Raw genomic sequence first — 121,896 nt, forward strand, 5'->3', positions numbered from 1 at the left:
AGCTTCCCGCACACCCCTGCCCCTCAGTCCCACCCCTGTGGCTGCAGCTGGGACATCAGCAGAGGCAGGATCCATCTCCCGCTTCATGCAAGGTGACAGCCCTGTTTATTCCCCTTTTCTGCCTCTCCCCACCCCCCAGCGGCAATGTGGGCTGAGGGAGTGGCAGCACTTCCCAAATCCCAGAGCAATAGATCGGGAGTGAAGTCACGAATAACTGCAGCTTCACGGGAACAGGCTGAAAAAAGATTGCTATGAGGGGGGAACATGGTGTTTATGCCAGAACCACTTGACATCTAGTAACACCAAAAAGCAAGGTGTGCTTGAATAGTTTCTTGTCCCCTTTTTTCAGTGCCTGGGTGTGGGAAATCTGAGCTCAGCTGGAATAAGATGGAGTGAGACAGGCAGGGTTCACAGCTCTGGCAAAAGGGAGCCCCTGGCCCAGACTCCTGTGGAGGAATGGTTGGTGGAGGCTCTTGTGCACAGCTGAGGCAGCTTGTTGAGGATCCGTGCCATCCTCCTCCCCACTATCCCATATGACGTGTGTTATTTCAGCTCTCTGCAGTCTGGTTTGCTGTATCTGCACATGCAGTGACCAGAACATCCCATCACACTGCCCTGGCACAGTCCCTGTCCTTTTTAAGCAGATGTTAATATGAGAAAATGCTCTGATCTCAACCACTCTTGCCAAAGCTTCAGTCCCACCTTTGTCTCCCCTGCTCACTGAGGGCCCTGTGATGCTGCACACTGCACAGACAAACCGAGAGGCTGAAGACCAGACTTAATGAAAACATATAAATTAACATATGCCTCCTATGGGGGTTGTTGGGCTTAGCTCATTAGTGGTTTAAAGCATATCCAATGCTCCAAGTTATTTGTTTGTTTGTATTTTTGCAGCTGTCCTTAGTTCTTTTAGGTCAAGTAGAGGTGTGAGGTCCAAAATAGCATAGGGATGGCTGAGCTTATGTTTCCAGCCCTGAAAAAACAATGAAGTGCTAACAAAAAAAGCAACAACAACAACAACAACAAAAAAGCCTTGTGAGAAAGATTTCACTCCAAAGCCCTTCACAAACAACACACACGACAGCATGGAAGTGCAGGAGCCTTTGCTCCCCAGGGAGGGGAGCTGCTGCCAGTTACTCTGGGAGGAGAAGTGGAATCTCAGTGGCCCGAGGAGGAAATTTTGGACACAGATCCCAGGGTAAGAGAAGTCACTGGATCTTTGCTCTTGATCTGCAGCCTTGCAGCTCGGCTGAGCAGCTGACATGGGGCCAGAGGAAGCTGTCCATCCAATCCATCTAGTTGTTACTGCTGAGGACCAGTTCTGCCTGCACAGGTTCCCCACAGCTCCATGGGAGCATCCCCAGGTCCTGCAGCATGTGTTCCTCTCTTGGGCACTATAGCCCAAGCTCATTTTTGGCACATAACCCAGTGAGGGGGTGCATGCTCTCAACATATGGGGACCACGCTCAGGCAGCTCTTTCCCAAGAGCTTTCCCCCACCACCTTGTACTTAAAAAGAAACTTCTCAAAGCAGGCACAATTCTGTTTTAAGGTATTACTCCGTTTTCCAGCTGAGCACAGCGGTACAGATGTGGAAGTGCATGTAAAGGCATAATAAAGGATTAGAAGCCTCAAAAAGAGATGTAGAAGTGTCATTGTTCCTCTCTGGAGTGTACCGAGTGCTCAAAGCAATTTGTGCGCATCCCTAAGCAGTCTCTGAAGGTGAAAAGCTCTGTTTTCTTCTCCAGCTGGTGATGTTACAGTGGACCTGCATGTCTCAGCATCCTGAGATGGGCAAACATCAAACCGGAGAAGATCCGCGCTTCTGGAGGGAGTGGGGCCAGTTCTCCAAGGGGCTTAGTCTTGTTTGGACAGGTGACTGCAGGGCACTAGTTTGGGATCTGCTGGATGAGAAGCAGCACTGTAGGGAAGCATTGACTCCAAAAGGACCAGGGCAGCATCAAAATGATGTGCTAATTGCACAGTCTCTGTGGCACATTCACTGTTAGATGATATAAAAATCAAACTGCTAATGCAAAGCCTGCAAACCAGCAGAAAGGTTACGTGAGGACCTCTCCTCTTGCTTTGGTTAGCTCCATCAGGGATGTGCCATCATTCTTTAGCAAAGAAATCCCACTAGAAATAAATGATCCCTTGGCTCACAATGGACTCCCCATTCCTGGGTATAAACATTGTTGGGAGGTGATGGAAGAACAAACCATCAAGCAACACTCCGATGGAAACTTTATCCCTGAAAATTACCCTAAGCACAGCAGGAGTACTGCTCAGTATCCTGCCTTTGAGAAGAGGTCAGGGAGAGCCTTCCCATAAGATCTTGCTCTTTCTACAGCAGTCATTAAATGCAACTGTCTTTGCCAGAGGGAGAAAAAAAATGCATCTTTAGAGCCTCAGGTGTAAAAGCCAGCCTTTCCAGAGAGGGTTTATTGCAGTATCTAATGATGGGGTGACATTTTGAGGAGCACTAAGGCTCCAAGGACTGTCCTTTCAATTTTACAGCCTCTTAACAAGCAATCTTCCTCCCTCTCCAGGCACTCCTGTCCCCAGTTCCACCTAATTCCCATTAGGGTTTAATCTTAAGTCATTGATGGTGGACATAGCCTGAGCAAAGCCACCAGCACTTTCATTTTCTTTGGTGGACCCAGAACCCCACCAGACAGACTTAGGATGGGGTAAGAAGAGGTTTACTTCCAAGCACAAGACACGCCATGTGGTTGCAGGAGTTAAAGGAAACCTCAGCTGAGGTGTGTTGGGGTTCTGCTTCTGTGTCTGGCTGTGGAGTCCCCTTCCAGCATGCAGGACAGAAGTTGGAGGCAGACTTATCTCATGCCAGCTAAACTCAAGCCCATTCCAAGAGAGTTTTGTTGTTTGTTCCTTCTTCAAGGGAATGAGCTCAGATGAAACTGAAGCAGGTGCTAATTAAAACCAGGTCTATTCTTCAAACTGGGCTTTTAATTACTGTAAGTATATGTCAAGGAAAGTTGCAAAGGGGAAGAAAAATAGCAATTTCTTGTGCTACCTGCCATTTTCACTTGATTACCATCACACTTTTCTGTAGAGCAAAAACATCAGTCCTTCATAACAAACTCCTCTCTTGGGGGCTAGTGTGAATTGAGAGCTGTGAGGCCCTGCCATGGGTTCCAAAACTAGCAGCATAATGTCTGTAACAGACATGCTACCTAATTAAATTGTTAGGGAACAGGCTTTTATATCTTTAACACCTAATTTACTATTGTTTCTTTGAAAGTGTTTGGCTTCCCTGTGGTTTTTTGGGCCTCCCTTCTCAGTTTTACGATGGCTTTTAAGTTTTTCGTGTGTGTTTCAACTAAATAACCATTTTGGAGGTTTTGTTAGGGTCCCAGCTCGAGTCGGACTGAGGGAAACAGGGGCTAGTTTTACTGTTGTACATGCTGGGTGAGTTACCACTACCGTGCTAATTATGTAATTACCCCATTTTAATAGCTATTGTATACTGCTTTATTGCTAACAAATCTTATTTCCTCTTTCTTTGCTCACTGATCGAAGGGTAAAAGCATAAGGACACACACAAACATTATACTGCACTATAAACCACAATACAAGCTTTGCAAGAGTTAGCAGGGCTCTAACCACAAACAAGCATCTTCAAGGCAGCACTGGGTTTATCCAAATCTACACAACAGTAATGATATTATTTTTGCTTACAGTGAAAACACAAAATTGGATTCATTTCTCAAATACCAAAGTGCTGTACTGCAATGACCATTCATCTCAATGTGAGTTTATATGGTGCTCACTGCAGAAGGCATGGATTATACCCAAGATGTTTAGACTGTGGTGTACCAGAAATGAGTAATGAACATGTTAATTGATTACTTCCTTTCTGATATTTGAAGCAAAAAGAAATATGTGACCCTGGAGAGGTGGGGGAATATATGTTTCAAAATATTGCTGAATTCTGCATAGCCATTTGGAGTCCATGGCTGAGAAGACATGGTAGGATACAGTCCAACACATTGAGGGTATCAAAATGCAGTGGGGCAGGATGAAAAGGGGAAATGCTACCAAATTCCTAGGAGGTATCTGAGTGCCACTGAAATCAGCAGATATGAAGAATTATGCTTAAGGTAGAAAAAGATGAAAAGCATTACCCAAGGGTATGGAGATGAGAACAGAATCCAGCATTTTTTGTCCATAACAGCATCTGTGCCCAGCCTGTCAAACCTAAGCTTGCAGGCTTAGACAACTAGGACAAGAGCTGGAAACAGTTGCTGAAATTATACCAGAGGCCAGCACAGCCCAGGGAAGAGTTAACTGTCCTCAAAGAAGTTGCAGGTATTTAGGGGAATGAGCTCCATGGTGGCGGAAGGGGGCATGGAGAGCTCTGGGGACTTTCCTTCTGGGAGAGGAGGCTTTCATGGCAGACTGCAGCTCAGGCAGAAATCCCACATCCTGAGCCCATTTCCTGCAGTAAGAGCAGGGAACACATCTGGGACAAGCTGTAAGGTCCAGAGGGCGAAAATCTCAGATAAAGGATGCTGCTGTGTTCCTAAGATGGTACCAAGATGAAGTAAAAGGCATGAAGCATCTGGCATGCACAGTGATGAGAGATAGCCTCTTCAGGGTGCAACACTCAGGACTAGAAGAGGGCAAGTGACTGGCAGGGATGGAGGATATTACTGTCCGACACATAGGGCCAAGGATGGGAACTGAGAGAAGGACATTCTGCAGGAAGGAATTTCATTCATATCTTGGTTTCTGAATGCTAAACTCTGCCATCATGTTTTGTATATATAAATACATACATGTACTGATGCGGTGATTGCTTAAGATTTAAAGTCTATGCCATATGAAATTTCATCGTTACAGCTCTCGCATTTACACCTTCTTATTTTTCCCTCCTCCCTGTTTTTCCCCACGGCCAGCTCCAAATCTCATTCCCCAGTTTAGCTGACAAAGATCTAGTCTCCAGGCAGGTAAAACACACTTTGAATTCAGCTTGACTTTCACCTGCATGCTGCTGATGTTGAGCATCATAAACCAGCTCATTTCCACTGACCCTGGCAGGCTCCAGAGCATTCCCCTAGCCAACCCTCTGCACACAGCAGCAAGCTCTGCTCCTTCACATTCCTCCTTAAATACACTCTTTGCCAGCATATCTACCAAAAAATTGACAGCAAAAAAAAACACTGCATTAGGCTGCTGGTGTGCTAAGACCACTGTCTATCATAGTGAGCAATATTGGCTCATCGTCTCCCTGTGCTCGATCTCTGTCTGCACCCATCTGCTACCTTTCCTCTCCTGCTCAGGTTCAGAGCGCTGGTACTGCACGTCATCTAGGTCAAGGACAAAAGCTTTGGGATGCTGTGGTGGTAGCCATAAAGACAGAGAGGAGCACACACTTGTGTATGTTTATGTGTATGTATGCATATATGTGTGTTTCTATTCCTATTTCTATTATTCCTATCCAGTGGGGTCCAGCCTTTGGCAGTCAGTGCCTTGTTTCTCCCGGGTAGGTGGGAAAAAGGAAAAACAACCCAATCCCATCAGAAAACAGGACTTCACTGAAATATAAATGTCTGCAGAACAGGTTCTGTTTGAGCAGTTTCTTCCAGCAGGAAAACCAAAGTGTTTCATTTCATGCTGGACCAAGAGACATTTCCAGCTGCTCCCAGCAGCTCTGGGGACACATTGAGTAATGTCAGTGTGACCTGGCGTAGCACAGGATAATGGAATTTGTCTAAGCTCTGGTCAGAAGTCTCAATACTCTGAATTTCACCAACGTCTCTTTCAGCATGGAGACTGCAGCTCGCCATCCTGCACCTCCTGCCATCCCAGGGCAGGCCATGTACCAAGGGCCTGACTCTGCACTCCCGTGCAGGCCCTGTGCTCAAACCAGAGCAGCCTGCAAGCCTGAGGTATCATTTCACTATTAAACCAAGCTGCCACCATGGAGAGAGCCCTGAGCAGGACAAAACCCCTGACCCGAGGCTCTCAAGAAAGTCAGCCTTCGTCAAGAGAAAACCTTTTAACATGAATTTTACCAAAGCAAGGGCTGTCAGCTGGACCTCTGGCACTGGACATGGTTCCATGTGCTTGGCAGAGCCACTGGTATGGCACTGGCTTTTCACCCCAGAGTGGCTTTTACTCACTTGATAACTGTGTGGGTTAAGGACTATCCTGACTTGCCCCTGTGACCGGCACCAAAGCATGTCAGGAACAGTCTGCTATCATTTAATGGCTTTATGAGCTAAAACCCACAGTGACAGCCTATTAATATGTGGTCATTAATGATCAGATCTCATTCATGCTGATAAAAATTCAGGACTACATTAATTTTTAACAGTGCTAGGCTAGCAGAGCAGAAGCTGATCCCCTCCATCTCCATTTCTAATACCCAGCTCATGTCACAGCCACTTGCTTTTAGGGCACACTGGTGAGTTTTCAGAAGGGCTGGAGCCTTTTACTCCTGGACTGCCTCTTTCATCCAGCCCAAACCAGGTTAGGAATTACTGGAAGCCACCTTTAGAAGACCCAAAGGAAGAGCTGGTGCATAGAGCCCAAGATCACAGTGTTCCAAACTTTTTGGCCACAAGCATCACCTCTCTCTGTTTAGGGTGCTTTGCTGCTCAGGAATCTTGCAGCCTCATCACTCCCTTTGCTCTGCAGGGAATCATTGGCATCACCTAGCTGACAACCATGCCATGAAGAGGCAAAGCCCCAGCTGGCATTGCACAACCCACATCACAATTGTTTACCCACAAGTATCTACTACAAACTGATGACCACACATTACCTCTATTTCACAGCCACTGGACCATACCTTGTGTGCTCCATTCAGGTATGACTCTGCAGACTAGCCCAGAAGAGCAGGTTTCCACCACCTACTGCTGTAACACCACCAATTGCAATCTGTCGACAACCTCTGCCTTTCAGACCCCTTTTTAATTCCTGAGCCAGGCTTTTAGGATGCCTCTCAGAAGGGTCAGAACCTGATCAACTAATCACAGCCTGTATTCCCAACAGCTGTAGGGATGTTAGGCCTCAGAGTTGAGTTACCACCTGCGAAGCACCACTCCCCTTCCCCCATTTCACAAATGATTTCCACCTGCTTCTGCTTCCCACCCGCACATACTGCCCTGAAAGAGTTAAGAAGAATTTACAGTATTTTTAACTTCTATTACTCACTTGTATTGAATTATTCTTGGATCAGATATTAAATGAAGATTTTCCATATAATATCTGTCACAGATGGAAAAAAACCCTCATCATCTATGGATGAGTGTAATCCATTCATTGGTTTATGGATACAGCCCTCTCTAGGGATTGTCAGAAATAAACACAATGTCCCTGTTTGCCGGATTTTTGCATTTGGATTGCTGAGCTAGCTGAAAAAATGTGTGAAATCACATGTGAGCCGACAGCTCCCTATTGACTCGGCATACGAACAAGCTCCCATGTGTTATTTATTCCAGGCAAGCCCACGGACTGTGTTGTGCACATGAAATGCAAGCCCGCTCTGAAATTTGAGGGGATAATAATCAATAACGCTTTGTTTGTAACGCAGCTTTCATCTGCAAAGCCCACAGCGGTGTCGGGGCCTGGAGCTTTCAAGGGAGGAAGGTGGTGTTGGGGGGGATTCACAGACCCCCACTCAAAAGGCAGAGCTGGAACCAATCTCTCCAGTCCAGCAAACACCAGAGACAAGCTGCCTGCTGACAAGGCACCTTTGGCATCTCTCAGACATGCTAAATACATGGATTTTTGTTTGTTTGTTTGATTGGTTTTTAAGGAAACAGTCTCTACCAGAGCAGCTTTCCATTCACTTGCTATGATGCACTGCAGCAGTTAAAAACTACTTGCTCTTTTGGGAATTCCCGGGAGGAATTATGGATATCGGCATGCCCAAAGCAAGGGTATGGCAAAACAGGAAAAGCCAAGCCTATTTCCACCCCAGCCCTGCTAATGCCTTGCTTTTATTCCTGAACACAGCAGCATCCTCTTCCCAGGCTGGTCACACCGTGTCCCCGTGAATCACCCAGCTCTCTCCGAAGCAATGCTCCATGCTGCCGCACTGCATGGCACAGCTCCAGGACAGCATCGCCCTCACCACACAGCTACCGGCTTGGGGGATAATTAGTATCTTCCCCATCTGCTAGATTAGCTCAGGGAGGGGAGGCAGGGGAGCGCTGCCAGGGTGCGCTTAACTCTTCCATCCTCAGGCATTTCTCTGCTGCTCCCCCTTCGCAGCCTCTGCTGCCTCCTGGCTGGACCCTCCACACCGAGGAGGTCTGGGGAAGGTGGCCAAATCCTGCTCAGGGATGGGGCTGCTCTCACCGGTGCTGCTGCAGGGGTGCGGGAATGGGAAGGGTCCATCCTGCTCCCACGAGGGCCACCACCAAATCCCTGTCTGTTGCAAAATAACCACTGTTGTGCCCACCGCTGGATGAGCAGATTTGGGTTCCTCAGCTGGAAACCCTCCAGTCAGCCCCAGCCAGGCTGGGAGCCGCTGTGCCCTGGGCAGCATCCTCCAGGCACTGCTTTAAATGGGGCACTCACATTTGGGAGACAAGGGAGGATGCGAACAACTGCAGCCCAAATGTAGACGCAGGATTAATGCTGCTCTCGGCAGTAGACTCCTTTCCTGCATTAAAGTCAACACATCACCCAACACTTACTTCACACCCTCCCTGGGGTGGCTGGAGAGTTCCCTTTATAAGGCTAATACCTTCTCCTCCCCCAACCCCCCTAAAGAAACAGGATATTTCCTAGCTAATTTGTATGTGTCTAATTTTCATATCAACAAAACCAAAGTCATGATTCGGGGCTTTTTCAGTTTGCTTGATTTCTCACCACTTTCCCTCTCCTACTGAGTCCATTTCCATTCCTCTGCTCCTTTCCCAGATTCCAGTATCCACAGGTTTCTGGGTTAACAACAAAATAACACAGGCTGGAACCTGTTCAGATGATTTTTTTTTTTTTCCTTAATTATTTTTATTTTCTTGCTTGGAAAACCTTTTCCCCTCTCTTTCACCCTCCCTGACAGGGAGTTCAAAGGGACATGTTCGCAAACACGGGCAGCGCTTTCCACACCCACACTTGCCACCTTGAGGGAGGGAGCGGCACAAAAACTCACTGATGAACATTTGTGCAAATATTCATTTGGCATCCGCTAATGTCAAGTCTAGCTGGATTGGGGCTGGGAGCTGGGGAAAAGCAGAAATGAGGCGGGCAGGCAGCAAAAGCCGAGCTACTTCGTTACGCAAACAGGAGCCTCCCGCAGCAGCTCTTGCTGCACAGAGAAGGGGCTCACGCTCCGTGTCATTTCTTTCCTGCTTTGTGCTACCCTTTAGTCATGATGACTTTTCTCATGCAAGGACCCTGGTGTGCTAAATGCTAAGCCCAAAAAAGCTTAGTCTCAATAAACCCCACCCCAAAGCAAAGAGCTTTGCGGCCGAGCACAAGCAGCAATGGCACCTGAATGGGGGCTGTTCTCCCCACTTGTGTCTGTCTGTTTTATTGCAGTTATTGCCACATAACTCTGCAAAGTGTCACAGGACTGAGCTCCTATGAGATACCCCGTGGTACATGAGCCTTTGGTCCTGGCAGCTCCCCGGCTATAGCAGACAATGCATGCAGCCACTGGCCTCTGCTCACAGAGCAGGTAGCAATGGAAGGCTTGCTGCCAACATAAGCAAAACAGTCAAATAACTGCAAATAACCCTGGCATTAATGGGACAGACACAGCTGTTACATGCTCCTTTAATAAAACATCCTTGAATGATAAAAGACCCAGGCCAGGACACAGGGTGCAGCCTAATGGGATGGAGTCAGTTCCTCTCCCTTACCTGGTGGCAAACCTTCCCTGGGCATCAGTGGGACCTTGCATGACATGGTTGACCTCCCATGCCCACAGAAGGGTTTTCACTGCAGAAACTTTATCCCTTTCATGTAAATTCAACAGCTCTGTTGCAGTGGCTGATGGCCCCAACGACCTATAATTTACTAGTAAATTAAATACAACCAGTATGGCTTTCTGGCAGTGATGTCTGCAGTGCCGAGCACATGGTGTGGAGGGTCCTGAGAAGGGGGTCACAGCACACCCTGCTCAGGGGCTTCAGACACAGGCTGGTCTGATGGCATCAGCTGGATTGGCCATGTCAACACAGCCCTGATTCATTCCAAAGCTGAACTCCTCACTTGTGCCCTGCTCTGGATGCGTGCTGCCTTGCCAGGGGTGATGCAATGCTGGGGGCAGGAGGAGAGGTCCTGGCGCTGCTCTGCTAACCATGGGAAAATTCAGCATTTCCATTTCAAAAGTTACAAACTGAACAACCTATGTTAGAACTGGCTGGAAATTTCCACACGTTTACAGATAAGCAAAAACTTTGCTTTAAAGAAAACCTCTATTTTTGTCAAAAGTAGAAAAACTGGGAGCTGAAATGCATTCTTTTCACATTTCAGTATTTCTAGACTTTGTTTCTAGCCTGGAAAAATGCAAAGAAATTTCCAAGAAAAAAAAAATCTCTGGTTAAAAAAAATCCAAAACTTAATCCTTTAGCTGTATTTTTCAAGACAAAAAGGACGAAATTCCTAGTCATACTTCAGCAGACCCATAGCTGATTCCTGATTTAATGTTTAGTCTTTGTTTAATCATCCCAGTCCAACCCCATGTTCAGCTCTGGCCTTGATGAAGACATCTCCAGAGCTGGGTGCCAGCACCAGGATGTCACTATGTGCCCTGGACTGGTGGTCACTGGGTGCACATCGTGCCAGGGGCTGCTCTGGGGCATGGGCTGCCCTCTCTCCTATCCTTGTCCTGGATCATGCCATAGTCACCAGCCGAATGGGTGCCAACTCATCCCATTATCGATCGCAGCACTCCCCACTGGCATCTTTCCCCACCTGAGAACTTCAACCTAAAGCAGCAGGGTCTTGGATTCCTGGTTTTGACTGGAAACATCGGGGAGATGAATCTGAATTCCTTCTCATCAGCCTAAAGTCTTCTTTATTATTTATGACTGGGAACGATTCCCACTAGAAATGTGTAGCTGGTAATAATTTAAATGTTTCTTCTAACTCAGGAAATTTCCAGGAAGGTCGAACAGTAAACACAATAATGTGCCCACGAGTTACAAATCAGCGGTCCTGTTTAATTCATTTGCCCAGAAAAATAATTAATGCAAAACTGATGGTGGTTTTTGTTTGTTCCCTAAAACAATGTTATCAGTACATGCCCTCAGTGCATTTTTACTGCAATTATAAAGGTTTTTCCAGCTGGAAAGTGAGTCAGCTTAACTTTTTCTTTTAAACTAATGACCATTTAATGTCAGATAAAAGGTTTAGAGGAAAGGATTAAGCACCACTTTCAACAGAGATGGTGGGAGATAACTGACTCAATTTACCCCTGACATAGGTGCAGGGCACCTGCACACATGTGAGATAAAATACAGCAGAGCCAGAGCCAGGGACCCCGCTGGAGGCCCAGCCCTCTCCCCATGCAGGTGGGTGCTCACATTTTCCCCTCCATCATCCCGGCACATAAGACTCAACATCTCTAGCAAGTATCCCTGTGCCCTGCAGGAAGACGCAGCTATTCCTGGTCTGAACTAGTAACACCCTTCAAACAGCAGAGGAGAACTTGCAGGACAGATGTGAAGCCAAAAATAAAACCCCAGAAAGTAGATAATAGAATGAAATTCTCCAGGTCAGGCACTTGCCAGCAGATGCAGGCACAGCCCTCCCCTGATTCTCCACCTCCAGCCACAGCCACATTTTCACTTGCACCCACCACCGCTCCTCTGGAAACTTCCAGACCAAATAACTTTTGCTAATCTTTCATCTCTGCATGCTCCTTTGATCCATTTTTCTTTCTTCCATCGCTGCCATCTTCAAGGACTCTGGGATAATTTCTCCTGGAGCGATGTGTTTTGCTGTTTGCCTGCATGGGTGACCCTGTGAGCAGGACAGGCTCCTGCAGCAGGGCAGCTCTGAGTGCCAATGCTCCTCTTTGTTTCCCTGGCACTTTTTCTCCACATCCCAGGGGACAGCGTGGCCTGTGAAAAGCCAGAAAAGGCTTTGATTGTTGTTCTGGTGTATGAACCACTTGGCTTGGGTGGAAAGGTATTTAATGTAGCACATACTGTAAAGGTATGCACCCCATCACCAAGTCCCACTCCCAGCTCCTTGCAATGTGGCACTACAAAAAAGGCACCTAATGTTGATGTCATTAATTTCAGCTAAGGGCAGGGATTTGGTTTATTCCCCAAGTCAGTCACTTTTTGAAGGTGATCCCTGCCTCCCGAGGTGGCTGTGAGCTGGTATCCAGTTTGTCCCACACGGATGGAAAGCGATGCCTTGGGAGGGAAAAGGCTTCTCCAGGGCTTGTGGCTGAGTTGGCAGCAGTTGGGTCAGTCCCACTGTCTGAGTAGAGCTGCTGTCTGCTTGGAGAAGCCACCTGCAAAGGATGAGGGTCTGTTTTCATTGTCTTCTTGAGCACGACATGATCTCAGTTCACACCTTGAAAAGGTACGAAGCAAACATCCAGCCCTGAATCACTTGGCTGCTGCAGCAGATCATAGATTAGAGCACCTTGGGCCAGGTTCAGACCACCTACCGCGACGTCTGACGGCAGCACCCCACTGCTGAGCTGGCCAGGCCAAACCTCCTCCCTGTGCAGGCAATGGAGACGACACCCAGTTACTTTGCAGCACCCCGGAGCTTTTGGAGCCAGACTCACCTCCCACCCAGCAGATATTTTTGATGCTTCCCAGCAAATCATGTAGCTCTTTAGGTTCCTGTAGTTTAGGAACTTGCCATGTTCATGGATCTTCTCCCGAAATCACAGGAGAAATCTGGCTGCAACTTGCCAAATGGATGGGACTTGAACACCCAAATCCTCCAGGCGACGAAAGATCTCAGCCCAAATGTATGCAAGGAGCTTGTACAATCAGGCTGTGAAACACTAAACTCAAAACTTGCCATGTTCAAGATGAAACGAGTAATCTCAACCTCTCCACCCCTGGACCGGGACCATTTGCACTTCTAACAGCTTGGCTGATGTAAAAGGCAGCAAGGGCTGGAGAAGACCTGGGTGACCCTGTGAAGGCAGGGGCTGATAGCTCTTCTCTCCAATGCCAACCAGCTGGTGAGGGTGGCAATACAGCACTGCCATGTGCCAGCGTGGGCACTGTCTTAATGGTGCACAAATGGGATGGTACCTCTGTGACGTGGGAAGAACTTTGGGATCCAAAAAGCACCAAGACAAAATGCAAGCTAGGGTTTGCAAGCAGGGTGGTTGCCACCTGGGCAATGGTCTCCTATGGAGCTTCCTGTGGGGATGGAAAGGTACCAGAGATAGGATGGACCCCTAAAAGAGTCCTACAAGGCCACCATGGAGTGTCTTTGCTGCTCCTTCAGCCAGCAAAGGAGTGCGGGAAATGCCAGGCCTATGTGACAGGACAGGGAAAGGAACCAAAGCACACCTGGAGGTATCTTGTGCTTGCTTTAGAGCTGTTTAACATGGACAAAACAAGGTTGAACCACCACAGCATTTGCTGGGTGGGATGGGAGAAGCACCTGTCCGTAAGGGAATATGCTGCCCAACACTCTGCCCTCCTGAGGACAATCTCTAGGTTCCCATAGTCTGAACCTAACGTTAATCACCAGGCCATATGTTAATTTCCCCCAAGTCAAGAACCTCTCTCTTTCACCAGTTTTGAAGTTTGCTGCCTTTCACTGAACTTCCCCGCCTGCGTTAGGAGAGCAGGTGAGCGGGAGATCCCAATTTACTTTCTCTTCAGTCTAGACTATTCATTACTTTCCTGTCTCTAAATGAAGCAGGCACAGTCCTTTCAATACCTCCATAAAGCATTCCCACACCAGGCCTCTAATCATTTTCATTGTCAGCCTCTGAACACTTATTATTTCCACTATATCCCCTTTTGAGATCAGATATCCAAAGAGGAGCTCGGCATGTTAGCCAGGGTCTCCTCCGGATCTCTGCTGTGAGCAGGCAGGCTTTCGGGAACATTTTACATCCCTCTCTTTAACCTTCCTCATATTTTCTTTTACTTTCCCAGCAGCAGAAAGGAAAAAAGACCCCAGAGTCGCTGCGGATAGCTCAATAAAAGCATAAATGATTACAATTAACTTGGAGCCCAACGATGTGCATGTGTAGCTTGAATTATTCCTCACCATGCCTTGCCTTGCAGTTGTCAGGGGTGAATTTTATCTGCCATTGTGCTGCCCATTCACCTAGCTTTGTGTGGTCTGACAATATCTCAACCCAAGGTGGTATATGGTTGCAGGCACTGCCGCTCTTGTTATTTACAATGGCTAATTAAGATCCTGCTACAACCTTCATCCCACCCTTAATTCTTATGAAGCAGCCAACAAAAGGTTTTGATTTCCTTTTTGGCTGGAAGACCTTTTGGCTTCTGCAAAAAGGGGATTAAGAATGAAAGCACATAAAGGTATGTGCACAATCACAAAGTCATAACAGCTCCCCGAGTGCAGTCTCCCAGGAATGAAATGCAGCATTAGCAAGAAGGGCTAATTGGGACCGGTTTAAAGAGTGCACATTGTGTAGCCGAGTCCGGTAACACTTTTGATCAGGCAGACAACACAGCCACAAATTGCTTTCTTCCCCCTCCAAAATATCTGACCCTGCAGGACACAGTGTTTTACCTTTCCCAAGCAACCCAGACAGACAGACAGGCAGACGATGGAGCTCACACTGGCTGGGTGAGCACCTGGGTCCCACCAGCTGCTCTGCAGGGCACAGCCTGGACAAGCCCTGCTTTCCATGGGCTCCAGGCAGATGCAGGGTCCCTGTCCCCCACACTCAGCCCTGGGGTCCCCAAGGGTGATGCTGGGTCTGATGGCAATCACCAATGTCACTGCCATTCCGGCTCTAGGATCAGATGGAGCTGTACATATGCAGCTTGCCCAGACTTTCTCTCTTGGGAGTGTTTTGGGCACAGCCATTGGCTGTGGGTTTAAGAGCAATTGATCTCCACCACTTCTTTGCCTCCAGAGATGGGTGCAGATACTGGGTCTCACACTGTCTGCAGAGAGCCTCCTGATTGCAAAGCTTACTCCAGACCCTCCTGATTGCAAACCTTGCTCCAGAAGCAGCAGCCTTCCCCACTGCCCGATCCTCCTGCAGGCAGGCATCCCGTGAAGGCTCTGCCCAGGGTGCTGTGATCCCCAGAGCCTGTCCACAGCCCAAAGGCCTCCTCTCTTAGTCCCTGTGACACTGAGCCAGCTCTGCAAGCCAAGCTTGGGAATCTGGTTCATTAGCTCTTGGCAATGCCAACCCCCAAAATGTCATGGCATGCAGAAATCTATGAAAACCAGAGACCCGAGACATGTGTTTTTGTTTGTTTGCATGTGCCAACATTTCCAATGGCTCAGAAATGTGTGCCTGTGAAGGCTGCATGTGTGTTATTCATTTAGGATCATTTTCAGCCCTTATAATAGGAGGCTCATTTTATCCTTTTGAAAGCTCTAGAGCAGAGATGATCACAGCTCTAAAGCCTGTCATGGCTGTAAACAACATTTAAGCTCCACATAGCTGTCTCTCCTTGGAAAATAGTCCCACGAAGGAGTGGAAGGGTTTTCACTCTGTGCTCGTGCCAGATACATAGATAGATAGGCAGCTCGTTCCTCTAGGCTCCTTTGTAAACCCCAGCCAAGATTTTTACATTCTGATTCATGCAAATATAATCATCTGATCAAAGTAACATGTGCTACCTCCCAGGAACTAATGCACTAATCGTTGGTGTGCTGCAGGCCATGGCCTATCTCACACCATCACTTTCCCTCCTTGTTCCTGACGCTGCTTCCTCCTGTCCTTGCACACAACATCCCTCCAGCAGACAGCTGGCTCTGAGCTAGGACGGGGTCGGCTTCCAGCCGCCTCTGCACGCAGCCTCACACACTCACAGAGCCCTCCCTTGTGTCCTTTCTGCTCCACCTGTACCAGGGTTTCTCACGGCACATCTCTCCCAGCTACTGCTGGAGAAGTGGTGTACCCCACAATAGGCACGTGTCTCCAGATCCCCTACCTCTGAGGTTTTGGAGTGAAGTCTCCCAATTACAAATTTCTCCCAAGACTTCCATAGCTCTTTGCATTTACTCAGGGTGGAAGCAGGTTTGGAATTTTTTTTGGGGGGTGGGGGGAGGGGAGGGAGAAAGGCCCTTCCAAGCCTGGGACTGCACAAGCTGGTGAAACCACAACCCAGAGGAGGAGTAGGTCCTCGGTGCCTGTCTGGGAAGAGGGAACTGCAGTATCACCTATGGTGCTTCCCCTGGCTTGGCCATGCTGTCTTTCATTCAGGACATCCCTCAAAACACACCAGGAACCTCATGATACTTGTGCTTCTTAACCAAGGAAGAAACTCCCATTAGAGGCTCTAATGCGGTTACATCTTCTGTTATTCCTGGCCGCTGTGGTTGTTTTTTTCAAAACAAAGACAGCGTTTTTTATCCTTTAGGCCCGAGCAGACCAATTCATCTCTCTTCAGATGGGTTTGATGTGGCTTGGGAAACTCAACCAGTTGTTTCTCAAGCCTGGCATAACCCAGTTACACTTCCTGTGGCTCAGCCAAGGGTCCCCCAGCCTGGCAGCCACTGGGGATGTGCAGACAGTCACCCTTTTGTCTGCCCCAAAACCGGAAATAGGTTCTTGCCTGGGCAAGTAAGTGTCAGCCACCTTTGGACTATAACTTTCCATAACAGAGCAGAAACAAGCCCCACCCAAAACAAATATGGTCAGGTACGGCAGTGGTTGCCACCAGTATCTGTGGGTAACCACTAAATCCACAGGTCTTGACTGATGGGGAGATCTCAATGTGTGCCAAACCTTGTCATGGTGATCACCATGCGGCAGGTGATGCACCAGAGGGGATGCTCATGGACTAGGTCTCCTTGGGTTGGCACCCTAACACAGGCGTTGCAAGCTTGAAATGCTGTGGGAGGAAGGAAATGGGTTATGAGCTTTTTTCCCATCAGCCAGGATTATTGGAGTCTATCAATCAGCTACATGCCCAGAAGCTAGTATTAATTGTGTAGATATCATACATACTGATGTGTAAGAGATGTAGTTGAAGTGATCGGTTCCCCTTCAGAGGTAGGCTACACCTTTGGGCAGGTGCCGTAACCTCCCACTTGCAGAAGAGCACAGCTAAAACAGCGACTGTGCTCCTGGAAGAGGCTTCTCTGCTGCTTCACATCTGCAAAAGTCCATCTCTAGCTGTGAGCCTGTGAACCAGAGCTATGGAGATGATCCTGAGCTAAAGAAGACTGCAAGGACAGACCAGGAAAACTAGCACCAAGTTTCCCATCAGCCAGGGTTCAGCCTCTGGAGAAAAGGGGGTGGCAGCAGGGGCGCAGCCGAAATGAGTAAGACAGGGCCAACCCAGAGAAGGCTTGGTCTCTGGACCCCTCAGCAGGCTCTATGGAATGGTGGTGGGAGTTACCAACCATGGCCTCATCCAGTGGAGCAAACTGGGATTTGCTAAAGAAACAGTAAACTGCCACAGAAATGGAGTTCTAGAGGGTGCTCAAATCTATTCAGGGACATTGAAAACAGACTCAACTGAGAAATAGGCAGGGGAGATTTTTTTTACACATCAAATATTGCTTTTGCTTCCAAAGTGAAGCTTCTGATTTCTCTTTCCCCTCTTTAAAATCCCCTATATATAAATAAATGAAGTAAATTGTTAAATACAGTGAGTTAAATGTCTTTGGTAAACCCAAACCTCTCTATCCGGTACTTTGTCTCACTTAAAAAAAGAAAAAGTTTCAGTTTGACCTGATTTTTCCTCCCTAATTTTTCAGCTCACACCGTTGGAAATAACAGAGTCTGTGTAGGTTACATCATTCGTGAGGAATCTCCTCTCATCCATCTCCAAATGAATAACAACGAACATTCAAAAAATAATTGAAGTTTTAGATATATCCCTTGGCCATTCAGGTGGTATAGCTGGCACAAGGCATAGGCACTTGAAACAGCTGTTGTGAATCTTAAGTATAAACTTCCACCCTTTGGCACTACACCAGGAAATTATGCATAGGAATATACCTGCTTTTCCTTGCTGCAGACCAAAATCACAATGTTTAATACAATACATGTTTAATGTTGAGAGTGGACAGGAGAGAAAAGATTTTTTCCTAGAGGACAACCAGGCTTTGTCTGATCATTTCTGCTAGGTTGGATGAGTGGGACCAAGCAGGGCTCTGGGCTGTGCCACAACAGGCAAAGGGCTTTGTGGGGAATGCTTGCAGATAGATGGACATACACACACTTCCTCCTCCTTCATTGGCATATACCTGCATCTTCTGGGGCACTGAAATGCGCTACAAAGAACAATCACTGCTCCACACATGCACTTTTCCACATATCACAACCTTACTTTTCGAAGGCAGGTATGGTAACATAGCATGCTCTTCTAGTCAAAGTCACATGTTTTCTATTACTCAACCTATCCCACCTAGACCAAACTCCATTTGCTCAACCAGATCATCCTTGGTGGACAAACTCACCTAGACAAGACAAACTGCTAGACCATAATCTCCAGCCAGAGTCTGAGGTCCTGGCTGAAATCTCATTCCACTGCTTTTGTAGAACTATGGAGGCACCAAAACTCTCTGTGAATCCAGGAAAGCTGATGGACATCCATTGGGCAAAACACTGCCCCTAGCACTACACATAGTCAAGCCTTGCACCAAGAGCTGGTGCAGGCTGGACTCAAAGGTTTTTTAAAAAAAACCCCTAACTTCTACTTTGACATGTTTTCATGAGCCAGGGTAAATTAGCTATCGCAAAGACCAAGACAATTCGAGGAGGTGCAGATGGCAGGGGTGAGCTGAGCTCAGGCCTCGTGGTGCTTTCCAGGATCCTTCCAAAGCTCTGCTCCACTCCCACATGCATTTCCCTGCAGACACAATGGGCTCATGGGCACCAGAGCACCCAGCTCATTTAGGCTATGGCTTTAACTCCACAAGTCATGGACATAAAAACTGGGTCTTCTCATCACTGAAGCATTAGAGCAACATCCCCTCCCCAGACTTCATTATTTTTGTCCCAATTGCTTCTTTCTCACCTTGTCCCACCTTGAGACATTTATTGGAGTCTATCAGCTACATGCCCAGAAGCTAGTATTGATTGTATAGATATCATACATACTGATGTGTAAGAGATGTAGTTGAAGGGATCGGTTCCCCTTCAGAGGTAGGCTACACCTTTGGGCAGGTGCCGTAACCTCCCACTTGCAGAAGAGCACAGCTAAAACAGCGACTGTGCTCCTGGAAGAGGCTTCTCTGCTGCTTCACATCTGCAAAAGTCCATCTCTAGCTGTGAGCCTGTGAACCAGAGCTATGGAGATGATCCTGAGCTAAAGAAGACTGCAAGGACAGACCAGGAAAACTAGCACCAAGTTTCATGTGCTCGTGCTCCCAAAGGATGTGTTGCCAAAAGCCAACCGTTCGCAAGAGGGACAGATCAGGCTTAAACAGGGCAGATGAGGTGCAGCAACCACTTGACTTTGCAGCACAGAGCCTGCAATGGCACCTACGTTTTCATCAACAAGGCAGAGGCAGAGCAAAAGACCACACCAGCTTCAGGGCACCAGCTGCAGAGATGTCAATATGATCAACCACTCCTACCCACTGACAGCTCTGTGGTCCAGGAGAAGCTGCCAGTGAGCCGGAAGACACCTTGGACAGGGACCAGGACACACTGTCTTTTTGGCCAGTGGTGAGCCTCAGGCAGGGCAAGACAATGCTGTAGTGAAGGTTTTGCCTTACTTGGACTAGACACAGAGCACAGCTGAGCTTTGACCACCCATCTTTCACCATCACAAGAACAGCACGGGAGACCCGTGGAAGGTCTCACCAAAGAGCAGTCTGGTTTGGGCAACATGCTCAAAGTATTGACAAAAACTTCCCTGGACCTACAAAATTCCCCTCTTGGGATGGACTCACATTGCAGCATGCCCAACGGCTTCATGACAAACCCAACCACAGCATTATCAGAGCATGCCACTATCTGATCTCAGCTATGAAAACACTGCTACAAATCTATTAGTATTTCTGAAACAGAAGCTACAATGTGCTCTTATTAAATCCAATTAAGTAATGTATTTGTTTTAAAGTGTGCCCACCCAGAGCTCCACACACATTCATTCCACCACTTGCTTCAAGCAATCACCCAGTGTTACACTCCTCGCTCTTGAGATTGTTTCCACAATAGTAATTAAATCCTCATTAACAATTTTCAATTATGAAGTAAATCAAATGTAATAGCCTACACAGGGAGTCTCAGCTCGCATTCAGGGAGCCTGAAGACTTTCAGAAAGGAAGACATGATAAACACCACAGACAAGCTGCTTCTCGAGAGTCTGGAGGTCAGCAGAGGGACCTGTCGACAACCACTTGCAACCCCTGGCCTAACCACCCAGCACAACCCAGGCACAGAAACACCGTGTGCCTGGTGGCCACAAACACAAGGCCCATAACTTGGCACGTGGTGGATTTGTCATGTTCTGGTTAACTTCTTGAACACCTCATCCCCAGAGCACCCTTTTGCCCAGTGTGAAGGTACTCTGAGAGGTAAGAATTCTTCTCATCTTTGCCCCTGCTTTTGTTGCTGTTAATAAAGCCTGAAGATCAGATGTTCCAACAGAAATACTCGATGCAAACCAGCATCAGCCAACAAATCTCTCTAACAGCACCTAACTCAGGTGAGCATCCTATCTCCTCACCACACTGACTTTTCATTTTTTCACCCCACTGCTCTCCAGGAAATACTCTTAAAAACCAACAACACAAGTGCCAGAAGCCCCTACTGCCAGTTGCATGACCCCTAGTTCCCACATGTTGGCCTCCAAAACCCAGTGGGCACTGTGGAAGAGGGAGCAGATCCTCCCTGGTTGCTCATAGAGATCCCTTCTGCCCAGCCTCCTCCAGCATTTACTGCCTCAAATTTTCCCCAATGGCAAACCAACCCTGTCATTCTGACTGTGAAACCATCAGTGCCATGGGCCATGGCGATATTTCAAGAAGAAAAAAGGCATCCATAAATCCTTTCTCGCTCTGGAAATCAACTGGGTTTCTCCTCTTGGAGGTACTAACACAGCAAATCTCCAGCCACTCCCAATCCTCCACCCCCAGCGCTCCTCTGAACTTCCCCCAAATCTCTCCCACATGAATCAATCTGAAGGCAAAGCTGGCCAAGCCTTCCAGCCCCCACCAACCAATTCCACCACTGTGCCATCAGGTCCCGCTTCCGTCCTGGTCTCCGGGTGCACCAGGAAAGCAGCTCCCAGTATATTCACTGGGAGAGGGGCTGCTCAGGTGACCACCCATGCTTACCTGGGGTGAAGACATCACCTGTAAGGCTGCCCAGCTTTTTGCAGAGCACCATGGAGTGACCCTTCTTAGCACTGTTCATTTTTCTCTAGGCTTGCAAGGTTTGGAGATTGGTTCAGATAAGCATCCTCAAGCTTGCATGCTTATCTGCACCATCTCCCAAACAGCTTTGATCTGCAGGATTTGGCTGCAGCTCTCAAAGTTATCTTGAGAAAGCTTGTTCCGGGGAGAGCCGTTCTTCTGATTAACAAGAAAAAGCTTTCTTAGTGGCTTTGAGCATTTTCAGCCCTGGCTGGAATCAGGGAGCGTAGCCATGTCTGCACGCAGAGAGAAGGAAGAAGTTAAGCAAGCTTCTCCTTAAAGCTTCACTTGGGCTCAGTTCTCATTTTCACTAAAATTTGAGCTCAGTTAGTTCATCTTACTTCTTTATCCCCCTTGCTGTTCCACACTGACCGCATGGGTCAGTCTGTAGATACAGGTTCACAACTTGCATTTATGTGTGGCTTTACGTCACATCACCTGCAAAACACCAGGGAGGAAAGCTGGCTGGACCGACCCGGAAAGCAAATTACTGACAGGCTGGGAGAACTACACAGGGAAGGGAGAGGGATTTGTCCCACTGAGGGCAAGGTTTAAAAAATACAATATTGAATTAAACAGCTGAAACAAATAGCCCCTCTCAAAACCTCTGGTGAAGGAAACACAAACCACACGTAAGTACATGTGAATGAAGTCATGTGCTAATTTTCCAGTCTACCTTCTGCTTGGCCAAAGCTTTAGGAAGTATCTGTTGGACTGAAAAGGATCAAATTTAACTCTTGCTCTTGAAAAATGCCAGTGTGGATTTGTGGATTCTCCCGCTCTCAGCCCATCATCACCCATGCAGGATTTCTTCCTTGTGGGAACAACAAGGGAAGAAGACAGCATTAAGAAAAGGAGGAATTACAGAATTAACAGTGAAGATTATAGTGGGGGAGCTACTCCAAACATATCCTGCTGACCTCACATGAAAGATAAATATGCATTAAAAACCCACTACTCAGGGAGGGGAAAGAAGTGTGAACAGCAAAAATATGTACATGTGTTTTAAATAATTTTTTTAATTGTTGAGGCAGTAATACTTGGTTCATGGAACTGCAATATACAGAGAGGTGAAATAAATAGCTTATATATATATAATATATATAATATAGCTGGTTTTAAAATATTCCCTTATCATTGGTGTACTAGGTCATCTTGTAGTCACTTGAATGTAGTTAGCAGCATTCTCCAGAACTGAGCATAATGCAGGATCACAGAGCCGTGACACCTTATGTCATCAGAAAGGTTACAGAAGATCAATGCGTTGAGAACTCCACGGAAACTCACTCACTGCAGCACACACCATCTTGTCTTGGGCCGGCGGGCAGCAGACAATAAATAGATTACTGCAAAAACCGGCACTTTTCGGGGCAGGGTCTCAGTAACTTTGGGAAAGAACTTTGGTTTTCTTTGGTTTTTTATTTCTTTATTTTCTAATAATTACTTTTTTTTGTTTGTTTTTCTTTTCCTCCTCTGGGGATCTGCTTGAAAAGTTGTCCTTTCCAAAAAAAAAAAAAAAAAAAGCAAAATAAGCACCTGTGTGTCATCAACAACAAGAAGTCAATTTAAATAGAGCAGTTCGTTTTGTTTTTCAAGTCACAATAAATCCCTAACAGCTTTTCCCCAGCGTTTGCCATCTAGTCTTTTATTCATTTTTTTTATTTTTATTTTTTTTTTAAACACAATGTACAAAAATAGAGCTTCTTCCTTATTTTTAATGTAAAAATATTCCTCTGGTGCAGTTTTTTTTTTTTTTTCTTTTTCGTGGTTTATTACTGTGACACTATTGTTTGTCTATTTTTAACTGGGGTTGGTGGGTCGTATTCTCTTAGTCCTCTTGGTGACTGTTGTGTACTTGAAAGGTTTCTGTATCTCCACTTGCCCTTTTGGGTACCTCTTCATAAAATGTACATCTTGCTGGTTTTCCCGGGTCTTGGGCCCTTTCCGTGGCCTCCCTTTTTTGGTGAATCCAACATACCAGCCTGAATATTTTGCTGACATCAGTGCCGTGTAGTTGTTTTCTAGGACTTTCTCAATGAAGACACACTCCTTGCTGGTGCCATCAGGCTGAAAAAGTTAAAAAAAAGAGGAAAAAAATTCATTATCCAAATGCAAGCTCAGTGACCAAAACCTGATTTGGCATAAATAAAATCATCACATCTGGACCTTGTTTTGGGTTCAAACATTGTTAATAGGAGCCGTAACAAGCATCAGCTGAAATAAAAATGAATATAAAAGTATGAAAGCATGAGGTCATAATTTCATTTTTTTAAACAGTCCTATCCAAGGAGAGAAAGATGTTTCAAAGACAGTTAAGTTTATCCAGTCCAGCTCCTTCAACTGCAATCAAAGCAAGACATTTAAGCTTTGCTTTTTCCATTAGGAAAGGAGGATGAATTGAACTTGTGCCAGGAAAACATCATACTTCATCAGAAAAAATAAAACAAATCAGAATTTTGTATAGGCCAAACAACAGTGTTTCCCCTTCTACCTTTTTGCTATGTTTTATGAAAAGTCTTATGGGCTTGCATCCGTACTACCCAAACCCCACTAAAATCATTACAAGCCTTAGTTTAAGTCTTCCCAGTGCTTTGAAAACAATCCCCTGGCAGCATCCTGGACATGATACCTGGCAAATGAGCCCCATGTGGAGCTCCAGGCATGAGCCAGCAGGGTGCAGGAGGCGTTGAGATCCCTGACCCCACTCCAGTCCCTGGGACCCTGCAGAGCCCCAAAGCCAGCAGTTATTTCCCAGCCACACTGCACACCCCAGGCTCGGCTCCAACTCACACCCCTGATGCTGATGTTGATGTTGCTACACCAGCAGTGGAAAGGGCTGTTCCCATGCCAGAACGACTCCCCAGATGGGACAGCATCCCACCAGTATCCTGATGGGATTGCAGCTGGAGGACAGCGCGGCAGCAGTGCTCTCAGCCACCAGACCCACCCCACCTCCACTGCCAGAGGGGGTGACCCAAGGGCCTGGTTTTACACTCTCTCTCAGAGTAGGCTTTGGTTTGGAAGGGGGTTTTGTTTCTGGTAGCAGAGGGGACATGGTCCTTCCCCTTTCCCAACCTTTCAATCTCAGCCCAAAATCAGCCGCCTAAAGCTCAAGGAGCTGGCTTAGCAAGCCATGTCTCTAAGTTACTTTCCTTCTTGCAGAGGGAGCTAGGATTAGCACAGTAGTGGAGGCCAAAAGCTCCTGAGCACCAGTGCGGCTCCCCAACCACCCATGCTGCTGGGACTCCTTTCCCAGTGCAGTCACTGGATCAAGATGTTGGCAAATAGGGTTCAGCTCAGCTTAGTGATCTAGACTAACAGACCCAGAAGGGGACTTTGAATGCAGCAGCGCATGGATCTCAGGCTTTACACAGCACACGCAGTGCTGGAGCGAGTTGCAGCATCACACAACAGCATCTTTAAGTCCTTCAGCACAGAGAAAATTCTTTTCACATAATCTTCTGCCACAAAATATGTTTTGCCCTTTAACTGCTGAGATACTGGCGCTGCACCTAGAATGTCACATGTTGTTGTGTACATTTTGTTTTATGTGTCTAAAGATATTACAGAGTAGATACAGGCTCACTTCAGCCCTGGGTGTTTTATGGAACCCAGACAAGGATAAGCACAGTAGGGAGCATCATACAGAACTTTACCTCACGCTCAGCAAAGCCAAAGGAAGGATTTTCATCATAGTACTAGCACAAACCAACTCTCCACTGAAGTCAGATAATGAGTTTTTCAGTACTGCAGGCCTATGCTTGCACCTCTGATCCCCAAACAACCATGTACAAGCTACAAACGGAGCTGTGAGATGGGAACCACCAGGCACAACAACCCAAGCTGGAGTCACCCAGGCAACAACAGAGGAAAAACTTTGCCATCACCAGCCTCCAGGACCCGCCATCCCTCCCTGGCTTAATACTTTTCGCAGAGCTTCAATTCAATCCATGCAACAATATGTGATGTTTACCCTAAAATCATTAATGCACCATCCTGGCCAAAGGGTCTCATTACAACAGGCAGGTCTCATTAAGAGGGCATGGGAGATCACAGCAACTTCTGCATCACACTAATCCAAGGTCCATATTCCCTATATATGCCCCCTGTACAGGGCAAAACCAGCTCTGCCGCAGGACCAGCATTCTTCATCCCTGGCTATGCACAAAGGTCCTAATTTTATCATCTACAACTAGAAGCTCACAAATGCTTTAATGAATGGCAGAACTGGGCAAAGCTCAGTGGTTCCAGTTCCTGGGGGGGTTGTTCTCCAAGCCCTGGTTTGATCAAAGCCACATGAGTGGGGAAGGGGGAAATCAGTCGACACCACAGGGTTCCACCAGGTTTCAATGGGAAGCCATAAAACCAGCCCCAGGTTTCTCAGGGCTCAGCCCACTACAAACCCTTCCCCAGTGAATAGCGAATTCTTAAACAATACCATGGCTGAGTTTCAAATCCACCCAAACCCAGGTGCTGATGAGCCGACCGGATCCGTACCGCAGGGGGAGCAGGTAATTGGAAGGGTTGTTTCCCCCACTCTCGTGGAAAGGTCCTGGATTTGAGCCCTGACCTTGTTGCTAGGAGAATTAAGGCTTTTCTTTTTTTTGTGCAATTTGGGAGGTTTCCGCTTATACTGCAATGTCAGTTTCTCATGGAAAACCAAGACTGGAATGAAAAGAAAACGTGTAGGAGGGGGAAGTTATTCTATTAATAACAAAAAAGTATTTACTTATACCTTCAAATTTGCCGACAGAGCCTAAGATGGAGACAGGAGGTGGAAGAACAACAAGGTGCAACTTCAGGCCAACCTCAGGGCTAATTTGAAGTAAACAAGGTGCATGAGATAAAATAACTTGTTTCTGGAAGAGGAAGAGCTAAATGACTTGATAACATGAAATTACAGTAACATTTACAAGTACCTTGAGATAAATCAGGATAAGGACCTGACTTCCTCAAACAGCGCATTCCTGTATGTGCTAAGACACGTCAGAGGCAGACAAATTATTTTCAAATACTTACAAGATGATTTTACAGCATCTGTTATAATCCCCAATAGAATAAATTGCTCACACATGTTACCTACACCACGGAGAGCTGGACCTCTATTAGGGGGAAAAGGTTTATAAGGGTTTTCAATAATTTTTAAGTGTCACCTTGTTTTCACCAGGCGCCCATCACATAAGGTCTTATCATGCCCCTATTTAAATGACAGCAAAACACTCATTGGGTCTGTCACCCATCCTCTCGCCCCTCCAAAATGGGGAGGATGGAAAAGGGAGACGGCATTGGGTGAGCATCACCCCTTTCCCCAGGAGCTCCCAGTGCAAACGCTGCTGATATGGGGCTGCACCCTCCACTGCAGCATCAGCCGGGAGGTGCTGCCAAGCCACATTTCATACATGCTTAGCTGTCAGGATGCACCTTGCAGAGCACTCGCCCTTCAAAACATGGAGGCTTGTTTTGAACTGATGCTTTAAAATAAAGAAGAGCTCTTAAAAGCCTCGGAGCTGTGCAGGAATCACCTGGCCTGGTGTGATGCCACTGCCACGCGATGAGAAGGACCCACACCCAGCCCTGCATCCCCACCAGACCCACATCATGGTGTCCCACATGTGCTTGGGGGATGAGTTGCTCCCGCATTTCACTCACCACCATCCCACAGGCAGCATCTCCAACCAAGCCCCCTGCTCAGAGCAGGGCAAGAGCCATTGTGGAGGCACAACCGTGCTCCTGTGAAAGGCAAGGCTCTGGTCAGGCCAGCACCTCCTCGTACCTGTGACAAGCCACCCCCAAACTGCCAGTGTTGCCCTCAGGGGCTGCTGCCTGACCCTGTGGCAAGGCCATGCCACCACAGAGATGACACCTTGCAGCTCAATTCTTTGCAAAGATAATTCAGAGCACTTTTTATTTAAGCATGCTCCGGGCAGCCTTGGGAAGATGTGGTAGCTGTTAGCCAGGCTCCTAATAAATGCCGTATAAAATGCCTGAGCTAAATGCCACCTTCCACAGAAACCCCTTGAGCATCACCAAGGTCCATGCAGAGATAAAGGAAAGCACAGACCAGGCAGCATGAAGCACTGGCTCCAACGGAGCATGTCCTCTAAATAATAGCTGGGAACCAGCTCCAAGCACCCTGAGCTTACCAAGGAGCAGCACCGGATTGTTTGTGCAGAGCATTTGGCGGTGGGCTCTCCGGTATTAAACGTGAAACACGTTGAACTGACACTAAAGCAGAATTAAGTGCCAAAGCATTTGCTGCTTCTACAATTACACTCCGGAGTGCTTTGGTGCTCCTGCTCTCCTTTTTATGACCCAACTTGGTCTTATTGTAGTTTGGCTTTCTCGTTTTAAGTTCTCCAAATGGAAAGGATCAAAGGGCTCTTTGTTGTCGTAGCAGGAGCGCTCCTTGGAGCGAGGCATTCCTGCCACTAACAGCTTGCTGCTCAGGGGGAATTCGCGGCTGCCTCTGTGCCACCAGCCTGAGCCAAAGCATTAGCAGGTGCAGCAGCCGCCTCCTCCCCATTAGCCTGCCACACTAAGCCACCTGAGCAGCTTTTTATGGGAAAGGGAGGCCAGGGCAGGTTTTCTCATTTGTGCTTCACAAATCTGTCTCAGTGGGCACCGGCAAATCCAAACTTCACTCGGCTTTTACAGCAACAATAAGCTTGCGCAAGCGGCTCGGGTAACACCGCGGTGCGGGAGAGATGCCTCCAAGACTGAAAGGTTTCTCTGTTTGCAAAGATCAGGGCATGAATTAAGCCCTATAAGCAAGGCTGTGTTAAGCTGTTGTTAGCTAAGCTTATGTTAAAACACTTCCCCCCTCCTCAAACGATGCCGCAATTAGAAGCAATCTGGGTAAAGGCAACTGAATGTGCTGGTGATGTGCTGCAAATAATAACAAACACCAAACCGTATGGAACACAGCTGTGATGACCCGGGAATGCCGGCTGGGCACAGGGCACAGCGAGACTCCACCTTTCAAGTGAGAGGAGGAGTACTCTCCTGTCTAATTATCACCTTTCTGCAAGTTCAACCCCCCCCAGGCTCGAAATCAAATTGTGGAGATACCAGCCCTCCATACAATCGGGACCGCTTCCCTCGGCAAGGAAAGCAAGCCCCCTCTTCCTAAAAACCCCGGAGCACACTTGAGCAAAAGGTTTCCAAGAGCACCTAGGTTTTTTCCAAGGAAAAACCCTGAAAACAGACCCTTTCTGCAACCCTTCCTCCCCCTCCACAGCCGTACAGACAGACCTGGGGGGGGGGGGTCCCGAACAGCGGTACCCTGCCGTGCTGGATCTCACACCACCCCCAGGCGTGAGGTTCACCCACTGAGCTTTGCAATTACTGCAAAGGGCTGCTGAAAATTCCCCTCGCACACTGGCACTGTTACATTCACATGCTGCGTTATACGGAAGAAATCCTGCCCTCTATTCCCTAAATTTCAGCGTGGTGACAGTAGGATTTTTGGGAGATGTGCAGCTCAGCAGTCCCAGTAAACCACTCCTAAAGCATCCCCAGCTGAAGGCCAAGGGCCAGTGCACTCAGCATCACTGGTAAACCCTATAAAGCCCCAGAGCTGTTTCCACAGAGTGTTCCTAGTGATATATGGTTTTCAGGAAGCATATTACTTCTCTGGTTTTGCACAAGCTCAGCTCAAAGTCAGAGAGGCAACGCTCAGAGCCTCCTCCAGACCCACTCCACATGGCCTGGAAAATCCCGAGTTGAAGAAGGTAAGGCAGGAGCCGTGTTAATGTCGCAGCTCTTAGCACTGACACCTCTCCCCCTTCACATGAACACCTTTTAAAGGTAGGTCAGAAAGCATGACAATGAGGTGCGTACAGTAGCTACCAGATCCAGCAATGTTGTGGGAGATGTAACCAGCAAAACTGAGTGCTCTGGCTGCTGGTAAGCTGGACCCAGCCATCCTCATGCACTTTGCAGGCATTATCAGGACAGATCCATCATACGCATCCTTATGCTCAGCATCCTGGATTTATGACAAGGCATCCTGACCACAGAGACACTTCTTGACCCAAATGCACATTCTTGCTGCTAGACAGGACTTTAAATCAGGGAAGCCGCATCTATAACTGCCAAGAGTTACTCAGCTTCATGCGTGCTTCCTCCAGCTCTGTGGCCTCTGAACCTGCACAATCCTCTGAGGAAAATACTTAGGAGTCATGATGGGCAGTTCAATAAAAGTGTCTGCCAGAGCAGTGGAGAGGTTAATTATGTATACAGGACATCTAAGCGCATTCATGAAGCAGGGGAAGTAATACAAAACCCATGCAGAGGAGATTCTCTGAAGAGAGGGCACATCTCCAGTCAGAGGCCCAGTTGCAAAGTGGCATTGCCCAGGTTTGCACCCATGTGCACTGGGGTATATCCCCCCTCTCCTGAAAGCACCCCGAAACAGGCATGGTTATGCATGCATGGGACAGGACTTGCAGGCTTTGCAGAGCCCTGACCCTCTTTGTGCCAGACACAAGCTGCAAGAACCAAGGAAGAAAGATAATGGCTTAAATGTTTTCTTTCCTTCTACCTTTCATTCAAAAATTCCACTTTTCCAACTAATATCTGTTCAGTAACCCTCACACTGCCCTGGAAGAGCATTTGCCACAGGATAAACAGGAGGATGCAGAGTTGAAAGGAGTGTTTGGAGGGAGGAAGCAAGCAAGGCTGAGGTTACTCCAGGACATGCCTCCTAACCTGCTCCTTCCATCAGAGGCACATTTATTGCCAACAGTACATCAGGACAGCACATACCATCATTAGAGCAAACGAGGTTGGCTTCATCTGGAAAGATGTACATTTGCTTAATAGAAATTCCCAGCTGCATCTCAGAGAGCTGCATGTACTTAGTTTTAGTGATGAGAAACGTCAATCACTTTTAAAATGAACTTTATGAAACCAATAGAAAAATGTAGGAAAACTTAATCTGAGTCAAATCTATGGGTTTCTTGCAATAGGAAGCTACTGCTTCAGGAGATCTGAAACCACAGGCAAGTTTCGGACATGACATCTGAGCAGATCTATGGCATCTACTATTACCTGTGCCTACCTGATCCAGTTACATGTATGCTTCTAGGTGCTAAGTATGGTAAGAGCTGGGAAAGCATTTTTACCCATCCATGCCAAGCACAACCTGTGAGTTAAATGCACTGATGGGGTTTGCTGTGCTTCCTTTTCAAGCAGGCATTTCAGCCTCCACCAAGACTTCACAGGCTAGTCCGAACTTTCTGTAGAAGTCAACTAAGAGCAGCAGGATATTTTGTGTAAGCATAAATTCATTATATAGGGACCTATGCCACTATAGGGTTTGGGGTTTTTTTTAATTTGTTTAAAACATCAGGTCTAGATGATGAGTGGAGTAAGAACACGGGACTAGAACAGTTGCTGACCCCAGAGCAGGTCTGGTAAATCCCAGGTTTATACACATTAAAAAAACAGACACACTGACTCTCTAAGTTATCATTTCAAATGAATGCAATTTCATTCAGCTGACATTCTGGTAGTGACACCAGTTTCCCTGGGGCAAGTTTAAATCAGTGGAATTCAGGTCCAAGAAAGGTCACTGGTTGTCTGCAGGATGGCATTAGTTCTGTTCATGTCAAATCATATTACTAAGAAATAAGAGAAATCCATGATCAAATCAAGTGGCATCCATAAAAATGATCATGCAGAATTGTTCCAGCCTGTGAATGACCAGCTTCTATCCATATAAAACAAATGCAAGACTTTCAAGGTTTATCCTTCCTTAGGAAAACTTAGTGTCTTTAAGTACCCAAAAGACAATGTCAGAAAATGTCAAGAACAAAAATTATTTAAGCAAGACCTACTTTTCTTTGATCTTCATTAGCATTGTAATGATCATATCAAATGGGCTATCTTTTGCTGCTCTTGGAGCATAGGTTTTATTCTCTACTTCAAAATTAGCCTCCGTTCTCACTTCATCTCCAAAAACAAATTGAGTCCACCTGAATGTGCATCTCAGCTGTGTCCACTTGAGGAAGACAAGGCAGCATTGCTTTGTTCCTTGTTGCAAGTTAAATATATCAGCATATTTGCAAAGTAATGTTTAGAAGAAACATCACCCTCATCCTAGACATGCTCCAGACCTAGAAAAATTGCAATTGGGAGATAAGATGCTCTGAGGGAAGCAATTAAATTCAACTTGATACTTGTCAGCACAAGATGCATACAGCACACCCTCTCCACCTAAGAAGGTGAGGCATGACCAGGGCTCAGGGATCCCCCAATTTTAATTAACGTTTAACCTTAGGGAACTGAAATATTCCAACATGACACACAGCTGCAGCCACCAAGAAGCACAGGGGACAGGATGTTAGCAGCTTTATGGTGACACTTGCTCCCTGAACACAGAAAGGATTAAATTAAATTATCATGTAGCTTTCAAGAAAGTGGTATTTTTAACCTGGCAGGGGATATACAGCTACCAGCCACAGAATAAGAAGAAGATTTAAGTTGCAAGTTTGGTCTGCAATGTGACAGCGTGGAGATAAAGGGCCAGCACTCACATCCTCAGCTGAGCAACTGTGACTCTCTAGCATAAAACCAATATAATGAAGAAATACATTTTTAAAATAAAAGGACCTTTTGCTTTATTTTAGAGCAAACACTTAAAGCATTGTGGCTGTGCCAAGAAGCTTAAGTTAACTGGAGATGTTAATATACAGCTAAAACATGATTACAATGACCTCTTGACCACATGGACTGGCCCAGGATGTGATGTATTAAGCCCCAGTCCCATCGTGGATGTTCCCACTGCCATCCAAGGAAGCCTTGCTCACAGGATTCACAGCTCATGCTATGCACAGCTCCTCTACCCACAGTTTGGTTAGAGCAAAACCTCCTGTCCTTGCTCAGCCCGAGAGGATCAGCATCCATCCGGGTGCTTAGGAGACTGCAGGAACTGAAGGTAGCACAGAAGGACTTAGCATAGATCTTAAATATTCATATTACTCTTACAAGATGTTAGATGATGTCCAACCAACACTGTCCATGTTCTGCCTGGCAAAACAGCTAAACACAAATCCAACCCCAGCAGCACACTGTGGACATAAATGTGCCTAATAATGTGCTCCATTTATGAAACCCATGACCTAGATCCATCTGACCGTGCAGGTAAAATGAACACACAGCACTAACGACTGGTCAGCAAAGGGAAGACACCGGCAAATGCCTATGTGGTGGCATAAGCCTCTCCATTCAGTGCCACGCATACCACAGTCTTCTGGCTCAGACAGCCTTCAGGGTTTTGGCACTCAAGCTTTTGTGCACACACAGACTCTGTTAAGAATCGATGCAGTTTTAACCATTTGTGAAACAAAGGGGTCTTCTCCATACCAGCACATTTCTTCCATCTCCTCAACCTCTTGTGCCATGTGAGCCCAAGCACTGCCAGTGTTCCCCAGCTACCCCATTCTCTCTGCAAACTCCCCTATCTCTCCTTCCCAAGCCTTGCAGATGCTCAGTGTTTACCAGTATGCACCAAACTGCTCTCCCTCTTCTGCCCACAAAGCTTCCAGAGGACCTCTCCTCTCCCTGCTATCCCACACCACTACAGAACAGCTCAGCTTCTTCCACAAAATTCGTACCCACATTCACATCATTTCCCCCTCTCCTTCCCACCACCTCCAGAGAAACTTCTGTGCAAAACACTACTGTAAACAGACCATCACAACTACAGAACCAGGACAAGGCCCATTGCTCACAGCAAACATTAACGCTGCAAAGGTCCAGTGAGCTCACACAAACTGCTACCACTTCGAAGGAACCACGGTGGCACTGGAGCCCATCCACTCTTGTGCCAAGGCAGCCTCAGTGCAATGAATACTGGAAAGTAGTTTCACTGGGCTCAACCACAAATGGCTTCTTGGGAATCATTACATGGTGTGCCATCCAGAGCAAGGATTCCTGGAAAAGCTGGGTAACGCTCGGGTTCTGACAGCTGCCTCTGCTCAAGGGCAGGAGCTGTTCCAGCAGGGCTGGAACCCAACACAACAGTACCCACCTTAGCTGGTGACACCCCATCCCTGTGCCACTTACAACCTCACCATGGCGGGCAGAGCCACCGCAGCCCCTCAGGGAAGGTGCATGGTGGGCTCTGGCCAGCTCTTAGCACGTTACACTTACCGAGAGGTAACACAATTATTGTGTCCACACACCCTGAGACTGCAGGTTAACAACACCCCTACCATAACATCTACCAACCCCTCCTTGGGGAATTCTTCTGACATTTCCAGCACCGTGAAGATTTGAAACTGCAGTAGATGAACAAGACAACAGAGATTCCACCAGCATCCACCAAAGTTTGGATAGGATGCTTCAGATCACCCAGTAATGGGAAAGGAGCAGCTGTGAGAGGTTGTAGTGTTACCAAAAGCCTCTTAATATTTGGAGAATGGAGGATGGTGATTGCTGATTTTAGCTTCCACTTCTGCTTTTAATTTCATTGAGAATCTCAGCTTCTAAGTTTTCAGAACAATAATTCAGGTTTTGTTTTTCCACTGGTTGCAGGAAAAAGCCTGAGGAGGTGAATGCAGAAGATTCTAATGGCTCAACCGAAAGAAAACTGCTTTTGTCATCTCATTGTTTTTAAGACATTTGCAATCCTGCAGGCCCAGATTCAAGATTCTTTGACATTTGCGGCTGGTTTCAGATCACATCCCTGTTCAAAGTATGACAGTGTCCAAGGCTGCTTGGCTCCAGGTTCCACTGAATCCATTTATTTAGAAGACTTAAAGTAAAACCAACTCACAGAGGAGCAAAAGCCTGGGAAGAGTTCACTTCACAAAAGGACCATTCCCACCCTATATGAAGAACCAGACTGCAGCTAAAAATGAGATCTGAGTGAGATCCAGCAACAGCCATGTCAAGTTTTGCTTCCACATGAGATGCCAAGTCAGAATAGTTTATGGTTGAACATGTCACAGAGACTCCCGCAAAACGCACACTATTAAACTCGACACCCCACTAATTCTGGTCATGTTTTTGTTGCAAATTCAGCATTCAGCCCCAGAAATTGTTAGGTTTTACAAGCCCCTGTCAAGCAACCTGAATACTGTGCAACTCCAGGAAAAATCCTGGATAAGCATCAAACCCCCAGGAAATGCAGAGTTTTGCCCCAAATCCAAGATGTAGTTATGCGGGGTTTTAAATATACAAGCTGAAGAGGGCAAACACCTCATCTACTGCATCAGAGCTTCAAACTGCAAACCTCTGAGTGCCACCTGCACTTGACATGCACCTCCCAACATCTCAGCAGCACATTTGGCTGTCGGGACAGATCCCAGCAAGCACTGGGGCAGGACCAGGGCACACAGCAGGCATGAGGCTTGGAGCTCATCCCTCAGTCTCCTTGTCTCAGGCTAACACAGACCCTTGGCCTTAAGCAAGGCACTGGTTTCCCTCCATCAGTGTTTCAAAGGCAGCTTCTCAAGAAAGCTCAACCTCAGCCTTGACTGAAGTCAACTGATGAAAAATCTGGTCCAGGTACACGGATAAGGCTTTGGAGAACCAACCTGGTGTCTCCTACCCAGGTAAATCCCCTTGACCTACAAAGGGTGGCTCCCATTGAACCACCTGGAGCTCCTGTAACACAACACACTTCTGTAAGGCCAGAGGTATTCTATGCATGGGCCATAGCGATCGCCTTCACTCTTTGATGTTGTCAGAGGTTTTTTAGCCAACTTTCCTGACTAAACACACATATGCTTCAAGAAAAACCGTATTTTAAAGCTGTAACGTAAACAACCCCAAATTATTACTATCCCCTAAAGGCTACTGCTGGCAGGCATCAGTGATAAAGCTCTGCCAGAGCAGTCTGGCATCTAGCAACAATTTGTTTGTTGTCCTGCAAAAATACAGAGAGCCTTGCCATATGGTATTAGCAACTTTCTGGTAACATTAAGAAATATATTGGCTTGGAAAGCAGTTATCGCACAAGAAAAAAAAAATCTTACATCTGAGAGGCAGGTCTCTGCTGTAAGTGCTGTCAGCATGGTGCTGGTCAGAGGTGGCCAGCAGAGCCATGCCACTTTCAGCCCTTGGCACAGCCATGCTTTGACTGGCACATCTTTTCTTCATGGGCTGGACCGTGCTTGACGGCACAAGCTCAGCTTGTCTGTGCTTTGCGAGTGCCCCGAGGGCTTCAGCGCTACAGACGTGGCATCAGCAAAGCTGTCCCCAGAAAGCACCCCAGATACCTGACATTGATCTGAAACAATATGCAGCCACCCTGACTGACCGGGAGGTTCCTACCTTTCAGCTTTTTCCCACTGTTCACGTTAAGCACAGAGAATGGAGGAATAAAACTAAACTCATTAAAAAGCTTTTTTCAAAAATAATGCACATATATGATGCTTTTTCAAAAATAATGTGTAAATAATGATTTTTTGAGTGTGTGTAGGTCAGGTCACTGAGGATTTATGAAAGAAAACCAAAAGAGAGATGCTGAAAGTCAGCATGCGGATTTGGTGGGAAATCACCCATTTTATAGTATTGTGCGCTCTCAGGTCTGAATTCGTAGAAAGAGCTGAACTGAGGTAATGAACTGGGACTTCTTGGGATACAACTTTACTGCTCTCACCTTCTGTAGAGCCGGCAGGGATGATAGCTGTGACAGACCCCATCCTGTCTATCACTTTTTTAACTCTGCCCCTATTTCTGGAATATTCTTCTTAGCCACATCCTATCTCAGAAGCACTCGCCCCATTTACAGTGGTGTGGGAGTTTCCTACAGGCTCACAGCATCAAGATTACAGCCCTACTACATGGAGCAGCATTACATAGGAGCACAGCACACAACTGACAGTCATCACGCTCTCCCAACCCCACCTGCATGCTGAGTCTCTTCCACCCCAAGGAGATGGCTCCAGCACCCACTAGCTGCATCTCCTTCCTAGAAGAGCTCAAGGAGTGACTTAATGCACTGACAGAGCTATTCTCAAAATGAAACCAACAGGAACCATATTGCTGCTGGATCTGGAAAACACATAATTCACCTAATGCCATGGAAGAACATTAGTGGGATTGTTTGGAGCATCTTTGGAAGAAACTTCTGGTTTCAAGATGTGCTTAGCTCTTTTCCCATTCTTCTCAAACCTTCTGGATTCCTTCCAGTCATTACTTGCATTCCCTGCTTCTATACCTTGCTCTCAAAACTGATGTCTCCCTTGCCACAGTCTGCAATAAGCAGCCTCTCCTCTCACTTGGCAGCTTTGGAGGAAGCCAAGGTCCATTCTCCTCTGCCCCTTGGCCAGTCCAGAAAAACAGGACTATTCTCTCCTCTCCCTTTATAGTATCCTAGTGTCGACCATGCTGTGTGATCCCACTGGTGGCTGGTAGAGAACCATGAGAATTTACTGGCGATGGTGCCTGGGATTAGGAGATACTCTAATCACCATATCCTAGCCACCAGCCCCAGCAGTGGGAAGGGGAGGAGTTTTTGTCACCCTGTAATGGTGACGATGGATCCATTTAAGCTTCAGAGATATCTCTGACCAATTGCAAATGCTCTCCTGACCAGAGAGCTGGGACAGGGGAGGGAAGGGAAATCTCTGCAGCGTCCTGAAGCTCTGGAGAGCACGGATTTGCTGTAAGGACAGACACAGCAAGAACAGTTAGAGGTGGCCAAGCTCATTAGCAGCCACCTGCTCACACCCCGGGCTGCTATTCCTTGCTCCAGAGACTTCAAAGACTTACCCTTGACAGCCTTCTACAAACACAAAGTCCCCACTTTATTCACATCCTTATCTCAATGCATGAGATAAGAGAAGCTGAGGCAGAGAAAAAACACATGACTCCCCAGGAGAACCACAGCTGGAAACTCACAGCTCCTCCAAAGAGACCATTAGCTCCACTTCTCCCCTAACACTGAATTACTGCAAATAGTCAGAGTTCTTGTGTTCTAGGTGACCAGTCACGTTGTGCCTTCTCACAAGTGGACAAGTCACATTGCTCCTCTCCTTGGAAGAGGAGCTGAACTTCTCAGAGTCCCCTTCTACCCATGTCTGTAAGAAGCCCAAGATAAATAAACAGGAATAATAATTTTAAAGGTTTTTAAGAAAAGCACCTAGCATTTCTGTTCTGAGTTTTCATATTTTAATCTCTCTCCTTGTAATATAATTCCACAATAAAGCCTAGAGAAGAGAAGTCTCTGGGGAGACCTTAGACCAGCCTTTCAGTACTTAAAGGGGGCTTCTAAGAAAGATGGAGGCAAACCTTTTAGCAGGACCTATTGTGATAGGACAAGAGGTGATGGTTATAAACTAAAAGAGGGTAGAGTTTAAACTAAAAGAGGTAGATATAAGGAAGAAATTTTTTACAATGAGGGTGGTGAAACACTGGCACAGGTTGCCCAGAATGGTGGTAGATGCCACATCCCTGGAAACATTCAAGCCCAACTTGAACAGGGCTTTGAGCAACCTCATCTAGTGGAAGGTGTCCCTGCTCATTGCAGAGGGGTTGAACTACATCATATTTAAAGGTCTCTTCCAACCCAAACTATTCTATGATGCTATGATAAAATTCACTGGTCCACAAAAAAATTCAGCAAAATCAGAAAACTCAGGACCTACAATTTCTACATAAAGGCACCAAAAACACACAGGCAAAAAAAAAAAAAAAAAAAAAAAAAATTTAACAACAAGAAAGCATATATATGGTCAGAAGAAAAAAACCAGAAAGTGAAATGTTTCTTGGGCCTTCTTCAACATAACACCAAGAATCAACGAAAAAACATAATCCCATTTGTTTTCTCCTGGTGCTGATCACGTTTAACAGAAAAGTCACTCCCTGTACAACACTTGCCCTGTCTCCAGTTTTCATAAGCAGCACGTAGAGCATCAGTGACCTTGCAGTTGCATGCTGTGACAATAAACAAAGTTAGAAACCTTATTTGCGTTAGAAACCCCCAACAACTCCGAGCCCTTTGGCCAACGTTGGCCATGAACGTACATGCAGTAACAACCAAGCAAGGGAGAAAACACCAGGTTTGGGGGTCCTGAGAAAGCTCCATCAGATGGTTTCTGCTCAGAAATGCTGCCATGGGTGCAATTTCTGATAAATGAATGAAAAGACACAAGGCTGCTCTTCTCAACCCTGTTGGTTAGTCTGTTTGCCTGCAAAACAACAAGCTCTGAGGTGGGGAGCAAGCCCCATCTCTGGAGCTCTTGCATTCATCACCAGCTCCAGCTGAGAACTACAACCTGCTCTGGCCTGTAATACCCTTTGTAGGTGATTATGGGAAACAAAAAGGACGAAATTCAAAGCAGGTTTTCAACTGGGGGGGGATCCAAAACTGCTGACTGAGGAGGAGAACAAAGCCAGATGGCATATGCTGGTATTGTTAGGGATTGTGCAGTGTAAGGCAATAGGAAACGAGCAGAGAAAAAGACCCGGGTTGGTCCCATGGCTCCTCTCTTGCCAAATGAACATACCGGGGTGACTGTGAAACAAGCAGTTTATGGGTCTCATTCCCTTCCACCCCCAGACTGAACTTATATATTTGTATAAGCCCAGGCATAACTTGTATCTAACGTTTTCCTTGGGGTTTACTAGATGTTTAGAGCATTCAAGCTAAAAAGCATTCCCTCAAACTCTTGCCACAAAAAGAGCTGAAACTATGATACTAATTAAAACCACACTCCTTGGTATCAAGAAGCCATGCTATTATTTTCTCTTTTTGCTCATGAGAAGCTGCTAATATGGGCAACGCGTCTGGAACATTTTCCTTCCAAACACCATGCTGCATACCCCCTCCCGCTCAGGTCGGCTGGTTTGTGAACTTGTCAGCAGTCTGGGGCGGGAAGGCTTATACTGACAAGAATAGATTTATTTATTTTTTTAATAACCACCCATTTGCCAGGTTAACCTTATGAAAAGCACATCAAGGGAAAAAAAACCACAGCAGCTTGATGCTGCACAAAAGGTGACAAGCTAAAGAACTGTCCTGCCTTGCTGCCCAGTGGGCCCAATCAAGGGATGAATCTTGCCAAAATATACTATATGTCTTGAAAAACAGCCTCTGACTTTGCCAGGATGCTCGTGGACACTCGGATTAGACCAGGAAAGCATGTGGATTGCACTGTGCACCACTGCTGATCCATCCTGGGCTAAGGTCAACTGAAGAAAAAGGTAAGATTCCATGCTCATTTTACCCTGTCTAGTTTGAATGCTTCTAAGGTCTCCACTACTGTGGTATCAGCACCTCATCAACATTAACAAAATTATCCTTATAATGTTTCGGGGAAAAACTCTATTATCACATTTAAAGGATGGAAAATTAAGGCACAAAAAGAAATAAAAACCAAAGGCAAGGTTTGTGTTCAGTGCAATCTTTAAAAGCACCCACGTGTGTCCTGAGAGGGCTAAATCCGGTTAAAAACCAAATTTCCTTGTCCAAGATCAAACAACTGTATCTCATCCAGAGACTAATTGCACCACAGAAGTGCAGAAAGCAGAGAGAACCAACTGCTTCAGTCCAGCCCTCCCAGAGCACCAATTCCCAAGTCACCATCAGTTTGGAGCAGCATCCTGGATGCTGCCTGCTTCACCAAGCAGCTCTGCAGTGGGCAGGCAGGCTGTCTCAGCCAGCGGCTGCTGTGAGAGATCCGGCCTTAGGAGCATCCACACCACACACAGGAAAAACACACATGGCAGGAGGGACCCTCGGGAAGGCACTTGTCCCGCAGGTGTCACTCTTGGGACCGCAGAAGTAAATGTTGTTTCATTGGAGCAATCTGATTTCCGTTAGGGAGTGTGGCTTTCACTGCATTGACTCAAAACAAAACTCAGCTTCCCTTTTTAACAGCCGCAGAGATGCCAGATTTTAATTCCTGGTGGTGTAAAGTGCAGGCAGTGGAGGAGAGTGGCTTTTGAGATATTTTATTTTACATTTACTTTCTGGTGATAGGTTAGCTTTGAGCAAGCTTCTGCCTGGTTAGCAAGCTCCTTGGTTTGCCAACAATACAGAACTGCCTAAGTTACAAAACCAAGTTAATACATAAGAAAATATGACTTCAGCAAAGGAGTTAAGCTAGATGGGTGAATAGCTGTAATTTGTTACATGCTTCCATTGTGCAGGGATCCAAAGTAATAAAATATTCCTGTAATGCTAGAACTGTGAGGCCCAGCCACAGCGTGATGTTTGGATTCCAGTATGAGCCCTGCCACAGCATCCCCTGGCACACCACTGGAAGGAGCCTTATATGCCTACCTCCCTGGTGCTAACCTCCCCACACAGCCCTCTGCTTGCCCTTTTCTTTTGAATTCTCCTCCAAAAAAGATCAAGTAATGAAGTTATCGTGGAGGCAGCCACAATGGTGGGATGCCAAGATGACATCTCACGTGAACATAACAGTAAAGCACAAACCCATCCATATCCAAAGCATCATCAGGGAATCCCAGGGCTGGCTGCAGAGCTTGATGTTATAGAGGGGGGCTGGGGAAGGGCATGGGCTGCCTCCCAAACCCCACATCCCTTCCATCCTGCTTTTCATTTGAGGCTGACAGGCGAAGCTCGAACACATTATTACAGCCTTGAGGAGGCTGCTAAAGGTAACACTCATGTTACAAATGGATTAATAGGAAACACTTACCTTCCCCACTAGCTTGCCTTTCCTGTTCATGCAAAGGTAGAAGTCTGTCTCCTTCCCTTTGATCCGGACTTGACTGCCAAAAGTGTCTGTTTCCACTAGAAGCTGGGCTTGTAAAGGAAGAAGAGAAAAAAAAGCATTTACCTATGTGGTCCTATTAAGTCAGAGCGTGCAAAGCTCATCAGCACATTGTCCCACTACCTCCACCTGAACCACACCATGCTGGGATGCTCTGCAAGGGACCAATCCAAGGAACTACCCAGGGCTGTGCTCCAGGCTTGGGCAGAGGTGCAGATCCAGCATATCTCCACTGACCCGTGTGTGGATGGTCGAGGTTCAATGCCAGTTTAGCAGAGTATGCGCATACACGTGTGTGCTCCATCTATTCACACCAACCCCACCTCCACATCAGCAATACAAAGCCCAATGCTAACATTCTCTTCACACTACAGGAGGGTTTTCAGAGGGTAAAAAAATGGATTTTATTCTCATAAAGAAAAAAGATTAGCATGACAAGAATAAAAATCCTTTCCCCACAGCCAGCAGCCCTCAAACACTGCACAGAAGTGGTTCAGCCACACACTTATGGTGCAAAACATCACAGTGATCTCCTGAAGATCACCACAACAGCTAGCAGGGGACAAATTTGGTGCTGCTTGTTCTGTCTGATGAACACCTGCCCTGCAGACATCCTCTGTGTGTCTAGTTACGTTCCCCGGAGGTCATCAATTGCTTTCTGGCAGTCCAGGTCCATGACTCCTTCTCTAGCTAGGAGAAATATGGCCAATCTCGTAGTCCCTCCGCATGCTTATTGAGGCCAGAGCCGGTTTGCAGCATTGGCAGGAGCCATGGTAGAGGACAGATCTCTGCTGCATCTTCATAAACCACCTGCCCTGACACAACTGTATTTGCAGAGGTGCCAAGCTGCCACCCAGATGTGTATGTACCATGCCATCATCATCTCAAAAACCTAGACACAGCCAAATTCAGCGTTTTATTCCATTTCTGATCTAAACATAAATTCCAGTCATGCTCAAGGTTCAGATTCCAGGAATTTCCCTGGAGAGAAAGGAACGGGCAGACTGGACATTTTGGTTCAGATGCACCTCTGATATGGAGGGGGAGAAAGGAGACATGGTCGAAACACAATGCAAGAATGTGTAAGTGTCAGCAAGTGCAAATCCACGGTCCTGCTCTGGAAATACTCATGCTTGTAAGACCTGAGCTGTACCATAGAAACACGGCCTTTGCCAAACTCTGGAGAATGTTTGATCTGTGCTGCAAAAAGTCACATTCTTTTTGGCAATCATATTTCAAACTTTAAAACCCTCTAAGAGCAAATATGTTCACTGTAAGGATTTACCATAGGGATAGAAATAGGAGTTTGTTTCATTTAAACACATTAATATTTTTCCCACTTGTAAAGTCAGCTTTTGGCTTCTGCAGCAGTGCAAATATCACAAACCTTTAACTCACAAGGGCCCTAAACAGAGTTTTCCCTTTGCAGCTCAGTCATATATGCAAGTTCAGGGTTTTCCAGTTACTAGCTGCTTACATTTATTTAGATATATTTGTTAAACCTGTTATCACAGGGGATATATTTAAAGAATAATTTATTTCTGACAGCAAGTGGGATAACGCCTGTATTACGGCAGAATATTACTTGCAATCAAGCATAAATATGGAAATTTATCTAAGTCTTTCAGAATTGTGCCATGTTTTTGGGGTGTCTGTGATGAAAAGCAGCTTGCAAGTGACAACTGGGTGCTGCAGGCTTTTCTCTCCACACCTGCCAAGGTGGAATTGAACCAGCAAGCACTTAAGTGAGGAAGAGCCATCTGAACCAGAAATATCCCATCATTTTAAGGATATCAAATGAGCCAAGCCAGGATGGGGAGGGATGGCACAGGGTCAAAGGCAGGTCTTCAAGGGGAGGCTGGCCAATATTGGTATATAACTTGGTGAATGTCCACTACTCCAAGAAGTCCTGTGAGGCTGCTCAGATGCAACACAGCATTAATAGACAAGGGAAAAGCCAAAGGCATAGAATCCTAGAATGATTTGGGTTGGAAGGGACCTCAAAGATCGTCTAACTCCAAACCCCTGCCACAGGCAGGGACAACTTCCACTAGACCAGGTTGCTCAAAGCTCCTGTGTCCAACCTGGCCTTGACAATCTTTAAAGAGGTGACTGTGAAAGGTCTTCCCCACATGCAAGCAAAGGACTAATGGTCAACCTTAGAGGGGGAGAGCAGCAGCCTGCACACAGAGGAAGAGGTTCCAAAGATTGGCCCAAGAACCACAGCCACCACCCACAGCACCAAGGAGTCACCCACAGACCTACAGCGTTGAACCCAGCAAGACAGCAAATGGACTCAGGGCCACCCACCAAAGCGATCAAGTGAGGGCTCCACAGCTCGCACAAGCAAGAACAGGACACGGCAAGTTCCCCACTAGACTGCAAGGCATTCCCCATCCATTCCAGTCTCAGTGCTGTGACCAAAGCTGCCGAGAATAGTGCTGCACGTTAGATACAGGTTGTGGCCAGCCAAAGCAGGAGCTAACATTGATAAAACGCTCCAACGTGAGAGCCTTGAGCTGTGATGGACAGTTGGTACCCTGCATCTCTCCAAGGCAGGTCCCCACGGCAGCCTGCACTCAGACGGATAAACCCCCTCGCTCTGCAACCAGTGTGAGTAATATCCAAGCTGATTTTAATTTGAAAAATATCACCTTAAAAAGATGCCGGTTCCCTGCTGTGAAAATTAAAACCATCTGGATGGAGTAATTTCAAATAATTAATCTAGGTCTCCTTTGGCACCGCTACTAATTAAAATATGATACCTTCCTCCCCCTTTTTTTTTAAATAAAGAATTTAAATAAAGTTTAAAGAGCTAATAAAAATAATGTCATAATTTAAAACTAAATGGAAGTCACCTTTCCTGCGAGCTGCAGAGGTTATGCCGGTGCTGAGATCTCTCCTGGGCTAATGCCACAGCACGGACTGAACAGCAGTGGATGGGCCAGCATCCAGTGTGATGCCCACCCCAGTAAATACATCCCCCAGCACCCTGAAAGGGGCTTGTGAGCCCCAGGGATCATCCTGCACCCAACGCCTAGGAATTGGGAGCAGAGGAAGGAGGTTCAGCTGACACTCCCCGCTGTGACCCTGGTTGCCAAACTACAGGCTAAGGGCACCCATAGGTACCCACTTCTGAAAAATCTGAGTCTTAAGATGCTGGGAATGTGTTCCTATTTCTAGGGATCCTTGACCTCCTTTCCTACAAGATAGATCAGTGTGGCTTTAGGGTTCGGTTCATAACCCAGTTGACTTCCAGCCTAAGGCACCTCTTGCAGCTGATTTCTCCTTTTTACAACAGGCCTCTCCCTAAATGCTCTCAGAAACCGGACCTCAGACAACACGTTTAGTCAGATAAAAACAGCAGGGATGAACCCCAGCCCTGAACGCTGCCACAGGAGTTCCTGGGGAATGGAGGCTGGTCCAGCAGAAGGAGCTGCTGAGGTCTCCCACCCCACTCACACATGGTAAGAAAAAAGCTCAGTCACCACCAAAAGGAGTTAAGTTCACATAAACTTGGCTTGATGTCTGGTCTTTACAATATTCTACAGCCACAACAAAAGCATTAGGGAAAATCAAAGGGAATTTCCATTGAGAGCTCAGGTAAAATAGGTCCCACCAAGCCAGAGCAGTGTCCCCACAGCAGTCTGCTGCTCTAGACACCTGACTCCCAGCTCCATTAGTCCCTGGATACACCATAGAAAGATTACAATCTTTGTTTTCAAAAGCCCTCGCTCCAGCCTTCAGATCAGGTATTATTGTTTAAATTCTTTGACAGCTAGATATTCTGATATATTTTCCAAGGGGGGAAAGAAAGAGCAAAAGAGAAAAGATGTCTTTAGAGGGTGAGATCTTCTGCTACATGCTTTTGCCTTATTGGCCCATTTAACCTAAACCTTCCTGAAAACTCCCACTGGAGAAGACTGGAATTCCTCACAAGTCTAGGTGAAAAGGATTACATATATATGTTGAAAAGCTATCTTCCAGCTAAGAAAACATGAAGTCAGGGAGATATATGAAGGTGGCAGAAAATATGCCAAATTATCTTTCAAATATATCCTGGGAGTGGGAGGACGGGAGCCAGAAAAGCACAGGGAAAGAAAAGAGAAAGAGGACACCTAAGAAGTGTAAGGTTTACATGTACTTATCACAAAATCCTCAGCACCAGCTAGTTTCAGATAAATAAGAGATAAAGGGGAAAACAAGGAAGGTGCAGAAGGACTGGATACTTTGAGTCTATCCACCATTCATTTTTTTTTACTTCTTTTGCAGGTAAAAATCCCACAAAATGAACCACAGAGAGAAAGAAATTGCAGCCGCTTATGCTGCCCACTGGCATCTTGAAGCAGGCCAGAGATAACAGATTTCCTGAGGAAAGGGTGTTTAGGGGAGACCAAGATTTTGTTGCTTTTGTGCACTTTTTGTCTGATGCAATTACAAAGTTGGGGAAGCCACTCTCAGCACTTAAAACCATTTCCAATTAATGAAGAGAAAGGACGTACAGATATGCTGGGACCACAGTGCCTGTGATGGAAAGAGGCTTTCAAGTTTAGTTACTGTGGTGCTATGAACCCAGACAAGCACATTTCCATAGCTCACAGCATATATTGCATCTGATGGGAGAGTAAAATTTACTCTCTGGTAAGACTAAATCTTCCAGTGTAAACCCCAGCATGGCCAAGGGCGCTTAAAATAGTTGAAACCTGTTCAAACACAGCCTACCCCCTACCAAAACCATGTGAGTCCTTACATGATCACAACATAGGAGAGAATGACCCTGTCTCCACTTCCTATTCATGATGTAATGACAAGGGAATAACGCCAAAATTAGGTAAAGTCTGGAGAGTCTAATAAAGCCCACAGGCTATGAATGAGTGAGGGAATGTAGGCTGCATCCTCCAGTTCTGTTTGCACGCTTGTATATTCCTCCAAACGGTATCATTTTAGACAGTTATAACCCATACAACCCAACTGCCTTCTCAATTATTCAGGTGCAAATCAGGAGTAACCACCAAAATCAATAAGGCTGGTGCGCAGGAGGGCAGAGCTCTGACCCACATACCACTGAAATTAGCTCATCGAGTCTGTCTTCAGCGAGCATAGGATATGTATGTCAAATTATTAAAAGGGATGGTCAAGAGGAGGAGTAAGAGTAAGAGCAGCTCCAAGATCCAGGCTCCAGGTATTTACTTTTTAAAGGCACCACTTTGCACAAGCAAGGGAGCAACCAGGTGCTGGCGCAGGGGGACAGCACAGGGAGCAGCACACCAAGCCTTACCACTGAGTGCTGTTTCCCTAAATGAGATTTTCTATTAAAAATCGTATCTTTTGCTCAGTCAGCTGATGCTGCGAGGGAAAAGGCATCACTTAGAGTGCATGAGCTCCTCAGAGCATCAACACTTCAATATACACCAAGTGTCAAGTCCCATGGTACTTCTTGCCAGATTTTGGGTTGGGAAGGGGAACAGGACTGAGGGCTCTGCGTGAACAAAGGAATGACTGCAAAGACAACCTGCCACCCATGTAACAGTCTTAGTAGCTCTCAGGAACCAGACAGGTTAAATATTTGCATGGGAGACATCAGAAGAAAATCTATAATGCAGCAAAGACCTCAAAGGCACTTACACTGCAGCAACCTGATCCTGCAAATACTTTCACACAAAGGACTTCACACACATCGGAAGTCTCTTGAGTGCTGATAAAGACCCCTACTTGGCTTCAGGGTCCCGCCTCTGCCACCGGCTGCATGGTTGGACATGCTGGGAACACAGCTTTGGACACAGAGTCATAAGCTCCCTCCCTCCTCAGCCCTGTGCAGGGCTGTCTCCTTGCCCTGACTACTTGCAATCACCCCATGGAGCACATACATTGATGTGGTGGAGAAAAGTGCGGGATCACAGCAGTTTTAACAGAGAAACAAGGGCTAACGTTCTCCTCTGAGGAACACCCTTCTCTGGGTTTCACCTCTGCACTACCTGATAAGAGCTTCAGTCTCTGGGAGGTGCTTTCAGGCTCTCCCATCTGCAAACCACCATCTAACACCAAGAAGGCATCCTGTTCCATTTCCAGGATGCTGAGCTATCCCCACAGCACTCACTGGGCACGTCTACATGACATGAGACCAAGACATGCCAAAATGTCCATACTGGTGCCAAGCATGCCAGCCTGAGCACCCAGCCCAGGACAGATGTGCAAGCATGACATGCTGCCGCATAAAATATCACTTGCACACTAGTGAAACCTCTGCTATTTAAATGTGCCGCACTGTTGCACCCTGAGGGGAAGGACTTGGGGTTTTGGTTGATGAGAAGCTCCCCATGACCCAGCTTCAGTGTGTGCTTGAGCCCAGAACCCCGCCGTGTGCTGGGCTGCACCCCCAGAGCGTGAGCAGCAGGTCAAGGGAGGGGATTCTGCCCCTCTGCTGCGCTCTGGGGAGACCCCCCCTGCAGTCCTGATCCAGCCCTGGGGCAGCAGCACAAGAGGGACATGGAGCTGCTGGAGCGAGGCCAGAGGAGGCCGCGGAGCTGCTGCGAGGGCTGGAGCAGCTCTGCTCTGGAGCCAGGCTGAGAGAGCTGGGCTGGGGCAGCCTGGAGAAGAGAAGGCTCCTGAAGGGGAGGCCTTAGAGCAGCTCCAGAGCCTAAAGGGGCTACAGGAAACCTGGAGCGGGCTGCCCAGGTTCCTAAAGGACGACAAAGTTTCCAGACACAGTCCCTATAAACTAACTCTATTCACCACATCTTGGGAGAAGCTTAAATGAAAATTTGCTAATTTGAGGTCTTTTATCAGTCCATGCATATAAAAATTGTTTGATAGTTTAGCTGACGTAAGATATAAAAATTGTTTGACAGTTTAGCTGACTGAAGACCAGAATAAATACCAAGGTAAGTCCTAGAGGTTTTGCCCAACCTAAATACAAACTTAATAAATCTCTGCATCCGTGATTCTATGAAAAATAAAAAATATCTGAGGACAACATGGACATTATCAGTACCATATTACCAGCCCAAGCCTGCACTACCCAGAGGCTGGTCATCATTTATCCACATGAAAAATTAATGTAAAATACTGTCATTCTGACACGGAGCCATTTGCACCCATTCGTAGATCTAAGAAAACAGGATTAAGCAGTGGGGAATCAGACTTGGCCTCTTGCAGATGTTTTATACATAATTCACCATGAGACACACCAAAAATATTTTGGCAGTTGCTTCAATGATGGTGAATAAGCTTATTTAGACAAGATTCAGTAAAATTGGAGGCGATAGGTTGTGTGCTTTAAAAACGCCCGGGCGGGGAGCAGCAGTGAACAACTTCTGCCCTGAACTTTGCCACCTGCAAACTCGCAATGACTAAGTAGGCCTGGAAAGAGAAACGTTTAAAATGTTAGCACAGAAATTCCTCTATCTCACCAGGGTGTCTTGCAGCCTCCAAACACAGCTCAAGTGGACAGTATTTCTACAGAGGCAGGAAAATTGCTTGAAAAGCTGCCAGGCTCCAAGTCTGGAATTACTGAAGGATGAGCCTCAAAAAAAGTTCAGAAGCTCTGTTATGCTTGAAAAAGCACCTAAAATGAAAAATAAAGGGCCAAACCCTCATGTCTTTGATCATTCTCATTTGAATAAACTCCTACTGACACAGTCAAGCCCAACAGACAAGGACTTCAGGACCTGGCCCTGAGTGCCCAGCTGAAACACATCCAAAGCACTGGAGTCTCTTGGGTCTGGAAATAACGTGAAGCTTCCCTTGTCCTGTAGAGGGTTAGGATTACCACAAGAACAAACCCTGCTCAAGTTATTGAGACTCTCGTGTTCCCAGTCTCAGCTGAACCCAATAAAAATACTGATGTACACGAAAATAACAGTAAGCAGAGAATGACAACTATGAGAACCCCACATACTATTGCTTCTCCAAAGCCGCTTCATTTGAGGTGAGAAGCATAGGACAGACCACATTTACTTGAAGCACTCATCCACCTCTCTTGGGCAACCCAGTGGATGGCTGTTCATCCTCAGCAATGAAGTAGGTGTGATGTTACCACCACCATATCCTCTTACCAGGGAGTCCCAAACACATAAATCTCTCCCATATGCCAACACCATGATGGTTTCATATACTTCAAACGTTAGCCCCATCCAGGTTCCACTGTTGTATTTGTGAGCGCTCCAAAACAGGGCTAATCAGAAGAAATGTGTAAAGCATTTGCAGTGCTAGTTGAATTTAGATTATCAGCCACTCCTTACATACAAAGACGTTACGTTCCACCAAGAAGATTTCTTATTCTGTGCCATTAAGAGTTGAAATTATGAAAATTAATTTTATGGATAGGAATATAAGCAAGGGGCTCATTGTAACTTTCCCTTCTTCCAGTAACTAACATAATATGCTGAAAATAAAGTTGCAGGATGCTCCGGTACTTTCAATGGGATTCTTGTGGCTCTGGAACCCAGAGGAGCAGAGGCAGCAGCACAACCTACCAGAAAAAAAGCATTCTGGCACATTGGGAAAATTCCTCTATATTTTAAGATTCTAAACAGGGTTTGCTCTTACAAATGGATACAAACACACTTTCAAAGATATCTGACTTTTTAATGCTTGTGCTGCTGAAGCTCACTTTTGCAAAATAAAAGATAATGTATTATTAAATGAAATATAGAAAATTGTCATTCTTAGATAAGAGTATGACTATTTTGGGGTATGGCTTGAAAGAGGTGGACAAGAACTGAGCTTGTTTGGGGGCAAACATCCTCTGGAACCAACTGCAAAGCAGATTCCTTGGGTGAAGCACCTTGTTGCAGCATCGTCTGCATCAGTCCCTTTGAAAAGGTCTCTCCCGAACAGACACAGCACAATTCTTACAAGTATTCTCAGAGCAGCAGCAACAGAAATAACAACAAAAAGTCAGATATCACATTAACTTTCCCTTTAGCACCTTTGGTTCCATAAATTTTTTTTTTTAAACACATTAATCACAAGGCTTTTCTTAAACTATTACCCCCCCATAGGTAAGATTATTTACTTGCTTTTTACTGCATTTTAATTGCATGAGAAGTTTTAAAAGTTGGGGGTTTTTTTTTGTAGAGTCATTTGGGACAAAAGGCATCTGGCACTGGTACTTAAATGAGACCTGTCAGAACTGTAAAATTAGTTTTAAAGGTACTTTAAAAATCTCAAATACAACTCTGCATTCAAACCATAAGTCTTTTGGATTAAGAAAAGGAGATCCCATTTTAAATCTTTATATAAAGCGTAAACCAAGTACAGAACTAAGCCAGTCCTCATTTGAGGTGTTATAACCAAGAGCAGCAAAGAAAAGAGGTAGTATCTCTAATTTTGGGGTATTATTTGGGCTTGTTTTGGGGTATTCTGGGTTTAAAGAATCAGCATTGGCAGTGTAAAATCTGTGTTGTATTATTGTTACTTATCCCAGTTTTAGTTTATGTAGAGACCCAGGTCACCTATAAAGCTCAGACTCAGCCCCATGTTTCCAATCCAGTTTTTTCAGCCCTTTTCCTCTCCTCTCTGCACCAAAGCATCCTCCTCTCCCCACACCGGAGGGGGTGGCCCTGGGGACAGTGCCTTGCGGCAGTGGGTGCCATGCTTGCAGGTGACACCGCTGCTGCTGGTGTCCGGCCTGTACCTGTTCCAACACGGACACACAGAGCGTGTTCATCTTGGAGGGCTCTTCAAACAGCTCTGTAACCAGCATGTAATTCACTTGAGAAACCTCCAGACACATAGACAAAGGATAACAACCAAGGCACAAGCCCTCCTTCCAGTACTCACTACCCCACACCGGTGAGCACATCCGTCCTCCCACTAGGACACTGGCACAGGGTGCCCAGAGAAGCGGTGGCTGCCCCATCCCTGGCAGTGTTCAAGGCCAGGTTGGACACAGGGGCTTGGAGCAACCTGCTCTAGTGGAAGGTGTCCCTGCCCATGCCCAAGTTACCCCACGCCTGCTGCCATCATCCCAGCTCAGCTGGCCACTGCTGCTGCTGCAGGAGGAGCTGCCACTGCCCACGATGGCCTTCATCGCATGAAGGAGCCTGAGGACACACCACACAACACATGGGGCAAGAGACAACCCTTGGCAAACACCACCTTATCTGCAAGAGCCCAGCACAGAGCTGCAGCCACTCTGGCACTGACCTGTGGCATAAGAGGGTCACTTCTTCATCCAGGGCACCAAAGAAGAAAGGAACCTGCTAACTTGAACTAAGGAGCTTCTGTGCAAGCTCCTGATGGGGAAAGCAGATGGTTTTCCCTAAATCCTAGTGCCCATCAGGCCTGGCCCTCCACTGGGGTGGTGAAATGAGCAGAGATCCTTTGCACAGGCAGGCTCAGGCCAGCCCCCAGCTCCCCGGTGTCCCACTGCAGGTCCACCTCCGGTGTGAAGAGTTAAAGCTCATCCCCCAACAGGCCCGGATGAAAAGGAGACAAAAAAGCAGGATGCTGGTGAATGACAGCAGTGGGTGGCCGGCGCTCTGCATACAACAGGCACAGCCAACTGTGTCTGGCACCAGACAATTATTTTCGCTGGAGGTGTGTGAGGCGGGAGCGCCGAGAGCCATTCTCCTGGCAAGGCAACCAGCCATGCCGGTAACAAAGCCGCTCGCCGGGAAGTGTCCCTCTCCTTGCTCCCATCTCCTCGCTGAGGGCTGGGGTTTTTTTTTTCTGTGTTGTCCTTCCTGCTGGGGCATTCGCAGCTCTGACAAAAAAGCAGGTCAAACATCCTCAAATGGCGTATTTAGTGCTTCCCCTCGGGTTTCCGCGGCTTCCCTGCCATTCCTCCCGGACTCGGGAGCGCGGCAGTATTTATGGGGTAGCAAGCTGACCCCTCGGCGGCGGTGGGCGAGAGTGCCTGACGTTAAGTGCTGCTAATGCGTTTTGCATTTGTGCTCGGGGGCAGGAAATCTCAACTTCCAGTGCCAAGGGGTTAATTACAATTTATATAGCAAGATCTCAGGCTGGTAGGTTTTTTTTCTCCATCTAATTAAGAGGTACAATTACCTTTGAGAATCAAAGGGATATTTTGGTACCCAGCTCTCAGAAACAGATTATAGGCACTTAAAACACAAGGACACCGTTGCTTCTCTATGCATGCTTAGTTTTTGATTTAGATCATTAACAAGAAACTGTCATATTCCTGATCCACCACCACAGCGTACTGGAGACCACCTATAGGAGCCATTGCAATAGGATAACATACAGCATTGCTGTTTTCCCTGTGTTTCCAATTACATGTTTTACTGATAGATAGCCTGCCACTCAGGGCTCTGGCAAAACTTCTGCTTATTAATTAACAAAGCTTCATGATGACCTTGAGGGGGTAACACCTAAACAAACCAGTCTATGCTCAGGCTGCAAGCCTGTGACTACTTACTCCTGAGACAAGCAGGAGGTTGATGAATATTATTGCTGTGTCACAGAATGGTCTGAGTTGGAAGGGATGTTAAAGCTCACCCAGTTCCAACCCCCTGCCACAGGCAGGGACACCTTCCACTAGAGCAGGTTGCTCCAAGCCCCGTTCAACCTGGCCTTGAACACTGCCAGGGCTGTGTCATCCCAGACAGCATGGCAGGACCCCTGCATCGCCTTATTCTGCCCAATGGCCCAGTGCAAACAGGGGTCACCACTTGCCACGCAGGCCCTGGGAACTGGAGCCAAGCGATAATTGGCTGCACCAGTACCCAGGGTAGAGGTGAGCAGTCAGCATGGCTGGGCAGCCAGGGAGGCAGCACCCATGGGACCCACCTCCAGCAGCTCCAGCCATGGGGATGCATCCATCACCTCCCACCATCTCCCCCCATCGGCTCCTTGCCTTCTTGTTTGTGCAGATGTTTAACAGCCACTGGTCTCTCTTTCTCACCACTCTCAGAGGTGTTTGCTGAGCCATTTGCAAAGGGTTAATGCAATTGAACATTCAGATGTAGGGAGCGGGGGTTTGGGCCAAAGACGGCAAGAAGAGGTTCTGGGGAACCCTTAAAGTCCTGCTCTAGGGGGTCACTAGAGTTACACACGCAACGCGGGCTGCAACCTCAGCTTGACTTGGCACAGGCTGTGCAAATACATCTTCCACCATTCATAACTTTTTAGGGATGCAGTGGGCTATCCCTCTCTGTGAAATTAAGTGCTTCAGTTAGAAACTGATGCTCTGTAATTGTCAGCAGACCTCATATGCCGCAGGCTCTCATGCATCTGTACCAGCAGCCTCCACCCTGACCCAGAACACGGCTAGAAGCAGACACAAGGCCGGCAGTGGCAATAAGACCAACCCTTTCTCTGAGGAGGGAGTTAACATTAGGACCAAGAGGAACGCCTGTCTATGTAGGTTAGAGATGAAGCTCATGCTGCCAAAGCCAACAGGGGAGCTCAGCAACCAGTATCCGACATCAGCGACTCTCTGCCTACAGCATCAGGCTGCCCATTGATGTGCCAACAGCAGCACAGTTGCTGTGTTGAATTCACCATAAAGCAGCAGAAGTGTACAAACCAATGTGAAGCGTTATTTTTAAATTCGGAGGAGATAATGCAGTCAACACCTCAGCACGGGGAGATGCCAACTGGTACTGCTCATCTCAAAGGAGCTCCAACATGTTCATTTAGAAACCTGACAATCAACATATCCTACAGGTATTTCTATCCCTTGAAGCCACTCTTTGATAGGCAATTTCTAGAGAAAGGGCACATCAATTGTCATAAGCCATTTTACAAGAACATCTACAAAAGTATGCAAACCTGTATTGAGCAGAGTTTTTCCAGTACTACGGGAGTCACCAAACAGAATATTCTGTTTCACTGCAAGAGATGAAGTGCAAATCAGGAAAGCTTTCTATGTAAAGGCTGAGAATAATAAGGGTAGAAGAGGGGATGGTATCTTTTAGAGCGTTTATAATTGTGTATCACCTCTCCTCACGCCAGGCACGGGAATGGGTGCAGGCAAGAGGCTGTGAAAGGACCTGGGCTCAGCATTGGAAAGGGAGGGATCCCTGCAAGATCCCTGCAAGACAGGGATTACAAAACTGTTGCTTGTAGTCTCAGCTTAAGCCATTAACCTGCATGACATTCTGTGGAAACGACTTGTAAATGCTTAATCAGCAATACGACCGAATTATACAGGAAAGAAAAAGAAAAGGAAGGGCAGATCCAGAGGGAAATACATATATACCAGCACTACCTTCCCCTACAGCTCGCTATTTATTGAAGAAGCAGCAAAAGCTCCAATGCACTTCAGAATACAAACGCTGACACGGAAATTCAGAGCCCTGAACCTCTTCCAACAGGGAAAATATACTGACCGCAGTCTGTTTGGAGGTCAAACAAAATCAATAGCCTTTCTCTCCAGTCTGTCTCTGAACTAAGCTTCTTTCAAAGATATCCCGAGAAAATGGATCATCTTTTGTTGTTGTGTGTGGTTTGGGTTGGGCTTTTGTTGTTTTGCCTGTTTTAAGTGGTCAAACATTCATACGAGTATAAGAAACTCCCTCCTCCCGCAACATACTGAAAGGATTGTACAGAGGTCAAAACTGCCCATCAGTTTTACTACACAATAGATGAGTTATCCACTTCTTGGGGAGGAAACCAAGCTGGAAGCCGCTTAACACTCAGTTAGAGAGGAAAAAATAAATCAATGTATTTGCTTGATCGGGGTATGTTTAAAGCTGGTTGTCAATTAGTTCAACACAGTTTGCTGTTACAAAGCACAACAATTTAGCCCCAGGAGCTGAAGTTTGCTGCGTTTCCTCAGATTCCTCCTGCTGAGAGACAGATATTGGCTGCAGACAGGTCAGGCACTGATGAGGCGGAGGAGTGAGGCCAGCAGTCACAGCGCAGAGTGAGAGTCAGTGAAAGGGAGCCTGACATTGGATACACAGCAGGACTGGGGACTCCTTTCTTCCACTCAAAGTACACAGTAAACCAGATTTGTGTCCAGAAAGGAGTAGAGATGGTAACTGGTTATTGCACTGGTACAAAGTGTGCCTCTCCACTCCACAGCACACACCTTTTAAGATAAACTACAGTTTATATACCCCTCTGCAGATGGTTTTGTTTTTACAGATGTAAGATGGTCACCCCAAGCTGAGGGAAAGAGCAGAAGGACTAAAGTGGTAGAATAGAAAACTTTGCCTACATCTGATTTTTTTAAATTATATAAATTCTTTAAAATCTCAATACAGCAACCACAAGGCAAAAAAGGAGAGACGAACCACAAAAAGCCACTTCCTAAGGGTCCCACTGAACGCATCCAAAGGAGAACCACTGCCTTCAAAGCAATAGACCATTGATGACTTTATCTGCCAGTTCTGTTCTGACAACCTGTGTTGAAAGATGCTCATCTAATCACAAAATAATGCAGGCTGGGAAGGCTCTCCAGAAGTCATCCAGCTTAACCCTCTGCCCCAGACAGGACCATCACGGCTAGAGACATTGCTCCTTAGCTGTGCTCCAGCTCCCCTGCAACAGGGTGCTCTTCCTGAGAAAGCCAACATCCTTGCCTTGCTGTAAGCACACCTAAGGGTGCACATCACTGTGTCAGAGATGTGGCTGGAGAGGGACAGACACATCTGCAGCTGACTTGGGCCCCAGCACCAGCGAAACAGAGAACAGACATCAGCAGGAGTGAGCTGCCCATGGCCATGGCCATGAGCCTCTCTTGCCCCTGCAGCCATGGTCCACAGAGCCACACTGACTCTAACAGGCATCCCACTCTGCTGATGTGTGCTGCTGTCAGTACCTATACTAGTTATATTAAAGCTACTATATGTCTCTTACTCCCATTCTGAGTGCAGTACACAGCATGCCAGCACCGGCAGCAACACGCACCTGACTCACCCACCACCCTGCACTCACAGATGCTGCAGGAAGAAGGGTTTGTTCCACCAGCTGCATAAAGGGCACCTCATTTCTGAGCGAACATATTTAGCATCTTCTAATTAGGATCTTAGCTGCTTCTTGTGCCCACACAGGCCTAATAGTTCCAGCACTAGAAAATCCTGGCAAAGCTCAAAGCAGGTTACAGCAACGGTGACCGTCAAACGTTCACCTAAGCTCATGGTTGCAAGAACAACCAAGGCTGGTAGCTGGAAAAAAAATGCAGTTTCTTTGCAATGCTTTTTACCTCCCCTCCTCCAGTCTTCCCAGGGGGAACAATTCACCCGGTGACTATAGAGCTCTTACATTTTCTTGTTAGCACCCCCAAATTAGTAGGTGTAAAGTCAATATCCTTTTGCCTATTTGCTCCTAATGAGTCACCAGACAGAAACTTAACTTGAAAAAAGAACGGTTACAAATGCAGATGCAGAAGCAAATGAAATAAAGGCCAGAATCACTGCTGAGCAAACGCTGCACAAAGGCAAGGGGCTGGGCACACCACGCAGCACCGGACCATTGTCACCAGTTAAAACCTAACAGCTTTGATTTGCCTCCCACCGGCTAAAATGGTTTGAAATGCAAGGTCTTAACAAAGGTGCAAGACACAGGAGGAATGGGAAGCACTGCTGGGCACTTAATCTCCTTTCAGTCTCACACAGGAGCTCCAGGAATGGCTCTGCTGAAGGCAGTGGAGTTTCTTGAGTGTAGGGAAGAGGATAATCAGGCCCCAGTTCTAACAGAGATCCAGCCCTGTGATCCCTCCATGCAACCAGCAGAAATGTTATTTGGGATTTATACTGAAGTTACCTTTAGGCAAGCGCCTTTGCTGCTGGAACTTGGGACAACATTGCTGATCCCAACAGGACAAGACCAGCTTTCAGCAGCTGCGAAATTCACCCTCTGTTTTGCCACGTTGTGTGATTTGAAACTAGGAACCCAAAGCACCCCTCACACTGCTTCAGCACTCATCCCTGCAAAACTCTGCCAGAGCAGTAACAGGGGTTTTGTGGTCAGGATACCACTCACACCCATACCCCATGCAGGGCATGGACACACTGTGAGCCTCATGACTGTCCCTGGCCAAGAACTGAGGCCATTTGGACATTATCTTTATATATTTATCTGGTGTTAACATGCTGTCCTTTTCTTAGCCCTTCCCTGCACACTGAGGTCTTCACCACTGCCAGCAGCTGTGGGCGATGTCCCTTGCTGCTAGAGCTCCCCTTGCACATACCACCAGCTGTTTCCTTGCCTGCTTGTGTCTCCAAGAACATCAAGTACAAACCAAACCATACCAGCCTCGCCAACTTGAAGCCAGGACCCCAAGCCTATATCACCTACCAGATGCTCAAATGACAGTGATTACCGTCACCATTGCTCTGCTCAGGCCCAACATCTGCTCCTTTTCCATTCCGCCAGCCCAGCTCTTGGATGAGGAAGAGAAGCCACCAAGCAGCATCAGAGAAAGAGGACTCCTCTCCACAGCCCTACCTGGGGGTGGTTCTCTCCAGCCGGCACTGCTGCCATCCAGTCGTGATGGCAGAGAAACTGCTTGTTGGAGAAGACCCAAAACTCATTGCAGCTAGAAGAAGGCAGGGTCATGGCAGATGGCTGGATGTTTTTCTTATTGCTTTGGGAAGAAAGGCGCCTTTTTTGGCAGCTGTGAATGAGGAGGAGAAGGCCTTTTGGGCATTCATTTCAGCTCTCCGATATGAGAGCAAAATAAATCTGAGCACTACCCAGTGACTCTTCAAACTCAACCACTCCAAGCAGCGTCAGCAAAGGACAAGCATATCCCCAAAGTGGCTATGGCAGAAGCCAGGGACATAAAGCTCAGGAGACATTTAGAAGGTTGCAGCTCCTATGTCACCATAAAAGCATGAATCTGCTATGGGCATTCAGAAAATACTTAAAATCCATCAGGGACCGATGCATGCACTACTTATTGCTGGCACAGCTCATTAAAAGGGATGCTCATAGAGTGCAGCCACACAACCATTTCCCTCCAACCCCAATACCCCCCCGCTTCCTGACAGTAAGAAAAAATAGGTTTTGGTTTTTTTTTAACCGGGCCTTCTCCCTCCCTGCACTTGCAGCTTGCCTTCCCCTTGTAGCAAGCGCTGAGACCACAGACACTCTACACGTGTTCTCCTCTTCATCCGACTGGCAGGCAGTCTGGAAAATGCCAGTATTGGAACGGCCTGAATTCAGCGGTTTCTGAATGCTGATCGGACACTATTTTGTTCAAGCCACAGTTAGACATTTTTGGGGGGTATTTGCAGCTCCCTTTTTGGACTCTTCCACATTTCCCAGTGCCATGCATCAGCAATTTCTCCTCTTCGGGGCTTCATTATTTTTCACCTTTCCAGTGAGCCTGAGGCTCAGTGTAGTTTTGTAGGGGACCAAGCTCTTCCCTCCTCTTCCAGCTGGCCACGCAATGCTCCTGGTGTTGTTAATGTTTGTTGTGCTCCACCTCACAGCTGCGGAAATTCCTGACTATCTGGTTTTTACAAGAGCCAAGGTGAAATCGCAGCGATTGAAGTGCCTTAGTATTTTAGAAAGTCTAACACCTTTCGTGAGGAAAGCTGAACCTGAAAACAGGAATGGTCTCACAGCATCTAAAATCATGAAGTAACTACTTCTAATCAAGCTACCGATGTGGTCTCCATTACCACCATCTCTTCAGCATCTTTCCATTTGCAATGTTTTTATCCTGACAGCAGACCTAAGAGGTGAGGAAATGGTGCAAACCCTTGTTTTGGAGATGAGGGAGGGACACAGGAGGACATTGAGAGGGTGAAATTCGTACCACTTCATTATATGTGAGGAGCAAAGGTCTTTTTCTCCACTGCCTAGAGGGCCCAGCCTCAGCGTCCCACCACCTAACCTGGGATGTTCCAGCTGAGTGACTTGGCCAACACCACCAACATTAAGTCTTCAGCAAAGCAAGCTACTGACTTCAGGTCTCAAACGGCAACCTAATGAGATCCCATGTTATCTTAAAGCAGAAGAGTGCTCTTTGCACACCAAGTTCTGAATTTCTCATCCTGTCTTTAATTAGGTATGTTCTTAATAGCGTTATTGACATTTTTCATTTCCTCCAAACGTTTCTTATGAAGGCCAAATCTCAGTGGCCGCTTGACAGTATGCATGGTAACATACACCAAAGCCAAAATTTACAGGACAGTTTGTTGGTGATATTTTCTTTCCCCCTTTCCAAAGTAAAAGCAATTTTAAAAACCTTTCAGAAATGAAGACTAGCCGATTCACAGGGTACTTTTAATTGCATCCCGACTTGAATTCATGACTGGTCTAATGCTTAGGTATGGGAAAAACTCAAATACTACAATGCAAGGCTTGATAACAGACACTAACATAAAACAAGTGCAATAAACTCAAAGGAGCTCTCTCAGCATTTGTGCACAGAATCACTCATGGCCCAGAAATACATTTAAAATGATGCAAACTTCTTCCAGAACTTCATTGTAGAATCATAGAATGGTTTGGGTTGGAAAGGACCTTAAGGATCATCTCCTAGTATCCACCCCAGGTACAAATTCCAGATAAATGCAATCTTTGCGCTAATACGCACTGTGCATTTTCAGAGTTACGGAGGGGAAGATAAGCCTTAACTTTGTTTCCGTGTTATTTCATCACAGCCAAGGAAGAACATTCAGCGAAGCAGCTGCTTGAGCTACATGGGAAAAAAGCTTTATCACAGCAAGGCAGGAACAGATAATATCATATTGACCTGTCTTCAGGGTCTGGCATTCACATTTTCATAAAGTGTCTTGGAAGATAAATCACTATACTAATAATATTTATATTGATTATCTAAACTGAAGCAGCAATAGACTCCATTGTCTCACTTCCTCTTAAATTGCTCACAGATGGGATCCTATTTCCTATTCTGCATTTCTAATGGGAACACTTAAATCACAGCACAGAATTATGTACACACACAAACTGTTAACAAAAACCTTTTTATGACTTGCATGAAAATAAAGATTTTTCACTTTGTGGCTCACTTCCCACTCTACACAGAAATTAAAAATGACAAATTATCAGCAGACCTCAAAATTACTTCTCCTCATTATTTCTGGGTCCCTAATATTTACTGACAGACAGGCCTATGTTTTCCAAACCCTCATTAGTGATTATGGAGACTTGAAGTTTGGACACAGAGCTAAAAGATGATGATATTTTTTTCCCCTATGAAAGTCAAGGCTCTTTAAGCTATCTCAAGGTCCAGAAGCAGGGAAATAAAAAATCACTATAGTGTCAGAGGAAAAATAAACAGCTTCTGCTGTTACTACAGGTACAAAACAGGGACTGCTGCAGAAAGAGCTGAACTTCAGATGTGAAACTGGCCACAGTGGGAGTTTGGGTTAGCAGTTACCAAAACCAAAAGTAAAGGAAATTGGCAACAAATGCATTGTTTGAAATAGGTTTGTCACAAATCAAAAAGCAAAAGGCACGGATTTTTCTTCCCGAGATTCTCATCCTACCTAAGCAGAGTTTTCCCCTACCCCAGCACAGGCACACAATATGGCAGAATCAAAGACAAAAATGTCTTAAATGCCAATTCAAACAGCTGCTGAGCCTTTCACAGTGGCCTGGAAGGTGGGGGCAGCCCAGCCTCCTTGCTGCCCAACACAGCCCCAGAGCTCCAGCTCTGGTTCAACAAAGCAGGAGCCAGTTGCAGCGTGTTGGTTCATTCCCATGCCTGCTTTCACAGGAAAACTGCACCACTGCCCTGCTGCAGATGAGGAGACATTTTAAGGAATAAAAATTAAATGAAAATAAAAAAAAGCAAGCAGAGGATGTTGGGCAAGAAGGGAAAAAACAGAGCCACAACACAGCAGCTGGACGGCAAAGGCTTCTCTGGCTCAGGCCTGTCCCCAGGACGCATATGACTGTACAGCTGCCATAGTGAATGATCATCCCTTGCGCTGAGGTCAGCTCTGCCCCCGGGCTAAGTAAGTGAAAATAAATGGTTGAGAAGATAAAAGGTCTTTTAAAAAAATTATTTGTCTTGTTGTCATGTCAAAACTGTAATGGGAAGAGACTGGAGGCAGCGATACGTCGTTTAAATAGGAAACAGCCATCCCGATGGTTCAGCGGAATAAATTACAAAGCAAATCACAGATCGTGCCGGGTGTAGGGCTGAGCAGGACAGCCCTTTGGACATACCTGGTTCCTGGGAAGAAAAGTAGTTTTCTGAACATCCAGCCTGTGGAAATACAGTTATATTTAACTAACTCAAACCACACTTGGGCTACATCTCCTGCCCTTCTTGCAGGTTAATTCTGCGCCTTCCAGCCACAATGAGTTTAGTTTTTTCTTCCCGATCTTCCCCGGAGGGGGATCAAAATTGAGTTTTAACTATTGTAGGAAGGGAAAGGGTTAATCAGTTTCCCAAAGCAGCTTGCTGTTAAGGTGCCAGAAATACCAAGAGGAAAGAAAGACTTGCTAAAGATGGGACAATGGCACTGGTATTTTGCATTTGTTTCCAGGCTTTGAGATAGAACAAATGGGAGTCATTAGTGAAATGAGTTTAGGGAGTTCTAAATTAGCTGTCAGGCTGCCAAGCCCCAAGAAGTGCTATGTCAGCCATTAATTCTGGAGAGCACAGGATTACCCAAACCTAGGAAGGAATCCTGTAAACTTTAGAGTCAATTAAAGGAGGCTATTTCACTATAATATTTTCCACACATATTACACCTCCTCATGGAACAGAGCCCACTTCTACCACAAATGAAATCTCTGGCGGCCTGGAGTGTGGCTGATGTCTAGACAGCCGTAATGGGCTCTCCATGGGCTTGTCCACTGGCATCTCTGGGAAGCTCCCGCTAGAACAGCGGGCAGGACTGCAAGCTGTGGAGTGCATCATCCAGGCTTGGTGGCCCCAGGACGGAGCCACCCGTCTCCCCACGCTCCTCGCACATCTGTTTGGGGCATGATATTCTGTACCAGGAACACCCATAACGCATAGGTAAGCCACACCACCTCTTGAATTTGCTTTCCTCCTTGGTGTGCTTGACCCCAGATTTGTTGACACCCTGCTAGCAAACCCATGCTTTGTTAACCTCCCGGCTCAGCAGCATACCTTCAGTCCTGAGCTAAACCCTACTGAGCTCAGGGGGACTCTTCAAGAGGACTTTGCTGACACAGGGTCCATTCCCTGGGTGACTGAAGATGATGAGAAGGAGCGATGTCATACATGTGCACTGCCCCTCACCTGAGGTGGCTTCAAACAAAGCCTCCCATGCTGCAGACTAGAAGCTTTATAAAACTGATGGTTTATAACCTTCTAGGGGATCCAAGAGGTTTTGTTTAAACTGTAATAGTCTAGGTCAATGGACAAAATACCACCAGATAGCAACCTGGAATTTACAGACTAATAATCCTATGTATACCATGTCCCAGCCTTCAGGACACCCAAGCACTCGCCATGATAAGTTACTTCCACACAGAGGGCAAGCCCAAAAACCCCTCAGGCCCCCCTCACCTCTCTCCTGATGGCTATCACTTCTCATCGCCCCACAGGACAGCAGTAGCCGGGGATCAATTAAAACACAAATCACATGGCTGTGAAATACAAATGAGGCAAAAAATGCCTTCACCCAACCAAGAGAGCTCTGTCTCCCCAACTGCGCCGGATACAAAGATCGTGAGCAAACAGGATAGAATGTCTTCTGCCTTTTGTGAAATGAAAATAAATGAAAGGATCTAAGGTTTCAGGTCACTGATCCCTCTCTTCCCTATCTGTACCATTTATCAGAGGTAGAATATAAAGGTTCCAGGTCCTTTTCTTTTTTTTGTCTGCACTTTAATGGTTGTTTTTTCTCCTTCCCCCTTTCATTTTCTGAATGAAAGGACCACTTAGGAACCTGTAAAGTAATAATAAGCTTATACCAGGAATATTGTTTCTCTGGGCCAGTGCAAACCCTTCCTGAATAGGTTGAAGAGAATAAAGTAAAAATGCAATCTGTAAATAGATCAGTCTTTTAATTAGTTTATAGTGTGTTAAGAGATAATATTTTGCTCACATAGATCATCTGTAATCTAAAGATCTCAGAGTACTTTAGGAACATCAATCAAGCCTTAAAAAAAAATCCCAACCTTGGGAGATAGGTAAGTGTATTTAGATTAATTAGCATTGTTGTGAGCATTATTATTAGATTTAATTTAGTCCAATAATTGACGTATCTATTAAGGGATTCTAATTCATCTGAGAAGGGATCAAATCCATCTGATTAAAAGAATTACATCGACTCAATTAATTCTATTAACTGACTTAATTTGCCATTTAATAATTCAACACATGGGGCCAGATCTTGGCCCTGATAAACCAAAAATTACATGCAGGAATTATTATGCCAGCAAAACTATGCATTGTGGCACATGAGTTTTTCCTTGCACATGGCATTTGCAAACCTGGATAAAGCATTCCAGGGGTTTCCATAGGGCAGATTCCCCCAGCCTTGTGGTACCTTCTCTCCCCAAACCAGGGCTGGCAGGTCATTTTGCTATAAATGTGGCTGCCTGGAAATGAGCAATTCACTGCCTGAGAGCTGCCACCTCCCCTCTTTTCTGGACATTCTCTTCTACCAAGAGGTGAGAAGTTTTACAGAAGTCAATAAAACCTTGCAATAAAACTAACCTCCCTTCAAAGGCAGGACAACCCTCCCACACCAGCCATTTGGAAGCTGTATATGTGCAAGAAAAAAGAGAGAAAAAAGCATCTCTTCACTTGGACACTGTTCTTTAACCAGTTGTGAATGTATGGGAGGAGAGCGGAAAGAGGTGCTAAAATGTTATTAGCTCCCTCATCCTTACAACTGGCTAGTGCTAATTGCTGGTGACGAGCACTGCGGACCCCAGCCATGCAGAGCTTCCCCCATTAAGAGTGAGTTTGTGTCACCCTTGCCTAATGTTACCTTCTCTTAATGGGACTGAGTTGTTGGGAGAATTCAGGGCTGGAGCCAGCTCACGGGCACCTTATCCCACATCTCTTTTCTCAGACATTGGCTCTTGCTCGTTCTCCCAAAGCCTTCCCCAGGCTGCAATCCTTAGGACATCAATCCACATCACCTCCAGCATCACCTCCTCTGCCAGTGGGGACAGGGTTAAAACAGTGGAGAAGCAGTGGCCAAGATGTGGCCAAGACAGGAGCTGGGCACTCCCCAGTGCTGAGCGTGGCTCTGACCCACCATGCCAGCATAGGCACTAGAAGAGGGGAGAAGAGAAAAAGGGCAGAAGAAAACCCAGCCATCTGCTGCATGAGAGGAAAGGTGTCCTCCTTCAGGGGAGAATCCGACCAGCAAGACAGAGACGTTCATCAAAAGTTTGCAAATGTTGAGATCCCCAGACCTGGTTTAAGCCTCTCTCTGGTCTTGATCAAAGGTTACTCCATAATAATGCCACGGGGGGAGGGGTTCCCAGCACATAATGAATCCTGTGTCATTGCCTTTGTATCCAGTTTTGGCTGTAACACAGATGGTTCTCACTTCAGTAACTCTGACATCTCTCCCCCCTTCATTATCACAGCAAGGAGCTCTGCGTGGTCACATCCTGGACCTCCGTGTCCCACCTCACTGTCTCCCCAGTTATCATGCTCTAAGTGCTCCCGTGCCAAGCAAGATGATGAACAACAGATTTCCATAACCTTTCAGAACGGCTAGGGATGGGAAGGCTTTGCAGCTTGACGCCTCAAGGAGTTTTATTAGGAGGCACAGGGGAAGGAGCAAGTGGGGTGTCAGCAAATGACCGGAGCACTCCAGGTTGTTCCAAGTATGCCAGCAACCAGGAGCAGAGAGGATTTGGTGGCAACAAGGGACACAAGCACCGGGGAGCTTCCCAGACGGGCAATCTGAGGCTCTGCAATTGTGCAGCATTGCCACTGGTCACAAGCAAGCACGCTCCTGTGGGAGGATTTGTTGTTCAGACACGATTGCATATGTATGAAGGGGACAAGATGGGCTTTGACACATAAATTAGCACTTGTCAGCTGCTCACGGGCACACTTCCCTGCTGCACCCCACTGTAAATGCTGCCTTCTTTTATGGAGAGGAAAACGACATCACGTTACCTGACAGTCACTGTGGGCAGGAGCGTTTCCTGGGAAGCCAGCAGCCAGTACACAGAGACTGGTTTACATATCAAACCTTAAGAGGATGAATGCAATAAAGTGACACAATAATTAGCAGCCAAGTGGCACTTTCCACTCCTGTTTTATCTGGAAATTTGGGCATGACAAAGGACAAAGTTGATGAGACCTCAGGGCAGGGCTTTCTCTGAGAGATGGGGTGACTGCACACAACAACCCTCCACAACAGCCGTGGGGGTTCATTTCACACCAGCCAGGTGCTGTCTCTGCTGTCACCTCCCATGGCATCATGCTGGCAGCAGCTGCCCCCCATGCCAGGCACAGTGTGTACCTCACCCTGCCTGAAGCTCCCCGAGGGAACAACCATTCCCACAGTTTGAACTGCCATCATCATAGCCCACCTCCACTTCACCAGTGCTGCACGTGAAGTCAGCCTCACGTGAATGTGATGCCAGCTAATGCACACACGCACCTCTGCAGCAACATGTGAACACACAGGCTGTACATCCATAAGAGAAAAAGGACCAGTTCTCTGAACAGACCTAAAATCCTTCCAGCAACCAACCTGAGCAAAAGCATCTCTGCCACAACCATCCTGAAACATACCAGAATTACAGAGTTTTTTCATAATTCAGCCTGCTAGCAGCATTTGTAGCATGTTGCTTGTGTGCAAATCATAATGAGAGTAGTTGAACAGGGTGCTAGCTCAGGGGATAGTTCAATTATTCAAGTTCCTGCAGGATCCACATGCCCTGAGATTCAACTTACGCTCTGCAGTACTCTCAAAGCTCCAAAGTCTGCTTAATTCCAGTTCAAACCCAATACCCCTCCACCTAGAAAGATGAGAGTGCTTCACTGACGCACTGGATTCACCCAACTTGAGCCCAGAGTTCATGGGGAAAGAACATCCCCCATCACCAACCTGGGTATCATGTATGAATTACAGTCAACAACACTGAGCTCATCCATTCAGCAGAAAAAGATTTTTCCCTTCAAGCACCATCATACATTAATAAATCGGAGCATTACACGACTGTGGGAACTGCCTGCAGCTGGGAGCCAGGCTAACAGCCTTTTCCGACACAACAAATATTCTTAACCTGGAGAGGTTTTTCCCCCTTTTATCCTGTTCTTTTATTGCTCTTCTTGTTTTTCTCCCAAGAGGTTCTCAGCACAACATGCAGGACTAAAGCCTTTGACCCACAGGCTGGGGGATCCCGGTAAATATTCTTACCATATTTATCTCCGTCTTCTCCTTTGGCACTGATCCTCCTGCCGAGCACTTGGATGTGTTTCCCACTTGTCCTGCTGTAGAGCTGATAGAGCCGAAGCTGCTTCCTGCTCACGTCGTCCCTCGCTCGCGTCTGGTTCTCCACGTGTATCCGAAAATCTACATTCTCCTCGGCAGCAAACATCTGGGAGCGGATGGGGAGAGGGGAGAGAACAGAACAGACCATGAGACAAAACAAGCATCTTGGACAGAAAGACCACATACCAACCTGCCAGCGGGCACATGGCGCAAGAGGGGTCTAATTTGGCTGCCCTTCCCTTGACAGCTGTGGTATCAGGCACTCAACATGTAACTCTAACCAGAGCTGGCTCTCGACAGAAAGCCATACCTAGGGTTTTACAATCAAACTGTGGGGCTTTTCTTGAGTAAAAACTTCTGCTCGGTCCTGCTTTGATTTAATTCTGGTCAGTCACGCTGGCCATAAATTAGGCTTTCCATTGCATAAGCATAGGTTCTACCAGGATACATGGACACATATGGGAGAAAGGGGATGGACAACTCCATTTCAGAGATTTTGTGCTTCACCTTCAGCAGCTGCATTGATTCCCCGATTAACTGCAGGTAAGAAGTCAAGGGAAAAACCTATTTATGCTGACATTAGCAGACTGGACTCTAGCTTTGCACAGGCATAAAATCTAACCATAATAAAAGTGTCATCTGTACATGTGCACTCTCCAGCATAACTTTTTTGCCAGCTCTGCTTTTCAGTGACGCCAACTCACTGGTGACCGCCCATGGATGCGCCTCTGTCTGCCTCAACAGGGCCATGGCTTGGGGAGAGATCACAAGGACCAGTGAGAGCCAAACCAGCACGTCCAGCCATGAGGCCAGTATCACCAGGGGTCTGCTCGGTTGAGCCATTGCACCTCTTTTTTCTGCCAATGGATTAAATTAACCTTAGTTCACTACAGCCTTAAAGTATTACCAGAAACTTTCTCTGACACATCTGCCCTTCTCTGGAGGTCTTGTTTCTTATCTGAACTGTTCCCAAGAAACACCGAAACAGGATTCCTGCTTTTGCTTCCAGAGAGTCATCCTGCCTTGCCCAAGGTTAAAGGACCAGACAACCCAGACCTTGTCAGGGGAGGCCGGGCAGCACACACACCCAAAAGCACTTCACACCCAAACAATATGAAAGCCCAGAAATGGCTCCATGATCTGTCCCCACTGGCATCTGCACCAGAACATCCACGCTGCCCACTCCAAACTCACAGATGGACAATATTTTGGCAGCAGACTCCCTTCACAGGACAATAAATCAGTTGGAAACCAAAAGCAAAAGATTATCAAGTGGCACACACACCACACAATAGGCAATTTTTAATTTGATCAAGACAAAGACCAGTCAAAGTCTAGGCGTTGTTGGTAAGCTGTAAAGCTGTGTACCACTTGCATGTAAGAGACAAAATCCACCATAAAATAAGAATCACATGGGAATTTAATGACGCCTAAGTTTGGGACTGGCAGAGGACCAACAGTTACTCCTAGCAGGGTTACTACTTCTCCTCCTAACACATTCCCATTACAGCACACTTGTCCTCCTAACCTAGCATTCTGATATATTGGTGAGGGGACAGAGCTGGCAATGCAAATGAGAAACGGTCAATAAATCCTCATTCAGGTCTATTCCAGGCTAAAACGCATAAGAGCAAGTGGCCACAACACACAAAACAGCCCCACTTCAGTCTCCTGCATATGTCATCTCATACCAGCAAATATTTTGAAGACAAATACTCCCTGAAAGTCAAAACCTCAAAAAGAACTTTTTAGAGTTTCCAATTATCAAGTAGACACACAGATCTGCAGCAGGAGGAAAACTTTGGGCAGGCAGTGCTGCTTAGCACCAGACCTTCACTAAGCAACCCAAACAAAAACATTATACTCAACACAGTGGCAACAGCAACGAGGTTCACAGGGATGTTGCTGCCTTTATGAAATGCTGGGATTATGCTATTTGAATCCCAAGTCCTGGAAGGGAAAGCAATTTAACTCTCCCATTTTACTGTCAGAAGTCAGGAGGAGGCTGCTGCACAATTAACGGTAGTGATATTTCCCCTCTCAGAAAACCAAGAGGGTGGCCCCTCCCAGGGCATCAAGAAGCCATGACCCAATGCTGAGCATGCGAGTGGAGAAGCAGCCCTGGTACCTGCAGGAGGCCACCGTGGGATGCTGACCAAGCTCATCCCCGTCACTGAGCCAGGCTCTGCTCGCCCTCCTCTCCCCAGGCACCATGGCTGTGTCTGAGCACAGCAAGCAGGACTTGGCTTAAGACATGAATAATATTAATTTCTTCTTTTTTCTTTCTACAGATCTTCTCGCTTTCTTTACAAATTATATTGTTGCAAAGGACGCTAAAGTACAAAACCCAGAGATGTCCAAGTAAAATGTTGACAGCCTGCCTCGTACCCACAAAAGCAAGGCTATTTGCAGTTAAGATTCTGGCTCCATCATTTTAAGATTTAAAACAGATTTTAAATCAAGATGACGTAGCTACATTGCTTTCACCACATGTTAATGAATTTCACATTTTCCTAGGAAAGGAAAAAAAAAAGACAAAACAGGTGGGATCTGAAGCGGGGGAAGGGCAGGTTGCTTTGCTTTCCTGGAAACTTCAAACAGAACAGGCAATCTGTTTTCTAAAACATGTTTTAGAAAATGTTTAATTCTCTATTTTAGTTGTCTCTCGAGCACTCACACCACAGAGGCCCCAGCCGCGGTGCTCAGGTGGACCTTGGAGCACCAGTAGAGCCATCCTGTGCTGTGATCAGCTCCCAGCATGGCACAAACACACCTGCACACATTTGTCACAGTTCTCCTGCCCCAAATCATCTAATTAAGCATCTCCTACCTTCTCAAGAGGGGCATACTGCAGCCCACAGGGATGACATCTCCTCTTGCCCAGCCAGCATCACCTGCAACCCCAACAACTTGTCCAAGCCCCATGGTAGCCGGATGCAGGGATCAGAGGGAACACAAACCCCACAAATAAAGTCAGCCCGAGCGTGTACCACTCCATCACTTCTCCAGCAACAGGCCCAGCTCTAACCCAGGGAAAGAAATCCTGAAGGAGGAACATGCTACAGGCTCTTCTTGCAGCTGACCCGCCCCCTGGTCAAGAAGCCGTGGTCCAGAGCAGCAGTGAAACCACCAAGATTTAGCTGCCTGCTTAAAGATAAGCTCAGACTTCACCACTCTGTTGAAACAGGATGCTCTGCTGGAGTGTGGCCAAGGTGAATTAGCTGTGCCAGCCTGGGCTGCATCTGGCCCGCAGCAAAGCATCAATACTCTAAAATAAAATTTCATGCAGTGTCGATTTCATGATATAAAACCTATTTGATCATCGTTGAAATCCATTCTCACAGTATCCCTGCCCTAACGAGTATATTCCCTCAAGCAGCTAACTTTGCTGAGATAAGAAAGTCCATTTATATACACCATAAGAGAGACTCTCTTTCATAAATCTCAAAAAAAATTAGTAACATATGCCTCCTTTGGTAACACTCACTGAAGAAGGTCACCTAAAACCAAGTACATCCACCCCCAAACACATTTCCATAACAATCACAACCACACAAAAATGAATGCAGAAATGTCTTCAGTCCCATTCCCACATGAAAACTTAAGGGCTTCCACTTCTGTCCACCAAAGCAATAGGAAATCTCTTTTTTCTCACTATTAATATATTATTACTGCATGTAAAAACATGATACACAAAATGACAACCTGGGTTTTTATGGCCTTTCATTCTGACTATCCACACATCCATGCTGTACATAGCAAAACCTAAAGATTCTGGATCCAGAGTTCAGCACAATAGGTCCCTGAAATGAACAGCAGCTTGCACCTTCTAGCTCCAAACCAGCAACATACTCTGCGGAATGCCCCCTGGGGATAGGAAAAGGATTTCCTGCATCACTCTATCTCGTCCAGCATTTTGGTGGGATTTGGGATTGTACTGTGGACTGTTTTGCAAATATATGCAACTGGTATGGATCACTCTCTATGCAGGACAACTTCAGCATTTCAGGATAGTAGGTTTCATGTAACTCCATCTCATTCTTTGCCAACAGTTTATGGTCTGCAAAATCCCAATTGTTAAAAGAGAGCATCAAATTTGGTTTCATTTTTATTCTTACTCTTTTTTTATTTCCAATCAGTTCCTCACCCTTTTACTATTTACTTGTCACTATGTCTTTCAGTGATAACATATAGCTACACAGACATCATAAATATACAGTTGGCAACACAGAGCTAGGCAAGTGAATAAACAACATCTCTTTTGAAAACAACCACCACCTCAAGCAACTGAAGCATCAGAAATGCCTCACTCCTGAGAAGCAGCAGATCTCCCACCCCCCTGTTGCCCAATCATTCAAGGTAGGGGCATTTAGTCCTACCTCCTTTCCAAACAGCCACAGAAACCAGAAATGACATCTGTCTTCAGACACAGCCCACACTGGAAGATTTTCAAGTGCTTTTTTTGCTGAATGATTCTGAAGCAATGAGTGGATTTCATTTTAAACATCTTTACAGCAATCCTTCAGCTTAAAGAATGACTCTCCTATTTGAGAAATCCCAGGTGGAGAGCAAGGGAAAGACCATTTTGCTGATGCAGCCTAAGGTTTCACCATTAAGTAATCCAAGAAACGCTCAAGAACAGCAAAAGCCTCTGACAGCAGCACTGTGATGTTAGTCCTATACAAGCTTCTGCCACATCTCTGCAAACACCGATGCCTTGTTGTGAACGGAAAGCAATCACACCCCGCCAAGGTCAATGAAACCCTCATGGTGCCAAGCCACGTTTATGGAATTTGGCTTTCCATCCAACCCGCCTCTACTCACTTCAATTCTTCTATTTTAATCTTTCCAGTAAAAGGGGATGTTAATCTGTTATTGTTCATGCCATAAAGCGTTACAGCATGAGATGTCCAAGGCCCACAGCATGGCCAAGTTAGCTGCGAGCTGGACCTCAGAATTTCCTGATTTTTTGCTATTTATCCTATGAAGCCTCCAAGCCTCATCAGAGAGCAAACCATATGTCATTCCCCAAACTGAACTCAGAATACAAAATCCCTCTCGCTGAGGGTCGTAACAATTGCATAAGATAAACAAATCAAGCTATTCAAAGTCCTTTCAAACCCCATCTGATAAGCAGGAAATACTTATTACCTTTCAGCCATCAAATCAACCCAATATTAATTATTTTCTCCATGACCTTCTAAACACATGAAAGTTAACTCAATAAGGTCAACAAGAGGATATCCAAGACAGATCTCTCTGAAGTCCACAAAGGCAAGTAACAAACCACTTGCTTCCATGACTTTGGCAAAATTCCTCTATGCCAATTACAGCAGGATTTGCTAGCTCACCATGACAGCCGTCCTCGACATACTGTGAAACACAATGCATTCCTTCCTTGCTGCTTTTTCCTCCTCTTAACTGCAAAGTCAATCCATCACCAGGATACTGTTACCTTCAGGTTTCAGAGGCTAGTTTGAAGCCAGACAGAAGTGTATGTACACTGCTCTGGCGTATTCACTTCTTTGGGCTCAGAAGCACATTTGGAAACGCACCTAACATAAAGTGCCTCCATATTCAGATGCACAGCAGGAACCTGGAGTGAAGGGAGAGGGCACTTTGGAATGAATCTCTGTGCATCCAACTGGAGAGATTCTATGGCATAGCAGTGCCAGAACTGCACAAGTGTAACTAAGCCTTTTGAACTAACAGAACTTAGACCTTTGCTTTGGTGTCTGTTTCTTCTTGCAATCAACAGATCTTATTTTTTTTTCCCTTGAAAAATAAATATCAAAAAAGCTAAGTTGCACTCTCAGTCCTTGGGAAGCATCACCTTGGATAATGACTGTGTATCCTCCAGGATGCACTGTGAGAAAGGGCAATGCAGTGAGTGCACCATGGAAGCAGTTCTCCAAAACGATGTAGGCCTGAGACTCCACAAATGGCATTTACAAAGTGTTTCACTTTAAATGCTTTTTGGGTTTTGGGGCGTTTGGGTTGGGGTTTTTTTTGGTGGAAAAAATATCAGAGAAGCACGAATGTCCTGTTTAAAACCCAGATGCCAAAAGATCTCGCTCCACAAGAGCTGTGGCACTCTATAGCCCATTCATAAATTGAGTCATGAACCATTTTTTGTCTTTGTTTCCATAGAAGACTGTTTCAGAAACACCTCCCTAATATTCTTTGCCTTAATTTTCTACCTCACATATTTACATCCAGTTTACTTCCATTTGTTAATGTACCAACAATGTCCTTCAGCTTGAATACTTTTCCACTGTGTGCTTCTCCTTGCGATGCATTCACGCTATTTCCTTCCTCCACTCTCTTCCCAACCTCCATTTCACCATGCTGGGAAAGAAAGAAAGCCAAGCACCAGACCACCTCCACCTCCTCTCCTGCATCTGCCCTTATCACAGAGGAGCTCCTGCCCACACCAAGGATGGGTGCCAAGCTCTCCCTTGGCATGGAGACATCAGCCCCTCCTGGAGAGAAACCCAGAGCTCTCCCCACTCCTGCACAGATATGCTCTGAAACTGAGCCACTCACTCCTTTGGGTTGAGCGCTTTTGAGTTGCTGCAGTATGTGAAATTCAAGGATGTTTGCTCTTTGTTTAATGCATTCTAAGTGAAGTGCATGTAGGAATGGAGCTGGAAAGGAGACGGGAACAGGGTGACGAGGGGGTCGAGCCTGCCCATCCCTTTGGATTTCAGAAATGTTAAACAAGACCCAAAGAGAAGACGTTTCCAGGGCTTGGAAGAGGGGACATCCAGCTCAGCGAGGTGACACATACTTGGATCCAAAAGCTGCTCTGCAAGCGGAGCCTCCTCTTCTCCAGAGAGCTGCCTGCTTCATTCAGAGAGGCCACACATTAAACCTACTTGGGCAGACTCCATTCCCTCTGAAACCCCTGTGAAATACAGCTAGTGCTCAGCCAAACTGCCCAGCACTTCCCCAAGATCCCACCAGTTTTCCAAGCCATGTACCACTGCTATCCAGCTCCCCTAATGCAACAAGTCCATCAACCCTCAGATGGCAGACAACAGCGTTACCGAGCCTGGTATGAAACCACAAGGAAGATGGGACTGAGTGCCAAAAAACTGGAACCTGAGAGCTTGAGGAAACAAATGTTTTATGGCCCATCAGTCAGTATTTGGACATTTTCTAGAGAAAGATGATGCCGCCTTTGAGAAAACCAAATTTCTCCTTTTGATGATGGAGTGAGCCACAGCCATAACTGCGAAAACGCACCATTTGTGAGATGGTGACATTTTAAACTTGTTCCACCCTGGGAAACGGCTCAGTCTGGGGAAGCGCAGCGTTTCAGCCTTGATTAATGACTTTTAAAGCCCCAGCCGTGCTCACATGCAGGCAGAGAAAGGGAAGGCGCACACAGTGAGTGCTCCAGCCGGTGCAGAGCCCAGCACGAGCACGATGATGAGGTGCTGCAGTGCAGCTCTCCTGAACAGCTCCAACACCCTGCCCACCACATCTCCACCTGCATCTGCCCCTTCTCACCGATTCAGAACAAGGTCACTGGCTGCAGCCCCCAGGTCATGATATTCATATAATTACCACGAGTGAGAGCAGCAAGGGGAGCCCACCCCTGTGGCATCATCTTCCCCTCACAGGAGCCTGCATTGTGCTCTGGTGCAGGAGGGATGTAGTGGCCAAGACGAGCCACCTCCCAGTGCCAAAAAGGCACCACTTCCCCATGGGACCACCTCCTGCTTCCCATACTAACCAAAGTAAACCAGTCCCATGTCTCTCCGATGCAGGGGTATCTGCATGATGCCATGAGCTCTTGATAGCTTTGATTCTCCAGAAATACAATTCAGACCTTAATTATTTTTCATATTTTTCTTCAGTTGTGATATGTTGTTTTTTTTAAACTCAGTGCTGGTATTTTTTACCACAACTATCAATCAGGCAACGAGCAAGCAGGGCTTTTTCTTTCTTCCTTTCTTTCTTTGTCTTTCTTTCTTTTTAATGCTTGTTATATCTCTGCTATATACTTCCTCTCCACACAGAAATATCCCTTCAAAGCTTGATATTATTGAGCAGCTTTCAACCATGCCCAGCAGAGCCATGTATTCTCTGCATTTGTCTGGCTTTTGTTTCTAGGAATGAAATACCAATGGCTGAACAGTGTGACTTCATTTCACTCCTTCATTCCAATACTTGTTCTATTTCTATCCCACTGGGTCAAACTCACCTATTGTGAGACCTCACCGATTTCAATTACATCAGGGATTAATTTGTTCCATTGCGTTGACGCTGTTAATACAATCCTTGCTGGCTCTAGATTAGAAAAGGCACGGTGGAGACCTCCCTCACAGGCAGTGTGTTTAACAGCGGTCTTGATCTTCATTTTTGTTCAGCAGTGGGGTTTTTTTCTTCCCTTTGTGCCCCTTTGCCCCTCTTTTCACAATCTTCCCCTTCCTTTCTCAATTGCCCTTATCAGAACTGGGTGGTCCTCCTGACTTCCACTGCGACTGGCAAAACGCTGCCTTCCAAAGCTGCTGCCAGGGCTTGCGAGGGAGGTCAGAGCTGGAAGGAAGGTCTGACCCGATACCATGCAGGTGTGACTGTTCCAGCTTTGGCACCTCATTTCCCCCAGGATCATTTTGAAGGGTTGCTGCATGTCCTCATGTACCCAAAGGGGTCTGCAAGTGCTTGGGTCTGCAGCTCCAGCCATTGGCTGACCACCATCAGTTGACTGAGGTCTCAAGGGGAAAACTGAGATCCTCCATGTAGCAGATGGACACCCTGAAATGCACATTTGTCATGTAACTGCGGTTGTCCTTTCTGCTGCTCCCAAACTGGGACACAACATCTGGGCAGAGCTTTAAAATGTCTCATGGGATATCCATGATACCATTTTGAGGTGATCTCAGCAATCCTGATTCAAAGTTGTTGTTTATCCACGTGACTTTGTCTCAGGAAGAGATACTGATGCAGGGAGACATGGAGCCCATGCTCATGCAAAGCAGTTAGCTTTGAGTGCTACAACTCTGTCCCACAAGATCCACTGCTTATCCATTTTAGAATATCCAACCGTACCGTAGTGAAACCATATTTTTAGGAAATAGTGTGATGATTCCAGAATAATAAGAATGGGAGTTTTAAAAAGATAAGTAGGGGAAAAAATAGAGGATATTTAACTAAAACCAAACAAACAAACAGTTCAACAAACAGATTCCTCCCTTGCTAACTGAAATACATTAAATTTCCATGGTGGTTTCATGAGGTCACCTTAGGCTTCCATAGGGCATTTCTGGGCAGCCTGGACTGTGAGAATTTGCAAGGGTTAATGTCACAGCTGTAAATAAACTCCCAGACAGAAGTTGGATAGGCTGGGTTTCAGGGCTCCAAATTTGTTCCCATGTTCAGCACCTGGTTTTCCAAAATGTACAATGTTCCGTTTACTACTGCACTAATTTTATTGGAAGAAATGTAAGAATAAGCTGATCCAGTATCACCCAACTGCTCGTTTAGCTCTGCCACTCACCTCAGATTGCGGTGGAGCCATCCAGGGACAGGATGAAGCCCCCACATCCCCTCCAGGCACTGCCCCATCTGCCACCTCCCAACCCCAGCTCAGGTCTCAGCCCCTTTGGTGACAAATATTGCCTGAACAGCACCGCCTTGTAACCCCACGGACAGTGTGTGATCATGGCAACCCAAACCTTGGCGCCAGCAGAAACCCTCGTACCTCCCCAGGACTGAGACCGTACTGCATGTACATTGCTCTGGACACATCCTACCACACAGATCAAACCCATCCCAAGGCACATAACCCACGGGGAGAAGACAGGATCAGCTCTGGAGGATGTGTTACACTACAAATGCCTTCACAACAGTCCTGAGCTGCAAAAATCACTGCTTCCACAAGCCTAAGCTTTCCAAAATACTCCCCTTTATGGCTGAAATCTCCTGCCATGGCTTCTCCACAGGTGGTTTTGCTGGGGAAGAGCTGAGCTCCCATAGTTGCCACTTCACCACAGTTATTTCTGACACCATCGAGTTCAACAAGGGTAAAACAAAACCCAGAATAATTGCCCTCATTCCCGAGGGGTGCACTCTCTGCTTAGGGGGAGGTTTCAATATTCATTAATTCCCCACATGCTCTGCTGACCAGTGGCAACATCCTTCAGGCTTCACTGGGGCCATGCATGGCCCAGGATCCCTGTACGGCTCTGTGCTACGGCCACCACTCCCTCCTGCTAGCACCAGGACATACATAGTTTTCAGAAGTAGTTTCATGCCTGTGTCCCTCCTCGCATATAGCAGCACAGGTATCGCTGCAAAGAGAACAGCCCCAACCAACCTCTCTGGGACCATGGATCACAAAGCCAGCAGCTGGATTCAGGGAGCTCGGCATGCTACAACAGTCTTCACCTCCTTAACAAAAAAGCTTTTCTTAATGGAGAAAATGATCCTTCTGAAACAAACTGCCCTGATACACAGGAATTAAAACCATTCAGCAATTCAAATGGTTGCAAATAGTTGTTGACTAGTTTTTGAGCAGTTGAAACAGGTATTCGAGAAACAAAACCTCCAGAGGAAACCATAAAGTCTCTCCAACCCAAAATGCATGAAGAGCAAGCCCGGTCCTGGACCAGGCAGCAGCACAGTAACCCATGTCTGAACACACATCATCTGCATAGTGAGCTGCAGACAACGTCCCTTTCGAAGCAGACCCAGCAGCATCCTCCAATGTGCTCCCAAAACAATGTAAAACCCTTTGCATAAAGCACAGGGAGCCCTGCAAAGGTGAGAAAAAAGGCTGAGGGGCTGCCCCTCCCCTACCCCACTCATCATGGGGTACTGCTGAGCCCATGGCTTGTCCCCATTGCCCCGTTTCACACGCAGTGGTGGAGGAGCCTAGCCTGGCCACACCAGTTGGGTCACGGCAGAGACCAGGGCAGTTGTCCCAGCGGGGGGCTCTTGGGAAAAAAGCTGCAGGCACCCCACTAAAAATACTTACCAGCAATTTGTTCGTCTCTTCAAATGAGACCTGAGCCCAATTACTGGAAAGCCTGCCAGGTTCAAAGCACTCCGGAGCTTTTCTCTCCTTCCCTCCGCAGCAGCAACTTCCTCCCAGGGCAGATGCTCCAGCTGCAAACCCGTTTGGCCACAGCACTGGGGCAGAGCAGAAACCCCAAGCCCACTCCACTGAAACCAGTCAGGCGTTTTCCAAACCCTGGGAAAAGGCAGTCATTCAGCCCTAGGGTTTACAGTGCTGGTTTTAAAGCACGTGCCCATCATCTCCAAGGTGACATCTCCGGCTCTGCTGCTCGATCCCAGCCCAGCTGGGACCTCCATAAAAACAGAAGCAAAAGCACAATACATGGGAAACCCAAGTGATACTCAGGAAAACACCGCTGTCAGAAGGAGACAGAAGATCAGAGACCAATCTCCCCATAAAAGAAATAAACATCTGCAGTGGCAGCACCGCAGCAGTGATCCGATGTTTACCCTAGTAGCTCCTTTCATCCCAGTCCCCTGGCTTCGTCCAAGGAACACACGGATCCCTGCTCCCACTGCAGAAAAGCAACTCCCTCTAGGGTAAAACATGGCAACTGCCGAGCAGCACACACGAGTTCAGGGCAGGATTTCCAAAACACCTTTTTCCATTGCATCTGCAATGAAAAGAGAGATGTGGCTAAACAACTGTCTCCTTGGATAGTAGCTCCCAAGCACTGATCTGATGTGAAAGGTGGCTTCTCCAAAAGCACAGAGCTGCATGGAGACCCTATTGAATTATCTTGTGCCACATTTCCTCTCTAGTTTCCTCTCTGGAAACCTTTTACTAAGCTCCAAATGGTCCCACTCCTGCTTATTCTGGCAGGATAACATCTAGTGACCCTACATGGGAATGGTGCCAAGGAGAAAGGGACCTCGTCAGGTGTCACTGCTCACTCATCCCATGATTTGGCAGCCTCTGCACAGTGCTGGGATATAAGAAAATGGTTGTGACCAAGGACAGGGAAGTTAATCCATGTAACAGTAACTGGATGCCAATCAGGGGATTTACTGAAATTGCAGGAGTCATTCCACTGGGAATGTTTGTGCTGCCAATACCTCACTTCTGCTTGGTGTTCATTCCCTCTAGTCTGACTCCAGTTTTTTCATGCTTGCTTCTAGGACTGCCTGACAGTAGCAGATTGAGACCCAAAATACCTCCCATGGCTTGCATCCTCCCCTCCTACATTTCAAGTTCTTCTTCTCCATCATTCAACTGAGCATCTTCTTTACTCCCACCATCTCCAGCAGCACCACTCTGAAGGGAGACGTTTGCAGGTTCAGGACAAGTATCAAATCCATGTTACAGAAACTACCAAAACATCGCTGGAAACTGGTAAATACACAGCAGCCTCAATGGTTTCCTGCCTCCTGAATGCCAGCCTGCGAGTATCAGTTATTGAGGGGAAAAAGTCCTGTCTCTCTGGACTGATCTCTCTTTCAGAGCCTAATTACAACACCCGATGGGGATGCCCAGCCTGGGGGACAGCCTCTCTAGGCCCTTCATCCTCACTCAGTGAAATAAAGGCAGCAAGGCTGGTGGTGCTGAATGTGGCTGGCACATGGCGGCACTGTGAGGGGTCACTGTGGATCTGCCCCAACAGCCAGGCTGATCCGAAGTTTTTAGTGTCAAAACAGGAAAAGGAACTGTATATGAAGATCTCTGCAAACTTCAACCTATGGTCCAGAGACAGGGACTTCTCCTCAGGTCTAAATCCCCAGTAAAATACCAACCACCACTGGGCATCTCCTTTTCTCCTTCTAGTTCCCACTCGTCAGTGGGAATATGTAATGACATGTTCTCTGTCCTTGGACTTCACCCACCATATCCAAATAGTCTATCAGACAAGCTCTGACTTGGGATAATGTCGGAAAAACCAGGAAAAACACAGTTTAAAAAGCAATGTACAGAGCTGCATCAAACCCCAAAATTCACAGAAAAGGAACAGAGGGGATATAAGATTTGTCTGGCCTGTTCATACAGGGGCTCAGAGATGCCCAGCATTGCTGTGTCACAAGAGAGGCTCAGGTTTGGAAATGATGTTGGAGGCTCCTGAAAAGGAGAGAGCTGGGAACCGGGACAAGAGCACAGCACAGCCCTGCAGGAGATCAGCTCCCAGGATCAAGCCACCAAGCTCTCTGAAACCACTGGGACTTGGTAAAGGCAAAGCCCAACGGCACTGAAGAAGAGCAGTCTGGGTGAGAAGTGGAGTAGGCCAGCAAACTACCAGGAAATAAATGGCAATTGTGAAGCCACAGCCATGGAGATGGGCACCACTTGTCCTTCAAACAGCTTTTCTCCATTTCAGTTGCAGACTTTGCCAACACATTGCTGACAAGTTTCCTTTTCCTCTCCCCAAGTAACCATGACCGAGCACCTGCAGTGTTAAGAGTTGTTCCTGCATAGTTTCTTCCCACGTACATGAGAAACATCTTTATTTACAAAAGCCTTGCAAGTTATTTCTGGAACAGGGCTTTCCAGAGATGATTTCCATCAGTAATTTGATCAGTTATTTGAAAGATAAGATGCAAAATTTCCTTCGTCTCTGCAAGGGAGGCATTTTTTTGTGATCTTGCCTTATGCTTTGCTTACCTTGCAAAAACTGTTTAATGAATTATAAGGCAGGATGGAGTTCCCTGGACGTCCTCTGAACCCCACATACATCACCACAGGAGCCCTGCTGATGTAGGACATCAGGAAATGTAGGATATTTCCATTTGAAAATGTGCTACTTACTTTAATTAAATCTCTTCAAATCAACTTACCTGGGAAGACCCACTTTTATTTAGCAAAACTCAATTTAAGTCTTATTAAAAGCAACCTTTTCTGTTTCCTATCTTTTCTCCAGGGTGGCCCTACCTCAAAGCCACAGTCTGAGATGCTGCACAGTAACATGCTGCAGAGCTTCCAGGAGCAATCAGCAAAGCATGATTTCACACCAAAGACATCCCCAAGTAAGACCAAGATGTTAAATGGCTTAAAAGTCCACATTTAGTGAAAAAAATGTGTGGCCAGCTCCAACAACTTCAAGGGTGTCGAGATGCTCCTCATGAAGCCCGGCACTCTCACAAGCCCACAGAGAAGCTGCGAGACCTGCCAGCTCCATCCAGGAGATGAGAAGAATGGTTTTGGAGCAGTGATTTAGGGCTGCCAATCACACAGGCTTGGTACCTGCTAACAGAAGGGTTGAGCATTTATATGGCACTACCCATTTCCCTTTACAAAAACCCTGCTGCCGCAGTGTCCCCTTTCCAGAGAAGCCAGAGAGCGCTTCATCTCTGCCTGCTCCTGCTTGCGGACACAAGCGGCTGATCAATCCTGCTTAAACAAATTGCCCCGATGCAAACCCAGTCTGCTGTGTTGTGCTAATGGGCTCTGTGAGCATTTTCACTGACTTATCAACTCTGCTCCAGGCTGCTCCATGGAGCGCCCACAAAACCCATCAGCCATTAAGAGGGAGCAATAACAAAACATCCCGGCTGGGTTGGTCTACAAAGGCTTGTCCTCCACCACAGCCAGCCATCACCCCATACCTGCCAACAGCCACGAAACTTTTCCTTCCCTGAAAGTTCTTTGGAATACATTCTCAAGCCCTATTATCTCTCCTGTTTATACCACACTCCCTCTATTATAGAGAAATCTCCAAGTAATTTATAAGCCCACAAGCTCCTGCACTAACAGGGCAATAAATCAGGTTTATATACCCCGTCGCCTACTGTTCGACGCTGGGCCAGCCAGGTGAAGTGAGGCAGCAGGGAGCAGCCACTGCCCTCCCTAAACCCTCCACACCATTTCTTCAGAGGAGAAGGCAGTTTTGCTCCAGATGTTTATTTTTTAAGTATCCAAAGAGGATTCCAGCCTGTGTCATACCTCACTGTGTTTTCCCCATCTGACACCAATACAAGCCCACAAAAGAGGGCTTTTCTTCTTACAAAGAAGGCAGATGTTTCTGGCTATTTTCCTCCAGGAGAGAGGTTGCCCATCTAATAATCCCTAAATGGGCAGTGGGTTGCTGGGCTTTCATGTTGTGCCTCTGAGCCTCCTCTTGCCGTGCCAGGTCGCTGGGTTTTTTTTTCCACAGAGTTGCAAAACCCCTGAATAACAAGGTTTGTGCATGGAAGTGCTGACACAAACCTTAACTACAGCATCCTGAACATGATACCAGAATAAGGACACTCCCTGTGTGGCCCAGCGCATGGATAAATAAAGCATTTCAGCAGCCAGCGCCGACAGATCATAAACCTCTACGAGCATAAATACCAACAACAACCCAAAAAGATTAGAGGGCTTACGGGCGAGGCAGGCTGGGATGATTTAGGGTTGGGGTGGAAGGGTCATTATTGCTGAATAGGTGGCGGCGAGCGGGCCAAAGAAATCAATAAACCATTCTGCTCCCAGGGAAGGAAGGGGCCACACTAATTGTGCAAACACACATTTTCCGTTTGAGGCTCACCCAGCACGGAAGGATACAGGGAACATGCCACCTTCTTGCTGAGAACCAAGGGCTTCACCCTGAGACACGTGCCCCAGGAGCTCCGTCACTCAGAGGAGAGCTTGCCTAAGCACCTCACTGGGTGCAACTTGCTGCTGGAGGCAGCTTCAAATGAATGCAGACCCAGGCAACATTTATCTCCAGCTCCATTAACTTCACTCTCTATGAAGTTAATACGTCATTGGGATAAGGATCTCAGCTTTCAGCACCACCGTCAAGTCAGCACCCTATTCCAGCAGCATAAAAGCACCCAACAGGTCCTGCCAGCACCTTGAAGCACCAAAGACAAGCTTTGAGACCAACTTCACCCCTGATGAAACAACCACATTTGCATTGGAGGTGGACGTAGCCCTAAAATTAGCCACAACGGATCACTGCATCCTACAGCAAAGACAGACACAAGGCCTTGCAGCCAGGTTTCCAGGCACACAACTGATGAGCCAGAGTTCAAAGGAAACAAGTAATTCCTCATTTGCCTCTTCTGCTTTGGTCCTCCCCATTCCCAATTCTTCTACCTTTTTTCCCTGCTTGCTTTCTAGGGAACAGAGCAATGACAAAAGACACCAGTTTGGAGAGTGAAGCCCACTAATCAACAGAATAAATATATACTATACAGATAAAGAACTATCTGTACCTCATGGGCCAATGTACTTAGAAGCCCATCTCTGGGACACACCGCAGGAGGTTGTTCAGGGAACCAGCAGACAGTGGCAATGCCCATTATTCCCATGAGGAAACCCAAGCATGTACAAATGCAAACGGTGATCACCTCCATTCCCAGCTGATGCTGATGGTACAAGCACAGGAAGCTGCTCTGGTCCCTCTGTATGAGCCAGTCTCCTCCTCTGCTGCCTTTCCAAAGATATTTAGAGAAAACGCTCTGTATATCAGTTAATAAAATAGCTCAAAACCTGCCCAGGTCATGTCAAGCTTACTGCCTGCAGTTAATGGACTTCAACTTTACTTGCCATCTTCAGAGTTTTTTAAATCAGTAATTTCATCTTCCCTCCAGAATTAAATTCCTCAATGGTTTCACTGCAAAAAACATTCCTAGGAACAGACAATTCTGCTGCTCGTGTACTGAAGACCGCACACGAAAAAAGAATCAGATTAATATTGAACCTTATCAAAAGTATGGCATAAACCATGTGTTGAGCTTAATCCAAACCAAACTGTCAATCTGCCTTCAGGATCCAATATAACAAACATGTGAGCCCAGGGCCAGAAACGACAAGCACGGTTTGTTTTCTAATAGAACATTTGTACTGATCTCTCCTAGTTGTGCTCCTGCATGGAAATCTTTACGCTGCAAATGCAGAACGAATAGGATTCCTTATCTTTCTGCTTTGTTGAGTTAGGGAAAAGTTGGATTTAATTAATTTAGATTGCAGAGTTTCCATTTGCAAGGAAAAATTTTCAAGTTTTGGAAGGTGAATCCTTTTTGAAACATTTTAAATAGGGGAGGAAAAAGAAAAAGTGGTGTTACAATCACAAAGGCACCTTCCGAGGTGTGGGTTGCTGCATCCCTACGCAGCTTGTGAGTACCAGGGGAAGCCCGACACCCTTTGCTGCATCCACCACCATGCACCATCAGTGGGAAAAAGTGCTGCTGGGGGAAATTCAGGCCAGCCATGGACAAACACGGACAGGAGACCTCATGACACACGGCTGGAGATTCCCCAACAGCCCGTTCTTTGAACCACTGGCATTCATGCCTAGAGCACCAGGATGCTGTAAAGCACTGCATCTCTCCACGCCCTGCTCTCTGAGCATCCTTTGGCAAGGGACCTGCCAGAGCAGGTCAGAGCCCCCAGCACACAAACAGTGCCCATGAAACAGTAGGAACAGTTCCCTGTTCAGTGTGGGAATGGCTGTAGCTCCCCACCACCTAGCTAACAGAGCAGCTTTGAAAGCTCAGCCTTGCTGGCGCTGTGTCAGAGTTAGCACAGATTTTCTTCTGAAGCGAAACCCCACAACTTAACCTGGTGTTCTTCAGCTTCTTGGCACGCACAGTGATGGTGCACGCTGGGGAAATCAGGCTCCCAGAAAGAAATGAAAACTGTGCAAATAAATTCCATTTTCTTGTTTGCTAAATTCAAACAGCAATTAAATTCATATTACCTACTCCTTCAACGTAAACAGCACAAGAGCAAGCCCTCTGCCTCTCTGGCATGCTGTTCCCATTTATTTGCTCCCTCTCCAAACTGGCAAACGCAGCACAGCCGACCCAGGAGCTGGAGGCACCACCACGATGCTCACACCAGCAGGGTTGAGGTGAGGATGATGCTCTCTGGGTGCCTCAGAGCAACCCAGTCCCATCATCCCCCATTCTAGCAGTGCTTTGGTGGGAGGTTTAGGGGGCCAACCTCAGCAAAGCACTTAGGTTCACCACATTCACATCTGCAGGCATCTGCACACCTCCAATCGCTCAGCCCTGCAATCTAGCTATCAGTTTTGCCACAGATGAGTCAGTTTGGCTTACACGCACAAGAGTTCTCCCGTAAGGGCTGAGATAATGCTATTTTGAACTCAAAATAAATACACAACATAACCAGGGTGGACCCTCAGTGCCTGCCCTGCAGACAGTGCTGGGGCTGGCCACACTGCCCTCACTCCTCCCTTCCACCCCGCGACGTACTAGCTCTGCTGACCATTGAAAACCCCAAGACAACAATGTGCTCACTCCCTTTTGCACTGCAAAGTTTTTTGTCCCTGATTGCCCCATGCTTAGGCTGGCTTGTTGCACAGCAGAGCACCCAATACGGAGTTTCACATCTAAATTCATGGGAAGTTTGTAGAACTGCCTGTTACCCAGGATAAAAATGCCATGGGTATGTGGCATCAAACACTATTCCTGTGAAAGGCCCCAGCCACCAGACCTGCTGGTTTCTCTATTGATTGCTGGGGGGCTGTTTGCTATTCTGATCTCAGCTGGTCGGAAGTCTCCCCTGTCACCACAAGGTCGTGACCACGGGGTCAGAAACCTGCACTACATATATCATAATTTATTCTACAGATAATCAATACTGCGCTGCACCCTGCAATCTTACAGTACAGCCCCACACCAAGGGACTGAGGCTACCCAGACAGGCTTGTAACCTTAGGGCTTGGCAGCTTAAGGGGGTCATAATCAGCTTTTATAGTTGGAAATCAGGCTGGAAGTAGAGTATGTACCCCACTTCTGTTAGCATGTACATTCGGATAACTGAATCAAATTCTGCCAATGGTTTGAATCCAACTTGTGAAAAGAAATACTACAATCAGTTCAGATGTGACAGGAGAAGCCCAAGGAGCAGCACATTAGTGATCACCCAGAGTTGGTGACCCCAGTCCCACTTGCAGTGAGGGAATCCATGCCATCGCAGAGCTGCTGTGCCAGCTTTCCAGACCATCGCTCTCTTCAAACGCATTAACAAAGAAGCTGTAAAATGCCCTTCTATCAATGTTGCCCTTCATCCCATTTTCTAAGTTATACTCCCGGGGCTTCATATCCCGCCAGCCATGCCCTTGGGCCCCCAGCACACATGCTGCAAGCCCAGTTATGTACCAGGCTTGCCACTGCTCTGCGTTTTCTGTTAATTCTGGAATGTTGCAGAAGAGTAGCTCAGGGTATTCCAACAGATACAACAGCTTTTTAACAAGCTGTCCTTAAAACTGATGCCAAAGATAGTATTTTAGCAGTAAAGAAAGGGATTTGAAATATGCAGCAGAAGAAGAAGGAATTGGGAGGAATAAGGAATGCTGGAAATACCTTGTAGGAAGAGCAATCCGTTACTAATTGCTGCATATCCATGCGATATGCAGTTCCCTGGGACCTTCAGCAAGGTTTAGGATTCATCAGTCTCAATGTGATTTGGATTATGGAATATTAACAGAGGAATCACAGGGCACACCCAGCCCCTCGCCACTCTGCTTCCCATTGGTGCTGTCCCACCCCTGCGTGCAGGATCCTGCCTTGCAGCCTCGTCACGATTGCGGCCCGCCACCCTATGTCTGCCCCACTGAACCCGGGAGAGCACTTCCATCCCAAGGGCTGGGCTCTGCCTCATTTCCCACCACCACAGGTGAGCAGGACCTGTTCCTCACCACCCAGTTTTTATCCTGTTTCATCTGCCCCCAAGGCAGAAGCCGTGACCTCCCAATGCCTCCACCTCAGATCTTCCCCCTTTCCTCCCAGCTTGCCTCCAAAGCAAAGTTCACCTCAGCCAGCATGGCCAGCAGCACACACTCGGACACAGCCATGAAGCAGGAGCACCACACTGAGACAGGAGCTACACATGGGAGGGTGCTGTTAGATGCCGTTACTGCACCCTAAGGTCAGTATGTTAAAGGCATTTCGGATTTCCCAGTAGCACAACCCCTTTTCCACTGGCTGCAACAGAATAAAGCAGATAACCTCATGAAAAAGGAACTGCATGCTGCAAGCAGGGTGTAAGCGGAGTTTGGCAAAGGGCATGGTGCTGTGCCTGGGGAGGATGTGCTGCTGCTATGTGGAAAACATTGACCTGTGGTTTAGCTTGAAATCCAGCTGTTTGTGTGGGCAAAGAGGCAGGGAAGTGTGGAAGCACTGCCCGAGGAGCCCAGCCCCATGTCACAGCGAGCAGGAGAGCCCAGCGCCTGGGCACGAGCCCCGCTGCCTGCCCTGGCCAAGCTGGGAAGATTGGCACATCAGCTCCCACCCACCGCAGCCCCCGGCGTGGCGAGGAGCAAGCACAAAGGGAAACATGCAGACCATGACAGGCTAAGCCTCCTCCTTCCTCTCTCTGTTCCCCTTTCTTTCTCTTCATGCTATGGCGAGGCTGCTGAATGCCAATAGGAAAATACTTTGGCAGAGCCAGACAGTCTTTTCTATTTTGGGGTTTCTTTTTTTTCTTACTTTCCCTCCAGCTGCTTCACTGGATGCCTAATCCTCCATGGACATCTGGAGAGGTACCAGCACCCAGAAGCGACATACCAGGTAGGCAGCGTAATGCACAACTCTGCATAATTTCTGCTTGTACCTGCTGTTATGGCACAGCGGGGGAACAAAACACAAAAACCCAGGGAAGGAAAGACAAAAAATAGGTTCAGACGTTATTCGGCCATGGATTCCCACGTGGAAGCCCTCCTGGTCTCAGCAGCAGCAGAGTATGGGAAGGTCGTGCTTTACAGCAGAGCATCTATCTTGAAAGCATTTGGGGCTCCTACCCACCTGCTCCACAGGCAGGAGGGTATTTAGGTGTCTCCCTGTGCCCAGGGCTTCCACCCCCAGCACCCATGTTGTGACCAACCCCAGCCTTTGAGGACAGGAGCAGTTTGCAGAGGCCCTGCAAATGCTCTGGCAGCAGGTATCCATCCTCACGCGGCTCTGCCCAGGCACCACCAGCAGCCACTCCTTTATTTTTTCCTCCGTTTAAATCACATTGAACCCATTTTTCACCTGCTCTTATCACAACTGGTACCTAAACTGTCCATATCCGGGAAAAAACAAAGTGAAATCTCAGCGAGGAGGGAGGGAGGAAAGGAGAAAGCGTGACAGGGGTTTTCCCAGCTCTTAAGGAAAGGAAGAGACCCATAAAAATACTCCCAAGGATCCAGGAAGTAGCTTTACAGATCCAAAAAAATTATTATCAGCCCCAAGGGAGTCTTTCTCTCGAGCTCAGGCTCCCACAGCAGAGGGAGGTATCCACTCGCTCAGCCGCCCAGCTCTGTGCTATCAGCTTACAGCAAAATTGGATAGTCTGAGGGGCCACCCGAGTTCCCCTGACACTGTTCCTCCTCCCTGAGCCCCCCACTACCCCCTCACCAAAGGGCCCACCACCGGCTGCATCACTACATCTAAATGCACCCGCAGGGCTCTGGAAGCATCAACCCTTCACCCGTTCTGCTGTTCTCTTTCCTGCCTCAGTATGCTACAGGCAAACTGCTCCACAAGCAAAAAACAAACAGGGTTTGAGTGGGCATCCCTCCTGTGAAACCCAGCACTGCTCCAAACCCAGCATCACCTATCTCCATCCAGGCTTGGACATGCCATGGGCAATAAGGAAAGCAAAACAGTAATTAAATGTAAAACCATGATGCATCCAGCTATCTAAAACAGGGAAAAATCTGAACCCTGCACCTACTATGCCCTTCTGCATGCTCTCCTCAACAACACCCAAGTCCTCCTCTGCTTCTCTGAAGCATTTTGCACATCTCTAGAGATTTGAAAAGGCAAACTGCAATACATGTGGATCAAAGCCTCCAAGCAGCAGCTCTGCTTTGCTGCCCATTGCCACAACACACCCTGAAAATGCCAAGCCCCCAAATGCCAGAGGAGTCCATGTTTGTTTCTGCCTCGCTGGGATGGGAATCTGGAAACCAGCTTTGTCCTTCCAAATCTTCCCGCTAAACATGTGTTGGAGGGCTTTCCTGGCAGCGGGCCTGTCGCAGCATGTTGAAGGGCTGGGGACCGTGGGAAGCAAAGGCAGCATGTGCCCAGGACAGGCAGGGACAGCTGCTGCGGGGGGCACAGGCTGTGCACCCCCATCTCTGGCAGCCAGATCCACACCTGCACTCACCCTGTGCTAACCTCGGTCTCGCTTCTCCCATGGGAGAACCAGAGCATGCATCAGCACGAGCACCAGGCCGATGCCAGTTCCCGATCCAGGCAACTGCTCCAACATGTCTCCTCTTCTTCCACGAGCCTGAGCTCTCCAAAGACCAGGAGGCAGAAGCAGGGAGCGAGGGCAGCTTCAGGACACAACACTTCATACGCTGGTGCAATGAGTCAACAGGGGGGAATAAAACTCCCTCGTGGCAGGCAGCATGGTTGTTCTGGAGAGCAAGAGGGTTTGAAACAGGAAGAAGTGATTTTAAACTCAACCAAGCCTCTGTGGAGCCACACGAGCAGGCACTGCCTCTATCACCATGAATCCGGCAGCAGCACAGGCCCAGAGCCATGGACCAGCTCATCAACTCCAGCCCGTGATGGGGTCATGCACTTCATCAACATCGCTGAGCACCTCCTCCTCTAATTAAATCAGGCTTTGCTTATGCAGTTTCTCTTATCTTCTCACTGCCTAATAATTAAGAGTTAGTTGGCTGCGATGGGAAAAATCAGCAGAAAACTCCCCAGCCTTTCCCAGGCCACCTTTGCCACATTTTGTCCTTCACAGCATCGCTTCTACGCCCTGTATGTTCACAGCCCCACACTAGCGCAGGGTGGGTAAGCTCAGGCAGGTATGGCAGCACAGCATGAATCACAGTGAGACAAGGCTGGAAAGTGGAACTCACGTGGGACGTTGTCATGGAGGAGGGGGTTCAGACACCTTCATGGAGCCAGAGGGTGGTCCCAGTCCAGGCTGAGTGGAGATGCCAAGCACAGGATCTCCCAGCCTGGGAGCTGCGGGTCGTAGGGACCTCGCTGAGCCTCAGCATGCAGGGCTTTGCTACAAGGAGCAGTACATCGCATCGAAGTGCCCCTGCCCCTTCCCACAGCATGGGCTTCAGGAGTGATGCAGCGGTGCTTAAGCCTCAGAACCTCCATTCCTGGCAGCACACACAGCCTTGGCCACCTTCTCAGGTCAGATGTGACACCCAAGGAGGGCGAAGGCAGGAGGATGCCCATCTGCAGGGAGGGTAAACATGAGAACAACCCTGCTGGGGCTGTGCGATCCAGCACCCTGCCTTGGGTGCCGGCCAGGGCAGGGCAAGCAGGGACCGCTGGGCTCCAGCACCGCTTCACACCCGCAGAACGGGCAGCCAGGAGCCAGCCGTGATGAGGACCATGCTCTGGCTTCTCCACAGCGGTGTCCCCATCCAGTGGCCCCAGGGAGGCTGTGGAGGAACAGACGGAGCGGGAGGGAGCGCTCAGCAGGTTCACGCCTCCGACATGTGCTGTGCGCTGCTTCGCCAGACCGCAGGATCTGGCTCACTGAGCGTGTGGAAGCAACACTTCTCTGTGTCTCACTTTACAAAGCCCCAAACAATAACTGTCTGTCGCTGCACAGGAGCTTAGGAGAAACGTAAGTTGCTATTGGCATGGCGTGCAGCAGCCTGCCTCTTACGCAACACCAGCAGATGTGAAAATAGCCCGGTGCTGCCTTGTGCGCTCTTCTGACCTCCTGTTTGCTTCTAGATCAGATTCCAAAGCTGGATCTTAACCTACAAGAGCCATAAAAGTGAAGGATTTGGCCCTATCAGAGACCTCTTCATAATCTAAGACAGATGCACTTCATGTAGAAGAACATGCTGAGGTTTATCAGGGCAGGGAAGAGGCTGAGGCAGCATCAGCCTCCACTCTCCGGTGTGGCTGGGGCAACCCATGCCAGCATCACCCCATGCCCCAGCTGATAATGTGCTGGAGGTAGCCCAGGGCAGAAGAGCTGGAAGCTCCTGCAAACCACAGCAGCACCCAAACCCCTGCACCTACCGCTCAGCCTACACCAAAGCTGCCTCCAGCCCCAGCAAAGAGGGACCTCTGAGCTCCTGAGGTCCCATGTCCCTGACCCCAATGTCCTAAGGGCCATGGGGGCTGCCAGAGATGGCACAGCACAGGAGATTCACGCCATCCACAAAAGGTGCTCCTGCGGTTTCTCGCCCATGTGAAGACTGACTCCAAAGCCAAACCTGAAACCACTCCGGGACACAAGGAGGGAAAAACCAAGAGCACAGATTCCTCCCAGAAGTGTGAAAAGGCAGCGGGACAATTAAACTGAAGGATGCTCAAGATCAGTGATAGAGGAGAGATTACTAACCAGCAAAAAGCATCGCTAAGAACAACCTGTACAAACAATCCCTCTAGTGTTCCCAAAGATATCCAGTGTCCCTGCTGCCTTCGGGACTGCAGCATCCCAAGCAGCAGCAGCAGTTCCCAAGATACAAGAGAAGAGAACAATTTGGGGACACCGGGGAAGGGACCAGAGAAGGAGCTGTCCTCCTCACAGCCCTGCAGGGCTGCTTTCATGGCCATGCCAGCACGCAGCTGCCAGGACCCATCACCTGTGCTCCAGCTCCCCTCTGACCTGCCACACGTTATTCCCTGGTGTCCCTCAGTGGAAATCTCATCCCATGGCAAATCCCTGGAGGAGCCCAACTCCTCCAGGAGTCCACAGCCTTGCCTACAGGTGATGCTGCACCCAACCAAGTCACCTATGGATAGGGGCTCGGGGTCTACAAGAAAGCTTCTAGCCAGCAGCTAAGCCACCTAACTGCAGGCAGCTCCACGTCAACGCAGCACAGCCTTCAACCACGAGTAACTCATAGAAGTTATCCAAAATGCCCAAGCTACGGTATTTTGCCCCAGAATACCTCCAGCCCCAGCGCATGCTGGAGGGGTTTTTACCTTTGCATGCAGAGCCACAGGGTCAGCGGCAGAGGAGTGTAATTCTAAGGCTACACGTGGGACGACCGCTGATCACGGCTTGCACGGAAGGACGAAAGGCAGCCTTAGAATATAATCCATTACAGGCACTCTTAAATCTCCCCAATACAACACAGAGCCCTTTAAGCAAAACTAAACAACTTCCTTTAGCCTAAATAAATATTAAACGTAAGTGATGCATTAATTTACTCCAGTTCACCAAAGGCTAACTCCTACCCAAACTGATCATTATAAAAGAAATCCTATAATCCCTCGCTCCCATTCAGGCTCAAAACATGTAATCCTGTGAATAAATCCAGAAAGAAAGTGTAACAAAATGGGCAATAAAAACTTACAGCATTCACATCTTTTCATCTACCATTAATACTGTAAACACTCACTCGAAGGCCCTTGAGTATGACTAATCTAATGTTTTGGCTCCCAATGCTAATCGCCGAAAGAGCTTGCCTCTCGGTGTGACACCCAGCGAGATCCACCACGGCCCAGGACAAGATCCTGCGGTGAATCCCTGCCTCACACCCCGCCAAACGCTGCAAAATCAGCACGGAATGGAGCAAGTATGGTTCTAATAGCACCAGAGAGCAGAGCTTTTCTTCCCCCCCCCCCCTTTTTTTTATTATTTTATTGCTTTGGAAGCCTGCAAGCTCCAACTGTATAAATGCCAATAACTTTGTTTTAAGGCTGCTGAAGTAAGAGATCAGATTTTAGCAAGTGCTTTCCAGGCAGCCAGCCAAACTTTTTCTGATTCACTAAAAGCACCAAAAGGAGGGGTAGAGGGAGGGGGCTGGAGGGCTGATTAACTTCAGTTACCGCACAAGCGCACAAAAATGTCTCCCCGCTGCAAAGGTGCCGTCACTGCAAGCCCGGCGCAGCCTGGGATTCCTTGGGCTTGGAAAAAAACCCACAGAAAACCCAAAAAAACACCCAACTGAAAACGCACCGGAGAAATAGAGCAAACACCTTCCAGCCGCAGGGTAATTTACAGCTGTGGATCCTCTCCTGATGAGGAGGCTCTGCTGGTTCCAGCTGCAGTTTTCAGAGGGGATAAGAAAAAAAGCTGTGACTACAGGTTTATTCTTTTTAAGGGGTGGAAGAGTTGGGGATGGGGCTGGTTTGGGATTTAGCTTGGCCAGAGGGACAGAGCCCCCCTTCAAGGCTGTGGCTGTGCTCACCCAGCACCATCCCTCACTTCTGCTGGGTATCTGCAGGGACGAGCAGGTGCAATCCCAGCCAAAGCACAGCGTGGGGCTGAGGGGTGCATGAATGGCCCCCAGCCCCATGGGATGGATGATGGGCTGGAGCCTCTGTAACAGCGGCACCTGCTCTGCCTGGTCCGCAGGTGGGTCTGCTCCAGGATACCTGGCTAAAATCCACATCCCAGGAGGTGTGTGGCCCCAGGGGTGTCAGGGGACAGCATCCACCCTGCACCCCCAGACACTGTCCCGGTCCGGCAGGCGCCGGGGCTGCAGAGCCTCACCGCTCAGGGTGTTCCTCCAACGGCTTCATTCCTGCTGAGGCAGGATCAAAGGCAGGAGCTGACTTGGACGGCTTTCTATTGAATAATGGGGAGGGAAGCATGCAGCCTCCTTCTCCTGGCTTGGGAAACTCGTGTTTTTCAAAGTATCAGTTTTTGGGAGTAAGTTCCCTAGGAAAGGGGGGGGGGGGGGGGGGGGGAAGAGAAGGCAAAAAAAAAAGAGGGCAAGCAGGAGAGCGCCTGCTCTTCCAAGGCAAGTGCATCAATCAACATTGTGCAAGGAGGAGAGTCCAGCACTCCCTCTCACATCATTAGCCAGGCTAATGCACTCCAGAGGATCCCACTACCGGCGCACCCGGCTGCGCCCCAGCCCACAGCCCGCAGCGATGCCTCAGCACAACCGGGCACCCAGCGGCAGCCCGGCGAGACGGGCAGCTCCGTTCGACGCTCCAGCATCTGCCGCGGGGATCGGTTTAATACGGCCATAAAAACTAGAGAGGAAAACAAGTGAAAGCCCTCGCCAAAATCTGGCTGGCACTCCGAGGTCAGCACGCCGCCTTTGTTTCTATTTTACAACCAAAAGCGAAAGAGGACAGAAAGGACACGTACCTGTACCTGAAAGCACAGCAGCAGGAAATGTAAACATCTGGAGAGGAGAAAAAACAAAAAAGCAACAAAAGATCAAATGATGCTGTAAAATGTTAAAGTTGATTATTATTTTTTTTTAGCTTTGTTTTTGTTTGTAATGTTTTAATGGGTGCAAAGCGATGCTCTGCTTATAGAAAGGCTCGGGTCCCCATTACCACCTGATTGCAAGGAAAACGCAACCGGAGCCTCCAAAATGAGAGTTTAATAAAAAATAAATGCAATAAAAAATAATAAAAAAAAATATTTCAAAATATGCCATAATCCTTACAGGCAAGTGCAGGCGGAGAGCAGTGAATACATCGCTGGGCGAGGAGAGGGGGGAGGTCAGTGGCTTCACGCTAGCAGAGTGCAGTCCCCCACCGCCGCCCTGACATGGGAGCGATCCGGCCGGCGACCTCCGCTCCGCGCTGCTCCGCGCCGTTCCGCGCCGCCGAGAAGTTGTGGTACCGCCCGCTTTGCCTCCTCCGAGTGACTCGCTTAGGCATCAGCTCTCCTCTCCCCCTGTCTCTCCTCCTCCTCTCCCTCTCTCCGCCTTTGGGGGGAATGAAGGTGCTTATTGTCAGTAACTTCCTACCATGAGCAAGTGCCCCCCCCACGCTGCCCCCCCGGCCCGGCCCTGCGAGGCGGATGAAGCGTCTCGGCGGCCCCGCGCCCGCTCCGCGCCCCGCCGCTCCGCGCGGGCGGCATGGCGATGCGCGGGGCGCGGAGCGGGAGGCGGGACGGGGCGGGCACCGGCTGCGCGGAGGGATGGGCGGGAGCGAGGAGCGGCCGTCAGCGGGGCTTGTGAAATAGCGAGAGAATAAAGAATAAGGCAGGGGGCGCGGGGGGAGCCGCGACGGAGCGGGCAGCGCCGCTGCCGCCCGAAACGCGACGGGAAACACACACACATCCCCCACACACAACATACCGGCGGCTGCCGCTGCCCCCCGGCCCCGCTCCGTGCCGGCGGCAGCTCCGGTGCTCTCTTACCTCCGAGGGGCAGGAGCGCGTCCCGTCCCCGGCGCCCCCCAGGCTGGCGGCAGCGGGGTCCCGCCAGCCCCGGCGCGGCCCCCCCCGGGTCGGGGCACCCGCCGCCGCTCGGGCAGGGCAGGGCCGCGCCTGGCCGGGTCCATGAGCCCGGCACCGCTCCCACGACGGGATATTTACACCGGGGTCAGGTTGTCGGGGTTTGCCCGACGCTTCCCCGGCTGCGCTGCCCGCTCCGGCACGGCTCGCCTGCCCTCCAGCGGCCGCGCCGCCGCCGCGCACCCCGGCACGGCTCGGCTCGGCTCGGCTCGGCGGGGCCAGGCGCTCCTGCAGCCCGGGGAAACCGAGCGGGCTTCCCCTCCTTGCTTCTTGATTTATTTTTCAGGCAAAGGCAAAAATTCACACGCAGAGAGTGCGCGGTAACTCCTTCCCCGTCTCCGAAAGCTGGTTTATAGCAGACAAAACGCCAGGCACTGTTAACCTCCACGCATAGTCTAACTCTCCGAAGAGAGCCTAACATCAGTTAACACCTTATTAAGTGAGAACATAACCATAGCTCATAACTCCAAGCTTTACCAATTCTCCACTCGAATAACAGCACGTTTGGGCCCTGCTGCTCCGTGCTCACTCCCAGACACAAACACACAGCATCTTTAATCCCTGGAGTTCAGCACTGGGTACCCTTCAGGCACCAAATCACAGTGGCTTTCAGGCCACAGTTTCAGGCCCAAGAGGTACAGAAACATTAAGTTTGAAAACCAAGTGACCGAGGCAAGTTCTCATAAATCCTCAATATATTGATATACATGGATATGTCTAATGGACTTCACACTTCAGGGCTTATGGATCCACAAGTCAAAAGCCTTGGTAAAGGTTGGACTTGATGATCTTTAAGGTCTTTTCCAACCTAGGTGATTCTATGATTTTATGAAAAAATAAGTCCAAACCACTGTCCATTGCTGATGCCACCAACACCATTGGCACCCTGGCACCAACATGTCCCTGTTGTTGTCACAGTGGTCCCATGGCACCATGCCACAGCTGAAGGTGGTTTCCAAGGATGGCCAAGAGCCATCACCCTGAGCCCTGCAAGTTGAGCTCACCAAGATGCCTGCACAGGAACGGTACCAACAGAACTTGGGGACTTGCAGGATAAGAGCATTTAGCTTAGATGTGAAAATATTCAATATATTCCTACTCGTCACCAATGTCTCTCTTCCTCAAAGCAGTGTGGGTGGGGAGTAACCCAGCGTACGCCACCTCATGCTGTTGGGCACTGCTCAGTCACCCACAGGAAAGGCACCAGTATAATCCAGTATAGTCCAGTGTCTGCCAAGTGAGGAGACCCTGCACAATGCACACAGCACCTCTGCAAAGCCAGAATGCAATAATTCCTCCCTAACACTCGCAGCTGCTCGTAGTCACCTGCAAGCATGAGCTTTGATTGCTCCTTCTCACCTTTCCTGACCACCGAAACTCAGAGCAACCAGAAAATTCACCTGAACTGCCTCAGGAACGGCCCCAGGGCAGGAGTCGGGCTCTAATGGGTTTCTCTGGCCCTCCTCAGGTAATTTTTTCCACTTTACCCCTTCTTTAAACACAAATGCAAGGCTGTAAAATCAATCTGCCAGAAATCATGTGCCGACTGGGAAGGTGGTAGAGGTTGGCTGTGGGAAGGCCACATGAGCTCCTGGAAAGGCCATCAAGCCTCCCACAGAGAGCCAGTGCATGACAGACCACACCAGACCAAGGACGTCCTCAGCTGAAACCAGATTTTCTCCTGCTCCACCAACAGCCCATGTCACTTTCTCTCTTCCCCATCCCAGAGTTATCCTTGAGAAAGCAGGATCCATGCAAAAAGCGGGTACCTGGAACTTGCTGTGATGATGCCAGCCTGCTGCGCTGTTACCATTAGGTTCATCCTGCCAAGCCACAAAGCTCAGCCTTTCATACCAGTGACACTTCCTGCCAGTTTAAAGCATCGATTTTTGCCTTTCCACAAGAACAGACAACACTCGGCAACTGTAATATGGAAATCAGGGTGTTTTGGTGAGGTTTTCAAATCCAAAGGCAACCTGCCCCTCTCTCCCACATGAGCAGAGCCTTCAACACCCTGAGCTCACCAGCTGCTTTATGTCACCAACATTTGGGCTGGCCCCAAGGACCTCAGAGTCTTTAACTAGGATGATGTTTTACACCCATGCACCCCAGTGATGCAAATGGTATCTAAGGGGGACTTCATGCTTTTCTACTGTTGGTCCTTCATAAGACCAGTCTGATGCAGGAATCACAGAATTATCACAGAACTCTAGAACAGTTTGTGTTGGAAGGAACCTTAAAGCTCCTCCAGTTCCAACCCCCTGCCACGGGCAGGGACACCTTCCACTAGAGCAGGTTGCTCCAAGCCCCTGTGTCCAACCTGGCCTTGAACACTGCCAGGGATGGGGCAGCCACAGCTTCTCTGGGCACCCTGTGCCAGCGCCTCAGCACCCTCACAGGGAAGAGCTTCTGCCTCAGAGCTCATCTCAATCTCCCTTCTGTCATTTTAAAGCCATTCCCCTTGTCCTGTCATTACTTGCTCTTATAAAAAGTGCCATTGGTGATGCACTGGGGGAGGGATGGAAATCCCTACAGTGACCACAAGCATCTGTCCCGCCACTTCAGGGCTTTGCATCACAGAAGCCCCAAGCATCCCCTGCCTGCAAGAAAAGGCTCCTTGATAGAGACTGATGGCATTGCTCAACACCTGAGCTAGCCCAGGACTGCAGGGCCCAGCTAGAGAAGTGATTTGTGAAGCTGCTGCTAACATTTATAACTTCAATTCCCCCAACAGCAGGGACAATTACAGCAGCGACAGCAGAGCTGTGAGCTACGCATGGAAAAACTCACCACACGCAATGCTGGCCCAGGCCGTGCCGTGTGCCGGCAGCATGGCTGCCTCCCACTGCCTCGTCCTGACTGGGCTCCAGCTGCCAAAGGGACTGGATCTGCACTCAGCAAAAGGCACCCAGACACCCCACATGGGGAGAATTGCCAGGGAGGGGTTTAAAGAGGGCACGTTGGATTTTCCTTTTTCCGATGATGAAAACATTTCACCTGCAATCACACACGAGTTCTTTAGTTAAACTAGATCCTCAGTTTGTGGCTCGATAACCTGACAAAGCCCTTCTTTGATCTTTAAACCCTCAAGAGTTATCCAGAGAATAATATCAATATTAGGTGAATCTCAGGCTATCAGCCTTGAAGAACACAGTTGAGCACAGAAAATAGGTGAGGCAGTTCACATGTGTCTGTGGAAAAATAGAAATACCACTTAGCTGCATGTTGTTATGGATATATGTGTATATATAATAATAAGAACTCTTCATCCATGCCTATTGCTTCTCTGCTGAACTCTGCTATTTGACTCAATTCCCAGTGATCTTATGATCACTATTAGAGGGACCCTGCCTCCAGCCAGGTGGAGGAAAGGGACAATCGGGTTTACTGGACTGTGTGGGTCAGATGGCCTGGCACATCAGTCCCACAGGAGTATAAGGCTCTAGTAGATACCGGTGCACAGTGTATCCTGATAACACACTGATGTTTTTAGTTATTGCTAAGTAATGTTTACTCTGATCAAAGACTTTTCAGTCTCATGCTCTGCCAGTGAGGAGGGGCACAAGAAGCCGGGAGGAAGCAGAGACAGGACACCTGACCCAAATTAGCCAAAGGGGTATTCCATACCACAGCACGTCATGCCCAGTACAGAAACTGGGCAGCAGGTATATAAACTCGCCCAGCACAGCTAACTCCCACTGGAAAACGAACACCTTTTTTTAAGCTGTTTATTTTTCATACAGCATACTCTGGGCATGAAGACCAGCACAGCATGGTCCCCAGAGCCTGATGTTCGTGACATTTTATTAAGCAAGACATAGTACAGGTAGTGTCTCTGCAGTGCCAGGTGCTCCCTGGGCTGTCCCAGGGTTACTACTACCTTTCACTCACCCATGCAAATGCCTGAATTAAGACTATGTTAGTAAGACAGTGCCTCGGTGGCTTGTTAGATTAGTGACTGCTCTTCAGCAGTTCAAATCAAAGCCTGAGCAGCACCAGATCTCACTTGCAGGGCTGTGAAGGTGCCCCCAGTGCAATGGGTTTCCCTTGCCCTGCTCCAGCGGTCCACAGCATCCAATGAGTGGCCATTTCACAGAGCATGAAACCCATTCACAAGGCCCAAGGACTTAGCAGCATGCTTGAGCAGGACACGTCCCACCCACTGGATGTCGCTTTGGGACGTGAATGAGAAGCTGGCAGCAAAGGCCAGCACAGCATCCAACCTCACTGCACCTAGCACGCCGTGCCACCGGGGCCCTTTCTGCTTTGGAACTGAGATTTGAAGGAACAAGAAAAAACCTGGGCTGACATTTTCCAAAGACCAAGTTCAGCTCCTATATCTCAGCCAAACCTGTGTGCTGCTTGCCTTTGTCACATTCTGCATCTCCAGCCTTAGGTCGTTTTAATAGGCAGTTCTTACTGAAAATTAATGTAAGAAGATTTTTACATTTCAACTTTTGGAAGGGCTGTGATGTGTGTTTTGTCTTTATCCAGATTACACACAAAAAGGCAACTCCACCCCAAGGTCAGAAGGGATTTTAGAAAGACTTTGCCATTAGCCTGGACCAGCGGGGAGGGAGAGGATGCTTCGCAGTTCCTGCCGTTTGCCAGAAGAGCCACCTCAAAAACACCCTGAACTGATACCTGGCAGGAGAGCAGTTAAGCCTTAGCACCATGACACACAGCCACAACCTTGCAGAAGGAACGTGAAGAGCAAACAGACAGGATTCGGATCCAGCCAGCCACAAAGCACCAGGCTAAAGGCCTGATTTGAAGTGCTGGAATCACAAAGCACATATATATAGATACTTATATACTTAACTCGAATGAAAATTCTGCAAGCATTTTGCAAGTCATCAGTGTGGTGGGTGGCAGCACCGCCACGAGCCCTGATGATACTCATATATGAGAGGACAGGGAAAGGCCGTACAAAAGGTTAACAAGCAAAGCTGCAATTTCTAAATGAAAATGCATCTCCCAAGACAGAGCCCTGCAAGTGACCACGCAGGATGGGTGCTTACCATGGGGCAGGTCACAGCAGCCAGGAGCAGCAGAGGTGGGTGGCTTCGCTCACTTTCTGTAGCCCTCTGCAGCCCCTCACAGTGCAGCCCACCCCCTGCCTTGTCCAGGCAGCAGCAGAAGGCAGCAGCTCCATCCTCCTGCATCAGCATGGTCTGAAGACACGAGCAGCATGCGATGATTTGGTGTTTAGCCACTTGGTGCTTCGCAGCCATGGTTGGTCCCCAGCACCTTGCTTCACCACAGGACACCACACAACACCTGCGAGGCTGGAAAGGTGCTGGTGCTCAGCCCCTGAAGCTCCCAGATATCACTGCATACCAAAAGCACAGGGAAGGCTCACTTATCAGTTACCTCCAGATGGAATTCAGGTTTTAGCAGGCTGAAATTTCTCCCTGGACATAAACAAACCATATGAGGAAAAGCAACCCAAACCATACACTGACAGCTTTTACATGGGGATTTCACCAAGCCCTGAGACAGATGAAAAGCCAGGGAGATCAGCACAGCCTCAAGATGCGTCTGCAATTGCTCTGCTGGTTGCCTGGACTTTGACAACACATGGAGGCATAGGAAATGAACTGAAATGCTCAACAAAGGTGTAAATACAGCAAAAGCTGAAATGCCAAATTCCTACACCAAGAATTTGAAACATTAAATCGGAACATGCATAACAGAGCCTTCCTTCAACACACCAAAAAGAAAACCCAAACCAGTGCTTTTGCTGCTGGGTGCCTTATGTTCACTGAGTTTTTCGCTTGTGACTGTTGAGCTGTGCTTTATAAGCCCCACAAATCAGATGCCAACCTGGAACACATGACCTGCACCATGCCATGCCAGCCAGTGGGGACGGTAGCAGGAATTAGAGATGTTAATCCTGCAAATACAGAAGCACCAGTTCCTGTGGTGATTTCTTTTTAGCAAGAAGTATTTGCTATTTAATACCTGCTAGGAAGCCCAAACTGGAAAGAGGTGAAGGTCTCTGGAGCCTGGATAAAGACAATACGTCTATCATTCAGCATTAAGGAGAGGATAGCTGTGAGGAATAATTTGAAGCCCCTCGATGGTGAGCAAGAGCATACATATGGATGTATCCATCAGTCCAGCTCTGCTGGAGTTATCCCTGCCATGACCCAGGTAAGGCTTCTTTTGGCCACCAGAATGAAGAACGAAGAAGCACATTAATGCATGTCAAATACAAACAAACATAAACTATCAGAATAATGGAACAATATAAAGAAATACAAATAATAGGTTATCAAGCATGGCAGCTTGCATTCTGTAGCATATAGAGCGGTAACAAACTGGGACAGCCTTCTGCTGACTGGGAGGGAGCTGGGGCAAGGAAGAGCACCAAGCCTTGGGAGGACAGAGCGGGCCAGGAAACCCCCAAAGCCCCCTCCAGCCAGCACAGCACTACAAGAGACTGTCCCAGCTTCAGAGAGCAGGGATGCTCCCAAGAGCTTTGGCAGCCAACAGCCCTTCCCCAACTCCTCAGGAACGGAGGCAAGAGCGTCTCTTCCAGCTCTAGACCAGATACACATCTCAGCCCCACGTGAAGGGAGAACTCAGCACACAACCCTTACTCTGATATGTATCATTACTTTGTAAGGGAAAAAACCCGACAACTAACAAAGCCTCTTGTTCAGCAGCCAGGATTTCAGGGTTTGCAAAGGTTTTTCTTCACTGAAACACCTCCTGAATTTCAATGGGATTCAGGAACTGAAACCTCTGATTCCTCTGAAAGTTCCAGCACACTCATTGAACAAATCTCAGCACTTTATCAGCTGAGGAACAAGGAAAACGAAATCACTGAAAATTATGGACTTCTCAAGCTAAAGAAGAGACCAATGGAGCTAGTTCAACATGTTGTTCTCCTGGGTAGCCTAGGGCCCCTCAGCCAGCGCATGCTGCCACCCCACGTCCCCTGGCCTGGCCACCCCTACTCTGGTGTCCTGCACACGGAGCATGCCCACGGGCTTTCCTTGGTCCCACCACCCAGCAGATCCCCTCTGAAAGCACATGGCAGCTGCTTGAATGCTCCTCAATGGAGGCAAGAAGAGGCAAACCTCTGCAGACAACCCTACACAAACCAGTGGGAAATTCTACCTTCCAGCCTTTGCACTGCATCAAATCCTAGAGCTTGGCTTCTTGGATTTATATTCCTCCATGGTTTCATTTTTCCCTTAAAAAGAAAAAAAAAACCAAAACCAAAAAAAGAACAAAAAACCCACAAGCTGTTAAGCTTCAAAAGTTAATATTTCCTTAACTTGGAGCTTTTCAGCTCAACAGCTCTTAAGCATAAACCTCTTTGACCGAAGTCTCCTAAATTAAGCTGTCTCCAGTAAGCCACCATCTCAACTTCTGTCTGTGGAGCCTCCTCCTCTCTGAGATGTCTGATCCCTTCCCACACCACTGCCGTGGGCTCCTGCCCACTGCCCCTGCCTTGCTCTGGGTACTCTGGCACATGCAGGACCTCACACGAGGCTGTGTGACCACACAGGTGGGCAAAGAGACATCGGAAGTCCTGTCCTCCTGGGGCACAGCACAAGCATCTCGCAGCCCTACCAGCACATGAGGCTCAATGCTCCATCCATGTGGATGTACAGCAGCACAGCTGGGCTTTTATCACCAGCATTCTCCACTGTGACCCAAGTGAGGGCACCAGCCTCTGATGTGCTCCCAGGGACACTTTGCCAAGCAACACAGCAGGATTCATACAGGAACACAATGGCGTTCAAGCTTTTTCTAGAGACCAAGAGTACAAGACTGATCAGGGAAAGTCAGTGCTGCTCACCACAGCACTGGGTAGAAGAGACTGGAAGAGGAACTGATAAGGGTCAGAAGACAGAGCAGCAGTGATAGACCAAGTTAACAAGGAGAAGGCTGTGGCAAGATGTAAAATTGGGAATGAATTGGAAGGGACTATCCAGAACCATAAAGCCAGTGGGAACAAGCAGAAGCATCTTTCCTAGTTTGAGACCCTAAGAAAGAAGCCAAGATCCCAAATCTCCCTGTCCTTTGGTCTCTGGAGATCACAAGGGCCACATCCCCTTCAGCATGGTGATCCCATAACATGCTATTGCCCTTAGCTATGGGGAGGTCATTTAGTTAAAACCTATTTCCATGTGGAAAATTTGAAGGAAATGCTTAAAAATATGGGAAAAAGAGTTAAGGGACAGGGAAGAATGACCTAAATAGCAGAGGAGGCCTTAAAACTGCACTGAAAGCTTTACCTACTAGCTGTAGCTGTCTACTGTTTTCAGTGTCCACAGACACAGACTTACACACAGGGAACAGCTAAAGCAGCAGGTACTTTGGGAAGCAACACTCAAAGCATTGCTGGGATAATATGCACCGCCTCCGTATAGCATGATCTGTGCCACCAGGAACCTCTCACCAAGGATGTTCCTGGGAAAATACCACAATTACAAGCTTTGGGACAAATGTAAGGAGTAATGGGAAAAGTTACACAAAGCGGGCAGGGATAAAGGTGGCTACAGCAGTGAAATGCCAAGTACCTCAACAAGTTACAATACGCCTTCAGCTCTCTGCAGTTATTTCTCATTAAAAAAATCAATTAAAAGCCTTCAGGCTTAATTTGAAAATATCTTTGAAAATTTATATCCTCATTCAAGAGGAACTTATTTTCTCTTAAATACCAGAGAATTCAACAGAACTGGATGGGGCTCGGCAGGCTTCGGGCCCCAGCAATTAGCTGAGGACAACTGCAGGAGCCTTTAACAAAATTGCCTTAAGAAAAAGACTGTTTCTACTACCAGCATAAACCAAACAGTTTAAGATGAACCAGGCACATCAACTCTATTTTGAGTGGCCTAATTATGTTCCCTCCTTTTGCCATTTGCTGTTCTATGTATGCCCATCTCCATCCCCTTGGCTGGACAAGCCTCTGGGCAGCAGCACATCGCTGCCCGCATGGGCTCCTCTGGAAGTGGTGGGCACCATTAGAGGTCCCCCGCTGAGCGTCACCATTTTTCTCATTCTCACTTTTGACCCTCAGACACCTTTATATCTTCTTTTCATTCATTCTTGTTCTTTGTTTTCTGCCAGGATCTTTTTCCTATAAAGGCTCTTGTAGCTTAGTTAGGGAGAGCTGACAGAAGTGGTGGAAGGGGAGAAGAAAAGGTTTCTGAAGAAATTAAAGAGCAGAGCAAAAGTCATCCCCATACAACTGACCACAGGCCACACATGCATACAATTAGAGTAGTCCAGTGGTCTCCATGGTACTTCTATCATCTTAAGTAACATTTGATACATTTGATCAATTTTTTTGGTCTCAATCAGGCATGGTTTAAAATCCACTTGCATAAGACAACCCAACAGTCACTGAAGAGCTGATCCAACACAACACAGAATTGCTCCTGAAAGTGCGAACGTAGATAAAAGAAACAACCAGGGAGCCGAGAGCGGGGGATCTCCTGCACTGCCTGCAAAAGGAAGGACAAGTCAGGCCCTTTCAGACACACCTCAAAGCCCAGTACTGCTTCCCCTGGGCCCAGCCACGCAAGCTCTGCTCTCCTCGTTCAGCTTACAAAAGCCAGGACTCAGAGAAAGCAACCCTTAATAAATACCAGATCACAAAACCTCCAAGCCTCGCTCAACACAACCAATTGCACTTGCTGCTGCTTGCCAGGACCTACTGCCCATTAGACAAGGCCAGGGAATAAAGGCTCTCCATCCAACACTTAGCTCCAAACCACCCAATTCATTTGCAGCCTTTTCTATGACATTTTGTAACTAGGTCCAGTCTTTAACTCCCCTTTGAGTAAACGGCAAGAAGAATAAGGATCTATGTGCTTGTTCCACATAGGAAGAGGGAAGGAAAGATTGGAAGAGTTTGGCCGTTAGTAATGGCACACAGGAAGGAGACAGGACACAGCTTGGGGTATCTGGGCAAGATTACCAGAGAAGGGGAGGACAGAGAGCATGTTCCAGCATGAACTTAGCCCCTGAGGGACTGTCTGGGTGGCAAGCAGCCCAGAACCACCACCCATCCTGGCCCTGTTTTCCATTACCTCAGCCCACACACACTCCCTTCCGCTCTCCTGCCAGCCATGCTCCAGTGGTTCCTCTCCAAAGGCTGCAACAACTGCTGAGCACGGGCAAAATAACACAGCGCCATACTCATCATAGCGCTTGGGGTCAGAGACACCATTTTGGCAAGCTGGCTTGATTCCCAAGAGCAAACAGAAGCCCAAGACAGACCCAAGGTGGCCACAAGCACTTTTCTTGAACACCCATGGAATAAGCCCCAGACTAAGACCTCCTGAAGCTGGAAGAGTTTATTTTCCTTCAGGACGGTATCTTTCTGTTAGCACCTCCTCTGAACACAGAAACCTGGAAACAAAGTAGATCTGTATGAAGCAGCTGTATCTGCAGCCAATACTGCACTGTAGAGGACAGCGCTGCTGCACACCCTGTGCAGCCCTGCATGCCTGCTCAGCTGCAGCCTTCCCTTTGTCCTGGGCAGGGGAACACCACCAGCTACTGAAGGAAACACCTCTAGGAAGAAACAAAGCATGGAAAAGGAAGGAACAGAAGAGTCTTGCAGCAAGACAGGCAGCAGGGGAAGAAATTCATGGGGAAACGAGAAGTCAAGGGAGAGGAACCTGGAGAGGTGTTTTACCATCCTGCAAAGGGAAGGTAGATTGAGAAAGCCTGTATTTGCACAAATGCACATGATTATGTACCTCCATGACCTCTAAGCCATCCTCAAAGACCAGGACAACACAGGCTTCTAACTCCTAACACACCTATCAAACATTACAGCTTTGTTGCAGTCATGCCATTATTGCCGTGGTAAAAACATATTTCAGCTCTGTAGAATGTCAATAGTACTTTAATAATGGACTATGGTATTGGGTATCTTCAACAGGTATTTTCACACCTGAGCTTTAACTAAGAACTTTTTTAATTCAACCTTTTACACTATTCAAAGAAGCAGAAGGATTGGCAGATGCATGAAAGATCCTACAGCACATGGCTGCGCAGCCCAGCAGCCCCATGAAGTTGTCCGCACCAACAGGAGCAAAGTGTCTGGTGACATGACTGGCAGAAGCCAGTGAGGTTGGCTCCAGGAGGGACAGGCAGACCACCACAGGGCCGGGAGCAGGACACTGGATCGCCACACAGATCACTTCTCACAGCTACAGCTCCAAGAATGAAAAGCAGCAGAAAACAGCAAGCAAGCCAGGGCCAATAGAGGTATTCTAATGCCATGATCCAGACACCTCAAAGATGCCTCATGATGCTTCACAGCAGCCTGACAGTTTTGGCTTGCACTACTGACAGGCTGAGAGCTAGGGTTGTTCAGCCTGCAGAAGGCTCCAGGGAGACATTAAAGCAGCTTCTAGTGCCTAAAGGGGCCAGTAAGAAACCTGGAGAGGGGCTTTCAACAAGTGCCTGTAGGGACAGGCCAAGGGGAATGGCTTTAACCTGCCAGAGGGGAGATTGAGATGAGCTCTTAGGCAGAAGCTCTTCCCTGTGAGGGTGCTGAGGCGCTGGCACAGGGTGCCCAGAGAAGCTGTGGCTGCCCCATCCCTGGCAGTGTTCAAGGCCAGGTTGGACGCAGGGGCTTGGAGCAACCTGCTCTAGTGGAAGGTGTCCCTGCCCATGGCAGGGGGTTGGAACTGGATGAGCTTTAAGGTCCCTTCCAACCCAAACCAGTCTGGGATTCTATGATTATGCCTTGGCTACAGCACAGGAACACCTTTTTCTTTAGAACTACCCCTTATGGGCTCCACCTTCCCCCTGCAACCCTTATGCCAAGGGCAGCTGTGCCCCAGAGGCCCACTTTGGTCAGTGACCGACAGACAAAACCCCTGCTTTTCCTAAAAGTCTAATACTCGGAATATTTTATTGGCTGGAGAGCCTCTTACTGAAATTACTGTACAATTTTCACTTGTTTCAGCCAAAATTGAGGGCAATTTTGCTTAAATAAGCCTGTCTGTGCCATTAGCTCTATTTCACCAGGGAAATTTACTCTCTTGTGCATATGACATCATCTGTTGACATAACCCCACCGAAACAGGCGTTTCAAACCCTTATATTCTGCCATTTCACATGCTGCAATTATACTCAAGCTTAAATGAATCTTTAACACTAGACTTGCACTGTGTTTTTCTCTACCATGCACTTTGCTTGGCTTTATTTTTCCATAAAGTATTTGCTTCTGGACACCTGCATGTGATTCCATCATGCCCAGAATCTCAACTATAGAAACAGGTATTTTTACCATACGACTGCGTAAATTATTTCATGTTCAGCATTTCATGTTCAAATTATTTCATTACTGCAGTCACTGCACACAGGCATGGCATTCAAGAATTTGAAATGATACGGCATTTAGACAGGAGCCTTGAGGAAGTGTTCACTACCAGGCATGACATCCATCCTTCCCCTCCCTCTGGATGAGCCTTTAATACCTTGGTCGTCTACTCTGTATGACAATCAAACGATCCAAACTATGTATGACAACCAAAATGATCCAAACACTTGTTTTAACTGGTTTTATCACTGGTGGGCAATAAAGACCAAAGGAAGTGAGATATGACTACCTGCCCATCTACGCTTTTGGGATTTGCTGGAGTTTAGCTCCTCCTCATTCCCAGGAATTTATCCATTGGCACAGATCTTCCTCAGCAAGCTCTTTAGGCACACCCTACACCACTCAAGCTAATTTTCTCCTTCACAAAACCCTCACAGGAGCCATTAAGCAGGAACCTCAGAGGAACAGCACAGCCAGCAACTCCCAAATCAGCAGTATTACATTTTACAAGCAGAGTCACAAGCCCCACAAACTCAGTTGTTAAAAAAGAAACCATAAACTAAAGAGCAATGAAGCTGGTCAGAAACTGAGATGCAGGAAAGGCTGGTTTAGGCAATTATATAATTAGTGGTCACTTCCAGACAAGAATAAAGCCCAACTTACCACTTAAGTCTTCTCACCAATCATCTGCTCTGTAGTTGTAAAGCTCATGGAACTGGGATTGTTTTTGAAGTTGACAACATAAATGAGAATATCTGATGTGTACTTGGTGAAAAGAAGTAGCTCAGATAATTAGCAGTAGTTCCTATGATAACTTTAAAGCCCTGTTATCTTCTGGGTTCAGAAGATATGCAGACTGCCCCCAACCCATAAAAAAGAAACGATAGTACTTTATTAAAATACTAAAATTTTATTTTATTTTCCACATACATTTAGTCTCCCCACCATTTCCATTTGTCTGACCACCACCACCACCACCATGCCTTATCAAAACATTCCATACATACTTAAAATGAAGCTGAGGGTGGAGTCCCATCTTTAAAAACTAAACAGGCATTTTGGACAACACATTCTTGGCAAGGTAATCTGGATGACATTTATCAGACACAGTAGGGAAAGCTCTTTCAGCATTTGTAAAAAGAACAGCCAAATAATGGTTACAGAAGTAAGACGGCAGATTTTAATGAACTGTTTAAACTGTTTTCTTTTCTTACAGAGTCTGTCTCCACTGCCAGAGAGCTTGAATGACCTGGAAGTGCACAGAAAGAAATTTAAATCCATTTTTCTTATTATTTTCAGTTTACTAATCTCCACTTACTCCCCAAAATATTGACATGAAATTACAACAAAAGGCATTCCTTTCACAGAAAAATCAAGTTGAAAGCAAGACGTTAGGTCCCTCTGCTAGAAGACTGTTATTCACTGTAAATCACCATAGTCTAAATTCAGCAAAGGTAAGCGAGAGGATGGGTGTGGAACAGCTAGCCAAATATTGGCTGAACTCTGCCTACCCTGGTGAATGTCAGAGCAGCTCCAGTAGCTGAGGCAAACTGCTTTCAAACATTCTTTCAAGAACCTATCAATTTGTCTATCAGACAAGTTTACTCTGAACCACTGAGGGAAGCAGGAAAGCAAAAGGAATTCTGTCACTGGAAGAAAGTTTTAACTTACAGGAATTTTGATAGGGGAAATCCAAGACACATTTTAGCCTAGTATATGTTGAGTAATAACTAATTCAGAAACTTGCTTCCTGATACCACCTTTTGGCTTGCCCTCTTACAAGAGTTCAGTTGACTTTGGGAGGAAAAGTAGCAAGAAAGCCACAATCTCAATCGCAAAACAGTTCCCCCTCCCAGACACTCTCCCCAACAAACGGCTGAACAGCAGACTGGCCTAGGTGGCCAAATTCAGCAGCAAGGAAAACCACAGCTCATTTCCTTAGCCAATATGGTGCCAGAAGGAAAATTCTGTGGGTTTAGTAAGCAAGAGATAATTTACCAACCATATAAAAGCTGGAAAAATGTAATAAAATATTAGCTTTCCCACCTTAGCCAACTAAACCCTTAAAACCATTCCCATTTATTTAACTTGAAGTATTGTTCGTGGTTTGTAACCCTTTGAAGCAGTCCAAAGCTTGTAAAGATTAAGAAGTGGAAAAGAATCCCTAAGGTTATAAAAGTTTTTGGACTTTATCAAGTTCCAATAAATGCAGTTACCTTCTGGTCCTCCGTCCTGAAGCAATTCTTAACATAGTTTGCAAATTTGGGTTCCAGCTTAGGAAGGGTAGTACCCTATTTTGAAAAACACACAAGCTTTAGCGTATGCAAGTCATTTAATGACTCCAATAACAAACTTCTGAAGCTTAAACCCTTTGCAATACACATGGAATTTTACTGAACTCACCTTGCAACGTTTCAAACCAACCTGCCTTTAAACCATTTTAAGAAATTTGATCCTTTACAGTACCCAGTTATCTCTCTCAGTGAGACGTAGTGAGTGCCTACACACTAAAATGGCGGTACAAACATCTTTGCTCATGCTCAAGAATGTAACAACAAGCATTCACCATTTAAATTAACCTTGTTTGTAGTCAACATCCATATGCTATCCAGATAAACTAGAACCAATTCTGTATTTATGGATTCTTACCACAGCAACTTAAGACATCCCTATCCTTCACAGATTGGTTTTTGACTTCAGCTCTCTAAAGTAGAACATTAACTGATTTTCCACATACCTTTTAAGACTAATACGTTAGTTCTATGAATTAAAAGAACTGTTCAAGAGACATATGCTTGTATCTCTGAAATTGTACATACTGATAGGTACAGAGCAGGTTCCGTAATAATTCATGGACCTACTAAGTCTACCTTCAGATCTCATTTATCCAGGCAAAATCCAGCACTCTAAGAGCATTGTTTTGCTTTCACATGGCCCATGAGAAATATTTTTTCCCCATTTTTCAGGTGCATCAGTTGAAATATACCTAGCCAACTATGATACAACACTTAGCTACTACTTGGCACACTGCAGAAGATAGCAGTTTTATATTCAAATGTAACAAAGCTACATTAGAAATACTTGAAACTGCAACCAAAAAGCTTGGAGTTGGACAATGTCTTACCTCTGGATTCTTACGTACTTATGCTTTTATATTAGCTTGTTGATATCTACTTAGTACATAAGAGAGCAGTTTCACTCTAATTTATTAAAGTGATGTTTTTCAAAGCTGCTCACTTGCTGGCTGTCAGCTAGCAGTGCTACTGTATATGGCAACACACAAACCATTCACCTTACTAAGGTATGCGCTAGGACCATCTTGGTAAGCACTGAATTAAGCAGCTTGCTATTGCTTCTGCATATTTGTGCTTACACAGCACTTTCCTGTAAAAACACTCTTCAACAACACAAAGTATATTCTAAGGCTACTTGCCAGTTATCTGGGCTGCAATTCCCTCCATAGGGACATCTGTCTACTGTGAGCAGCTCAGCCACTTTTGCTTACACTGCAGAAACAACACTAATCATGGCTCCTCCAAGTCACAAAAAACCACCCTAGCATCCAGAAGATCCAAGAGGTTAGTCTGACCCAAGAGAACGATATCATCCATCACTGTCAGGTTTGTAATTCAGGGATATGCATTTCGATCCAGATCACAATCTGTCATTGCTCACTCTACATCCACTCTGTGCTGAAACACTTCTTGTGTTATTTTGCATTCCTGGCACAAAACTGCCTCCAAACATTAAGAATCTAAGTATAATCTAAAATAATCCTAGTTTTTCAGATGACTTAATTGCCACTGTAAGGGAGAAAAGCTCATCTCAGACCAAAGAGCGAGCCAGAATTCTTCACAGCACTGACACAAGCTACAAAAGTCTCTAATAAAGAATGTGGTTCAGTCACAAATGAAATTATGACCTATAAGCACACTCCCAAGCTAGGTAAAGTGAAACCAGAACTCATGTAGTCTGGATGCCAGGTCCTCACTACCACCTATTCTGCAGTACAGATGTGTACTCCATTGTACTCCCAGCACAAAGGTCTCCAGACTCTGCTAAAGGGGAAAGAATTGCTATTGCCTGCTACACTTTTACCCAACCAGCCTGTAACTAAAACGCAATTTTCTTTTTTATATTTCAAAAATTTTTATAAGAGGACTCATGCATAACCAAGAAGCACTAGTCCAAGCTGATAACAACCAGAAGCCAAGTGACTGCCCTGTGACCTTCAAAAGGTGAAACATCCATTGAGGGGAGGCTCAATTAGCCCTACAACTCCAGCTCAGAGAGCAAATGCCTTCAGGTCTTCATTGATTCATTAATGCATATCACAAGCACCTATCTCCCCCTTCTGGAAATTATAAAGCCTTACAAGCATCTGGACATGTGAGTAGCCAAGCTGGATACTGCTTCAAGATCATGCTATTATTGCAGGCACATGAACAACTCTGCTTTACTCTAGTTGCCTAAAATAAAATGTGTACACTACTTAAGTCACCTTTAGAACAGGTATCACCCCTAAGACTTACTGCTTTGGTTTTTGGGTTGTTTGGGCTTTTTCCCCTCCAAAGTTTAACCAAGACAGTTCCATAAGAAATACCAAATTACGCATCACCACTACTGGAGGAATACAAAAACAACATGGATTTGTTTAGAGTACAGAGACTACTTTTTGTCCTTGATGAGTTTTCATTTCTTTGAGCTTCAACATCAACATACGCTTGATAAAAGCACAGCAATCAGTGACATGTATCTATTTCTTAAAAACATCCAATTCTTCTGATCTGTGGAAGTGCAAAAGTAAGCCTGGGAAGCCTGAAGTTTTCAGAAACTCACCTTGTCTACGGACGCTTGCATTTTTGCTTTAATCTCCTCTAACGACAGAGGGACTTTTGGTGTTTTTGGAGTTAGAGATTTATCCTTCTTGGAATCTGGAGTCTGAAAATTATTCATTTTGTTAGGAACTTGCAAGTAAAGCTACTCAGTATACAAGATCAAGTTTTCTAAAGACAAGAGTGTTAAAAGCTACTGTACAAATTATATGGAATAGGACAACTAGCCATCACACAGATACGTCGGATAGTTTCAAGAAGTCACAGAAGTTAAATTTGTGTTTCCATAACATTTCTTGGAGACAAGAACAACATCTAAGTTTGAAGTTATTACAGTTCGCATAGCTAGCACATTATGCTTCCGGGCTGATGCCTACACAGCTCCTTCTCCCAACAGAAATGAAACAGAAAATAGCCCATACATTCAGTGATTTTGAGTTCTCTCCACAACTGCAGCTGGACTAGGTCATGCTTTAAAAAGGCACAAATCTGTACTGCTTTCCAGATGCTGCCCTGCCATCCACCCCACACAAGTTTCTGCATCTACCTTCCTGGCATGCACGTCTGCGTACATGCAGCAAGAAAAGGCTGCGTAAGGAAGCTCAACAGCTACAAAGCAACTGAACAAGAGAACTGTTAGTTCTAAAATGGATCAGTTAAGTCCCTCATTAGCAGTAGCCTCCTTGTGTTGTACTGCAGTAGCAACACAGCCGGCAGTCATTCTCTTGTACAAGCAGCTACACAAAACACAGACTTGTATTTTATATCATGGGATCATCAATACTCAACAAGACACAGCATGTCTGATTTCTAATCTTGGCTGTTGTAGCTATATATTGACCACTGAAGAGTTTCACAGAGGAACACGAAGCAATGAACAGCATCCCCAACATGTTTCATATTAAGATTCAAAGAAAATCTAACAATGTTAGTATATTATTTAAATTTACCACTGGACAAGAGAACTAGCTTCCACACAAGAAGAAACATTTATTTTACTCATTTGTCTTCACTCACTTTTGACTTAGATGCTGGTGTGGATGGCTTAGAGTCTTTTCCATTTTGCTTTGCTTTCTGCATATTTTTTCCTGGAGCCTCACGGGTAGGCTGAAAAGAAAGCACACAGGTTTACTGGCCATGAAAAACTGCTAGGGTATGTTAGCTTGTTAAAATACTGATCAGTAGCTAGTGACAATGCACATGATATTTAACCTCAAACAAAAAAGCATTCTCATTGCCCATGCAACATCATCAGCATCCATTATTTAAGCAAAAAGCATGTATGCTACAGGAACTCAAAAAACTGGGGGTACAGCACAATACACAACATAACCAAGATCAAGTTTTGTTATGTGGGACCTCCACTACATTTTTGTTATATTACATCTTTTCTTATGCATTACCATGCATACTTTTGGGGACAGATATTGCATTAAGACTAATTCTAGATGGCACTGCAGTTTACAGTCTGACTCAGTGCTATTCGGTTTTTGTAACACAACCATTACCTCATCTGGCATTTCATACAGAAACATTATCCAGGATATGTGTTGGCAATGCTACATATATATTTAAGTATTGATTCTCCTATTCCTATATAAATCAAGGGACCATTTCATTCAGCCACACTATATTTGTTAAGGTGGCAGCAAATCTGCAGTTCAGACTGTCTTTACCAGGCCTTAAACTATTGTGCAGTATCACCTATAAAATTTACAGAACAAAGCAGCATATAATGAAGTAAAACATCACATTTGTTTCTAAACAGCAGGTATGAACATGCAAATTCAAGCCAAAGCACGAAGTTAAAAATTGCTACCTCCACCTCTGCAGCTGTCAGGTTGCCTTACAGTTCATTTTACCACCAGATGGCACCCCAGGGCTGAGGAAATTTCACATTCTAGCACTTGGCTGCCTGAAGCGAATCTTTTCCAGCAGGCTTACACATTTACATCCTTTTATTATTTAAAGTTAGGTTGCTAAAAAGAACCTTTTCACAGCATGGAGGACTAACTGAAATGGCAAAGCCCAACCCACAGGTAAGCAGGACTGTTTGCTGCCCAACAGCTATCACCAAATGAAGTGTTCTAATGCCCTGTCATAATTTCTTTAAACATCCTAAACTAAAGCAAAAGCATCCCAAATAGCTGTGCTTAAACTCATTGATTTAAAGGACCATCTGCCTGATTTCCATCATCCCTTGTATTGATATCTAGTCCATTATTAAACAGAACACTGCACAAAGAGAACACCTCAATCAGTTTCTGCATTACAACAAACACAGAATTCAAACCTAAAGTTCTCTCTCAAACACACACATCTTCCCCTCCCTTCTGCTTTAGGGGTGTTCATGTGAATCCTTGATGATGACTCCATCACGACAGTTAATTAGCACCTAATAGTAAGTTAAGAAGTCTTAGCACTTGCTCCCTGTCTGAACAAACTTAGCTGCAGACAGTAAGTCCACCTGGTGTTATCGTTTCCTTTCAAATTCATTAAACAGGCTGTTTAATTCTTCATGGGTGAAGAGCATCACAGTGTGTTTGTGTGTGTATATATACATATGCACCACTTACTTTCTTCATTGGTGCTTTCATTTCTTCCTCATCATCCTCTAAGTCATCCTCATCACTACAATTAGAAAGGTAGTCACTCACCATAACTGAAAATTCATACTCACAGCTTTAACCACATCAGGAATTAGTCTTCCCCCTCCCTCCCAATAAAATGTTTTACTCGTGAAGGAAGTAACCTTCCCAAGTCTACCTTATACCTTAACACATGGCAAGGTGTTAGGCCAAATACTACTGTTAAAGCAGTTAAATGCACTCCTTTCTGCTTTAATACTGAAGGCATGTATCTCAGGACTACTACTACTAAAGAAATTCTCAATTTATTTGAAGTTAATAAACGACACAATACTGAGTCTTATAACCCAGTATGACATATTTGAATAACTAATTTAAATTGCAGTGCAGAGACAAACTTGAGACAATTCTGCTTTCTGCAGCCCAGACAAAAAAAAGCAGCAGCTTGCCCACTTAACATCCAGTTAAGTCATACAAACCATTCTGAAACAGTTAACCCCATATTTCAAAATACATTTTCAAAACAAGAATACATACTCATCATCATCATCCTCATCTTCATCGTCATCCTCATCATCTTCTGATAATTTTGCTTTTTTCTTTGAAAAGATCAAGTACGTTTCAGAGTCAATACCACTGCCTTAACAAACAGCAACCTCAATCCAAAACATTTCGTGGCATAGTTACAATACTATCTTCTATCAATTTAGCTGAAACCCAGCATGTTACAGCTGCCAAGTCAAAAGCTATTGACAAATTTACAGCATGCTCTAAGCACATGAACCTTTCAATCCTCTTGCAGTACACTGCTTACTCCTAAAGGCAGCAATACTACTAAACCAAAAGAAAATTCTGCAGATAATCTGATTGAAAGTGTGTGTGTATGTATGTGTATATATATACACACACACATCCATGCACATACCTGTGGCGTTTTAGCTCCTCCTCCACTCGCTGGTCTCTTTGTCGAAGTGTTCACAATTTTTGTATCATCTTCCTCATCGTCTGATTCTGGTTCTTCCTCTAATGCTGATAAAATGATGGCAATGCATAAAAACCCCACTCATTTAACAATAGTTAAAGCAAGATTGCTAGTAAGAAACAAACAGAAGAGTACCACCCCCAATTAAATAGGCAAGGCCTTACTGAGGTGCTGAACTGACTGATAGGAAGCTTTCTAGTAGTGATCTAACCACCAAGTTCAAAACCTTTTTGAGTTGACTATATGTAGATACTACTACACTGAAATCCAAATGGGTGAATAACCATACATACACTGCCTATTAACCTTTCTCACAGAAAAGCCATAGAAAGGTAAGAATAAAATCTCCGTTTCTATGGAGACACGTTTAGGGTAACTTCTGGAGAGAAAGATCAGTTTCAAAGACAATTCTATGAAGGAGAAGGCTAGTCCTAGCTTTGTTTTTAGTATAAACTCAAAACTATTTCGTGGGCAGTCTTCTCACACTCTGAAGTTGTAAGCAGAAAGCTCACAGCCTTCTGCTGTGAGACACTAACACCCACTTCTAAGGAGGGAAATTGGAACTCAAATTGCAAGGCTGACAAACACCCTTTATCCATACAAAACCAGAGGCAAGAATAGGTACGCAAGCACTTCCCTGAATTCTGTGGTCCTACCATTACTTCATGCCTCTGAGGACAGTGAATTAAAGATTCACAGGGTGAGTATTAGAAAAAGTAGTGCTTGAGACACCAGATACAAGTTCTATCTGTGCTGAGAGGTAGCAAGGTCATAGATTAGTAACCAGAGCAATACACACCTACGAGATGTTGACCACTGACATAAACAGGCCCTGAACCACATTTCAACCTCAAGACCACTGGTGGTGTGATCTCAAAGCCACCTAATGAAACCTAAGGGAAGAAAAAAAAAAAGAAAAAAAGGCAGTTTTTTATTCAAATATTAAAGGCAAAGTGTTTTTACAGATAATCCATTCAAATGGAACCAAGAGCACCAACATCTGTAGATTCCAAGGCTAACACAGTTACTCCTAATTTCCATCTGTCAGAATACTCCAGAACTGCTTAGAGTCAAAAATCAGGGTAAGCCACAACAGGGTTCGTTACACTCTCATCTCTTACTGTAATTAAAGCCCACCTTCCAAAGCCAGACCAACCCACAATTGTTTCTACTCCGCTTGGCAGCAATACCAATTTGATTATCCCTCACACCTGCCCCCAACATTGTGCAGTTCCATTTGTACACCATCAGCAACACTGATTCAAACTACATTCCAGATGGCAGGAATAACAAGCAGGCCCTTAAAATCAACAAAGGGTAGCAGTCACCTTTGGACTATCTTAAGAGCTTGGCACCTGCGAAAAAACTAGATTTTTTCTTATCCCAGGCTCAAAGAAAAGCAATACAGGCTACAGATGTAACCTGCTAGCAAATGCTTGCATTTGTATATATAGAGATGACGTGTGTAATTTGAACAAAAGCCTATCATCTCCAGATGACCAGAATAAGTCTACTAGGCATAAACCCCCCATATTTAGCTAATTCAGTCAACCAAAACCTTTTCTAACCAGTCTTCCTCACCTGAGACCAAATTTATATGAGATTTTCCCATGTTCCTGTACTTACCGTGGGCTGCACTGACATTTTCAGCGATGCCAGTACTACTTTAATAGGGTTGCCTTCATAGTCCAACGCTTCTGCTTCTACAACATGTAATTCGTCTTTGGCTCCAGCCCCTAAGGTAACCTGTGAGGTAAAGAACAGCGTACATTCTGAGAATCTTCCCAAGTATTCTGAAGTCCCTTCAAACTCCACTCATTGTTTATCCTCTTTCTGTGTAACACTGGCACAGTGTTTTGATGAGGCCTGAAAGTAACCTTCTGCTTCTAGATTATTGCCTGAAATGGGGTCAGTGACAAGTCCACTCAGCACTAAAGCTGGCCCAAGGCAAGAAGTACAAACACATGCCTAGAAGAAGGGGAAAACTGTAACCACTACTACAGAATCACAGCCTTTATCCTTCCTCTTCCTGCCATGTTTCATCTGCCAATTACTTCACTTCATCAATCTACATAATTTCTGCTTACTTCACATTCAATGGGGAGTTACATCTTAACTGCTCAGTTCAGTACTGTCATTTATGCATATGCCTTCTGCATTAATCCACCAAAGACTGAGAACTGCTGTCCCAGAGCATTTTGGAACTCAAGTGCCTTACAAGTACCAGTCAAAAATCATAGCTGCAGGGAGGCAAATTAGTGACAGACATAGGACAGGCCTGAAATTCCAGTTCTGTGAACCTCTGGCATCTGCATCAGGATTACATGCAAGAGATGCGAAAACCAAGAATCCCTGGAAGTACAACAATTATTCCCCAAAACCAGTGAACAAGGAGCTGTTTCCTTTCCCAATGCCCCAGGAAACAGAAAGCTCTCAGCCCTCAGTGGAAGGTGTGGGTATAAACACTTCAGGCAGAAGCATACAAATTTAATTTCCATTCTCCAAGAGCTAAGTTTTAGGCAGGCTATATATAATGATCCAGACTAATCTATCAGACTGAAGACTGAGAAATGGGATACAGGATTCGCTATTCCCAGCAAAATTTGTTACTATAAAGAGATGAAACTGCTGCTCTGGTCTCACATCTCAAATGTGTTAGCACCACCACCAAATCATGCAGCTGGTGGGACTACCCACTGGGACAAGAATTTAAGAACATGCCCTCCGCCCCCAGTTACTCCTATAATTTGCACCAGTTTAAGCAATAGTACAGCACTTACTAGTAATTTATTTACTCTGGCAAGCATTCATTCCTGTGCTTTAATTTCTACAATGGAGGAATGCACACTGGCAATAAACAGGTAATGAAGCAGTGAGAATCTCTCTATGTTCTCAGCTATCTCTAGTAAGACATGTACAGAAACCCTCATGCCCCTTTTAACTTTACACGCATCAATCCTCCTTCCCTTTCACTTTTATCTCCCCACCTCCTTCTGTACCTCATACCCAAGTCCACCACCACATTTGTACCTTAACTGACATGTGTCAGTCAGTCTTTATATAGCTTTATATAGTTTTCTACCAGCTGCACAAACCAGTCACCACGTGTTTGCTACCTTCACGCTTTATCTTCCATCAACTCCTTCCCCTGCTGGCCAAGGCATTTTCTGTTTGTAGCTATGTCTAAGACCTTCCAAGCCTCTTAGACATTTCTAGATTATCATTTGTTACTTCAACCCCCATTTCTCCTGTATATCATTTTTTGTCTTTAAAAACATTCAGATATGAGAACAAGCCACATGAACTTGTCCTATACATGCTTTACTGCTATATTCTTCCCTCAAAAGAAATTCTAATTAAGAACAAATTAGTCATTGTCAAGCCCAGGCTGCAATTTCCATAAAATTCAAGGACTGAAGACACATGATTCACAAAACCATAATGCCTATATTCAAAGTGTTATAAGTATCACTGTGAACATGTTTGGAGAGTGTTATTATTATGCAAGTCTCCTGCAGGAAACAATTCTGCTGCAGGAAGTAATCCATAATTATAAGATTCTCCTGTTTCCAGGTATTATTAAGATATCTCTTTATATTTAAACAAAAACAAGTAATAAGCCATAAAGTAGAGATACTACAACTCTAATTCCTTGCCTGTGTAGTTAGGGCATATTATCTTCCTGCTACATGCTCAGCCCAGAACAAAGGCCTTGAAATATTGTGTCTTGTGTGGCAGCAGAAAGATAAGATGCCCCAACACATTTAACTCTCAGTGTACAAATCCTGATTTCCAGGAGTATCCTGCTCAGCAAGGAACCTGTTACCTGAATTATCTGAATGAAAGACAGCATTTCCCAGTTACATCTGCAGAGAGCACAAAATCAATGACAACACATTAAAACATAAACGTCCCTCCCCCATTTAGATTTAGTTATTAGGTGCTTATGCGAAAAAAAGCACTGGAATTCTGTCTAGAAATATATGGTCAAAATGATATTTATAATAAGATGTAATAAGACATGCCCATGTATTATTATTACAAATGTACCCTCCATCCCTTGCTATTGTAGCATCTGAACTACTCCATTAGAGATGTCAGGGTATAAATTTTGGCCTTTAATTCCATTTAGTATACATTTATTAATCTACTGTGAATTCATTTTTAAACTCTTCCAGCCTTGCATTCCTTGCTGTAAGCAGAAAAACAACAGTGCAAATCTCAAAACTTTTAATATGTCCATGCTAAAAACTTCTCGCAACACTGCATGCCACTAAAGTTAAAAACCAAACGATACTTGCCGTTCTCAGAGACAACTGATGCTCATTTTCTTCATCATCTACTTTGAACTGATAATCCTTATCTGCTTTAAGCTCGCAGCCTACGGAAAGAGCATTTACTTATAAGCCTACTGTTTTACTTTGACAAGGGTATTTGCTAACTGCTTAGTGTTTTACACCACGCTGCTTCAAGGCTTTGTACTTGCACAGAAAACCCACGAACGGCGCTCGGAGCATCCAAGCAGAGAAACACGTGGGGTGAGAAAACCCCCTGGCGCGTCCGCGGCCTTCTGCGACCACGCAACTCCCAGCGTGGTGCCTTCGAAGCCCACTTACGTCCAGCGCTGCCCGAAATACGCCACCCCCGGGAGCAGCAGGCAAGCGCGGCGCGCCACGGCCCAACCGCCCTCCACGTGCTCCCCCCCCACCCCGCCATGTGCTCCTGCAGCTCCCGGCGCTCCGAGCGCGGCCGCGTCCTTAGGAACGGGCAGGCGGCGGCGCCGTTAACAAAAGCGGGACGGGGCCGGGCTGGGCCGCGCCACGCCACGTGCGAGCGGGGCGCCACGTGGGGCGCGCGCGCCGAGCGCGGCCGTTCCCTCCGCGCGCCCTCTCCCCCGACAAGGCCCTTCCCGCCTCTCTCCACCTCCCTCCCCCTCGCTCCTGCCCCGCTGAGGCGCGGCCCAAGGCCCGCATGAGCCGCGGCCGCCTCGCAGGCCCCGCCGCCCACCGCCCGGCCCCAAGACCCGAAGGAGCGGAGCGGCGGCGCTGACGGGCTCCGGGAGAGCGGAGCCAGTGCGAGCCGTTACCGAAGAGGAAGGTCTGCGGGCGCAGGGGGCCCATGCTCTCCATGTCCATGGCGCTATCCTCCATGTTCTCGGCCTGCTCGCGCGGGAGGGTCGGGACGTGCTGCGGCGCTGCGGGCGGACGCGCACTAAAGGAAGGCCCGTCCCCGCCCACTCCCAGATATAGCGCGGGCGCTCTCGCGAGACCCGCGCGCCGCCGCACGCGCCCCCCTCCCCTCCTAGCGCCGCCTCCGCGCACGCGCCGCTCCGCGAGCGGATGGGTGGTCGCGGGCGCTCCGCCGCGCGCGCGGCAGCCACAAGATGGAGGCGGCCGCGGCACCGCCCGCCCGGACACCCGCTGCGGTGCGCCGCCTGGGCACGTCCCGCTTCCCGCGGGCAGCCTGCAGGCACCGGCTGCGCGGCGCCGCGAAACGGCTGTCCGCGGGCGGCAGGGGATCGACACCGGGGGTCCTGCGACGCAGAGGGCGCCGCGACCCGCCTCTCGCCTCAGGTGTCCCCCCCCCCCCCGCCTCGGCCGGCGGGCCGCGCCGTGCTGTCGAGGGGGAGCGGCCCTGCGTGGCGGGGAGCAGCCCTCGGGGGGCACAGCGCTGCTCGCAGACCCCCAGGCTCGCTGCGGTAGCAGAGAACCGAAAGGCTTCTCTGGAGGAGCGGGGAGTGCGAGCGCGGCCATGCGGCTGCCAGGCCTGAGTCACATCGCCCTGGAGCTGCGTCTGGTAGTGCTCCTCCGGGCAGGGGAAGGCCGCGCTGCAGTGAACGCTCCTCCTATGGCTGTGCTGTGTGTGCCGTGAGCAGCTGGCTCCTCTCGGCTCTGATGGAATAAAAACATTCTCTTTACTGTCTGCATACCCATTAAGATGAGCTGCTGCTGCTCCCTGTACCGCTGGGCTGTGAGCACCAGGGAGCAACAGTATTTTGGGAACCCTCCTTTCAACTGGTATTTGATGGGAGTTAAGTATTATGTTTTTTATGTGAATGGACACGAGGACATCTGTCACAACAAAATTAAGTCAGATTGAGAGCCACAAGCCTTGAAAAGGCTTGTGTATGCATTAGCCCGGGTAGTCCATCGGTGACCCTGGGCAGGGCACACCTTCGAGTTGCTGTTCCAAGGCTGTCCTCATGTCCAGGGGCTGATCTGCGAAAACATCTCTTGGGTGCTCTAAGTTAGATAATCTCAAGATTACTTCTACCTGAACACTCATTCTTCAAAAATAAAAGTATGTAACTTCTTAGTGCTCATATTTCTCCATTTTTTTTTGAAATGTTTAACTCGTTACACCTCCATTCGTATTCATAAAGGAAGAACATTAAGTTCCGTAGCTGAAAATAAGACAAACTGAAACAAAAAAAAGAACTGACACAAGAGTAAAGTGAATCTTACCTGTCAAAACGTGGCATTCACCACCTTTCTCACTCTCCCAGAAAGCTCACCCCTGTAAAAACAGTAAGGACAATTCCACAGTACATCTAATTCATCTTATTTTCAAATGTAAAGTCTCCTATTGGCAAGACACAATTAATTTTCCAAATACAAGGTTACCTGAGCCATGGGTTCACAAGGATACGATCCCATACACTCTTGTTAACATTAAAGCAGATCATCTGCTGAGGT

General features: G+C 46.9%; 2 protein-coding genes across 6 annotated transcripts; both read right to left on the reverse strand.

The window, feature by feature from the left end:
- Positions 1–23,163: 23,163 nt before the first annotated feature.
- Positions 23,164–94,154, reverse strand: FGF18 (fibroblast growth factor 18). Of its 5 annotated transcripts, none has more exons than XM_030504711.1 (5): positions 93,693–94,154; positions 93,386–93,422; positions 66,367–66,547; positions 41,075–41,181; positions 23,164–23,519 (listed from the first exon to the last, which is right to left on the reverse strand). In XM_030504711.1, the coding sequence occupies exons 1-5, from the start codon at positions 93,722–93,724 to the stop codon at positions 23,253–23,255; spliced, it is 624 nt and encodes a 207-aa protein (XP_030360571.1). In that variant the 5' UTR covers positions 93,725–94,154; the 3' UTR covers positions 23,164–23,252. The 5 variants fall into 5 exon arrangements, with proteins under 5 accessions (XP_030360571.1, XP_030360573.1, XP_030360572.1 ...); XM_030504713.1 differs by lacking the exon at positions 93,693–94,154 and adding an exon at positions 92,243–92,328 and having other exon boundaries at positions 93,386–93,421; XM_030504712.1 differs by lacking the exons at positions 93,386–93,422; positions 93,693–94,154 and adding exons at positions 78,706–78,708; positions 82,092–82,096.
- Positions 94,155–107,683: 13,529 nt separating this feature from the next.
- On the reverse strand, positions 107,684–120,446 carry NPM1 (nucleophosmin 1). The gene is made up of 11 exons (XM_030504717.1): positions 120,288–120,446; positions 119,503–119,582; positions 116,828–116,947; positions 116,001–116,094; positions 115,145–115,248; positions 114,757–114,818; positions 114,208–114,262; positions 112,649–112,738; positions 111,636–111,737; positions 109,013–109,087; positions 107,684–108,045 (listed from the first exon to the last, which is right to left on the reverse strand). The coding sequence occupies exons 1-11, from the start codon at positions 120,349–120,351 to the stop codon at positions 108,007–108,009; spliced, it is 885 nt and encodes a 294-aa protein (XP_030360577.1). The 5' UTR covers positions 120,352–120,446; the 3' UTR covers positions 107,684–108,006.
- Positions 120,447–121,896: the final 1,450 nt, after the last annotated feature.

Source organism: Strigops habroptila, chromosome 12, assembly GCF_004027225.2.
Source record: "Strigops habroptila isolate Jane chromosome 12, bStrHab1.2.pri, whole genome shotgun sequence".
NCBI classification, from domain to species: Eukaryota; Metazoa; Chordata; class Aves; order Psittaciformes; family Psittacidae; genus Strigops; species Strigops habroptila.

Excerpts from the sequence above, each read along its gene's own strand:
- NPM1 (XM_030504717.1), bottom strand. The coding sequence starts at position 120,351 with ATGGAGGATAGCGCCATGGACATGGAGAGCATGGGCCCCCTGCGCCCG. Across the intron at positions 114,263-114,756 it reads GATGAGGATGATGATGATGA|TGATGAGGATGACTTAGAGG; the intron begins GTATGTATTCTT and ends TTCTAATTGTAG. Across the intron at positions 108,046-109,012 it reads TCAGGACGGAGGACCAGAAG|GTCATTCAAGCTCTCTGGCA; the intron begins GTAACTGCATTT and ends GTGCACTTCCAG.
- FGF18 (XM_030504715.1), bottom strand. The coding sequence starts at position 72,906 with ATGCCAAGGGAGAGCTTGGCACCCATCCTTGGTGTGGGCAGGAGCTCC. Across the intron at positions 66,548-72,654 it reads CAAATGGAAGTAAACTGGAT|ATGTTTGCTGCCGAGGAGAA; the intron begins GTAAATATGTGA and ends ATCCGCTCCCAG. Across the intron at positions 41,182-66,366 it reads AGAAGACGGAGATAAATATG|CCCAGCTTCTAGTGGAAACA; the intron begins GTAAGAATATTT and ends TTCCTTTACAAG.